The sequence below is a fragment of the Chionomys nivalis genome, chromosome 3 (genome assembly GCF_950005125.1).
Source record: "Chionomys nivalis chromosome 3, mChiNiv1.1, whole genome shotgun sequence".
NCBI lineage: Eukaryota > Metazoa > Chordata > Mammalia > Rodentia > Cricetidae > Chionomys > Chionomys nivalis.
The window spans coordinates 111,523,837-111,663,521 of NC_080088.1; the positions used below are offsets into that span (position 1 = coordinate 111,523,837).

General features: G+C 43.8%; 1 protein-coding gene across 2 annotated transcripts; it reads left to right on the forward strand.

Moving 5' to 3' along the window:
• Positions 1-25,652: 25,652 nt before the first annotated feature.
• Ift81 (intraflagellar transport 81) lies at positions 25,653-108,803 on the forward strand. 2 transcript variants are annotated; one of them, XM_057764561.1, is made up of 19 exons: positions 25,653-25,760; positions 29,339-29,506; positions 30,389-30,492; positions 31,336-31,516; positions 34,660-34,749; positions 38,121-38,186; positions 38,493-38,603; positions 40,540-40,624; positions 46,819-46,982; positions 48,157-48,252; positions 50,660-50,806; positions 74,660-74,809; positions 78,788-78,916; positions 80,296-80,385; positions 97,362-97,448; positions 98,358-98,429; positions 98,854-98,939; positions 103,876-103,921; positions 108,101-108,803. In XM_057764561.1, exons 2-19 carry the CDS (start codon positions 29,363-29,365, stop codon positions 108,281-108,283), a joined length of 2,031 nt encoding a protein of 676 aa, XP_057620544.1. In that variant the 5' UTR covers positions 25,653-25,760; positions 29,339-29,362; the 3' UTR covers positions 108,284-108,803. The 2 variants fall into 2 exon arrangements, with proteins under 2 accessions (XP_057620544.1, XP_057620543.1); XM_057764560.1 differs by having other exon boundaries at positions 25,732-26,028.
• The last annotated feature ends 30,882 nt before the right edge of the window (positions 108,804-139,685 follow it).

Sequence of the window (139,685 nt, forward strand, 5' to 3'; positions counted from 1 at the left end):
TCTTGACCATGCCTGACGGAGACCAGCTGCTGGAGGACGGAGGATGTTGCCAGACAGGAGAAGAGTAGGGTTCCGAGGAAGGTGGAGTTGATTTTTTTGGTTTGGATTTTGTTCGTTTTTGTTTTGTTTTGAAACAGGGTCTCATGTAACTAATTCAGGCTTCTTTTGGACTTCCTAAGCAGTTGAGACTGACCCTGAACTCCTAATCTAAGTTCTGGGGATTACAGTGGTGAGCTACCATGCCCCAGCTGAAACCCCACCAGGCAGGCTGAAGGAAAGCATGGTGGATAAAATGGGCAGCTTCCGACACGGATTGCACAGCAGAGCCAAGACCCCGCGTAACAGACATGGTTGGCATTGAACAATGCACCTGCGGAGCCCTGTTTCTGAGGCTCTGTGGATATGGCAGCTGTTTCTCTGCCTCAAGACTTAGGACCCTCCAGGCACAAGTGGACTGCTTCATTCTGAGAGTCTGACATCAGAGGACAGTGCTCCTCCTGAGAAAGAAGCAAGGGTGGCTGGGGTGTTATTGCTCGCTAGCTAGAAAGAGCAGAAAAGAATCTTCTCTCTGCAGCCAGCTCGACCCAATGCTGTCTTTCCTGTTGTGGTAACTGGCCAGACAGATCTGCATGTTTCCAGTCTAAGCTTGTACTTTCTCTTCCCTAAGATCTCCGTCAAGGCTGCTGCCCTCTCCCCTGCTGGCTTCAGTTCAAGAGACTGGCAGGCAGGGAGGCCGGGCAAGTGTCCCAACCCTCTCCATTCAGAGGCTTACTTGGGAGCTCTGGCTTTATCCTTTAGGTTTGGGAGTGGTAAGGGCTTCCCTCTGTTGCCAGCCACGGGCAGCACACCATCTGCTTTCTCCTAATTCTGTCTCCATCTTTGTTCTGCTATTGGTTTCTTTGTTTGAGGATGTCAATCACATTAGCAAAACTCTAAGGAATATAGCAGTCTTTATCTGTAAATAGAATAGATGGGGCCAGTGAGATGGTAAAGCTGCTTGCCACCAAGCCTGATGACCTGAGTTCAATCCCCAGGACCCAAATAATAGGAGAGAACTAACTCCATTAAATTGTATACACACACAGACACACATATGCAGGAATGGTCAAGCACACACACACACACACACATATTCCAAAGATAAAGTAACAAAAATTTTAAATAGGAGATATACAAGGTTCCCATTAGGGTAGTAAAGTCTGGTGGTTAGAACTAGAGGACTAGCTGCCTGATTTCCATTCCTGGCTATATAATATGAGAATATATATATATAGCCAGGAAGTGAATATATATATTTGAAATCAACTCTGTGGCTTTGGACAGTTCTGTTCATGTCATTTATTTTTATTTATTCATTTATTCATTCTCAGGAGCACAAAGAACTAGGGGATATAACAATGAATATGTGTTAAGTCCAAAACTGTCCATTCACTAAAGAATGGATCAAGAAAACATGGCATGCTGGGTGGTGGTGGCGCACGCCTTCAATCCCAGCACTTGGGAGGCAGAGGCAGACAGATCTCTGTGAGTTTGAGACCACCCTGGTCTACAAGAGCTAGTTCCAGGACAGGCTCCAAAGTGTAACATGAGGGCCTGCTTGTTGGGTTTTCTGTCCTGCCACCAGGTCCCACAGCTGTTTATTCCCAAAGAAAATCACACAGAGGTCTCCAGAAGATTATAAACTGATTGGCCCATTAGCTCAGGCTTCTTATTAGCTCCTGTAGCTTATATTAACCCATTATTCTTATCTATGTTAGCCACAAGGCTCAGTACCTTTTTTAGCAGGGTAGGTCACATCTTGCTTCTCCAGTGGTTGGAAGCCCATTCCTCCCAGTCCTAGAATGCTCCTGTTCTCATCACCCCACCTCTACTTCCTGTCTGGTGGACCTGCCTATGCTTCCTGCCTGGCCAATCAGTGTTTATTTAAAACATTTAATAATACAGAAAATTATCCCGCACCACCAAAGCTACAGAAAAACCCTGTCTCAAAAAACAAAAACAAAACAAAACAAAAAAACATGGCACATCCAGATGATGAAAGAGTATTCAGCCATAAAAAGGGATAAAGACCAGATATGTGCTGTAACGTGGATGAGCCTTTGGAGATGTGAAAGAAAACAGAAAAAAAGCTACATCTCATAATTCAATTTCCAGATATGCCTGGAACAGCAAATCATTCTATATTTTCTTTACACCGCCCACTGAATATCTCCCATGGGTATTCCATGGTCTTTCTTTTCTTTGGTGTTCTATATTTTAGCCACCACACCACCCCAATAATGCTGTTGTCCTAGTTATTGCTGTGAAGAGACACCATGACCACGGCAAATCTTACAAGGGAAAACATTTAACTGGGGCTGGCTTACAGTTCAGAGGTTCAGTCCATTATCACCTTGGCAGGAAGCATGGTGGTGCACAAGCAGACACGGTGCTGGAGAAATACCCGAAAGTTCTGCATCTGGATTGGCAGGCAGCAGGAATAGTGAGAGACACTGGGTCTGTCTTGAGCATTTGAGACCTCAAAGCCCACCCCCAGTGACACACTTCCTCCCAGAAGGTCACACCTCCCATAGTGCTACTTCCTGGTGGCTAAGCTTTCAAATCTGTGAGCCTACAGGGGCCATTGCTATTCATGCCACCACAGCTGCTCTCAATAAGATTACTACCACTTCTCAGTGGCCAGATTTGCTGAACGTATGTGTATTCTTTATTTTGCTTGGCCCCTTGGACTCATTCAGCAGCATGGTTACTTATTTAGTACTTCTGGGAATAATTTCTCCCCTTGATTTCTATGACACCCCTGGTCACATGATATCCCTCTGGGGCTCTTAACATTCCATGACTCTCTTCTCCTCATACACATCAGATCCAGCACTTCTATGTTTCTGTCAGTCAGCACAGGGCAGACTATGCAGTCATTACAAAGCACCCTCTTGGCTTCAAATAATGGTTTCTTTCTCATCTGTGCTACACACCCAACGCTAAGGGAACAGCCTCATCTTGAACTTTTGAGTGTGAACTCTGGAGTTCTTGAAGCAGCAATTAAAGAATGGCCTAGAAACAAAGCACTCACTGCTGCTTGTCAGGCATTGGTCAAAGTAATCACTTGGTCCCACCCATCCGCTAGGAGCCATGGAGCTCAGTGCTGCTCTGCTGCAGAACTATTTGTTGAATAGTTTTGATGACTATGGCACTCCATCCCTCCCTCCATCCATCTGTTTCTCTCTCCCTTTCTTCCTCTCCATATGTTGTTTTAAGAATTACAAAAAACCGTCTGGCAGTGGTGGCGCACACCTTTAATCCCAGCACTTGGGAGGCAGAGGCAGGCGAATCTCTGTGAGTTCGAGGCCAACCTAGTCTATAAAGCTAGTTCCAGGACAGGCTCCAAAGCTACAGAGAAACCCTATCTCGAAAAGCCAAAATAAATAAATAAATTACAAAAAGCCAGGGTCTGGAAAGATGATTCTACAGTTAAGAACACTTGCTGCTTCTCCAGACAACACAATTTCAGTTCCCAAAAACCATGTTGGGTGGATTACCACTGTCTGTAACTTCAGCTGCAAGAGATCTGACCCTCTTCTGACCTCTGTAGGCACTTGCATGCACATTTGTGTACATACAAGCAGACACACGTAAAAATAAACCTTCAATTAAAGAAAACCACCAAAGTTTGTACCTGGGATGTGGCTCGGTGGTAGAGAGCTTAAATAGCTTGTGTGAGCCCTTTGTTCTGTCTCCAACAGGGCTTTCTTATTTCTTTTCTTTCTTTGTAAAAAAATTTATTATTGTTTATTCGTTTGTTTGTCTGTTTGTTTTGATTTTTTGAGACAATTTTCTCTGTGTAGCCCTGGCTGTACTGGAACTCACTCTGTAGACCAGCCTGACCTCGAACTCACAGAGGTCCTCCTGCCTCTGCCTCTGGAGTGCTGGGATTAAAGGTGTGCATCACCAGCCAGTTATAGGAGTTGATCTTAATGGGAGATATGCAGGCACAGGAAAGCTGCAGAAGGGGGAGTTAAGATGTTAGCATTGGAGCCTTTCAGAGAATACGCCGGCTAGAGAGGAACACGGCCATTGGATCTGTTTGTGAACTAAAAAGCCGGGTTGTGATGTAAACAGGGGTTGTAGAAGTTGAAGAAAAGTGTGCGCGCGCGTGTATGTGTGTGTGCGTGTGTGTGTGTGTGGTGTGTGTGTTATGTGCGGTGTATCGGTGTCTGGTTACAAGTTGCTGAAGGCCCAGTTTCTTTAGGGGAAGCTAGAGGTTTTCTCTGAGAAACAGATTGACTGCGACGCTAACAGGAGTCAGCATCTCCTGCAGCTATGAGTGTCGGAAATGCGGCCTGATTTCCTGAGAACTATTAGACCGGAAACTAAAATCTCCCTGTGCTGAGGCTGCTCTTTCAGTTCCATTCCTCTGGGCTGTGTCTTTCTGTCTCTCTGGCACCCACTGGGTGTCTATGACATGTGATTTCTCTGTTTCTCAGAAATCATCACACACACACACACACACACACACACACACACACACACACACACACACATGCTGGGTCCTTATTCAAGTGCAAGTCCAGATCCACTGGATTCCAGGATCCCAGGAGAGTAAATCTGATTGGTTCTGCCACCTCTCCATCAGCTATGCCTGTGGGCGGGGCCACAGGACCTTCCCAAAGAGGGAAATGAAAGACAGTTGTGCTGGGTGGTGGCGCATGCCTTTAATCCCTATGAGCTCGAGACCAGCCTGGTCTGCAAGAGCTAGTGCCAGGACAAGCTCCAAAGCCTCAGAGAAACCCTGTCTCAAAAAACCGAAAGAAAGAAAGAAAGAAAGAAAGAAAGAAAGAAAGAAAGAAAGAAAGAAAGAAAGAAAGAAAGAAAGAAAAGGGTGGGGCAAGGTGGGAGTTGATGTGCTTCCCAGAATAGATCCGAGGCCAGGACACCCCAGGTCCCCTCTTGAGTAGAACAGCTCTGTGGCCTGTCTAAGCCACCTCCCAGGGTGGTAAGGCTGCATGCCCACCAACAGGGACTGGTCCTCGACTGCTTCTGCTTTCCCTCCCCTCAACCTCTGCCCCATTTCTCCATTATCTTTCCTGTTGTCCCTCCCCAAACAAACTACTGACTCTAAACCCCTTGCTGGTGTGTGTGTCTTATGTGACTTAAGAGTCTGGGAACCTCGGTGCAGCAACTAGTAAGGCCAACAGGGGGGGGGCCTGCAGCAGCCCGAGGACACCAGACCATGAGAAGAGGCAAGTGGGAAGGGAGGAGGAGAGGAGGCACTGCGCTCCCAGAAGCCATAGGAAGAACTCGGCTTCCTTGAGCCAGTGGTTATAGACCAAAAGAGCAGGGACAGAGCTTGGTCTTTAAGCAGCACTAGATAAACTGTGGAACAGGACAGGGCCACGGCCTGAGCAGGTGGGAGTGGGAGCTATATGTAGGACCCAAGCACCCAGCATCTGGGGAGAAAGAACTTGCTTCAAGCAGAGTCTGGGGAGGACTGGCCAGCCAAGTGGTGTGGTGGTGGCTGGAGAAAGGGACTGTCGTCCTTGAACTCCTCGGGTTCGAGGTGTTTAGCTGAAGGAAGTGAGGTGGGATCACCAGAAGCGAACTGGGTCAGCTACACAGGACGGGTTTCTTTCTCTTTAGAAGCTTGTGTTTGGCATCGAGGAGAAAACATGCTTTGCCGTAGCTCAGCCAATGACGTCATCACCGATGCCTCCTTCTCCCTGACCAGTGCTGGATTCTCCTCCTTAGTTCAGGTTCTTTGTTCCTGTCAACACTGATGTGGCTTCGCATCGATGACAAGAGTCTCCCCCTGTCCCCCAGCACAGGTCTCTGTAGCTGCTGAAAATGGTGCCAAGTGGTACCTTCCCCTCTCCGTGGCTCCAAGGCACCTGTGATGAATGGGCCCTCTTGGCTTTTGCTCCTTCTCATTCCCAAATTCAGATGAATTAGAGCCTGCTACTCTGATGGCAGAGGCTAGGAGGAAACTCTGGGTTTAAACATGCTTTTCCTTAAATAAATAAATATGCTTTTCACTGAGTTCCAAGCCTCTCCCACATACAGCTGATTTTAAAAATAAAATAAAATAAAAACTTGAAGCATTCAGTTGCACTAGCCACATGGGCCTAGTGGATGCCCTTTTAGAGAGAGAAGAGCTAGAGGGTTCTTAGGGGTCGGTCGGGAGGAAGAGGAGAGTGTCGTGATAGGTCAGTGATGAAGGGGAAGGCGCTCCCAGGTCAGGGAGCCTAGGGGTCAGGGAGGCAGAGTAGCCTAGGGGGTGGGGTGGGGAAGACACAGGACTGGGTGGTGGGATGGGAGAGCAGAAGATTCCCTTGTTGCTATGGTGAACGAGGGGAGAGAGCCAACAAGGAGAACAAGAATTCCAGGGTGGTGTTGGAAACTGGAGCTCATGGATTTGTTTTGCAACAGTCTGGGTGACTGCACAAGTGACAGGGGTTGGGCCTTTCCCCCAGTACCACCCAGCCACCCTCAGTACTTGCCAACGGGTCAAGCAACTCTTAGGACTTGTAGCCGTTGGTACCTCTGGGTGTTATGGGCATCTACGGTGGTTCCTGAAGCTGCAAGCACAGCCCCAGGAGCAGATCTGCTTCTCTTTATACAGCCCTGGCTGCCCTGGAACCCCTGTGTAGACCAGGCTGCTCTTGAACTCACAGAGATCCACCTGCCTCTGCCTCTTGAGTACTGGGGTTAAAGGTATGTGCTACCATGCCTGGTTTTTCACTTTATTTGCGTTTGAGACAGGGTCTAAAGTACCTCAGCCTACCCTCAAACTCCCTATGAAACTGGGGATAACTGCAAATTTTTGACGCTCTGAGGTCCCACCTCCCAAGCACTAGAATTCTAGGCATGTGCTGCCATATTAAGCTTGACTTTATTTTTATTGGCACGTGTCGATGTAGGCCAGTGCAGGTGTGTGGAGACCGTAGGACAGCCTGTGGGAGTTGATTCTTTCCTTCTAGCATGTGGGTCTGGGGAACAAACGCAGGTCGTCAGACTTGGTAGCAAACCTCTTTACCCACTGAGGATCTTGCCCCATCAAGCCATCTTGCCTCGAATTATGTTCAAGTATACAGTTCAGCCACATTAAATAAACACTCTTTGTTATCAACCATCACCAACATCTATTTTAGTCTATTACTGTTGTAATAGCAAAATACCTGGGATTAGCAATTTATAAAGTCCAATGTCATGGCGCTGACATCTGCTTGGCATCTCCGGAGGGCCTTCGGCTGCATCAAATTGTGGTAGAGGGCATCACGTGGTCAAAAAGCAAGTGTACATCTTAGCTCTCTCCCTGATTCTTGCTATCAGCATCTTTCTATGTCGGCAAACTGACCTCGACTCCTGACCCTCCAATCTCAACCTGATAAACACTGAGATTAAAAGTAGGAGCCTCCATACCTAACTGTTTTGTTTTGTGAAGACGAGGTCTCACTCTGCAGTCCTCCTTGGCCTCACTGTGTAGCCCAGGCTGGCTTTGAACTTGGGACAGTCCTGTCTCAGTCTCCTGAGTGTTGAGGTGACAGGTGTGAGCCAACACACCCAGCTCCGACCTTTAATTCCTTGGGGGTATAAATAGCTCCTAGAGGAATTGCTGGACCATATGGTAATTCTATATTTAAGCTTCTGTGGACTGGTGGTGCTGTTTTTTGTTTAATCTACCAGAATATCCACACATGCCTGACAGCACCTCCTTTTTAACCCCAAAGCTGCACTCTCAGGGAAGGAAACGCCCTTGTATTAGTGAGCATCATTAAAACCGAGCTGAAAAGACATTGGTTTGATACCAGTCTGGCATTCTACCTCATAGAACATAGGGGAAGACAGCAAGAAGTCATACTGGATAGACGACAGTTCAAGGTGGGAGGGGAGGGAGAGAATGGCAGAAAGAGGGAAGAAGAGGAAGGAGATGTGATGTAAGGAGCCTCCAGCTTCCTGGAATAACCCCAATAGAGGCTTGTGCCCAAGCAAGCCTGACCTAATTGCGACTTCCCACCAAGTCCTATCCCCCACCATTCTTCCTTAGTATAATAATAAATCCTTATTGTGAGACATAGCCTTACTGTCAATTACTTACAATCAAACCACACCAACTCATTCTGTGTAGACAGAGGGCACCTTTCTACCAGTGGCTTGACTTTCTTGGGCCTGTGCTGTGGACCTTCATCAGGGAAGTCTCAAGACCAAAGGGACTAGGCTGGAGCTAGGAGTGAGTTCCCAGACCGTTGTACTATAGGAAAAGGCAGGGTCAGCAGACAGGAAGCAAGATGAGAGCCAAGGAACAGGTCAGGGAGCTAAGCTCAGGATTTTTTCTGTGGGGGGGGATGGAGTAAGAAGGGGGAGAGAACCCCTTGTTTCTGCCCCATGCTGAAGAGGGGAAGGTGTGGCTGCAGAGCCCAGGATTCAGGCTTTCCTGTCCAACTCACTGTTCTCATTAAAACTTTTCTTCTCACTGCCCATCTTATCAAGTCAAGTCGTTCCCTTGGTGCTTACACCCCACCAACCCCCCGTAACAGTCCCCCACTTAGCATCCACGTGCCCCTGCCCCTTGCCTTCCCTTAAGCTCTACCCGCCATGTCTCTGGTTAAGTGCACACTGAATATTGGTACTTGTTCCCCTGAAATGCACATTTTCCATCTCAAATGTCCCTGGGGCTGCCATTCAGCAAGAAAGAGCTCTGATTGCCTGATTCTCATTAAGGGAATTGTGAGCTTGTTAAGAATAAGCATCATGCTTGAAGTCCAATGAACCACAACTGTTAAAATGATGATGATGGGGATGATGATGGTGGTGGGGATGTTGGGGATGATGATGATGGGGATGATGATGATGGAGGTGATGATGATGATGATGGGGATGATGATGATGGTGGGGATGATGGGGAAGATGAGGATGATGGGGAAGATGATGATGGGGATGATGGCGGGGATGATGGGCATGATGATGATGGGGATGATGGTGGGTGTAGCGCGCCACGGCGCTCTGCTGTCATCTGTCATGTTCTCAGGGTCTGGCACTAAGCCCGTTGCCGCCATTTGCTAGTTGTCCCTAGTGGTAAACAACTTCTGCGCACGCTCACTACAGGCCCAAGAGTGGTTTGAATTCCACCTATCAATTGCTCACACGTCTTGCTCACGCGATCGCATCAGTGTGGGCCAAGCCAATCAAGCAATGACACATCATAGGCGGACCAGGCGCTGTATATATTCCCCGCGTGGTCGGGCTCGGGGGTCTTTTCGCCTCCATCTTATCTTCAGTCTTCTGCGCTCCAATAAAGTACGTTCCAAGAAGAATCCTGTTGTGGTAGTCTTCTCTGCTGGCAGAGTTGCGCGCCGCAGGTGGGGATGAAGGGGATGGGGATGATGATGGGGATGATGATGATGATGGTGATGATGGTGGGGATGATGGGGATGATGGTGATGATGATGATGGTGACAGACTGTAAGTTCTTAGAAGACAAGGATAGTGGCTACTCCATATCCAGGTTCAGAGCCACAATATTTAACTGTTTGACTGTTGCAACGATTATTATTTTTTTCACGATGAATGCCTATGATGGTTTGAATAAGAATGACCCCTTATAGGCTCATATACTTGAATGCTTAGTCACCAAGGAGTAGAACTCTTTGATAGTATTAGAAGGATTAGGTGTAGCCTTGTTGGAGGAAGTGTGCCACTGGAGTGGGTTTTGAGGTTCCAAGAGCCCATGCCAGGTTCAGTCTCGCTCCCCCATCTCTGCTTTGGGATCAGGATGTAGCTCTCAGCTGTTTCTCCAGCACCACACCTGCCTGCCACCATGCTCTCTGTCGTGATGATAAGGATCTAAGCCTCTGAAACTCTAAGTGAGCCTCTAATTAAATGCTTTCTTCTTTCTTTCTTCCTTTCTTTTTTTCTTTTTTTAAAGACAAGGTTTCAATGTAGCTTTAGAGCCTATTCTGGAACTAGCTATCGTAGACCAGGCTAACCTCGAACTCAGAGATCTGCCTAGCCCAAGTCAACTCTTATTGAAAAAAGAAAGCACCAGGCAGTGGTAGTGCATACCTTTAATCCTAGCACTTGGGAGGTAGAAGCAGGCAGATATCTGTGAGTTTGAGTCCAGCCTGGTTTGCAACAGCTAGTTCCAGGACAGGCTCCAAAGCTACAGAGAAACCCTGCCTTTAAAAACCAACCCCCCCCCCCAAAAAAAAAGAGTTGACTTGGAATTCGAGGCCAGCCTGGTCTACACAGCTAGTTCCAGGAAAGCTAGGGTGGGTTACACAGAGAAAACTTGTCTTGAAAAACAAACAAATAAAAAAAGTTGACTTGGTCATGCTGTCTCTTCACCACAAAAGCAGTGACAAAGGCAACGCCCTTCTTCCCTTTCAGCTTTATTCTGAAGTCAACGGCCCTTTGTGCCCTTAGCTGTGGCTCATTGGATCAAGGAAGAGCTCTAGCCAGAAGAGTCAGACTGTTGGCTGGCTAGTGGCTAGTCATGACTTCGTTATCAAGAATATGAATAAGGGCATCAGAAGGATGACTCAGTGTTTAAGACTACTGGCTCCATCTCTGGGTCATCGGGCACTGCGCTGCTCTAGGCAAGTTCCCTTTCGCAAGGACTTGAGTGCCTGTTTTCAATTCTTTTGAGGTAAAAAAAAAAATTCTAAGAGCAGAATTGTTGCACCGTAATGTCACCAGCACACAGTAGGTTTTCTAAAGACCTTCTCTCCGTCAAAGCTTCATCAGAGTTTGCCCAGCAAATACCATTTTGAGTATGCAGGCATTCAAATCATTAGTTTAAATCATATTTTTTCTTTATTTGATTTATTTATATTATTTGATTTTTGGAGACAGGGTTTCTCTGTGTAACAATCCTGGCTGTCTTGGAACTCACTTTGTATACTGGCTTCAAACTCACAGAGGTCCACCTGCCTCTGTCTCCCAAGTGCTAGGATTAAAGGCATGCGCCACCACTGCCTGACTTATTTATTCATTTTTGAGACAGGATCTCCCCGTGTAGCTCTGGCTGTCCTGGAACTTGCTGTATAGACCAGGCTGATTTTTCTTCATCTAAGAAGAATTACCACATTTATTCACATGAGTGCATGTGCACGTGTGCCGTGGTGTGCAAGTGAAGGTCAGAGAATAATGTGTGGGGACCTGGGGATTGAACTCAGGTCTTCCGGCTTGTTAGCATATGCCTTTCGTCACTGAGCTATTTCAACCAGTTCTTGTATAATATTTTCAAGACAAGTCACCGTAACGGCGTGCTTTGGTAGCACAATGTTTACTCTAGGATGGAACCCAAGTCTGGCATCTGCGTTTATTGGCTGTTGGATCCCAGACACGTGTTTTAACCTCTCTGAGCTTTGGTTTCTTAGCCTACCTTACAAAAGATCCCAGATAAATAGGCACCCCAAACTCAACAGACCTTAGGGCCCCCTCCGGTCCACCGGCAGCTACTATATGAGTAGAATGAGAAGAATGTCAGTTGGTCTGGGGGCTTCCCTTTCCCTAAGAAAAGCAGCTCGGGGGAGAAAGGGTTTATTCGGGTTTACAATTCGAAGTCCACCGTGGCAGAGAAAGACAAGACATCGCGCTCAGGAAGCAGAGTGAGAGAATGAATGTGCCCAGCTCCCTTTCTTTTTACATGGACTATGAGCCCAGCCCTGGGAATAGGTGCCACCCACAGCGGGAGAGTGTTCCCACATCAGGGAGCCCAATCGAGAGAATCCCTCCCTCAGCCCCCGGGGCTGTGCGCAAATACATCTCTTCCAGGTGATTCTAGATTCTGTCAAACTGACAGTTAACACATTAACACAGGCGGCAAAGGAGAGACAGAGAGAGGAGAGAGAGAGAGAGAGAGAGAGAGAGAGAGAGAGAGAGAGAGAGAGAGATCCCAGGCTGTTTGGAAAGCCCCAAGAGCCTGAGAGGCGTATAGGTTTCCGGTCCTTTACTCTCTCTTTACTCAGGTCGGAGGAGTCAGTAGTCCCCAAGTCTACCGTCTGTCCAAGGATAGCTCTGTGACCTCAGACAAGTCCCTTCCCCTTTGATGTGCCTGTTGGCCAGCGGCCAGGGACATGACCAGCAGAGGGCAGCAGTGCACCAACATTCACTATGGAGTCTGCGCTGCTTTTGTCTGACCCTGGCCTGGAAAACTGTTGAGATGCAATACATCACTCTTTTCGAAGAAGGTTATTTTGCTCTCATTGCACAGTTAGAACAAGGTCTTCCCACTGTGTACAGATGAAAATGGTGAGTCTCCAACGCGTAAGAAATGTAACAAGGCTACGTATAAACAGTGGACTAACAGTCGGGGTCACAAGTGTCCTACATTTAGACCGTTGGGAGGTGCGACTGCTGGGTCTGGGCCACTGCACACTGATGACCTTTCGCCCGCTTTGTTTCAATGAAGGTCTTTCTGAGCCTCCATATGAGAGAATTTTCATCTTAATTCCCCAGTTTACAGCTGAGCAAACTGAGGCCTCTAAAACTCATTTGGTTTGGCACTTGGCTTCATCTTATAGGTTATTGCAGAATCTCAAGAATAGGAGCCCAGTAATAACGCAGTCTAGGCGTACTGCAGTGTTCCTGTTTTTAAATTTAACTTTGCAAGTGTGTATACCTGTGTAAGTTTGTGTGTACTGTGTGCACAAACTTACCATGTCTGAGCACGTGCCTGGGAATCCAGAGAGCATAAGATCCCCTGGAACTGAAGTTGTAGACAGCTGTGGATTGCCTGATGTGGGTGCTGGATATTGAACTTAGGTTGTCTGCAAGAACAGAGAGCTTTTAACTACTCTCCAGACTGTTTTTAGTCGTGTGTGTGTGTGTGTGTGTGTAAGAGTGAGTGTGTGTGTGTCCATTTATGCATGTGTGAGTACAGGTGTCCTCAGAGGCCAGAAGAAGGCGTGGGATCCCCTAGAGCTGGAGTTACAGGCAGCGGCCACCCAGTGTGGGTACTGGGAACTGCTCTCAGGTTTTTTACCCACTGGGTGGTCTCAGCCCCCTCTGCAGTTTTGATGCGACATGCAGCATGACTTCTAGTCCACATTCTCAGTCCTGACTTCAGACAGTAAGGCGAGCTGCTTCTTTGGCTTAGCACCTGCACCAGGAGTTGGCCCACCTTCCTGAACTGGAATGGCTTTTGATCAAAAACGGTCCTCAAAGGACTATCAGAGGAACCCGGCAGCGGGTGCCGCTACCCACCCTCTGCTGCCCACTCGCTCTTGCTGATGGCTGTTGAGCCAGTTTGCATGTGCAATGTCTTCAACAGACGCTTGGGCTGGACAAGATGATGTAATACGAAAGCACGACTCAAATTAGCTTCGACAGAAGGAACCTGTAACTTGGGTTTAACAAGCAAATTGCAAGATGGTGCGGACAGACATTCAGCAATCTTCAAGGGTCTCTAATTTCTTACTACCGTCCAGTGCCTTCGTCTGAGCGTCCTTCCTTGCCAGGTCCTGGGAACACAGGACTGCAAGAGCCTGAGAACAGTGACACTGAGCCACCATTTGTCTCCTTCTAAAAGAAACCGCCCTCCACCCATTTGCTCCCATTTCATTGGTTAGAAGTGGGTCACATGGCCTCACCTAACCCAATCCCAAAGTGGATCAGTGAGATTGTCATAAAGGCTTAGACCAGGATGGGCGGTGGTGGCGCTCGCCTTTAATCCCAGCACTTGGGAGGCAGAGGCAGGCGGATCTCTGTGAGTTCGAGACCAGCCTGGTCTACAACAGCTAGGTCCAGGACAGGCTCCAAAACCACAGAGAAACCCTGTCTCGAAAAACCAAAAAAAAAAAAAAAAAAAAAGGCTTAGACCAGGTTACCAATTTGAGACTTGGCTTTGTGGGAAGGTAATTAGCAGTGTCTGTGGTAATCCCCGGTGTAGTTACTCTGGCTCACAGGGAACAATATCCACCCTGACACTGTGGTGCCTGCCTTTAGGAGTGAGGAGCTGCGAGGGAACCACGTCTGGGTCCTGGTCTCCCATGGCCCAGCCCGGGGTGTTTATACCACTTCCTTCATGGTGTGGCCACTTCTGTCTCCTACTCATGGTGGAAAATATGACAAGGGATAAAAAAAGCACAATTCCAATTGCCCAGACCCCACCCCTCAGATCACGGCTACCTCCGATTTTCCTCCCAACCCCGGACTAAAGTCCTAAAGACTCAAGTTCAAGGGCAGTGTCTCCCCAGACTTCCTCTCAGCCCCAGTGCTGCGGTGTGCGGCTCGGGTTCTCTATGTCCCGGGAATTCTCAAACAGTTTCGATGAGCCCAGGGAGGTTGAATCCAGGAGGTTCAACTTGGACACCAAAATCTAGTTAAATGGAGGAAGGATAAAGGTTTTAAAAGGGCGGCCTTGCCCAAAAAGACGGCGGGCAAGCTTCAGGAACACTGCAAGTGGGGCAAACATCTTTTTTGCATGGGAGGAGGGATCACCCAGCACTCAGTCCCCTTTTCTGTTAACAGCACCCAACTGTCCTTGAGAGGACTCACTGTTAATCCTACATCCTTTCCTCTGGTTCCACTCTGTTCCCTGAGTCGCAGTGATTGGTTCTCGGAAGGGTGGGCACATGACTAGATCAGGCCAATGAGGCTCAACTCCTGTTGTTAGAACAGCCCCGTTGGATTCCACAGCTGAGTTTACCTTGCCCTTATGAATATAGAGGTGGCTTAAAATAGAGCCAAGGACATGGAGGTGTGACTCAGTAAAGTGCTTGCCTAGCATGCACAAGGCCTGGATTTGTCCCCTCGCATGCAATAAACCCGGTGTGGTGGTACATGCCTGTAATTCAGGTGCTTGGGAAGTACAGAAAGGGGTACCGGAAGTTCAAGGTTGTACTCAGCTACATAGCAAATCCAACACCTGCCCATATGAGGTCCTGCCTTAGAATGAAATAAAGCCAATATGGTAAGGAGTAGACGTAAGAGACAGAGAGGAGACCACAACCAAGGGCAACTTTGCAGCTCCTCCACTTATTATGTTGAAATCCATGGCCTCTTTGGATTTTAAATTACATAAAGTCAATTGCTGTTTATTCTATATATGTGTGGATTTTTTTAAATAGGTGTTTGCTATGTAGCTCATATGTCACTGAACTCATTAGCCTCTTGCCTCAGCCTGCTGAGTGCTGGGATTATATATGTGCCCTGATGACTGGTCAATTACCTATCTTTGTGTAAGCAAGTTTTAGTGAATTTCTGTCATGCGGGTTGCAAGGTGCTCCATCCGTAGATGAAAGAGCTTGCTACACAGTCCCCTTGGCTCCATCCCCCCAAACCCACAGCGGGAAGACAGAGCCGACTCCCAAAAGCTAGGCTCTGGCCCCACGCACGTTGTGGCATGCGTGCTCCTGCACACAAACACCCACACACACGGTAATTCTAAGTGAACTAAACATTTCTGCCTCGCACAACAAAAGCTCGAATCCATTTTGTTGCTAAAAGGAAAGGAGAAAATGTCAGGCCTGAGGGTCGGGGGGCTTCGCTGTGCCACACTGCCATCCAGCTTGGGATGTCGGTTAGTTCAGCTCACCTCTCCCTACGCAAGGCTGAGAAGTAGAGATGATCTGTCCCTTTTGGGGGAGGGGTGGGAGACGTGATTGACTCTGTAGCTGACAGTGCTTCATGGAAGCCATGAGGAGTGAGAATGCAAAGGGCTCTTCTGAAATGTCAGGATAATTTTAGCGATCCCAGAAGGGCTTAGACGGGTGGCGAATTGAGAAGTAAACACATATGCTGCAGGAGCTAAATGGCCTCGGGAAGGGATGAGGTGACGATAGGGATGAGAGCTGGAGCTGGGCACGCTGGTGGCACATGCCTGGCACACGCCTGTAACCCCAGCACAGAGGCAGAGTCAGGTGGATCTCTGAGAGTTCAAGGCCAGCCTGGTCTACATAGGGAGTTCCAGGCTAGCGAGAGAAGCCCTGTCTCAAAAACAAAAACAAAGAGTAAGGAGAGATCCTGGGCTTTCTGGTCTACCCTTTCCTTCCCTTTTTGATAGACAGGAGAGACAAAGGGCTATTACCTTAAGAAAATGCCAGCAAACTGGAGACGTGGCTCGGCTGAAAGAGTGCTTGTATAGCATACAGGAGACCCTGGGTTCAATCCCTAGCGCCATATAAACCAGATGTGTGGTGCATGCCTCTAAGCTCATCGCTTGAGAGGTAGAGGCGGGGAGATTAGAAGTTCAAGGCTATCCTCAGCTGCATATTGAGGTTGGTGGCAAGTGGGATGCATGAAGCCCTGTCTAAAAAGGGGTAGGAGGAAGCTGGGCAGACGGCTCAGTCAGGAAATTGCCCGTGATGCAGGGATGGGGACCTGTATTCTTATCTTCAGGACCCACGTGAGAGCCTCCCCTGTAACCTCAGTGCTGGTGCTGGGGTGAGGCGGGCAGAGACAAGTGATCTCTGGAGCTCACTGGCCGGCATCCTAGACAAATCATTGCTCTCCGGGCTTAGTGTGAGGCACAGCCCAGATGGTAGAGCTTGCCTAGCTTGTGGGATGCCCGAGTTCAAGTCTCAGTACCACAGAAACAAACCTTTGAGAGCCAATTAGAATCTGCCATACCCTTCAGAAAGGACAGAAGTTAGCGTGGGCTTCTCCTGCCCATTTCACCCCCTGCGTTGCTGATACCTTGGTGCTGGGAACCAAACCTAGGGCTGCCTGCACACACTCTGCTTGCATGTGCCCCTACTTCCTTATGGTACCTTTTTTATCTCTTTCCCTTACAGTGACTATAACCACTGGGCAATGCTAAATGACATGTTGGTTGTGTTTCCTCCTGAAATTCTGTTTCTGAGAGTACAGCTGCCTCTAAGTTCATACTAAAGCCAACCTTTGTCCCCCTTGGGGACGAACAATAGTGGCGTCCCTGTGCCAGCTCTTCAGCTGACAGACAGTTGATAACTTTTCCCAGTGCCTTATGCAGGCACCCCTAGCAAGGAGTCCGAATGTCTTTGGCCAGTGTGACTGAGGCCCCACTCACCTTGCCCTTGCCCTGCCCACAGCCCCATCCTTCTTGGTTTCCTGTGTTTGAGCACTTGGTCCTCAAGCTGGAACATCTAGGCGGCGGAGCCTGCCTTGAGGAAGTGTATCAATGGAGGCAGGCTCCCCTCTAGCCTCGCTCTTCCTGATTGCAGGTGCAATGTGACCAGCTGCCTCCCCTAAGTGGCTTCTCGTCAGGTATTTTGGTCACGGTGACAAGAAATAGAAAGAATACAGCATTCATCCCATCACCGCTGACGTTCACGTTTGCTCCTTCCTTGGGGTTTGCTTCTCAGAGGATCGAAACGTCCAAAGCTCTTCGGGAAGTGAACTCATGGGGGTTTCACCCAAACTCATGACCATCTATTGCCAAGGAGACAGGGTTCCACTCCGTAGTGGTTAGGACCACAGGCTTAGGCTCGGGCAAGCCGACTTTTCTCATGACTGTTCAAAAAAAGAGGTAGCTGCTACTGGCATCTAGCAGAGGTCTGAGATACTGCTGAATGTCAGTAAAGACACAGGCCTCTACAACAGACTATCCAGCCCCGATGTCTACCATGGCAAGGTTAAGCAGAGATACTCGTGGAACCACTCAAAGAGCTGTCTTTAGAACCTGGGGGTCAACAGTATGTCATTTCTGCTGGCTTTCAGCCTCCCGAGTCCACAGTGGCAGAGCCCAGATGACTCCCAACCAGTGTTCTGTGTCATCAGGGGTGAAATGAGCACAGTGAAGCAAACAGTTATTAATTGTTGAAACCTTAGTCAAGTCTTTCCAGCCCCTGGTGCAATGGCTGCAGCAGAAATGAATCCCGGTGTTTGCTGAATGGCTGAATGATCAATGCAAGGCTTTTTAAACTCATTACCCACTAATTTATGTGCATTGAGGGAGTCACTGGAGACTCTTCAGAGACAGGCCTGGTCTTCTCCTTGTGCTCTGCGACAGGACTATGGTTCGTCAAAGAAATGACTTCAAAAGATTGGGACCTCTGTCGCCAACCATGGAGCAGGGAGCCAGAAGCAAAGTCATCGGGAGTTTTGGATGAAAGTCGCGCTCCATTTAGGCAAGAAAAAAAAAAAAGAAAGAAAGAAAGAAAGAAAGAAAGAAAGAAAGAAAGAAAGAAAGAAAGAAACCCAGCCAGGCTTTGTGCAGCCTCGCTGTGGAACAAGAGCTGTTTTCTGGGCCCAGAACCTGCTCTGTCCATGTTTAATTTCTTCCATCTGTCTGGTATCTGACCTCTGCTGCCCTCCAAATCATTGCCACATATTGTCTGCCTGTGTTCCCATATAAGGCGATCTCTCTCTCTCCCTCCCCCTAGTCCTCTCCCTCTCTCCCTCTCTTTTTCAGGGTTGGTTAACAACACAGCTCGCTCCTCCGCCCTGCTCCCCCCCTCCTTCCCTGGCATCCTGCGCTGCCAGGATGGAGGACTGAGCGGGAAGGGGCAGGGGGCTGCCAAGGAATGCAGCAGGTTTATTTTTACTCAAGCTGCATTCTTCGCCTGCCCTGCAGGCCTCAGCCACTTGGGGATGTCACATGCCGATAAGCTGTGTGGGGTGTGTGTGTGTGAGTGAGATCTGTGGCTCAAATCTACAACACCCCAGGTGTGAGCCATCGTCATGGAGCTGGGGTGGAGGGGAGGGGGCAGGCAGGGACACCGAGGTCATGGGATTCGCCTGTTTCAATTGCTCTGGCACCAGTTCCCAGAAGTTTGGTCTTTTTGAGAAGCAATGGCAGGGACTGAGATCTGTCACCACCAAGGCCCCCCTCTGGTACAAACTCAACACCTGCTAGGACATGGGGTGGATTTAGGTATCTGAGTGAACTGAATAGCCTTGTGACCCTTTGTGACCTCGCTGTCACTTTCCATCTCTATCAAAATAGTAACATCTGTTGGATACGATTCCCTTGTCCTAGAGAAAACACACTCTGCCGGCAGGGTTTCTAGCCTGTCTCGATCCCGATCGTGGTAGTGGCAGTTGTACTAGTGCCCGGCACACAGGAGGTGACCAAACATGTGTAGAGCAACTCGGTGAAACAATACTTTTCAGTTTGCATCAGCCACAAAATGATAGCAGATTTGCCCGTAGCCTATTGCGTGCCCACAGGCATGTGAGAGACGCTAGTTAAGAGTCAGGTCAAAATATGACAGTGAACAAGGCAGAGAGGACTGGGGGGAGGTTCGCTGTTTAGAATGCTTGTTAGAATGCTTGCCTGTTCGGGATGTGTCCTTTGGGATGGATTCTGCTTTCTGCACCATGTCCTCCAGGCTCATCCACGGTGCAGCATGTATCAGTGCACCACTTACTTTTCTGTGTGTGTGCATGTGCGTGTGTGTGTGTGTGTGTGTGTGTACAGATTGTGCAGGTTCATCCATGGTGCAGCACTATTTTATTTCTCTGTGTGTGTGCGCATGTGTGTGTACACAAATGTGTGCAGGTTCATATGTGTGCCCATGCTAATGGAAGCCAGAGGTCAATGTCCGGTGTCTTTCTCAATGACTTTCCACCTAATTATTATTTTTAATATGGTCTCTCACTGAACCTGGTGCTCACTATTCTGACCTGGACTGACTAACCAATGAGCTCCAAGTGTCCCCCTGACTCTGCCTCCTGATGCTCCCTCGCGTGCCTGGCATTTTCACAAGGATTCTGAGGATCTAAATCGGGTCCTCATGCCTGTACAACCAGCACTTTACTGAGCCATCCCTCCAGTCCCTAAGTGCTTCGTTTCTTTCTAAGGCAGACTCACATTTGACTGCACACAGACACCCTGGCTTCCTTGTCTGTTTGTCAGCCAACCCATCATTTGGTTCCATCATTCCATCTGTGACTCTATCAAAGACCTTGACTTGCCATCATCACTTCATGGGGCTAAGAAGGTCTCAGGCACGTGTGCTCTTGGCCTTCTCTCACCCACTCCCACCCTCCCTCCAACCTCTTCCTGCATGGTTCTGCGCTTTCTGATGGCCCCAAATGCAGCTCTATTGCTGGCTACCCTTAAATACTCCCCCTGAATTCTATAAATACACCAAACATTCAGCTCAGGAAAAGAAGATGAGGAGAAAAAAAATCATCCAAAACAAAAATACACTTTTTCTTTCCCATCAATGGCCAAGGGTTTCTGATTCACATTCTCTGCTTTGACTCTGAGGTATGTGCTTGGATTATTTTTCAACCATTAGGTCCATATGGGTAGGAGACTAGGCCGCTCGGCTGGGCCTAGCACCACACACCTGTACTCAACTACTCGAGGAGATCATGAGCTTAAGGTCTGGATTCTGGGGTTCTATCTCCGAAAAGGAGGGGAAGCTGGGCAGGTAAAAGTGTGTGTCACACAGGCCTGATGACCTGGGTTCAATTCTCAGAACCTACAAAAAGTTGGATGTGGTGACTCCTGCTTTGGGATGGGAGGGGGAGACAAGAGAATTGCCCCAAAGTCCACAGGTCAAATAGCCTAGAGTGTGGAACAATAAGAGACGCTACCTCACAAGTGGAAGGGAGGAACGGACTTCTCAGTGTTGATGCACATATATGTATACACATGAAGTAATATCAATGAAAGTTAGATTATAAGAAAGAGTGAGAGATTGCTGCTTAGAGAGCCGCCAGAGCCAAAGAAAGTCCCGTAATGAGTTCATGTCAACCCTTGTAGAGACCTTTGACTACCTGCCTAAGTAGTCTGACTGTGGCCCTTTCTTCTGTCTATTCTGGGCCAGTGTGAGGCAGTTTAGGGGACCGGTGAAGATGGCTTTGGGATCGGATAGATTGGTGTCTGAATTTTGGCTCTATCAGCCATCAGCCACACGGTTGTGGGCTCTCCGTTAGCTCAGCAGGCCTCAATATCCTTCATCATAGAATGGCAGAGGGTGAACGCCTGGCCTGGAAAAGCCTCTTTGCTCATCGTTTGGTTTCAGAATTCAATCTACAGAGAACCAGTCTGCCTGTCCAGGTCCCCCTCTACAATCCATGGAGGATGAGTTGCATGGATATGAGAACCTTTACCCTTTGGCTACCTGTTGGGGTCAGCCTGCTGGGAGATCAGGCAGGAGATGAGGGGTTAGAAGAAGATGGAGCTGGGACCGTCTGCCTACAGACATTGCTGGGTTAGCAGCTCCCACTAGTCGCCCTCTGATCCTTTCTTGAACTTCCTGCTTTTAACTCAGGGACTCTGCGACACCTTTGTTGCTGGTCCCCTGTAGGGCCACTTAAATCCTGCTCAGACCTTTGTGTACAGTCCTGTGTGGTACTCTAGTTGCGCAGGGTGAGCTGTCTCTATTGATGGGATTGCCAACTGACAGAAGTCCTTAGTCCGTGACTCAGATCTGCCAGAATTACTTTATTTTGTATCCGCTGAAGTCTGACCTTGAGCCCCTCTCTGTTAGGTTGGAAGGCAATGCAATCTCATGGTTGAGTGTCCTCCCCATTGGCACACACGCCGAGGGGTACCAGCTCCCGGGGCTTTTCTGGGGTAATGAGGTTTTGGGGCATCACATGACTGCTCACTCACTCATCACCCCACCCTGCATCTCTGTTCTTATACAATGGCGCTGCTGCCTCTGTGCCACCGACCGACTCCTTGTAAAGCCCAGCACAAGGGAAATGTCATTGACTGTTGGTGTGGCCTCCGTAGAGTATGATCACCTCCTCTTGGGCTCTACGGCTGGCCTGGGTACCTCAGAGCACCTCTTGTGCCTGCTGATCCCCCTGAAGGAGTTGTCATCGTCGTCCGTGTCCTCCCCCCCCAGCCCCCCCCCCGCAAAAACTTCACAGCTTATGTAGCAAATGTAGGTTTGTTTTGGAAGCGCCGCCTGCTAGTGACAATTGGGATTGCTTCTGGAGGAGGGGAAACAGACCACATCACACATGTTAATATCAGGGTCAGTTCTGACCCATTTGTATTTCTCAAGGCTGCTGAGAAACAGTAAACTCTCAGCAAGGGATGACTTGACAGCTTGAGCAGCTGGGAGAATGTCGGGCGAGGACTATATTTCAATCCAAGTGGATTACCAAGGAGTCTATATAAATTGTAATAGAAATTTGGCTACTTTATATAGCCCATTAATCTCATTGGTGATTTTCAGAGTTTGAAAACTGTAGTCCATTTGGAAACAAAATCCATTACCAGGAAAGTCTGAGAAAAATGTAGTACCAGGCATGCATTTAATTAGGCCTCTGGAATCTCATCCATTTAGCTGAATGTTTCACAGGATATTTATCTTTCTGCCTTTTAAGAAAGCACATCCTGCTACCAAATGTGCCCACAAGATCCAACTGCCAGATCAGAGCGAGCTTGGGGTATCTCCAAACCTCAATTCAGGTTTCCATTTAAACCTAATGGCTTTCGTCTCGACATAACCTAAATGGCAAGGGGGTTAAATGACAATTAATGGGTAATGAAATGACCCACTTGTGAGCACATTCCAGTGTCTGGGTCATTTTCCCCCGTTTTCAAAGGCTGAGATAATGTGGGCAGCGTGCAGAGCTACTCCAGATGGGATGGCATCTTGGAAACTGGCGTTCACTGAATGCTCGCTCAGGATCCAGAAATATCTCCTGGTCAGGATGATAGGTCTAAATTTAATACCCCAAACAGAAAATTAGCTTGGATTCCTTGGATTCTGCACAGGAAAGTTTTTGTTTGGAAGTTCTGAACTGAAAGGGGCTGGGGACGTTGTGTTTGTGGCGTCCCTCTGATGGCTGTGAGGATCTCTCCTGGCCCATAGCAGGAGCCTGCACTAGAGACAAATGATTTGTTGGGAGGAAGCAAAGGAGCAAGTTCCCATCGACACAGACACTCCACAAAACAAATACCCATTCGTTTCTTTTTGTTTTTAATTATTTTACATCTATTTGTGGATTTATGTGTGTACGTATGCATGTGCACTCATGTGTCCATGTGTGAAGGTCAGAGGACAAGTTTCACCCCCCTTCTACTCTGAGGATTCTGGGATCCAAGCTCAAGTCATCAGGCGTGGCCGTGCCTTTACTACCAAGTCATCTTGCCCTACCCCCATTTATTTATTTATTTTTTAAGATAATGTTACACCTAGCACAGGCTGACCTCAAACTTACTATGTAGCTAATGATGACCTAGAACCTCTGGTCCTCTTGTGTCTGCCTCCCCGTGCTGAGATAACAGGCATGTACCACCAGGTAAACATGTACCACATGGGTTTTATGCGGTACTGGGGACTAAACCCAGGCCTTTGTGCGTGCTAGGCAAGCCCTCGACTAACGGAACCACATTCACAGCTTTTCAGATGTAGCAGTCTTTCCGGCCACAACTGCCCTGTGTGGCTCCCGTTGGCACAGCATCTCCCCCACTGCCAACAGGCCCAGTCCTTCCTTCCGGAGCCATCCTCGCCCACTATTACTGCTGCTAGAAGAAAAGAACCGGAAGATTCAAGAATGGTTTGAAGTGGGTGTGGTGCACATACGTGATGTGGAGGCAAGGCAGAGTTTGAGGCCAGCCTGGGCCACACAGTGACTTCCAGACCAGATTGGCCTATATACTAAATACCCTGTTTCAAAAAAAAAAAACCAAGCACACAGGATGAAGTGTGGCATGGTGGTACACACCTGTAATCCCAGCTACACAGCAAGCCGAGACAGGAGGACTGAAAATTCAAGGCTAGCACAGGTGATTTAGCAAAATAAAATATGGCCAAAGAATTTTTTGAAAATTTAAAAAGGAAATTGTCTAGGAGCTGGAGAGATGGCTCAGCAGTTACAAACACTTGCTGCTCTCCCAGAGAACCCAAGTTTGATTCCCATCACACAGTGTCTTTCTCTCTCTCTCTCTCTCTCTCTCTCTCTCTCTCTCTCACACACACACACACACACACACACACACATACACACCACATGTTACAACCATCTGTAACTCCATTTCCACAAGTCTGATGCCCCTTATGGCCTCCATGGGCAACTGCATGCACGTGGCATACACATGCAGGCGGAAACACCTGTACACATAAACCGAACATGAAAGTGAGAGTGTGCAGCTCGTCTGATGGACTTTGTGCCGACGAGAGTCTGCTCTGGGACCGTTCTGAAACACGAGTCTGCTCACTGCCAGCAGCCCATTCAGAGCAAAGTGGAGAGGAGCCAGAGAGGTGGAGAGAGGAAGTCAAGCTGACAGTGAGCGCTTACAATAAGTCACACCCAAAGGTAGTGTTATCCTTGAACTTCACAAGTACACAGTATCTAACCACCTGCTCTAATTTGCTTTTCTGTGACTGTGATGAAATACCACAACCAAAAACAAGCTGGAGAGAAAGGGGTTTGCTTGGTTTAGAGATCACAGTCCATTGTGAGGAAGTAAAGGCAGGAGTTTAAGGCCGGAGCTTGAAGCAGGAATCACAAAGGGATACTTCTCACCGGCTTGCTCCAGTGGGCTAGGCCCTCCCACACACAATAAATAAATGATATAATAAAAATAAAAAGAAAGGGTGACAATGTACCCAACGGTAGATTGCTTTCCTAGCAAGTGCGAGGTTAACAGGAAGAGGTAAAGGAAGAAGAGGAGGCGGAGTGGGAGGAGAGGAGGCAGAGGAAGGAGAGGGTGATGTAGAAGTGACAAGCCTTCAGAACTGCTGTCACACAGGGTTAGACTCTATTAAAAATCTCAAATGCAGTTCAGTTAAAAGGTGCCACTGGGAGATTACATGCAAGACTAGACCTGGCATCTGGGGAGTGGGGTGGGAGGGGCTAGCTCGCTTCAGACAGAATCAGCAACGACTGCCTGTTGTGAATCTGTTATCGGGAATGTCTTCCTAGGTGAGTCTCACCAAGGTTTTATCTTACAGCGTCCCAGAGAGGAATCCGTTTTCCCTTCGGTCTGTCGACAGGCAGTCTGTCTCCATTTCTGTGGTTCCCGCCAAGCACTTTTACCAGCTGAGCCATCTCACCAGATTCTTTTACTGGGCCTTAATATGGCTCTTTCGGGTGGAGGTTTGACAGTATGGCTCCTTCAGCTCCCTGTCCCCCAGTAAGCATGGGGTTCATCATCTGGGCTTCATCATCACTGGAACATTCTGCTACATGTCTCTCAGTCCTGGCCTATTTGCTGTCTGTCTTACCCCCTCACTCCTACGGGGACAGAACCCCGCTGGGTCTTGTTCTCTATTGAATTCTCTAATTGCAGCAGTCAGCAGTATGGGGCATATAAGAAAGGTCTAATTTATCATTTGTTAGTTTTAGGTTGTGGTAAGTTTCTCCAAGAATGTCTGTTCAACTAACCCAGTTTTCAGAGTAGGGCTCCATTTGTCTGTCAGTCTGTCTGTCTCTCCTCCCTCCATGCGTCTCTTAATCTATACTCTATAATTGTTCCCATGCACGGTTTAATCTGGAGATACTTACGTCGAAAACCTAAACTTGAAAACCACGCCCAGTGCTTCCTGACCCCAAACCCCATCCAGCCCTGCTTTAAAGAAGTAGTCGCCTCAAGTTTGGTAAGTAAATAAATGTATGAAACAGCACACGCAAATAGCACAAGCTAAGTACTTTGTCAAGTGTGAACTGTAGAGGGTTCGCAACGGCGATTATCGCCTAGAGTGGGACCAGCAGCCCGGGACACCCTAGGCTTTCGGCAGTGATTCAGAACTCCAGGCAACAGGTCCAGCTTCCCAGCCTGAGGCCCCGCCCCCGGTGCGCGCCCTAAACCATGGGAAGTGACGTCACCGCATGGCAACCGTTGCCAAGGAGCGGTCTCTAGGAACCCGCTAGCGCCCGGGTGCCTCCCGAGGGGTGGGGAAGTGGTTTCGTGAGGAGAATTTGAGGTAACCCCGCCAACTCACGGTCGGAAACTCGGAGAACCCCCAGTCCCCTCGAACTGCGCCCGCTCCCAGCCGGTGGCGGCGCCAGGGCCTGGCCGGGGGTCGGCCGCGTGGGGCCTGGCGGGAGCGGGGTCCCTGGCCCCCCTCGGCCCCGGACTCTGTTCCTGGGACTCGCGGGAGCCAGTGGGCCTGCGCACGCCGCCCCGACTTGTGCCAGATAAAACGCGTCCTGGTTTTAATTCTTGCCCCGGCCCCCTGGGTGCTGCTGTGGGTGAGTGCTGGTGAATTAGCGCGGCCAGTTGCGCTGGAAGAGGGATAGTAATTGCTTTTGCTAATTTTAGCGCGCCCGCCGGGCACCGACAGCCTACCTGTTCAAGAACATCTTTGTCCTCTGAAAGCTGGTGGGCGACCTGGGGTGCGGGAACCCCAACTGATTTCTTTCTTTAAAAAAGTTTTTTTGGTTGCCATATATTAGTTACGCATAATGGGTGCCATTATGCTATCTTCATCTTCATACATACAGTGTCTTTTGATCATACTGCTCCGACTTCCCACTGCTCTGATTCCCTTTCCATTTCCCAACTCATCTCCCTTCGACTTTAATGAACCCCCCCTTTCTTTTTTGGTGGTCCTATGAGTTTAATTATGGTTTCTTTCAGGAGCATGGTTACTTACCAGTGGCACACCATTGAAGAAAATATAGATCCCTCCCTTAGCAACCATTACCTGTCTGTAAATACTCATGAGCTCCCAGAACCCCGCTTTTCTTCTCTCTTTTTAGCAACATTTTACTCATTTATTCAGATATTTGGTTTGATTTTGTGTTTCTGAAACAGAAAAAAAAGACCTGATAATTTCAAAATTGTTTTAAATTAAATATATGTGGATATGAAGATGTGTATTAATATATTTTTACAGCTGAAAACTTGAAGCTCCACAGTTTTAAAAAAATAAAGATAATTACTTTTATTTATTTTTGGTTTGTGTTTTGAGACACAGCTTCTCTGTGTGGGTTTCTCTGTGTAGCCCTGGTTGTCCAGGAACTCACTCTGTAGACCAAGCTGGGCTCCAACTCAGAGATCTGCTTGCCTCTGCCTCCTAGCACTGAGATTAAAAGGGCAAACCACACTTCCTGGCTAAGATATTTTTATATAAGCTTAAAAGAAATCTTAAATTTAGAAGCTATGCTGGTTATGCCATCCTTTTCTGACTTTTTACTATTTTAATTTACTCATAATTGAATTATTATGAAATAGTAATATCTTTAGTTTTTTTAAATGTTTTCTAAATGTTAGCTTCACCCACCCAATTAAGGAACCCATTTCACGCCAAGCTTGTGGACCTTAATTTTAATCCCAGCATTTAGGAGGTAGAGTCTTGGTCTACATAGTGGGCCTGTAGCCCAGGCCACCTAGGCCTACACAGTGAGATCTTTCAAAAGGAATTAATTTTTTTTTTTTTTTAGAGCAAGATGCTCATGGCTTCACTTTATATCTTGAGTGAAATAGTATCTATTTCAGAGTTTTAACTAAGAAAACATCAAGATAACCTTTGCTTCCTTTATCTCACTTATCTTTTCTAGTTTAATTGGGTCTTATGTAGCCCAGGCTGGCCTCAAACTCTGGCTCCTTCTCTCTCAGCCTCTGTAGTCCTGGGGTTACAGATGTGCAGCATCATATACAGGAGTAGCAGTTCAGTCTGGGGTGGTTTTGACAAGGTCTCAAGTGGCCTACGCTGCTTTGACCTCACTGAGTAGCCAAGGATCACCTTGTACTTCTTTTTGTTTTATTTTTTGAGACAGGGTTTCCCAGTAGCTATGGAGCCTGTCCTGGAACTCACTCTGTAGACTGGACTGGCATCGAACTCACAGAGATCCGCCTGCCTCTGCCTCCCGAGTGCTGGGATTAAAGGCATGCCCCACCACTGCCCGGCCCACCTTATACTTCTGATTGTCCTGTTTCCATGTGCAGCCACATCCAGTTTATTCAGTGCTAGGAATTGAATTCAGGGTTTCCTACATTTTAGGCAAGCCCTCGACCAACTACGCCACGTCCCCAGCCCAGTTCATTTTAGTAAACAATTTCCCATGGTAAAGCCTTTTTAGCAGTTGAATCAGATACATATTTTTTAGTTTAGAATTAAAAAAATAATTTAAAATATTTATTTTAGGTGTATGTTTGGCCTGCATGTATGTATGTGCACCACATGCCTGCTGATGCCCGTGATGTTTAGAAGAGGATGTTAGATTCCCTGGAAATGAAGTTAGGGAAGGTTGTGAGCCACCACGTGGGTGCTGGGAAACAAACCCCAGGTCCTCTACAAGAGCAACCAGTGCTCTTAACTGCCGAGTGCTCTTTCCAGTCCCAGAAACTCAGTTTTTTGTTTTTTGTTTTTTGTTTTTTTATAAGGTTATGATCTTTCATAACGGCCTTATTTCTTCTTGACTTAGGCTTCTGTTTTATTTACTTATTTTTTATTTGTTTTGGTCTTTGGCTTGAGACCTATGAAGGAGTTCATTCAGTCTGGTGGAAGTCATTGTTTCCAGCTCAATGTGTATTCACAATGGAAATGCGATTCCTCATGGAAAGCACAGTTTTGCAAAGCAAGAAACAATGTACACCTAAGAAAGTAGAACAACATAAAAAAGTAGCCTAAGGAAAACCGAGTAGACCCTATGGTGGGGGTGGAGGGCAGACTCTGTTTCTTTGCTGCAGAACTTGAGGGTCTCCTGAGATAACTTGAACCTGAGCTTGGTGAGAGTCACACCTCCAAACAAGAGAAGCCATCCTGGCAGGCAGAGAAAAGTAGGTGGAAGCAGGGAGCAGTGACTGGGCTGGCTTCAGAGTGAAAGGTCATGAGATCTGAGAGGATCAGCCTTCATTCCATAGGAAAGAGAGCTTACAAGTGATTTGCGATGAGAGGTGGCGGCCAAATGCTGGAGACCGTTTCCTCATTGGACGTAAAAGGAAACCAGGGCCTGGATTACCCAGAGTTGCCGTCTCCCAGGCTAATCCAGTAATAGAAATGGGTGGAGAGCATGTGCTGGAGACCTGCACAGCACTAGAGAACATGCCTGGGCTGTATGTGGTGTGTGGGTCCTGCTTGCACTCTGTGGGTGAGGCTAAGCACAAATACGGGCTCCATCGCCAGATCTGCTTGCCAAAAGGAACAAGATCTAGATTGTTACCATAAAAATCTGATATTTTAATGTGAGTTACCAATTTAAAACAAAAGCTAAAATTTTGCCTGTAATTCTTTCTTTAACCCAGGGTAAAAACTGTGTAGCTGGACTGGAGAGGCGTTAGTGTAAGTGGACTATGTTCAGGTGACTGCTGCCAGAGCTGATGTGTGTACAAAAGCAGTCAATATTAAATGTTAACAGCATATATAGATTCCATAAGAAATTTCATAGTTTGATTTCTTCCAACAAACTGGCCTTTTCCTCACATTTTGTATGCTGTACAGACCTCTTTGTACCCCTCTGCCTACTTCCTATAAACTTAATTCTGATTCTCTCCCAACACTTTCTTTTGCTATCAAGATTAAGGACTCCCCCTCCTCTTTTTTTCCCCACTTTTTAGTTTTAAGCTCTAAGAGACTTAATCATGAGTGACCAAATCAAGTTCATCGTGGATAGCCTCAATAAGGAGCCTTTTAAGAAGAGCTATAATTTAATCACATTTGATTCTCTGGGACCAATGCAACTATTACAAGTTCTCAATGATGTTCTGGCTGAGATCGACCCCAAGGTAAGTTTTCTCTTCAGTTCCATTTTTTATTAGTTTTTTTTTGTTTGTTTGCTTTGTTGTTGTTGTTTTTTAACACAGCCCTGGTTGTCCTGGAACTCACTTTGTAGACCAGGCTGGCCTCACTGAGATCTGCCTGCCTCCGCCTCCTGAGTTCTGGGATTAAAGAAGTGGCTAAATTTTCTCCTTCTTTGTAATGAAAAGTCTGTTAGGACAGCCTGCCTTTGCCTCTAACTATTGTGGGTCTGCAAAGCCCTCCTCAGGCCTTGTTTACCCTGCTTGTAAAGCAGGGGTAAATGATCTGTAGGTCTCCCTACTAACGCACATTTCAGTTGTCTACGGAAAAAAAAGTTTTGTTTTGTTTTTTACATTTTATTTATTTAGTGTGCTTGTGTGGGGGCATGTACATGCTTATCAAACCCAAGAAAAAGGACAACTTTCAGGCATCAGTTATTTCCTTCTACCATGTGAGTCCCTGTGATCAAATTGGGGTTGTCAGGCTTGGTGGCAGACCCCTTTACCCATTAGGCCATTTCGCTGGCCCCTCAATTTTCTATTCAAACCTTATTTAGACATTGTTTCTCTACTTTTAGACACAAATAGCTTTGGTCCTGGAATAAAGATGCATTTTACAAAAGGTTTTATTGTATTGCAGGTTAGTTCATGTCTTTTATCCACTTTCTGTGAAGCTTGACATTCTAAATGTGAGTCCTGATCTGACTCATGTGCACCCTCACTTGGAATCGGAGCCCTGCACTTACTCTGCTTTATGAAGAGACCATTGTGCCTGTTAGCTCTACCAGAACAAGCTTGTCAATGAGTTTAAATATTTTTCTTCGTTAAATATACAACAATGACATATTTTTCAATTTATTTATTTGTTAGCAAGATGTTGATATCAGAGAGGAGATGCCAGAGCAGACAGCCAAGCGAATGTTGAACCTTCTTGGTATCCTCAAGTACAAACCTCCAGGAAATGCTACAGACATGTAAGAATCCGCTCATATATCATGCTTTCCTAAAGCCGTGCTTTAAAGCTCAAACCTCCAGATGCTGTAGTTGGTCTTTTTAGGTAACACCTGGCCCTCCCTCTTCTGATTGCCTTAGGACATTACAGAATTTGAAAACCATTTTAATCCTTCGAATGCTGTGTTGTCACGTAGAAAGTCTTAAGTGGGTCAGTTCTTCCCCTCTGACCAAAAAAGTCAGGCAAATACCATTTTGTGATTTATGCCATTCTAGATAAAATAACTCTGGGGCTGGAAAAATGGTCAGTGGTTAATAATGTTTGCTGCTCCTTCAGAGGACCTGAGTTTAGTGGCTCACAATCATCTACAGCTCCAGGGTATCAAATTCCCTCTTCTGGCCTCTCAGGGCAGATACACACACACACACCTGCACACACCTGCACACACAGCATGTACTTAGACAAATATACACATACATATAAATAAAAATCTTAAGAAACCGAAACAACTTAAATGCTGCCCAGCCAGCATTAAGAATTAAGGTTTACTTTGGAAACTAGCTCTTGTAGACCAGGCTGGCCTCGAACTCACAGAGATCCACCTGCCTCTACCTCCCAAGTGCTGAGGTTAAAGGCACGAGCCACCACTGTCCAGCCAATTAATTTTTTTTCAACACAACTTCTTGGATACTTTAGTAATATATTGAGGATTTAGTTTTCTGACTAATGTAAGACTGACTTTAGCCTTGTATCCATATTTTAAAAGTAGTTCTGTAAAGCAATAAGGACCCTGTCAGTTACGCTGTGAATCAAGGCTGTCTTTTCCAGTTATGCTGACTGCATCTGCGGTGTGTTTTCTTCTTAGGAGTACCTTTCGTCAGGGTCTGGTGATTGGAAGTAAACCTGTAATTTACCCAGTGCTCCACTGGCTTCTTCAGAGGAGTAATGAACTAAAGAAAAGGGCATATTTAGCTCGTTTTTTAATAAAACTGGAGGTGCCAAGTGAATTTCTACAAGATGAAACTGTGGCCGACACCAATAAACAGGTACATATAGTGGACAAAGTTGCTTGGCTTCAGTGAGAATCTCTCTCTAATTGTTACTTTAGGGTTCCAAGTGACACCAAAGAAAATGGTGTCAGCTGATGGTCATATCTTAAACAGTGACTTTCACACACAAATACTATTGGTGATAGGAAATGGATGGTCAAGAGCTTTCTGTACTAGGTAATTCTGGGTAGATGGACTCCTGGGCTGGAGACTGCAGAGCACTGTGCCGATCAGTAAGGTAATTATGCAGTTTGCCATCCAAATGAGAGAGAAGCTGGCTGTCGTGATAGTACAGCAGGACAAATGATAGACTTGTGGGCCCTGCAGCTGATGCAGGCTTGCGGTTCTTTCAGGATAGAGAGAGTGGATGTTTGCAGTGCATTTTTCTCACCATCATTGGCTTCTGGCCTTGGATCTTTCTTTAAGCTCCTGACTACTGAGGTCTGATTCCTGGGTCCTCTTGTCGGTACCTGGCTGACCACAGATGGCAGAAACAGAGAAACCAGGCTGGATTTCAAAGAATTTTAGTTTTTTAGACTTAGATTGATTTTGGGGTCAGTTTGTTATGAAGTTTGTAATTCTATCTTTTCTAGTAGACTGTGAGGTTCATGGAGACAGGTGTGTCTGTCTTTGTTTTCTTCCAGGATTTAGTATAGTGACTTTTGTATATTGGTTGCTTAGTATTTGGGCTGAATCAAAACAATCAAATATTTTTTATTTTTCATCTGTGTATTGTTATAGTTGTCATTAAAAGTAAAGTTAATATTGGTCTCTTAAAGCCACGGCTGTATGTACATAGGTCAAATGATAAAACAGGGATGTGTAAGTGTGCAGTATTTCTGCTCCCTTCTCACCCCTTCATAATGGGTTCATATGTATTGCATAGATCACTAGCAGTGATTTTAAAAGATTACATTTTGGATATCTGTTTGATATGTTTTGGTAATGTCAATAATTCCTTTAGAGGAAGTTTATTAATAGTATCTCTTAATATACTTAGCTAATTAAGGGGATAAAAGGCAATAAAGATGTTCTTGAAGCGTGTCTGAGAGGTATGTGTATTTAAAAAGAGCACATTTAGCAAAGACACTAATAAAAATGATTCCAGGTGGTGGTGGTGCACACCTTTAATCCTAGTACTCAGGAGCAGAGTCAGGAGGATCTCTGTGAGCTGAGGCCAGCCTGGTCTACAGAGTGAGTTCCAGGACATCCAGGGCTGTTAAACAGAGAAACAGTATCTCCAAAAACCAGTAAATGTGTATACACACATACATACATCTATATGTATATATGTGCATGTATACATATAGAGGGAGGGAAAGGAAGAATGTTGTCTTTCTGAATGAAAAGTTTTAGAATGAATGATTTGTAGATTTATAGAATATGATCAGTCAAAAATATTAATTTCTTGATGCTATCATTTAAAAGATACTGTGGTGTGTATGTGTGTGGTGCTAGAGATTGAAACGGTCTTTTTTTAAAAAAGTAATTTTTTATTTTATGTGCATTGGTGTTTTGCTTGCATGTATGTCTGTCTGAGGGTGTCAAATCTTGGAGTTACAGACAGTTGTGAGCTGCCATGTGGGTGCTGAGAATTGAACCCGGGTCTGTTGTGGTTCCTGCCACCCAGCTCCCAGCTGCCTGGCTAGCTTATGCCCCGAAATAACAACACACAAACTGTATTCTTTTAAACACTGCCTGGCCCATTATATCTAGCCTCTTCTAGGCTAATTCTTACGTATTAATTTAGCCCATTTCTAATAATCTGCCTAGCACCACTAGGTGCGCTTACCGGGAAAGATTCAGCATGTCTGACCTGGAGACTGGCTGCATTGCGTCTGGCTCTGAGAGGAGCTGCCCTGCATCTGAGCTCACGTCCTCTTCCTCCCAACATTCTGTTCTGTTTACTCTACCCACCTATGTTCTAACCTATGAGGGCCAAGCAGTTTCTTTATTAATTAACCAATGACCTTCCTCCATCACGGGTCCTCTGAAAGAGTAGTTATTAGTGCTCTTAACCACCCAGCCATCTTTCCAGCACCTGAACCTAGGGTCTTATGCATGTTAGATACATGTTCTACCACAGAGCTATACTTTCAGACCATAGACTACTGCTCATTTAAAAATTAGGGTAACAGCTGTGGTATTTTTTATTAATCTGACTACTGTTTATAACACACCTGTGAGGATTATGTCTATAGTAAGCCCTGGGGTTCTGAAGGTATTCATACCAAATGCATTCTAGCCCTCTTGGCTATTGCTATTTCTGATAGACAAGGGGCCAAAGCAGGCTTCGCTGAGAACAGTGGTAGCTGTGCTTGGACTGTGACTCTGTTACCCAGGTTAGCAGGGCTGGTGTTGCAGGTGTTCTCAGAGGGAATAGGACAGGTAACCTGCAGGTGGGAGCCAGGGCGTTCCAGGGACAACATAGCAAGAGTTGAGATCCTGAGAAAGAAAATAGCCCGAAATTGAGCCAGAGAAGTATTTAGTGAGGAGATCATGCAAATCTTGTTTTTTATGTGCTGTATGGATTGTAAGAATGTGCAGGATTTTGTTTTTGATTTTTGATATGTATCCCATTCTGACCTTACACCCCTGATCCTTCTGCCTCAGTCTTCAAAAGCCTAGAATTACATTATGTAATCGAGACTGCTTTTTGTTTTTTAAGGCAGGGTTTCTCTGTGTAGCTTTGGAGCCTGTCCTAGAATTTGCTTTGTAGACCTGTAGACCAGGCTGGCCTCAGACTTACAGATTCACTACCTCCTGAGTGCTAGGATTAAATGTGTGTGCTACCACCACCTGGCAGTAACTGGTTTTTTGTTTGTTTGTTTGTTTGTTTTTTGTTTTTGTTTTTTTTTTGTTGTTGTTGTTTTTCAAGACAGGATTTCTCTGTAGCTTTGGAACTTGTCCTGGAACTAGCTCTTGTAGACCAGGCTAGCCTCGAACTCACAGAGATCAGCCTGCCTCTGCCTCCTGAGTACTGGGATTAAAGTCCGGCTCCAATAACTGCTTTTAAGAACATGTATTTAATGTTATTTTTCTAAGGATTTAAGTGATTGCAGCAAGTTAGTGGGCAGCTTGATGAAGAGAACACGACTGGATGTAGTCATAGCTGGTAACCTGCTAACTTCCTCTTTCAGTATGAAGAGCTGATGGAAGCTTTTAAAACTCTGCATAAAGAATGTGAACAGCTCAAAACATCTGGATTTTCTACAGCAGAAATAAGAAGGGTAAAGAAATATCCATTTGGACTTGAACGATACCTTATTCAGATTGTTTGACTTTAGTTAACCCAGGCTGAGTTTTAGCTGTATGAAAATTAGTGATGGTAAGTGACTGCTTTGTGGGCTTTAGCATTGGTTTGCGCATCAGTTGGTGGTGCACATGTGTCTGTGTGTGCGCGTAGAGGCCAAGGACATCTGGAATCTTCCTTTGCTTTCTACATTAGTTTTTGCAGCAGAATCTCTCACTGAACCTGAAGCTTAGGTTAGCCTGACTGGCCAGCGATAACTGTCTGTGTCCAACCCCAGCACTGGAATTCCAGGCACACTCAGCCATGCCCAGTTTTTCCTTTGTAGTTCTTTACTGAAAAAATCAGTGAGGGCAGTGAGTTCATGTTTCGTGTTGACAACTAGCCGGGATTTAGAAATACTTCATTTTGACTCTTTATTTGGTATATATTCTATATATGATATAGAAAATGTAGAAAAGAACAAAGAAGAAAAAGTTGTGTTGTATGTATATGAGATCATGCAGTACATTATTACTCGTCTTGCTTTCTTTATGAAGGCTCCAATCAGGATGCCGTTATCCTCCTTAGAGACAGGGTTTCTCATTGGCCTGAAGCTCATCAATTAGGTGAGACTGTCTGGCCAGCCAGGCTCAGAGAACCCCCCCGTTTCCACCTCCCTAGTGCTGGGAATGCAAGTGTGTGTTAGCATGCTCACTTACTGTGTGGGTGCTGGAAAATGGAACAGGACTCGGGTCCTGCCTCTTGTTTGCTAGGCAGGCTTTACCATCTGAGCCACTCCCACGGTCTCACTGCTTTCTTAAGACTTGTTTTTATGATTTTTAAAATGTGTCCATGTGTGTATCTGTGTGGGAGTATGTGCATGTAAGTGCATGTGCCTGCGGAGTCCACAGAAGGATGTTGGATCCCCCAGAGCTGGAGTTACAGGCATTAAAAGCGGCCTAACATGGATGCTGGGAACCAATCTCAGGCATACATGCTCTTAGCCCAATGGACCGTCTCTCCAGCCCCTTGCTGCTTTTTAATTATTACTTTGTGAGTGTATTTTCATTGTTAGCTTTCTATAAAATTATAGCAATGTCCAAATTAGTTTTCTATAGTACATATACATTAATCATATTTAGGTTTTGACTTAATTTTTTTGCTATTATAAATAATGCCATGATTATCAACATAATTTTTGTATGGCTGTGATAGTTTCTTTGCAATATTTTTTAGATATAGAATTGCTTGTTAAAGCACATGAATTATTTTAGGGCTTTTAATACATGTTCTCCAGAAAATATTTTTTACTTTCTGCCCAGGCGTTTAGGTACTTTCCTTAAACACTTGCTATTCTGACTTGCATGAGTCTTGTATTTTTAGAATTCCTGAGTTATGAGTGCTATCTTTATATTCTCATTAAATCAGAGACATAAAAGTTTCTTCCTCAGGGAAGCCGTCCCTGACTCCCTAAATAGATCACTTTCCCTAGTTCTTTTCCTGTTGTGGCATTCATTGCCCTTATAATTGCCTTAATTTCTGTCTTTCTAAATGCACGAAGCCCTAAGAAGGGAGGGATGTGCTGTGCATCTTCATCACTGTCCTCCAGTGCCTGATAAGGGGCCTGGCATTTGGCAGGCCCTCAGTAGGAGTTTGTTGATTAGAAATGGAAGGTGAGCTGAGCTCCGGTCGGTAAGAAGGCCTGGTGAGAGAGCCTTTGCTGTGCTCTGGGAATGATGACTCAGAGAATGCAGAATCTGATTTTAATTTCATTCATTATTACTAAATATTCTTGAACTTCTTCTCTGTAGTAGATTTAGATAATATGATTAAAAAAGAAATAGAAAAGAATTCACTCACAATCATGTGCTCTTGAGGTACCTATTGTTGACAATTTCTCTTGGAATTGTGCTATATATAAGTATTGTAATTTGCTTCTTTCAAGGAATGTCATTTCATACCTTTTCCATGTCATTAAACACTCTTCTACACCACTTTAATGACTTTGATTTTGTTATACTGTAGTTAATCATTGTCAGACATTTAGATTCTTTCAAATTTGAGCTTCACTGGCATCAGTAGAATCCTTATAGAAAAGTCTGGCTTTAAGTGAACATTTTTATCACATTTATTTATTTGTGTGTGCCAGTGTGCATGTGGAGGGAGGTCAGAGGACAGCTTATGGAAGTTCCTCTCTCCTCCTACCATGTAGGTCCTAGAATTGACCTTAGGTTTTCAGGGCCCTTACCCACTGAGTTACCTTGCAGACCTTAGTGAACATTTTATTAGAATCCCGAGTGCAGTGTGCCTGGCCTGAAGGATGCATCTTTATTTTATGACTTCTCACATTATTCTTTAACACAGTACTATCAGTAGTGAGAGTGCCCATGTCCTGAAATCCTACCAGTTCTGGCTCCCATTGTTTATGTCACCTACTATTAGTGAATAGGTTTTTGGTTTTTGTTTGTTTAGGAAGGATGTTAGTTTCTCTGTTTTCATTGCCGACTATTGTAGAGCTGATTTAAGAAAGAAGGCAGTTTGTTTTTAATTTTTTTTTTCAGAGAGAAAATTGGTTGACAAACCCATATACAATTTTACTTTTTTGGTTTTTAGAGACAGGGTTTCTCTGTAGCTTTGGAGCCTGTCCTGGAACTAACTCTTGTGGACCAGGCTGGCCTCGAACTCACAGAGACTCACCTGCTTCTGCCTCCTGAGTGCTGGGATTAAAGGTGTGCCACCACCGCCCGGCTCAATTTTGCATTTTAAGAACACCAAATGGGTCAGACATGGTGGTGCATGCCTTTAATCCTAGCACTTGGGAGGCAGAAGCAGGTAGATATTTTGAGTTTGAAACCAGCCTGGTCTATATAGTGAGTTCCAAGACAGTCAGGGCTATCTGGTAAGACCCTGTCTCAAAAATAAAACGAAACAAAAACAAACAAAAGCCACCATAACCTTAAAAGTAATTTTGATGGGAAACCAGCAAGATATATGGTTTGTTATTTAACAAAGTAAATGGGATGTCAGCAGCTGTTCATGTATTTAGGCCTATATACATTTCATTACGGAAGATTTTTGAAGAATCATGTAGCCGTATTTGGAATCAGAACACAAGTGTGCTGGCTGGCAGCTTTACCTTGCTGTGCTATCACCTGCTTTAGTTGCTTTTCTAGATGAATGCCAAGCTGCCAAGAAAAAATTCTCTTGCATAAAGAAGCCCGGGGGAAAATGGAAATGCCCTTAAATCAAAGAGGATCTTTGCTTCTTGCTGCTCTGGTTGTGATGGGATAGTAGAGCAGGGCTTGTGCAAAACCCACCTCAATCCTGTAGACTGAGAGTGTTTTTAATGGCCTCTTTACAACTGTTTAGGACATCAGCGCAATGGAAGAAGAAAAAGACCAACTCATGAAGAGAGTTGAACGTTTGAAGAAAAGGGTAAGTCAAGAATTAGCCCCATAGACTTCGGTGAGTCCCAAGGACTGGCAGAGATTTAGGAATGCAAATAAAGATTAAGTCAGGCATGGGCATCCAGGGGAGGATGGACTCAAGTAACACTGGGGAAAGGGAATCTCCCAGGCAGTGGCCCAAAACTTTCAAGGACCTGGAGTTGAAAGCTTGGCTGTCATCTCGGGGAGTACTGTTTACCAAAAGGAAATGATGAGTGGACGTGGGAGTCACATGACTTGCTAATGCCTTCCTCAAATGTGACAGTAACGTGTACTACTTATTCCTTTACTGTAGGTGGAGACTGTTCAGAATCATCAGCGGATGCTTAAAATAGCGAGACAGCTTCGGGTTGAGAAAGAGAGAGAAGAATTTCTTGCACAACAGAAACAGGAACAAAAGAATCAGGTATCCACAGAAAGTTTATACGCAGGATCACAGAAGTAGCTCCTCTTAGTAATTAAATATATATATATGAATGAATTTTAGAATTTCATATTTCCTCTTGGCAGCATGATGGACCTACTCTTTTTCTTTAGGACTGTGTGTGTGTGTGTGTGTGTGTTTTGCTGGGAATCAAACCAGGGCCTTGCTCGTGCTGCCCATGTACTATATGACTGAGCTTTATTCCTAGTCAAGACTACTGTTTTTTCTTTCTTTCCCTTTTGCAGTATTTGAGGATTGAACCTAAAGCACATGCTAGACAAGCACTCTACAATTGAGCTATATTCCCAGCTTTCTTTTTACTTTTAATTTTGAGGCATGATTTGCTTATTTGCCACTGGAGTAAAATGCGCAGGGTCCTGTGATCTCTGAAACCAAAAGAGCATTTTTAGTGCCTTAGACGTAGGGCGCTCTGTAAAGATTCTGTTCCACTAGCAGCTATTCTTACTGCTGCACAGTAGAATAATTCTCTGCTGTGTAGGAACAGCATGAGTCAACTACAGTCCATACTTAACCACATAGTATGGAGCCCCAAATAAGGTGTTGCTGCTGTTGACAATGTCACAAAATACTCTTAATTAAAAATACTCTGAGTCCTCAGAATCACCCACACTGTCATGTTTTTTATTTATTTATTTGTTTGTTTGTTTGTTTGTTTTTCGAGACAGGGTTTTTCTGTGGCTTTGGAGCCTGTCCTGGAACTAGCTCTGTAGACCAGGCTGGTCTTGAACTCACAGAGATCCGCCTGCCTCTGCCTCCCGAGTGCTGGGATTAAAGGCGTGCGTCACCATCGCCCGGCTACATACTGTCATGTTTTTAAACTTCACCTTAAAGAAGAAATTATTTGGCCTGAAAATTTTACTTTAATTTATTAAAATCTGCCTTAAACTTTAAAAATATATTTCAAATCAGTGTAATTTCTAAATTGCCAATTTAAACCGGCAACTGAGTGATTTAGTTCCATGGGAGCTTGACTTGGCACCACAGCAGCTGCCCTGCAGCAGTGAGCTCTGTTTCCTGAGCCTCGAGTGGTTATTTAATGTCATTTTCTGATGCTGAAGAGTACTGAGAATGGTAACATCTCCTAAGGCCAAGGAAACCACACTACTCAGGAAAGACTCTGCATGTATCTCTCCAGTGAATAATTAGTTAGGTTAGTTTTGGAAGCAGGGTCTTTTTAAGTACTTCTGGCTGTCCTGGAGTTTGGTATGTAGACTGGCCTTGAACTCAGAGATCTTCCTGCCTCCTGAGTGCTGGGATTAAAGGCAAATGCCACCACACCAGCCACAAAGATTTTTCTTTAATCACTAACTGAAACAGCAACTAAAGAAAAATGTGGAAGCATGTCTTAAATTTTGTATGAGGGACTAGGTAGATGGTTCAGTAGATAAGAGCGCCCGATACTCTTGCAGAAGATCTGTGTTTGGTTCCCACTGCCCACATAGGGTGGCGTACAACTTCTTATAACTAATCCCATGGGCTCTTTAGACCTCTATGGGCACCTGCATGCAGTGGCACACACACACACTCAGGTACACACACATTTGAGAAAACTAGTTTATATATATATATATATATATATATATATATATATATATATATATATATATATATAAAATTTGTTCGTTTTTTGTTTTTCGAGACAGGGTTTCACTGTAGTTTTAGAGCCTGTCCTGGAACTAGCTCTTGTAGACCAGGCTGGCCTCGAACTCAGAGATCCGCCTGCCTCTGCCTCCTGAGTGCTGGGATTAAAGGCGTGCGCCACCACCGCCCGACCAGTTTAATGCACTTATTTTCTTAGTATTTACCTGTTTGTTTCTTCTATAATGTGAGAATCCCATGTATCCCCATTGCTTGCCTATGTGAGCATTGTTTCACTAAATCAAATTGTTATTTAAAGCTGTTTCACGCGGTGCAGAGATTGCAAAGGGTGCAGAACCAGCTGAAAAGTATGCGGCATGCAGCAGCAGATGCAAAGCCTGAAAGTAAGTGAACTTTATTTAGATGTTTTTATGATTCCCTGCGGCTTTTTTTTCAACATTTATTTATTTTTATTTTATGTGCATTGGTGCTTTGCCTGCGTGTATGTCTGTGTGAGGCTGTTGATCTTGGAGTTATAGACAGTTGTTAGCTGCCATGTGGGTGCTGGGAATTGAGCCAGGTCCTCTGGAAGAGCAGTCAGTGCCCTTAACCACTGAGCCATCTCTCCAGCCCATAAGTGAAGTTATTACATGATGTAGAAGGTTAGAAAATAATAATTTACACCAGGATATTCCTTAAAGTGATTAGTGGGAATTAATTATCTCACCATTTTGGAGCATCATTTCCTAGCTGGTCAGTAGGAATCAATAAAAACATCCATGGGTTTTCTGCCTGCATACAGAAGAGGGCACCAGATCTCATTACAGATGGGTGTGAGCCACCCTATGGTTGCTGGGAATTGAACTCAGGACCTTTGGAAGAGCAGCCAGTGCTCTTAACCTCTGAGCCATCTCCACAGCCCCCATCCATGTGTTTTCAAAAACATTTTTTGCCTCCTATTTCAGTCAAAGTGTAAGAGTAACATTAGCTGTGGAAGTAAATCCTCCCCTGTGTGCTTAGGGTGGGTGCTGTGAGAAAGATGCAGGGAAAAGCACAGATTCCTGTCGAGGCTGTAAAGAAAAAAATCAGATACTGGACCTCAGTCTGAATGCTTTCTATGGTCTGGTTTGTAGAATTACAGGTTAGTGATGCGGGTGTCCATGGCTGAGTTCTTTATAGCTTTGCACAGATGAATTGTTCTCATAACCCACTTAAACCCATCCCAGGCATTTTGAAAATGTTCTTGCACATCAGCAAGGAGATTACCCAAGCTAAAAACAATATAAAGCTCTCATTTGTGTTAGAGAAATATTACGATGTGATCATCTAGCTAAAGGAGGGATAGTAATCTATGATAGTACACACACATGGAATGACAGGTGTTGGAGAAATATTACGATGTGATCATCTAGCTAGGGAGGGATAGTAATCTATGATAGTACACACACATAGAATGACAGGTGTTGGCAGAAATGCACAGAAATTGGGACTCTCATATTTGTTTGTGGAAATGTAAAGGATATAACTGCTTTGAAAAACAGTTGAAAACTTATCAAAAATACTAAAATTTGTCACCATGTGAACTTCTGTTTCTGTCTTTCAACATTTATCTGTGAGTGGACACAGGTGTACGGTGTGAGTGTGGAGGTCAGAAGACAACCCGTGGGAGTTGCTTTTCTCCTTCCATCTCGTGGACTCCAGAGGTGAAACTCAGGTCTTCAGACCTGTAGGCAAGCACCTTTGCTAAATGAGTCGGCCCACCAACTCCTGAACTACACCCTCTAATCTTAGGCACATACTAAGAGAGCTGAAGCACCTATTCATACAGAAACTTGAACAGACATGCCCATAGTGGCATTATTTGTGAGAAGCAAAAGAGTTGCAGGAACCACATGTTCCTAAACTGATGTATATGGACTAACAAAATATGGCATATCCATACATTGGAATATTATTCTGCCACCAAAGTGAATGAAGTACTAATACATGCTTATGACATACATGAGCCTCAAAAACATAACTGTAAGCAATCAGCCATAAAAGACCACAATATTGTACAGTACTATTTATAAGAAATATCTAAAATAAGAAAATTCATAGAAATCAACTCAATAGAAGAAACTGTGGTTGGGAAAAGTCCACGTAAGTGCCTGTAAGTGAGTTTAGAGACTTTGGGAGCTGATAATAGTGACCTAACCACTGTTCTGGTGGTGGACACCTGTTTATATACTGAAACCACTGAATTAGACCTACAAATGGTTGAAAATGCTAGCTCAATAAAGGTATTAAAAGAGATAATACAGGGCTGGAGAGATGGCTCAGTGGTTAAGAGCATTGCCTGCTCTTCCAAAGGTCCTGAGTTCAATTCCCAGCAACCACATGGTGGCTCACAACCATCTGTAATGAGGTCTGGTGCCCTCTTCTGGCCTGCAGAGATACACATAGACAGAACATTGTATACATAATAAATAAATAAATAAATATTTAAAAAAAAAAAAAGAGATAATACAGGGGCTGGAGTGATGGCTCATTAGTTAAAATGGCTTAGCTCTTGCAAAGGTCCCAGGCTTGGTTTCCAGCACCCCATGACAGCCTACAACCATCTGTAACTGTAGCTCCAGGGGATCGGATGTCCTTCCCTGATCCATGAGCACTAAACACATGTGGTGCACAGACATAGAATGCAGGTAAAACACCCCAACACATAAAATGAACACTTCAAAAAAAAAAGATAGGAGTACAAAACTCCTATTTACAAGATGAGTAACTCATACGTTTAGTTTCCGGCTTTCCAAATCACCTCTTGCTCATCTCAATCTAAATTCCAGTTTAAGCAGTAAGCACACATTTAGGTACTGGTGACCTTTAGTTCTTTGTTTACTAAATTTTACTTTTTCATATGCTAATTTTCAGCAGGAAGATTTTTGTCTTAATGTGGGACGTGTTTTTTATGTGTTTCTATTATAAAAAGAAGATGAATACTCAAAAGACTCCACTGAATTACAGCTACTAAAGATTAATATCAAAAAGTAATTTGTGTGTACAAAAATTTACTAAATACTCTGCTTTAGTAGTTGGGAGGTGTTGTGACATACAGTTGTCCTAGGGAGATGCAGTACACGTCCAGACAGGGAGCCCACGACGGACTGAAACAAGGACACCAAAGTCCATGAGTTTTATTGAGGTTGCTTAAGAGGAATATGAGTGAGGGGTTCCTTACAGGAGCAGAGATGACTCAGAGACAGCTGTATCAGCACAGCCCACTCCAGCTCACAGAACTGGGAACCTGCAGCACACTCCACAGCATGCAAGCAGTTCAACAGATTGGCGAGTGTCCTTTCCAAGTGACTCTGTTCTAAACTTCCTCCAGGAAGCGAGGAGAGCTTCTCTTTCCAGGCAGCTGATCTGTCTCAGTCTCTGCAATTTGGCCAATGCGTTAGTCAGGGTTTTCTAGAGCAGTCTTCTCAACCTTCCTAGTGCTGCAACCCTTTAATACAGTCCTCATGCTGTGGGGGCCCCAACTATAGCATTATTTTATGGCTCCTTCATAACTGTAATTTTGCTACTGTTATGAATTATAGTGTAAATATCTGAAATGCAGGAGATCTGATGTGTGACCCCCAGAAAGTGTTGCAACCCACAGGTTGAGAACCACCGCTCTAGAATGAGATAACTTATAGAATGAGTACATGAATGTGTATGTATACGTGTGTGTGTGTGTTTGTGTGTTTATGTGTGTGTGTGTAGAAAGGGGATTTAAATTGGGCAGTGGTGGTGCACACCTTTGATCCCAGTAGTTGGGAGGTAGAGACAGGCAGATCTCTGTGAGTTCGAGGCCACCCTGGTCTACAGAGTGAGTTCTAGGACAGGCTCCAAAAGCTATAGAGAAACCCTGTCTTGGAAAAAAAAAAAAATAGGGAATTTATTAGAATGACTTACAGGCTGCGGTCCAGCTGTGAATGGGAAGTCCAAGAATTCAGTAGTTGTTCACAAGGCTGATGTCCCAGCTGGTCATCACTATATGCTGGACTCCCAGAGAAGTAGGTTCTAATGCCAGTGAGAGAATGGGCTTGCTAGTAAGGTGAGAGCAAGCAGGCAAAGAGCAAAAACTTCTTCTTCTGTGTCCTTATTTAGACTTCCAGCAGGATATGTGGCCCAGATCAGAGTGGGTTTCTCCAGCTCAGAAGATCTGGAATAACTCCTGATCTCTCTCTTCCCACCCAGGCTAGCCAGTCTTGGCCTCTCCTCTCCCCTCTCCTCTTCTGTTCCCCTCTGTCTCTTTGTTTTTCTGTCCTCTCTCATTCTCTCTTCTCTCCCTTTTAATAAAACTTAATATTAAAAACAAAACAAAACAAAACAAAGATCTGCAATAAAGGCATGTCTTCCTACCTCAGTGTCCAGATCAGAAGTGGATCTTCCTACTTCAAATTAAGATAAAATTCCTCAGCCGGGCGATGGTGGCGCACGCCTTTAATCCCAGCACTCGGGAGGCAGAGGCAGGCGGATCTCTGTGAGTTCAAGACCAGCCTGGTCTACAGAGCTAGTTCCAGGACAGGCTCCAAAGCCACAGAGAAACCCTGTCTCGAAAAACCAAAAAAAAAAAAAAAAAGATAAAATCCCTCATAGGTGTGGCCTACATTTTGGGTTCTAGTTAATATCAGATGTAGCTAGGTTGACAACCAAGAATAGCCATCACAACTAATCTAAGAGTAACTCTCAGCAGCTTTATTGCTTTCTTTGGGAGGGAGGGGCCTAGTAAATCTGATCAGTTTCAGGAACATCCTGAAGCTATTTTGAGTTGCTTCTCTTCCTGCTTAAGGAGCCTCACTGCAGGGTGTCGGGCTTCAAAGGGACAGTGTCTAGGAAACTGCTAAGCAACAGGAGGTGGGAGTTGAGACTTAAGCTTGAGTAAAAAGAACGCAATCTTTTCCACAGACAGGAAGGAAAAATCAAGTCAGGAAAATGGCTGAAAATCTAGATTAAAATAAAATATATAATGCATACACTTTGTGAGTGGGCGGGAACTGGTGCCTGGGATTCCCTGGGCTTCCCTGGGCTTCCCTGCTCACAGCTCATGCAAATGCTGGTCAGACACTGTCCCTGACTGCCCTCAGCCTTTGATGAAGATAGCAGACATGCCGTTCACTCTGAACTTCCTTTGTAGCCTGTGTGTCAGGACCCTCCCCTTTCTCCAAGCAGTCATCCAGCTGCTTTTTGTCACTGTAGTAGTTGTTTTCAAAACTTTTTAAAATAGAAAAATATTTAAGAATTTTATATTCAAAAATTATTTTAGGCTTTGATTCCATGCACCTGTTATAGGAAGTGTGTAAGTGCCTGGGGATGAAGGTCCTCACATAGCCAAAGAAGAAGGGATGTAGACTTAGTGAGAAAATGCCTGGGAATGAGTGCCTAAGTGGATCGCTCTTCATTAAACCTTCTCCAGTCCTTCAAAGGGGCGGGGCGGGAGCATTAAAGAATGAACGGGAAATTTGTGGATTTGCATTAATAAAATTTTGCATGTTCTATTTGTACAACAGAACTAAAAATACATAATTTTAAAGCTTTGGGCTATATTTATTATGCAATCTTCATCCGTGGTGACTTAAGCTGGAAACTTACCGTTTTTAAAAGTCAAGCCAGAATTTGTAAATGTGTAATGCAAAGATCAGAAATAAACTATATAAATCTCTCCAGGCTGGGGATTTACAATAAAACTATTATTCACTGAAAATCTGTGTATAGTTGTACATTTGCTAAAGTAAAAAACTATTAAATCTTAAAAACATTTACTATAAACTAATACTTGGGAAAAATCAAAAGCAACCAAATGTAAGATATTTATGGAAGTGAGCACTTACTTTCTTTTTTTTGGATCTAAACTTGTTGACCCCTAGCATCTTCTTCACTGGTTTGATACTGACAAATTATTATGTGTTACTGTTTATGAGTTATTAGAAGTAGAGATACCATAAAAGAAAAAGAAGCCAGTCAAACCTTTAATCCCAGCACTCGGGAGGCTGAGGCAGACAGATCTCTGTGAGTTCATGACTTGCCTGGTCTACAGAGTGAGTTCCAGGGCAGCCAGGACTGTATAGAGACACCAACTCAAAAAACAAACAAACAACAGAAGAAAAGAAAGATTAAAATGTCTGTTATATAGGAGAGGACCTGGGATAGATTTCATTTGTGTTTTTATTTGGCTCACTGGCTTCTTAAATACTTAGAAGGCAAAGAAGAACAGTGGTAGGTTTGATTCTGCATCTGTTACTTGTATGTATGTTGTGATTTAAGGAATTAGGTTATGAAGTTAAAACGATCATAATATCACTTTTACTATGATTCTCTAAATATTCCTCTATGTAAATTGTGATCTGTGGTCATACTAATTAACCTGGAAGGACTTCTGTGGACTTTTAATGCACTGTGTAAGTGCTGCACAGAGAGCTTTAACCCCACCCCCGTCTCTGCCTACTCATGAAGCACCACACACACTGTTGGGCTAACCTGTCTTCTTTTTTAGTTTTTCAAGACAGGGATTCTATGTGTACGCCTGGCTGGAGCTTAACTTACATTTCCTTTTTTTTTTTTTTTTTTTTAGGTTTAATGAAGAGGCTAGAGGAGGAGATAAAATTTAATTCATATATGGTCACTGAAAAATTTCCGAAAGAATTAGAAAGCAAGAAAAAGGAATTACATTTTTTGCAAAAAGTGGTTTCTGAGCCAGCTATGGGCCACTCTGACCTTCTAGAACTTGAGTCTAAAGTAAGTAATGATCTTCTAGTTCCCAACTCTGTCTGTTTTGTGAAGAATACCTGCACTGTTCCTACTTGTGGCTCTAGAGCTAGCCTGGGCTAAGAGCTGACGCTCTGCTGATGAGTTGTCTCAATGAAAATTCTAGAATGTTGTGCTCCTACTTCAAAATAATCATAATATCAGATTTTAAGTGTAATAGGACAGCTTCCAATTTAAAGCTTTTCTTGTATGCTTGGGCTAGACTTTATTTCAGTGCTCACTGAACCTGGTAACGTATTAGAACATTTTGTTCCCTATAAATAAAACACTGCTCATTTGTATATTTTTAAAGTTATGAAAATTGATTGAAAGGTTTTATTTGCTGGTTTCTTAATTTATTCAATAGCTTCTATAATTAAATATCTAATTCTAACCATATTGCTTTTAATTCACTTAGACAAGTAGATGTTCAAGTCAGATGTGGCTTAAATTTAAGGACCTCTTTAGAGGTATGGATATACTGGAATGTTTTCTATTTCATTTTGTTTTCCTTTACAAAGGGTTAATGAACAGTTTAAATGATATATATCAAAGGACCACACACATTAGAATAGTAAAGTTTTGGATATTCCACATGAACTTTCTCGACTGGGTTTCTGAATTCCCTTGGGGAATGTCTGTCTGGATTCACACTGTGCCTTAGTGATCTGTAAGTCACAGTCAGGTGTGTGGATAACTTCAGGTGTGTAGAAAGCACATACCACATAATGATGTAAGACTATTTTCTCCTAAATACTTCAGTACTGTGTAGTCCTGTCAGATTCAATCTATAGAAGTAATCAAATTGTACAAATATTATTAAAGTTGTTTCTAAAGCGCTCATAAAAGTCCACTCATACAGTAGTTGGAACTCTGCTCCTTGTGATTTCAGAAATGGTAAAAACTATAAACTCAAACTGATGTGTCCTGGAGTCACTACTGAGGTCACTAGTTTGCGTAATCATGGGGAGAGTTGTATGCTTGTCTGTTTGATTGATCAGTCAGTCAGTTTTTTTTTCAGAGGATTCCACTGTAGAGCAGAAACTGACTTTGAAGTGCCTGTCCTCCTCCTCAGCCTCCCAAGTGCTGGAGCTGCAGTTACACAGCGCCACGCCTGGCTCTCCTAGGGAGAGTTTTAACATGTCTTATGTTTACGGTCTTTTAGGTCAATGAAATAAACACAGAGATCAATCAGTTGATTGAGAAGAAAATGATGAGAAATGAGCCAATTGAAGGCAAGCTCTCACTGTATAGGCAACAGGTAAGGCCTTTCTCTCGCTCCCATACTTAAGTCTGTAGTTCATGGGGAAGGCTGTGTTATCTGAAAGGTGAGGAGGAAGTAAAGAACAAAGGCTTTTCTGTCAGTGCTAATCCCCATGTTATAACAAAGAAGTAGCAGATACTAGGAAGGCCGAGTTTGAAATGCAGTGTGCCAATTTCTGTGAATGTGGAATTCTGTCTTCTAAATGGCAAGTTTATGTTAGGAGGTATAAGTCAAAATACAACCAAAATATGTGTACACTCTCAGATTAAAGCATTGATTTGTTGCCGGGTGGTGGTGCTGCACGCTTGTAATCCAGCAATCTGGGAGACAAAGGCAGGTGAGTCTCTGTGAGCTCAAGGTTAGCCTGGTCTGCAGAGTGAGTTCCAGGGCAGATGCTAAAGCTCCACAGAGAAACCCTGTCTTGAAAAGCCAAAAAACAAGACAAACCAAAAAGAATTGATTTGTTGACTGTAATTTTGCTACCCATTTTCCAAGAGATATAATTATATGATATACAGGTTCCAACTTTCAAATTCTTCTGCTTCTTGTCTGTTGGAATTAATTAATAGAATCAACACAAGGTTGGCTATAGGAGATGCTGGGCACTTTGATCTTGAGGGATACTCGCCTTTCTCCACTATGTGAGCTCTGCCTTGGCTTGGACCAAAGTTTCTATTTCTATTACCTGCCTACACCACAGTTCCACACAGAGTGCTGCTTCACCTCCTTGTCTGCTAACCTGGAGCACTTGCAGATTGGAAAACACTCCTTCATTGCTTACTTATAGGTTATACTAAGAAAATAGACTTTTTAAAGGGTTTGTACTGGAGAGTATTCTTCTGTCACAGTTGTTTCACTCTGTGCTGTTTGTGCTATGCCACGATTTGGCTGATAGCTCTCAAAAACATGAACATTGTGATTCAGCTGAGAAAATTCCCTGAGGCTGGGTATAGTGGTGTTGGTCTACACCTTTAATCCCTGTATCCAGAAGGAAACTGCTGGAGGATCTCTGTGAATTCAAGGCCAGCCATAGTGAGCTTCAGGATGGCCAGGACTACAGACAGAAATTCTATCTCAATCAATGGAAGAAAGGAAGGAAAGAAGAAAGGAAGGCAGGCAATTTTTCAGAGTTGTAGCTCACATAAATGCTCATTCACCTTTAAGAGCAGCTGCTTGGATTATGTAAACTCGTACTATTCTGATGATTCTGATGTTTAACTTTAAAAAATATTATATTTATAGTGTTTTGTCTTCATGCATGCCTGCCCGCCAGAAGACGGCATCAGATCTCATTACAGATGGTTGTGAGCCACCATGTGGTTGCTGGGAATTGAACTCAGGACTTCTGGAAGAACAACCAGTGCTCTTAACCTCTGAGTCATCTCTTGAGCCCCCTGATATTTAACTTTTGACTTACATCTTATTTATTAAAATGCTGAAGAGATGGCTCTGCATTTAAGAGCAATTGCTGTTCTTGCTGAGGACCCCAGCCCTGTTCCCAGAACCCAGGTCAGGCAGCTCACAACTTCCTGTGGCTTCAGCTCCAGAAAATTTAAATTCAACGCCTTCTGGTCTCCAAGGGCATCCACATACACACGGCACTCAAGCACACATGCTCTCTCTCGCTCTCTCTCTCTCTCTCTCTCTCTCTCTCCAAGGGCATCCACATACACATGGCACTCAAGCACACATGCTCTCTCTCGCTCTCTCTCTCTCTCTCTCTCTCTCTCTCTCTCTCTCTCACACACACACACACACACACACACATACACACACACACACAAATAAAAATAAATCGTGGGCTGGAGAGGTGGCTCAGTGGTTAAGAGCTCTTGCTGCTCTCATGGAGGACGCCAATTCAGTTCCTAAGCACCCACATGGCAAATGACAACTTCCTGTCACTCCCATTTCGATGCCCTCTTCTGATCGCCATGAGTTCATGAACACACATGGTGCCATGCCAACACTGAGGCAGACACACATATGCATAACAAATACTTTTAAAAAAATTTTTTTAATGTACCAAATGTGTTTGATATCTTGGCCTTTCATTTTTAAAATATTGGTATTGACTTAAGTGAGCTAAACTGCCTTGTAGTTCTGAAAATAGTGTTTTTGGTTTTTTTGGTTTGTTTTGGTTTTGGTTTTTCTAGACAGGGTTTCTCTGTAGCTTGGGATCCTGTCCTGGAACTCACTCTGTAGACCAGGCTGAGATCCGCCTGTCTCTGCCTTCTGAATGTTGGGATTAAAGGCAGAAAAACCCTCCCCCCCCAAAAAAAAAAAAGAACAGCAAAGTTGATACTGAAATTTTATATTGCTAAAAATTCCAAAAAGTAGATAATTTCACAAGATAACAGAAAACTGAATGTATTTCTTATTTTATTCTCATTAAATATTCAATTAGGCATCCATCATTTCTCGTAAAAAAGAGGCCAAGGCTGAGGAACTTCAGGAGACCAAGGAGAAGTTAGCCAACCTAGAGAGAGAAGTGTCAGTAAAAACAAACCAGACCCGGGAATTCGATGGCACTGAGGTTTTGAAGGGAGACGAGGTAAGCTGAGACATCTCATGGATCGATGTTATGACACTGGGGTTTTGTGTGAAGTCACTGACATGTTCAGTTTTCTAAAGTTTATGTTGATGAGAAGTTAATCTCATTTTGTAAGACTTACTGAAAGCTAAAATATTAAATATTAATTCTTTTTGAGGTAAAGTTGAAACATTCTGGATGTAAGATACGAAAGACTGGTGTTCTGTGAGATAGTATTCTAGAATTTTACTTGTGTGTGTGGTGTGTGCATGTGATTGCAGGTACCTGCAGAGGCCAGAGGTGTTGGAGTCCTTGGATTGAAATTACTGGTGGTTCTGAACCACCTGATGTAGATGCTGGGACTTGAACTCAGGTCCTCTGCAAGAGTAATACATGCTCTGAGTCATCTCCCCAGTACCTTCACATTTTAGTTAAATGAATTTATATTGGATTTACTTAAGTATTAAGTTATAAAAACAAAATGAAACTAGTAGAATCAAATAGATAATAAAATTTTATCTTTGTTGATAAATGTATTTCTATAAAGAACTAAGAAAACATCACTGAACTACTCTGTCAATGGTATATATTTGAGCAGCACTCATCAAAATGACCTCATCTTACATGCTCACAAGTTTTAAATATTGCGTTTCTTTTTTCTTTAAGTTTATTTTATTTTATTGATGTTTTTGAGCTCTACATTTTTCCATTTTTCTCTGCTCCCCTCCCTCCCTCTACCCTTCCCCCTTCAACCCTTCCTCAAGGTCCCCATTCTGTAGGCAAGTTCTAGTCCTTAAAAGTTATTATCACAAACTAATTAGGATAATAAAGAAATGCAAGTTAGTAGTTATCTATAACAATCAAATTTGTAGCCATGTTAGGGATGTTTTCAAGGTCAAATATATATTTTAGGTAGATAGTCTTCAAATTACCTCAGAGATATACAGAATATGACATTTAAGATGTAACATATGGCCTTGCCTCGACTGCTGACAGTATGCTGTCCAAATTGGATAAGCATGAGACAAAAGAAGGTGACTGCTGAACTTTTCCAAGACAAGGTAGGATAGTCTTTCAAAATTTCTGCTTCAAATGAAAGTCTGTCTGGTATTCTAGGCATGTAAGCTGAAGATGGATGCCCCAATGTTGCGGAGGAAACTTGGGTAATTGTCCAGGCAGCTAGATGCTTCTCATTTCTATAGTTTGGGAAGTTGTTTGCTCTGCTCTTCTTGTTTACTCAGGTAATATTATATCCTCCTCTGATCCTTGATGAGGTTGGAGACTAGATAGTTATACAGTTTTCCGTGTTACCAAACTCAGAAAAGAAACTCACAAAAGAGATGCAAAAGGTATAAGGTTGATAGATGTAAAAGCTTAAGTCATTTACCTAAGAAAATGCTTTAAGGTCTTCTAGAAAGATATTTCTAGTTTGGTAATAGAAGTCATGATAGAAAGTGAATGGCGGTGGGGCTGGAGAGATGGCTCAGAGGTTAAAAGCATTGCCTGCTCTTCCAAAGGTCCTGAGTTCAATTCCCAGCAACCACATGGTGGCTCACATCTGTAATGGGGTCTGGTGCCCTCTTCTGGCCTGTAGGCATACACACAGACAGAATGTTGTGTACATAATAAATAAATAAATGTTTTTTAAAAAAAGAAAGTGAATTAGAGAGAAAACTTTGAACTCACCAAGACAGGATAGATAATGGAGTATTTTCTCCAAATTTGCCAAATACAATTGGACTGAACATTGTGAATGTAATTCATACTTGATAATTGTTATTATATATAATTTTACTCTGTTAAGTTAAAACCTTTCCTTTTTATTTAGACAAAAAGGGAGAAATGTTGTGGGGTATTTGTTCACATTGAAAGACTGACAATAAAGTTTACTTTGAATTAGAGGGCAGAATTAGTGACTAGCTGACAATAATTAACCATAGAGGTTTTGGAGGACCCAGGATACATATAGAGAAACACAGGAAGTAGTAGGGAGTTGCTTAGAAAAATTCGTGGGCCCTTTTGGATTAGTGGAGAGAAAGAGAGGGATGGAAGAGAGAGGGAGGGAGGGAGGGAGGGAGGGAGGGAGGGAGGGAGGGAGGAAGGAGGTCATTTGGTTGCTTCTCTACTGCTTCGCTGATCAATCAGGTTTTTATCCCATATCTGACTCCCCAAGTTTTATTTAATAATAGAACAATGTAAGTAATACTTCAGCACCCATAGAATGACTATTCTACATGCTATGTAGTGACTGTGCCTATGAGAGTCAGAAGCTTTGATATCAATTATTTAATATGAGAAAAAGCTAGAGATAATAATCTTCATTTTACAGATGGAAACTCCTCAGACAAGTCAATGCATCCATTTAAGATTAATAGAAATATAGATTCTACTCTGTACAAGTCTTAGCTATGCAATGCTAACATTAAACTAAAGTAAAAATGATAATCTTGTTCTTATAATGAGAACACATGTTGTGTGCAAACATCTAGCACATAGCTCTCAAAAAGGTCAGCCTTGCTTGTGGTTCAGTCGTGGCACTTTTCACAAAACTATACCCCCCCTCTTCCCCTCCCTCCGTCCCTCCCTCCCTCCCTCTTCCCTCCCTCCCTCCCTCCCTCCCTCCCTCTTCCCTCCCTCCCTCCCTCTTCCCTCCCTTCCTTTCTCTAAGATAGAGACTATGTAGTCCTAGTTGGCTTGGAACTATGTAGCCCAGGCTGATCTCAAACTTTTGGCTAATTCCCTACCTCAAACTCTGAGCTGTATTTAGACTTCCCAGATTTGTGCCACTATTTCTTTTTCCTTCTTCTTCTTTTTTTTTTTTTCTTTTGGTTTTTTGAGACAGGATTTCTCTGTGTGGCCCTGACTGTCCTGGAACTCAATCTGTAAACCAGGCTGGCCTCAAACTCAGAGATCTTCCTGCCTCTGCCTCCTGAGTGCTGGAATTAAAGACATGTGCCACCATGTCCAACATACCATTATTTCTTTTTTTTTTTTTTTTTTTTTTTTTTTTTTTGGTTTTTCAAGACAGGGTTTCTCTGTGGTTTTGGAGCCTGTCCTGGAACTAGCTCTTGTAGACCAGGCTGGTCTCGAACTCACAGAGATCCGCCTGCCTCTGCCTCCCGAGTGCTGGGATTAAAGGCATGCGCCACCACCGCCCGGCATACCATTATTTCTTAACACCTTCTCACTATGTGCTTTGACAATTAATTTTTAAAATATGAGTTGCTTTTTCTTTTTGGTGACTACCATGTGACACCAGATAAGAAACTTCAGTGAAGGCCAGATATCTTACATAATTTTAAGGAGAACAAACTTCTTCCTTTTGCCCATATGGCCTATCACTCTATCAAAGTTGAAAATAAAATTGGTCTACCAAGATTTGTTCTTTATAAAATTATGCATAATGTTCCCCAATACCTTCTGTTCTTTTAGGTAATTGCCAAATAATTTACTTGATTTGTTCTAGTTTTGATCAAACATTATGCAAAAATTAAGTTGACCATAGCATTTCCAAAGCTATCTTTTCCACTTAAAAAATATTCTTAGTCCTTTAATTCCAGCACTTGGGAGGCAGAGGCAGGCAGATCTCTGTGAGTTCGAGACCAGCCTGGTCTACAAGAGCTAGTTCCAGGACAGGCTCCAAAACCACAGAGAAACCCTGTCTCGAAAAACCAAAAAAAAAAAAAAAAAAAATTCTTAGTCTGCCATAAGATACCCCTGCCCAACATGATACCTCAAAAATAAAGGCTTACAGTTTGCCACTGGGTTCTTAAACCTCACGCTTGCATAGAGAATTCAAAGCATGACCCATGGCCCCGTGGTCACAGCAGTTAGATTCTCCTTCACTTAGAAAAAAACAAAACAAAAAACAAAAAACGCTAGCAAGCAGCACAGGCAAAACTGATGTGTAATTAACCTTTTTGTTTCATGCACATCAAAGATGCCATGAAACACATGTTCTGCTTCCAAGAATCATTTAAAATATACAGTGTCTGACAGCCATCTGGAAGAAAATTGGGTTTTGAGGGTTTTTTTTTTTTTTTTGGTTGTTGTTTTGAGATACTGTAGCCTAGGCTAGCCTAAGAGTCCCATCATTCCTGTTGCCCGGGGCCCCCCAACACTGTGATAATAGGCATGAGCCCTAATGTTGCCTTCCCAAAGTCACTACTTCCCCTTGAGACTAAAAGCCACACTGGCAGGTCACACGCAGACGCACTGGAGAAAATCATCTGCAGCAGGGGAACAAGTCACTTGTTTGGCACAGTGAAGGAACACTGTCAGTTTTTCACAGTGTGAACTCAAGAACTTTTCAAAGTCCAAAATGAGATATGGACATGAGCAGCCTTTGTTGAGGTACAGGAGATGGGACAAAATGCAATTGCTTGTAAGAGTAAGAAGAGCACAGGCAAGGTGTCAGGACCCAGGTATGGCCATCACTTGAACTGCCAAGTAAGAAAGCAGTGGGCTGAGACAAGACGCTCCGGGCTTTATTCATTCCTTTATCCAAGATGTCTGACTTTACCCTTCAGTGACTCTTGAGCTAACTTTATAAAAGAGGATCAAGGGCTGGAGAGATGGCTCAGTGGTTAAGAGCATTGCCTGCTCTTCCAAAGGTCCCGAGTTCAATTCCCAGAAACCACATGGTGGATCAAGGGCTGGAGAGATGGCTCAGTGGTTAAGAGCATTGCCTGCTCTTCCAAAGGTCCTGAGTTCAATTCCCAGAAACCACATGGTGGCTCACAACCATCTGTAATGAGGTCTGGCCTGCAGACATACACACAGACAGAATATTGTATACATAATAGATAAATAAATATTTTTAAAAAATAAAAAATAAAAGAGGATCAAGAACGAACTTTTGTTGCTTGAGGTTAACCATCAGTAATCAGTATTATTTGTCCCATTCTAACTGTGAGTCTGATGCAATAAATGCAACTATTAAAGCATTGCTCAAAACTTAAAGAACAACCAAAAGCAATCTATAGATTCAATACAATACCCATCAAAATCCCAGCAAAATTCTTCAAAGACCTCAAAAGAACGGTACTCAACTTCATTTGGAAAAGCAAAAAACCCAGGATAGCCTAAACAATCCCGGGCAATAAAAGAACTTCTGGATGCATCACAATCCCTGACTTCAAACTCTACTACAGAGCTACGGTACTGAAAACAGCCTGGTATTGGCATAAGAACAGACAGGAGGACCAAGGAATCGAATAGAAGACCCAGATATCAATCCACACATCTTTGAACACCTGATCTTTGATAAAGAAGCAAAAAATATCCAATGGAAAAAAGAAAGCATATTTAACAAGTGGTGCTGGCATAACTGGATATCAACATGTAGAAGAATGGAAATAGAACCATATCTATTACCATATCTATTACAAAACTCAAGTCCAAATGGATCAGAGACCTCAACATAAAGCCAGCCACGCTGAACCTCATAGAAGAGAAAGTGGGAAGTACACTTGAACGCATTGGCACAGGGAACCACTTCCTAAATATAACCCCAGCAGCACAGATACTGAGAGAAACAATTAATAAATGGGACCTCCTGAAACTGAAAAGCTTCTGTAAAGCAAAGGACACGGTCAACAAGACAAAACGACAGCCTACAGAATGGGAAAAGATCTTTGCTAACCCCACATCAGACAGAGGTCTGATCTCCAAAATATACAAAGAACTCACGAAAGTGGACACCAAAAGATCACAAAATCCAATTTTAAAAAATGGAGTACAGACCTAAACAGAGAACTCTCAACAGAAGAATCTAAAATGGCTAAAAGACACTTAAGGAAATGTTCAACATCCTTGGTCATCAGAGAAATGCAAATCAAAACAACTCTGAGATTCCATCTTACACTTGTAAGAATGGCCAAGATCAAAAACACTGATGACAACTTATGCTGGAAAGGTTGTGGGGAAAAGGGAACACTTTTGCATTACTGGTGGGAATGCAAGCTGGTACAACCCCTTTGGGTGTCAGTGTGGCAATTTCTCAGAAAATTGAGAAACAACCTTCCTCAAGACCCAGTAATACCACTTTTGGGTATATATCCAAAGGATGCTCAATCGTGCCACAAGGACATGTGCTCAACTATGTTCATAGCAGCTTTGTTTGTCATAGCCAGAACCTGGAAACAACCTTAATGCCCCTTGATCGAAGAATGGATAAGAAAAATGTGGTACATTTACACAATGGAGTACTACACAGCAGGAAAAAAATAATGACAGCTTGAATTTTGCAGGAAAATGGATGGAGCTAGAAAACATTATTTTGAGTGAGGTAACCCAGACACAGAAAGACAATTTTCACATGTACTCACTCATAAGTGGTTTTTAAACATAAAGCAAAGAAAGCCAGCCTACAAACCACAATTCCAGAGAACTTAGACAACAATGAGGACACTAAGAGAGACTTACATAGATCTAATCTACATGAGAAGTAGAAAGTAGAAAAAGACAAGATCTCCTGAGTAAATTGGGAGCATGGGGACCTTGGGGGAGGATTGAAGGGGGAGGGTAGAGGCAGGGAGGGGAGCAGAGAAAAATGTAGAGCTCAAAAAAATCAATGAAAAAAGGACTAGAACTTTACATTCCTTTGTTAAATGAGTTGCATAGGTACAATATCTTAAATAAGAGTAGAAATATATACAGTATAACAAAGATTACCTTAAATTTTATCAATATACAAAAATCCATACAAGTGTAAAATATTTGAGACTAGTAGTTGCCTTTTTTTTTAGTTTAAAAGTAGATTCAATAATATACCCTTTTATTCTATTATTTCTGTATCTGTCCTTTTTCTTTTAAGATTGAGATTCCTGAATCTAATCTTCTCTTTTGCTTAGTTTCCTTCTTGACCATGACCAATAACAACTTGAGATCAGCCTGGGCTACATAGTTCCAGGCCAACTGGGACTTCATAGTCTCTATCTTAGAGAAAGGAAGAAAGGGAGGGAGGAGGGAGGAGGGAGGAGGGAGGAGAGAGGAGAGAGAGAGAGAGAGAGAGAGAGAACACTTCACCATGCCTCTTGGGAATGTGGATGTCATGTTCTTAAATTTACTTTCTGTTGTCTGAAATAGACAATAGCATCTTTAGGGAACCCCGAGAAAACTGAGATAAGGGTCAATTCCCGGGAGAGCTAACTGTTGTCCAGTATCAGTGTGATGGAAAGTGCAGGGCTTAGCTGAAGTCCTGACTGGAGTACCCTATGAGTCTGGACCATCTTAACTAACCATTTTAAAGTTGTCCAAAGCAGTTTATAGTCCAAAGCTGATTTTGGGTGATGTTTGTCAGATTAGTGGCATTACCACAATTCAGGTGAATTTATTGTTACAGGGTCCCATCATCATCTTAGAGACCTCAAAGGTTTACCTGGAATGGTTATGGTTCACTGTAGAAATGTAAATATTTAAAATTCATATGCAGCTGATATTCAAGCGGTTAAAGACCGCAGTTTGTTAAGTGTATACTAGGTGCAGAAACTTAGTTACTAGTTACCTGCTTCAGATTCAAGCCCAAAATCACATACAAGATGTTAAATGAAGCCTATTCTTAGATTAGTTAGTGCTCTATATGAACATTAATATCACAAGAGAATGTTTATAAATTTTTAGATATTATTATGCCTTAAGAAAAGGGTTTTTTTGGTTTGCTTGTTTTTTTTTTTTTTTCTTTTTCTTTTTGGTTTTTCGAGGTAGGGTTTCTCTGTAGCTTTGGTGCCTGTCCTGGAACCAGCTTTCGAACTCATAGAGATCCGCTTAAGAAAAGTTTTAAAGTGCCGAAATAAAAACAGAGTTATGAGATTAGTGGCAATAGAATGGTCCTTTAATTTTGGCTTTTCTATTTCATATCAAGTAGCTTTTCTGACATGAAACAGATTTTGCGATATTCTTTAGCAAGCATGCTTGGGTTTAGAGAAGGAGAGAGCCACACTCCAGCTCCAAAGCCAGCTTTAATTTTTCATTGAATTGGGACTGCAAAAAGACCATTTGCCTTATATGTCTGTAGAGAACAGCAGAAACAAACAACTGGGAAGATTTATGAAATTTTATCCTTTTGGAAGTGTGCTATACCATTATTTTAATTTATCCCTTTTCTCGGGACATTTTCTCTTGATATTTCATCCTTCTTCCTCCGATTTCTCATTTGCCCAGTTGTCTTCAGATTCCTTGGTTGAATGCTTTTCATCTCCTAGAAAGATAAAAACAAAATCCAGCCTCAACCCTAACTCTGAGGAGTTTCCTTTTTTGGCGGGTTATATCTGATCACATGAAAGACCTTTGTTAGTCTTGTAAGTTAGTTTAGATGGAATGGTCATGCTTTTGATGAACTATTGCCTCACCTAACCAAGAGGTCTTCTTGTTCAAATCTAATCTTTATTAATCTTGGTAATATCCATAGATTTTCTTCTCCCATGAATACAAAAGCAAAACCTCTTCCCCAGTGTAACACATATCCTGGTTTCCATTCTGAGATCAATGCATCTTTAAAGTATACAGGGTGTTTTCTACTATCTAGTGTTTTTCCACAGCTGTCATTCCTTTCTCATTAGAATTTTAAAATTTAAAGTTAATAAAGCATTGTGTAATCTATCTCTGGGGGTCTTTATAATCCTTTTCTGTTTATTAATCATATCTTTTAAAATGCAATTGGATCTTTCTATAACTGCTTGTCCTTGATTGTGTGGTACACCTGTAATATGCTTTATGTTATAATATGCAAAACTGTTTCACTTTACTAGAAACATCGGCTGGAGCAATGTCAGTCTTTACTTAAATGGGTATTCCCATAATGGCCATAACTTCTAATAAATGTGTAATTGCAGAATCAGTCTTTTCAGAGAACTCAAAACAGTTGCCCACTGAAATCCTGAAGATCTATGGTATGGTACACACTGAATTGAATTGAATTTTCCAAACTCCACAAAATGAAACATATCCATTGCCAAATTTTATTTTATTGATTACCCTTTGGATTACTTTCCACAGGTAGTGGAGTTTGGTTATACAAAGAACAAGTAGGACATTTTTTTATAATTTCCTTGACTTGTTACCAAATGATAGAAAAATCTTTCTTCAAGCCTTTGCTATTGACATGGTGTTTCTTATGAAATTCTGAAGCTTCTAGCATATTTACTACCAATAGCTGATCAATTTCATTATTGCCTTGTGCTAGAGGGCCTGGTAGACCCATATGAGATCTGATATGGATTATATACAAGGGATGATTTCTATTTCTGATTATTTCTTGTAATTTAAAAATAACAAAGTTAATTCTGAATCATCCGGAATAAGTTCAGCAGTTTCAATATATAAAATAACTCTTTCTGCATATTGAGAGAGAGAAACTATATTAATAGGTTCTGAAAAAATCTAATAATACCATGAGAATAGTATATAATTCTGACTTTTGAATGAAATCATGAGCCACTTATTTTTCCTGACTTATAACATGCCTTTACTGATTTATTTGCATCCGTATAGAATGTAGGGGCTCCAGAAATTAGTTCTCCTCATACAATGTGAGGAAGGGTCCAATTAATTCTTTTTATAAACTGAAGTCTCTTGCTTTTGGACTATTTGATGCTAATCTCTGCCAAATTGCTGCAAGCTCTTTGCCAATGTTCATTTTCTGGCCATAATGAGGCCATTTCAACATTAGTAAAAGGAACCATAGGTTTTGTTGGGTCTATTCCTGTTACTTAGCAAAGTCCATTTTCCTTTCAGAATCAATTCAGAAACTGTTTTTTATATAGGTCTTTAATATTTACTCTTCGTGTTAAAAAAAATTTCCATTCTAAGATACTATCTTCTCTCTGCATAAGAATTCCTGTAGGAGATGTGTAGAAGGTAGTATGATGCAAAGTAAAAAAAAAAAAAAAATCAGTAAAAGCTTCTTTTGGGGCTTGTATAATTTTAGTAAATGGGCCGGGCTGTGGTGGTGCACGCCTTTAATCCCAGCACTCGGGAGGCAGAGGCAGGCGGATCTCTGTGAGTTCGAGACCAGGTCTACAAGAGCTAGTTCCAGGACAGGCTCCAAAACCACAGAGAAACCCTGTCTCGAAAAACCAAAAAAAAAAAAAAAAAAAAAAAAAAAATTTAGTAAATGACTCAGTCCTCTTTCCTGATTCTTCAACCCTATCCCAAGCAGTCAAGGCTGTTGTATGACATAGGATCAATCAAATACAAACTGTCTTTGCAAATCAGCAGACTGACCTTCACTGATAAGCTTTCCACCATGTTTACCATTGTAACTGCGGGTCAGCTTCCAGTATTGCTGTAGCTAAATGTTTTCTATCTTGGGGGATAATTCTGTCCCCATGTTGCCCATGAACAAAGTGAATGCATATGAAATGACTACTTCCTTAAATCCCCTCAAAACTAATCCCAGCACTTGGGAGGCAGAGGCAGGCGGATCTCTGTGAGTTCGAGACCAGCCTGGTCTACAAGAGCTAGTTCCAGGACAGGCTCCAAAACCACAGAGAAACCCTGTCTCGAAAAACCAAAAAAAAAAAAAAAAAAAAAATCCCCTCAAAACTAACACTTCTACAGGATTCCAGTTAACTTCTGCATAGCTTTGGGATTACCTATGATCTGGTGGTCATTTTTGTATGGTAACCAGATAAATTAAGGTTGGTTTTCTGATAACCTTTGGCCTCTCCTCTTCAGTTTCAACATGGCATGGTGTGGTAGGTTCTGCTCTAAATTCCTCTATCTGTGTGTGAATACTTTTCTTAGTTTCATTGGCCAGTCTTTCTAAGACTTGTATCTTATCAATCAATATTTTTATTTAGCATAGATATCAAACCACTATTTTAAGGATAAAATATGATTATCAAACTGATTATAATTATAATTCACATTATGTCTATCCTAGCTATGTTGGTTCTTCTTTCATTTATTTTTTAAAATTTTAAACCATCTGTTGTGGAATCATACAGAATCCTAACTCCCCGCATTGTAACATTTCACATTCTTAATGTGGGAAAGATTTTTCTTTTAAATAAAACCTTTGGGGCTGGAGAGATGGCTCAGAGGTTAAGAGCACTGGCTGCTCTTCCAGAGGTCCTGAGTTCAGTTCCCAGTACCCATATGGTGGCTCACAACCGTTTGTAATGAGATCTGGTGCCCTCTTCTGGCATGGAGGTGTACAGGCAGGAGGAACAGTGTGTATATAATGAATAAATCTTTAAAAATAAATAAATAAATAAATAAATAAATCCTAATTCCCTTCGTAAGAATTCCCGGGTGTCTCACCAGATCTGATGACTTTTCAGTTTGTCCACAGGGGCAACTGTGGTGATGGCAGAGCTCTGTGTGGTGTGTGTGGGCAGCTGTAGTGGGGGTCCTGTGTGCAGGAATGGTGACTAGGCAGCCAAACTAGCTGCTGGGACTGCAGCGGGCTGCCACTGTGCTTCATGGGCCGGCCGCGCTAAGGGCACCTGCAGTTGCTTGCATGGGGGTCGGGGCTGAAGGTGTGTAGAGGTGACAGCAGGTAGCTGTTGTAGCAGCCGACCTGTTGCAGCAGCAGCAGCAGCCCAGGGAGTGGGTCCAGGGAAAGCCTGCTACCCGTAGGGAGAGGGAGTGAACCACTTGAAGAGCCAACACAGGGACCTGCAGGAGAAACTGTGTAGCAGAAAGTGAGAGCATGGGCTGCCTAATGATAGAGCTGGCTGCGACTACAAAGCTGGTGGCGTGTGGCTACCGCATGATCTCGTCCCCCAAGTTGGATGCCAGATGAAGTATGTACTTATTTACTCTATATAAATAAAACTCGGGAGTCAGATATTGGGGTAAAAACCTGATTGATCAGAGAAGCAGCACAGAAGAAAACAGTGTTCTCTCTGTCTCATTCTATGACCCAAAAGGGCCTACAAATCTTTCTAAGCCTCTCCCTACTATTTCCTGTGTCTCTATATGTATCCTGGGTCCTCCAAAACTTCTATGGCTAATCCTGGTCCACTAGTTGCTAATCACCCTCTGATTCAAAATAAACTTTATTGGCAGTCTCGGAATATCAATGCAAACAAATATCCAGCAACAGGGTGCCAGTACATATAGCGTGTGGAGTAATCATTGTGTATAGGAGCTTCTACATGTGGGAGGAACATACAGTGTGCAGGAGAGGTTAAGAACACGGGCTCTGGGATTCGGTCCTTTGAGCGTCCCTTGTCAACTGAATGGCCTTGGGCAAATGTCTGCTTCTTTTCCCACTCAGCTATAGACTGAGGCTGTGCAGAGTGTGTGGAATGAGAGCAGTAGCCAGCAGTACTTGATATCCAAGGACGAGATGTGTCTCCACAGTGACTCTTAGGACTGTTTGCATTAGTCCCTGCGGCTTTCTCAGAACACCAGTGACTAGGAGAAGCTCCAGGGTGTTGGTTCCTGATACTTTTATGTTTTTGTTATCACTTAAGTGGAGAATTGGAAAGCTAGAACTATATTTACAGCTTAAATGTGAAACCAGTGTTTCTCAGACTGGAACTATTAGAAATCAATAGGAAATATTTTCTACTTCTAAATAACCTAGATTCAGGATTGAGTAAGGTAGTGCAGGTAAGAATTATCTTAGTAACTGTTCCCTGAGCAGTTACCATGGGCTCAGTCTTCAAAAACATAGTTTTGGCATGGTTGTCCAGTGGTAGGAATATACTTTGTGATGGTAATCTTGTTAGTGTAATTAGAGTATGAGACATGTATATCAGGGAAGCACCTATGAGCATGTCTGTGATGGTACCGTGCCCATTTAAAACTTTTTTCTGTGTATGAGTGTTTGTCTACATGTATGTCATGCATCATGTGTACACCTGTGTCTGTGGATTCCAGAGGAAGGAGTTGGAGCCCCTGGAGTTACAAAGGCGTGTTAGCCTCCATGTGGGTGCTGGAAATAGAATCCAGGTCCTCTGGAAGAATGGCCAGTGCTCTTAACTCCAGAGCTGAGACATCTCTCCAGCCCCTGATTAGATTCTTGTGGTATGAAAATTGGAGTATTTACTATTGGACTGTTTCCCACCCCCAGCCCAAGAGAAACAACTGACAATATAGGATTAAGCCATTTTAGGTCTGTCTCTAGAGACAGAAATAATGTTGCTCTGTGAGTCTGAGAAATTTGAGTGGCATTGTACCTTGATGATTGTGCATTTTGCTTCTGAAAACAAGTCTTAGATCTTTCCATGTTAGTACAGAAGAGAAGCCAAAGAATATCCCAGATCACCTATGTATAGATTCTAAAAATAATAATTCCATGTGTTTTTGACACATTCTAATGTAGTTTGCTTGTTTTAACAATGGAAATAGCTTTATCTATTTAGTTCTTTGAATTTAAAAGTTCTTTATGGTGTTAGCTTTTTGGTATTTTTCAAATGTTTATAATTTAGGCTATATTCACAGTTTTTGCTGTTACTTTTAAGGGTTTGGGAGATTCAGGGTTCTTGTGTGTACAGCCTCTCATCAAGCTCAGACTTCTCGGCAGTGTTTTCACACACCAGAGTCTGAAGAAGTGTCTCAGCAGACAGCTGGGGTATATCCCCGTCCCTCTTCTGCCTTCAACTACCCTAGTTCTGGTTTTATCTGAATGATATATTGGGACTTCAAGTAATAGTTTGTTTGAGAATAAAATTTCACTGTTAAAAAAAGGTTTGAAAATCATTAAATAAATGGGACTTTGACCCTCCCTCCCTTCTTCCCTTTACTATCTAATGGTCTCACTATGCAGCCTGAACCTCAATATGTAGACCAGAGTGGTCTCAAACTCAGAGATCTGCCAGGTCAAAGTTGGTTGTTTTATTGTTTTGTTTTTTTTTGTCATCAGGATATTAATATTTTAGAAATGTCTTGGCACTATTTTGCAAGCTTTAGTTGAGAAAATTAGTCATATGTAACTCTTCACCCTAAACCTTGACTGTTTATTTTCTCACAGTTTTATGTACCTGATCAAAAACTGAAATTTGCTATTTAATCTAGTAACCTGTAGTCAGTTCTTTTGTATGATTTTTGCCATTTCTTAGTCAACAACCTAAGCTTGTACACTGTGTTCCCAGGGCTCATTCAAATTGATGTGTGTCTTCTGGGTCTGAATTTTTTCATAGCAACAAATGAACCTCTGGTTACAGTTCCCTTGGTCCGTGGGTTAAGAGGTCACCCTGGTTTGCAGCCCATTGCACTTTTTCCCCTCACCATCACAGGAAGCTTAGCAACTTGGAAAATGTGCTTAGTCAAATACTATTATAAGTGGCTTTAAACACAGCCAAGCATTTCATTCTGCAGCTACCACCAGAAATCCTAGCGCTAAATAGGGAAGATTATGAAATCTTCTTTAACGACTTCAAAGAGAAGCAGCGTGGAGATAAGGGAATCCTGGCAAGATTTGCTGCAGCTGTCAGTTCCCGGGGAATCAGGAACCAAAATTTGACACTTGGAGTTGACTCATCCACCATTCCAAGTGAGCCTAGGCAAACCTGCGGTATTTTTAGAACCTTTCAAATCACATTGTGCTCTTTATCATAGCAGGGCTGCGGGGCCTCAAATTTCCCAAGAGATAGAACAAAGCAGGACCAAATAAATTTGGCTCAGCTTACTGTGTGCATGCAATTGTAGATGTAAAACTTTCCATCTTTTTTCCGGGGCATTAAGACCACTGGGGCAGCAGCTGGAACATTCATGGAACAGTGACAGCTGTGAGGTGGTCTGATTCTAAGACTCACAGGGACTTGGGAGGGTGTTGTCAGCTCTCTTTCAAATAGATGCTGGGCAGCATTTCCCTTAAGGCTGATTGCTACCAGCGCATATCACACTGTTGATTATAGTCTGTGAAGCCGGCACAGTTAACTAGCCACTACCATATGCACAGAATTGTGTTGTTCATGCTCAGCTGCCAAAACTTCCTAATTTAAAGTTAAAAATGTAATACGAACAGGTTGGGAAAGGTTGGGATAGAATTTGTGTATGTGTTTATGTCACACTAGTTATGCTGGGTATTGTGAACAGACGGCCATTTTAGCAGAAAACAAAGGTTGCTTTGAAACATTTTCTTTTTGCTTAGACCAGGTAGCAGTTCTGAGAGCAAACTTCAGAGCCTGTGAGTCATCTGCAGAAGAAGATAGCTTGATTTCAGACAAAATGGCAGATACTGACCAGTGAGTGAGGGATGCCTCTGGACGCAGCCATGCTGCTTGTAGATGGTGGCATCTTATCTCTTAACTCCTTAGCTCCCTCAAGTCCATGTCTATAGAGTTTTTAATTTAAGTATCAATTGATGAGGAAATTGACAAAGATATGATTTAATTGAGACATGGAAAATAGCGTTGATGTTGGACTAATAGGATTTGAGAACAAAAAGTACTTATTCTGGTCCAGTTATTCTAAGAAGAAACTTGAGAGTTTGGTGAAATTATTAATTTCTCTTTTAAAATATGCATTGCTCTCCATAGTCTTGAACAGCAGAAATTACTTACTGTGCAGTTGTCTTGTAAAGCCCTTCCAGCTAATTACTTGGAAAATAACTTTCATGCTAGATCTTGAAGCAGGAAGTTTGCAGCAGAGACAGAGTCTGTTTTTCCTGTGAGTGTGCACCGTAAGCTTGAGAGTCCAGTAACAGCCCTGTCATTGCCAATAAGCTTGAAAGGTGTCAGGGAAATAGGCTAGCACAGACTCTGATCATTGCTGTAAAAGGCTAGAAACACAATGAGTAGAAAAAGGAGAAAGAACATTTGTCAAGTTCCATTTTAATCAGAAAGGAGCTAAGTCTGTAATAGTGCTCCTAAAGACATTAATCCATTACCCACACTCATTGCATGCAGAGAGATTAGAGCTCCAAATAATAAATAGAGTGTTTACTGAGCACCTATGGCCCAAACCATACAGCATTATTTCTACCGACCTAAGCTTGGAGAATGAGGGCTGACCTTTCAGAAATGACAGTGTTGGATTCCATATGTATATTGGTACACAGGAAGACTGCTGGCTGCTCTAATGCACTTTTCATCCCGGTGGCAAGCTTTGTATTTTACTTTAATGGTGGCACATTTGTTTGAATGACCTATTATAATGCATAAAAGGAAGCTTTTATCTTAACTTGCAAAGATTTATTGATTATATCCTATGATCTTTTTTCTCCCTTTAAAATGCTTGTTTTTTCAAACTCCTGTTGATTGGTGAAATGGCTTATCAGTTAAGAGTATTTCCTACTCTTTCAGAGGACCAGAGTTCAGTTCCCAGAATCCAAATCAGGTAACCCACAACCACCCACAACTGCAGCTTCAGGGAATCAGATGTTCTCTTCTGGCCTCTAGGTACCAACTTATAACACCAGCTGCAGCAGCAGCAGTAATAATAAAATGTTTTTTAAAGAGCCTGGAGCTGTAGAGCTGGCTCTAAGTTTATGCACACTGCTGCTCCTGCAGAAGACCCAGCTTCAGTTCCCAGCACCCACACAGTGGTTCACAACCATCCATAACCCAGCTCCTGGGGATCTGCTGCCTTCTTCTGACCTCCTCAGACACCAGGAACACCTTTAAGATTATTTGGGGGGCTGGGAGGGTGGCTGGATCAGTAGTGCTTGCTGTGCAAAATAAGTGTCTGAGTCAGTGTGATATAATCACACACATGAACACACACAACAAAACACTTTATCTTTTAAAATTGTTTCTTTTAAAGTCATTCTTTCAAATTTAAATTTACATCTTTATGTATCTATATGTATGTATATTTGTGTCCCACATGTTTGAATGTAAGAATGCACATGCCCAGCAAACATACGGAAGTCAGAGAATAACTTTTAGGACTTGGTTCTCTCCTCCTGCCTCATTCTTGCATAAGGGTCTCTTGTCTCTGTGCTCCGTACACTGGTGTAGCTTAGGGTCTTTCCTCTGATTCTTCTGTCTCTGCCTCCTGTCGCTTTACGAGAACGCTAGGATTACAGATGTGCATGGATATATCTGGCTTTCTACATGGGTTCTAGGGACTGAACTCAGATCCTCAGGCTTGCATAGCAAGGACTTTCACCTGCTAAGCTGTATTCCCACCCGCTTAAAATTATTCTTGTAAATATCTAGTTCGAAATGATTTTCTAAAATTATTTTAAATATCCTCTTAAATTTTTTTAATTTTTAAAGATTTATTTATTTTATTTAATTGTATAAGTGTCTTGCCCACATATATGTGTGTGTAACACATATATATGCCTTGTGCCTTCAGAAGTCAGAAGAGAGCCACAGATCCCCTAGAACCTGACTGTAGATGGTTGTGAGCACCATGTGACCGCTGGGAACCATGTCTCTGCAAGACCAGCCAGTGCTCTTCCCTCTGAGCCAGCTCTCCAGTCCTCCATGAAATGTTTTTTAAAAAAACTTTTACAAGAAAAGAATGTTTAGGGGCTTTTTTTGGAGGGTTTTTTGTTCTTGTTGTTTTTGTTTTTGAGACAGGGTCTCTATGTAGTCCTAGTTGTCCTAGAAATCACTATGTAGACCAGACTCGCTTCGGATTCAGAGATTCGCCTGCCTCTGCCTCACTAGTGCTGGGGTTAAAGGCATAGGCTACTTCACCTGGCCAAGGTTATATCTTTCAAACATAATCTAAGAATAAAATTTTCAACTAAATTTTTAAATTAAGATGCTTTATTTCCTGAGTGTAGTGGCACACACCTTTGATCCCAGCACTTGGAAGATCTGTAAGTTTAAAGTCAGCCTGGTCCTACATAGTGAGTTTTAGGACCACTAGAGCTACATAGTGAGACCCTGCCTTAAAACCTAACAAAACAATATCAACAAAAAGATCCATTTATTTACAATAATCAACATAAAAACATCAGTCCTTTCATTTAGGACCAAGGTGTTCGTGTTTAAACGATAGAATTGCACTATTGATATTTTAACCTATGTTTGATGATAGAGAAATAAATGAGTCATATAACTTTCATTACCACCTCCCTTTCCTCTAAAGTTCATATACTTACTTACCTCTTTGGTTAGTCTGAGACTTGTAGAATTCAGTTACATTTTGAAATGTGTCTACCATTACTTTAATGAGAACACCTTTGAAGCCATTTTTTTTCTAAGTGTTCACAGACACAGAAGGTGGTGATAGCAACAACCTCAGCCCATCCTCCCCTACTTTCCAGCCCAGAAGTGAGAGGATCATCACCCAGCAAAGAGAGGGCTGAGTAGCTCAGAATAATCCAAAGACCTGAGGGAGGAAGGCAGACCCAGGTACACTGTATGCAGGGACTGGAGCTTGGGCCACGGTGCCAGGCAAGAACAGGGTATAGGATTTCAGTTTCCTAGCCAGCCATTTTCATAGAAGAATGCATTAATGATTTCCTTCATGGCCAAGTTGGAGATGAGGTATTCCTGGGTCAGAGTGTCCCAGGACACAAATTCAAAGTGGTCCACACCATCAGTTTCTCCTCAGTGTCCTTTGCCATCATAGATGATGCCATGGGGCGTGCGACAGGCTTCCCGCATCCGTTCAGAGCTAGTCTTGCCACACCACCATTCAGACATACTTCCTTGTTTCCTTCTTGTCCACCCGAGAGAAGACCCATCTGTGTGCCATTTATCTCCTGTATTTGACCTCAGTGTAGGTCTGCTAGGCCTGAATGTGGCTGTCGTTCTTACCTCCCTCATGGTTCCCAGGATACATCAGTTACCTGTCTGGCTCAGCAGCAGTGAGTCTGGTGAGATGGGAGTGCAGCTCACTCTCTTGGGAGTTGTGCTGTTCCTTAGGACTGTTCCGGTGCTGCTGTTGATGCAAAGGGGTTGGGGATGTCATCTGCATGAGCCACTGCTCCTTTTCTGCTTATGGTGGCTACTGAATCTTCAGGTAATACAGGACCCAGTTAGCATAGTACATCATCACTGGTGTGTTGCTGGTAATGCTCCAGCCAAAGCAGGCCATTGCCTCCAGCACCTCCATCCTTTTCCTCCTGGCCCAGTTCCCATAGCCTATAGAAACAATTCATACAGTGAGCAAACACATTAAGGTAATGTTGATGTATGTTCAATGGTTAAAGTTCTAAGAAAGATGGAGTACAGGAGATCATATAGTTCCTAGTTTAAAGAAACTATCCAAATGAAGCATTCTTGCTCTCCCTGTCTGTCCTAGTTCCTCTTCAGTTACTTACACAGATGGATTATGGGAAGCAGAGTGCACCAGGCTTGGGTTCTCACTTGCAGCTGCCAGTTTAAAAGTTTCTGACTATAAATATAAAACAAGATATGTTGGAGCTGGAGAATTGACTGGTTAAGGCCTCTGTTCTTCTAGAGGATGTGGGTTTGATTCCCGGTACCCACTTAGCATCCATAATTCCAGTTCCAGGGGATCAGGTCCCTCTTCTGGCCCACAGGCAGTACACATACATATGTGCAAACAAACTACTCATGCAAATAAAATTTAAAATTTTCTTTTTGTTTGTTAGAGGCAGGGTTTCTCTGTGTAGCATTGGCTGTCCTGGAACTCACTCTGTAGACCAGGCTGGCCTCAAACTCACAGACATCCTCCTGCCTCTGTCTCCCATGTACTGGGATTAAAGGTGTGTGCTACAACCACCTGGTACAAATAAAATTTTAAAAGAATTTTTAGCTCCTCCATTCTATCCATAATATGAAAGTGGTCTCGCTCCCATAAATACTCCCAGCCCCTCAGTTATGACCCGCTGGTCCAAGTCTGTGTATTTTCCCCTGTCCACTCGCCTCCCTTTGGTCTCTGGATCCTCCTGCCATGCCACTTTGCCGCTGAGTCATCCTCCTTGGCCGCGCAGGTGCGGCTGCTGCCCCTCTGCAGCAGGAGGGGGCTAGTTCTGACTGACCCAGCAGAGCCGACAGAGAATGTGCTGGCTTTTCTTGAGTTTTAGAATTTGTGCTGTATCACACTGTTGATTTTCATTTCTAGTATGACAAGTATCGATAGATAACATCTACATAAAATCTTCAGATCTTTAATAATCTTAAAAGGTTTGCTGGGCATGGTGTGCACTTCTGTAATCTCAGCTCTTAGGAGAGCAAAACAAGAGGATGATAAATTCAAGACCAAGCTGGGCCAAATAAAAAAGACTACATAAAGGGTATTTGAGAGTAGATAGTTTGGGAATCTCTGCTACAGATGCACAGTAACACAACAAGCAATGACAAAGGGAAGCAAGGGCAAGCCAAGTTCCGTAAGATCCCTGCAGGAGCTCAAGAAAGGATGAAAGGCCAGGCTTCCTAATAAAGAAGTACAGGGTTAAAAGGATGTTTGCATCACTTTTTAGATCAACTGTGAAAGCATTTAAGAGCAGTTTGGCAGAATATCAGAAACACGTGTTCCTTTTGATAATTTCTGGAAAAATATCCTACAGAAATTATGAAGTGTATATTTAAGGCTAACATGTGATGCAAAGTTGTAATCCTAGCACTGAGAAGACAGGAAGATCTGGGATTGGAGGCCAGCCTATGTCACTTAGCAAGATCTTTGTTTCCAAAGAAATGGTGTTTGAAAAATCAATATATTTGTATTGTTTTATATGATACTTAAAAGCCCAGAAATAACCTAAAGTCCAAGTGGTGATTTCAGTGTACTGAAAACATGAGTGATGTGTTTCTTTCGCCTTGATGAGTCAGAACCAACAGAGTTGTTAGAGGCCTCGATGACCACCTATTGCATCTTTGTGTGGAACTGTGGCTCATGTGACCCTGACTGTATACTTTCCTCTAGGTAGAATGTGTAGTGAATCCCAAATAATAAGCAGTTCTCGTAGAGTATGGTGAGCAATATGTGGGGCTGTTCTCCCAGCAAAGCATTTCTAGCTTTAGCTTTTAAAAATAGTCGTGGAGCACAGCAAGACAGAGGAGGGAAGTTGGCCTAGATGTTACACAGGAGAGCAGATGAGCAGGGCTGATTTCATTTTGGGCGCTTTGCCCAGGACACTTTTAATAGACTGTATAGTTAGTTACTCTAGGGATTCTGAGTCGGTGGTTATATCAGGCTTACACATTTATGCTTTAAAAGGAAAATTAGCAAGTTATTAGACTCTAGGTACTTTGCTATGGCTCATATTTTTTGAGCAGCTTTTGTAACCCAGCCATTGAAAATTTGCAGTGTGGGGGCTAGATTTCTGAGTAGCAAGACTAACTTAATTATAGAGAAATATTTGGAGAGCCAGCCATGGTGGTGCGTGCTTGTAATCCTAGCCAGGGAAGGATCGGTTCAAGGCCAGCCTGGCTATAAGAGACACTGAGACTGTCATCTCCCCGCTTCCCAATATAAAATTAAACCCACTGTGGTGTCACGTGTTTTTGATACAAGAACTCTGGATGCCAAGGCCACGTGTCATGTTCAGGTTCAGGCTAGCCTGGACTACCTAGGGAGACCCTATCTCAAAAACCCTCGACGAAGAGAAGGAAAGGTGTTCTGAACTTCCTTCATCCGCAGCTCATTTTCTGAAACTGTGGGGGGCAAGTTCATGGGGCAATGTAACAGAGTGGGGAGTCACAAAAAAAATTGACAGCAACAAAATGTTTTTGAACATGCAATAGCCCAAATTAATTCAAAATCAAATATGTACATACGAAATGAATTTGCAGTATTCTGGCAGTGCTAACCCATGTTGTGTGCAGGACCTCGCTGCAGCCTTGTTTGGAACACAAACATACACACCGCACTGCACACACCGGCACACCATGACTCACCTTCGACACCATTGGTCTGTTAGAAATTGTAATGGTTTTACTGTCCACACAAAACTTTCTGCTGTTACAGAAACATAGTGGTCTGATTATAGAAAACAAGACTTCATATTTTCCCACCATCATTTCTCAGTGTGTAAGTATCAAATTAGTTTATCTTTGGACTGGATTGTGTTACAGTGTTTGATCTTAAAAATGGCTGTGTGACTTACAGTCTTGAATTTCATTGAAAAATATGGTTAAATTAACTTTAGCCTAGGATTAAGAGAAAATTTTCAACCATTCTGTGATGGCCATAAACATACTGCTGATATTTTGTCCTGTGTGTTTATGTGAAGCAGCATTTTTAACATTAATGAGTATAACATCAAAATGTTGTAGAGAGTGGATCAATGGGTAAGAGCACTCTGTTCTTACAGAGGACATGAGTTTAACTCCCATGGTGGTCACAGCCATCTATAACTCTAGTTCCAGGTGTTCCAATGCCATCTTCTGGCCTTCACCAGCAGCAAGCACACACAGTACACAGACATACATGCAGGCAACACATCCATACACATAAAAATTTTTAAAAATCAAATATTTAAGCGGTGCATGGTGTTATACCACACATCTTTAATTGCAGCACCAAGGAGGCAGCCTAGTCTACAAGGCAAGTTCGATTCCCAGTACCCACTTAGCAGCCATAATTCCAGTTCCAGGGGATCAGGTCCCTCTTCTGGCACACAGGCAGTACACATACATATGTGCAAACAAACTACTCATGCAAACAAAACAAAACAAAAAGAAACACTCTGCTTTTTCTACAGTTGCTAATGAACTGTCTCCTATTAGGTAATACGGGAGCTTGTGTTATATGGAAGCGGTTTACGGCAGACGGAGTCCTTAAGATAAAATATTTCATTATTGTATATTTAATAAAATGCTACTTAGGGGCTGGAGAGATGGCTCAGTGGTTAAGAGCATTGACTATTCTTCTAGAGGACCTGAGTTCAATTCCCAGCAACCACATGGTGGCTCACAACCATCTGTAATGAGATCTGGTGTCCTCTTCTGGCCTGCAGGTGTACATGGAGGCAGAATGTTGTATACATAATAAATAAATAAAATCTTTAAAAAAAAATAAAATAAAATAAAATGCTACTTAGAGCAGAAAATATAGTTAGAAAATAAGAAATGAACTGAGCAGTTGTGGTGCACATCTCTAATCCCAGTAGTCTGGAGGCAGGGGGATCTCTGTGAGTCTGAGACCAGCCTGGTCTCCAGAGAAAGTTCCAGGACAGGCTCCAAAGCCACAGAGAAACCCTGTCTCGAAAAACAAAAACAAACAAAGCAAAAATTAAACAAAAAAAGTTACTTGAAAAGAAAAGTAGAAATGGTATGTCATAGGAGTGTTATAAGTGTTCCTTTTCAGTAGTTTCTCAACTTCTTGAATTTTAGGATGAGTCCCTATCCCATGTCTGAGGTGTTTCCTAAGGAAATAGCCACTGTTCACTCCTCAGGAGACAGTAGTCACTGTTGCCGACCCTGGTTTTCTTTCTTTTTTGTTTTGTTTTTTGTTGTTATTTTGTTTTTGTTTTTTCGAGACAGGGTTTCTCCGTAGCTTTTGGTTCCTGTCCTGGAACTAGCTCTTGTAGACCAGGCTGGTCTCGAACTCACAGAGATCCGCCTGCCTCTGCCTCCCAAGTGCTGGGATTAAAGGATTCAGAATATTTGAGTTAAAAAATGAATATGTTTATATATGCATATAGTTTAATTAAACAGCTTGATGCTGGAGAGATGGCTCACGATTAAGACACTTGTTGCTCTTACAGAGGAACCAGGTTCAGAGCTGGGCATGGTGGCACATGACTGGCTAGCCTGGTCTATATAACAAGTTCTAGGACTGCCAGGGCTACATAGAGAGACCTTGTCTGCATAAACAAAGAAGAGCCAGGTTCAATTCAGAGCACCAGGTGGTGGCTCACAACAACCATCAGTAACTCCAGTTCAGAGGAGTCTGTCACACTCTCCTGACTTCTCTGTCTCCTGCATGCACGGACTACATACACAAGCACATTAAATGCATAAATATTAAGCAATTAGTCTTTACTGGTTTTCTAATAAAACTAGGATACTGTGTATTTGTGATGCATAGACTGTCAAGCAGAGAAGAAAAGCTTTTTAATAAAATGAGTTCATTTATAATACTTGGGTTCTTTTTTTGCAGTTCAAGAGATATGTCAGTAAACTTCGAAGCAAGAGTACAGTTTTCAAAAAGAAGCATCAGATAATAGCTGAATTTAAGGCTGAGTTCGGTCTCTTGCAGAGGACAGAAGAACTTCTTAAGCAACGTCAGGAAACCATTCAACATCAACTGGTAATACAGCTTTATCTTGGCTGCTAAAATATAAATGTCAGGAGGTTTATATCTTGTAACTTTATGCTGAGGTCATTGTTTTTACTGGAAAAATCATACAATTATTAATTTTCTTTGGCTAATTACAGAGATGTCATGTAAGCTGATTCATTTAGTTTTTAATGCAGCAGAAAGCACTGCCTTTTAAAAATATATGTGCTCACTTGGGGGTTATTAATAGAAGTTGGAAGTCCAAGTTGGTTTTTCTTTTGGTTAGCTAGTTAATATGAGTAAAATTATCATTCCAAGTGAGTGACTGTAAAACATTATTTACCATGGCCTACACATGCATTTCCAAGGAGCTTTGGAAAGAAATACCCAGGGAAGGCAGTGTGGAGTTTGCCTGCAGCCTTGTTCCGTATGCTTGTGCTGTAGGTAGGAGTTGAAGCTTTGCTGTGGAGCTTCTCTGAATGCCAGGTCCCTGCAGTTTTGGTGTGACATTTCCCCTCCTTTTCTTCATGGGGAAGCTATTTCATCAGGACACTGCTCTGAACTAGCCGGGCTGGTAGAGGTCAAGGGCATTTGCCACTGACAATATAAACTTTTCAGTTCCGTGATGAAGAACCTAGAACTGAAGATTTACCATGACCCAAACATGGGTCCTAACAACACCAGTTTCAAAATTGGCAGTGATAATTGCATTATTGTTCTGATTATTTCCTAATTTCCACTTGATTCCCTTGGCCTTGACTTAAAATCAAACTTCTGGGGATTTTTCAGGTTCTTCTTCGGCTGTGGACTTCTAATTCTACTGTGGCTATACCAGTTATCAGTGCCTCTCTTCCCTTTTACCTGGACTCCCCTTGCAGCTATGTTAAACTTAGTCACTGTAGCACAAATTCTAATTGGTCTTACTAATAAAAACTTAGAGTCAGATTGTAATGCCCAAATGAGCATGGCATAGCCGCCATTGGCCAGAGCTGCCAGAGACTCAAGTGGCCCATGAACTGGGCACCAACTGTAATTGCTTGCTCGATTTGGGAAATAACCAGGCCAGCTTAAAGATAAACAATTATATTTTTAATTGTTATAAGGGGAAACTCACGCCACAAGAATGGGAAGTCCGAGTTCCGCTGTGTCCCACAGGAATCACCCAGAGAAAGGAAGCACCTGGTCCAGTTTTTCTTCCTGGGTTCCAGGTAGCCACACCTTAACTAGGTTCCACGTCTTAAAGGTGATTGGTTAACAGAACTTCCCCCATCATCAGATATCAGAATAAATGCTAAAACGATCAGAGAGGTAAAGGAGCCAACCACTAGAGAGACCTTTTACTTCTTCTGAATCCTCAGACCAAAGTGGGTGAGATCCTGTCTCCATGAATCCTCAGCCTGAAGCACTGAGCTCCTGCCTGCTCCTGTCTTGTATTCCTCCCTCTGCCCAGCCATATCCCTTCCCTTCCTGTCTCTACTTCCCTAGCTGGGATTAAAGGTGCGTGACTCCCCAATACTGGGATTAAAGGTGTGAGCCACCACTGCCTAGCTCTATTTCTCTTTTAGAATGGATCAATTTCACATATCCCAGGGTGGCCTTGAACTCACAAAGATCCACCTGCCTCTGACTCCTGAGTGCTAGGATTAAAGGTGTGTACCACTACTGTCTGACCTCTATGGCTAACTAGTGGCTATCTCCACATTCTGATCTCCAGGCAAGCTTTATTTGTTATAGCACAAACAAAATATCACCAGTCACCATTCCCCGTGGTCCTTTTTTATTGATATTACATTTGTTTGTTTGTTGTGTGTGTTCGTATGTGTTTTCATTTATCACTGCGCATGTGTAGGTCAGAGGACAACTTCTAGGAGTCTGTTCTCTCCTTCCACCACGTGGGTCTCAGGGATCAAACTTGTCGGGCTTTGCAGCAAGTGTCCTTACCCCTGAGCCATCTCATTGGTCCCATTTTTTTTTTTATTGATTGTGTTTTACTTTTTCTTTTTTGTTTTCATTCCATATTACTGTTTCTCATAGTGATTCACTTTGGATTGTTTTATTGTTTTATGTTTTGCTACCTTTTATTCTTTTAGATTGTTTATTTGTTTTGTTTTGTGGGGTTTTTTTGTTTGTTTGTTTGAGACAAGGTTTCTCTGTAGCCTTGGTGCCTGTCCCGGAACTAGCTCTTGTAGACCAGGCTGGCCTCGAACTTCCAAAGATCCACCTGCTTCTGCCTCCCAAGTGCTGGGATTAAAGGCGTGCGTCTCCACTGCCCAGCCTTTATTTGTATTTTTATATGTATAAATCTTTAGCCTGCATATATGTATGTGTACGGCATGTCCACAGAGGTCAGAAGAGGGCATCAGATCCCCTGGAACTAGAGTTAGAAATGGTTGTGAGCGGCCATGTGGTTGCTGGCAACCAAACCTGGATCCTCTATCAAAGAGCAGCAAGTGCTTTCGACTGCTGAGTCATTTTTCCAGGCCTGTTTTGCTACCTTTCTTTATTTATCTGTAATTTTTATTGGATGTCAGGCTTCACATGTGATATTTTCATACCCCTGACTATATTTTTATTTTTCTTTGAAGTGGGGTCTTCTGTGTAGGCTAGGCTGTCCTAAAACTCACCATGTAGTCCGAGCTGGCCTTGAACTCCTGATCTTCCTGCGTCGGTCTTCTGAGTGTTGAAATTACAGTCTTGTGCCACCATCCCTGGCTTCCAATAGGTTTTAAAACTCTCCATGCCACAGAACACTGTCACTAGATCACAATTACCTTTGATTTTGAATCCTTTTCTTACTCAACCTTTTAGCAGCATTTAGCATAGCTGGTCATTTCTTCTTCCCTGTAATGTTTTTCTACAGGAACTAGGGAGATGGCTCAGCCAGTAAAGCGCTTGCCATGTAAGCATGAGGACCTGAGTTAGCACCCATGTAAAAGTCAAGTGCACCACTGCAAGCCTGTTACCCTGGCTCCAGGGAGACAGAGATAAGACCATTGCTGTGGCTTACTGGCAAGTCAGTCTAGCCAGATCACTGAGCTCCAGGGTCAGTGAAGAACACTGTCTCAAAAAATGAGGTGGAGAACAATTGAGAAAGACACATGGGGTCAACCTCTGGCCTCCACACAAATGCAACCTCACACACATGCGTGCACAACACATTTTTCCACTTGTCTTCCAGGATGTTACACTCTGATGTTTTCTTCCAAACTAACGCTGCTACTCAATTGTTGGGGTCCCACTTTCATACCTCCTCATAGCTTTGCACGGATGTCATACATTTTCTTGAACAACTTTATGGTTTAAGTTTCCAGATCTAGGGGCTGGAGAGATGGCTCAGAGGTTAAGAGCACTGGCTGCTCTTCCTAGAGGACCTGAGTTCAATTCTCAGCAACCACATGGTGGCTCACAACCATCTGTAATGAGATCTGGTGCCCTCTTCTGGCATGGAGGCAGAACAGTGTGTACATAATAAATAATAAATAAATAAATAAATAAATCTTTAAAAAAAGTTTCCAGACCTATTCTCACCTTGAATATATTCTACTTACTTGTCGTTGTATTGCGTATTTATTTCCACTATTGCTTTTTGAGGGAAGAGTCCCTGTCCTTTTCTGTTCACTATTCTATACTGGTGCCCAGAACTGTGCTCAGAAAAACTAGTATATAAGAAATATCAGAGGAGTGAATGAATACAACTTGTCACTTATGAGTGCATGTACTCACCAAATATTTACTGAGTATATCATACGCTTTAGGTTTTATGCTAAGAATTATTTGAGAGTCTGAAATTAAATATACTTCCTATGCTTCTGAAGTATGTATGGCAACTTTGAACATAGGTTTATAGTGTATAAAGACGTGTTCCTAGATGAAGTAATAATTGAAGTGAGTGCAGATTGTCTGTTGGGAGTTTAAACAAATTTATTAATTACAACTTTTCAACAGAAATAGAAAGTATTTCTTATGGGAAAAATATGTCAGCACTCATGGTCTTTTTGTTTCTTACAGCATACTATTGAAGAGAAGAAGGGTGTGTCTGGGTACAGTTACACCCAGGAAGAGCTAGAAAGGGTGTCGGCCCTCAAGAGTGAGGTTGATGAGATGAAAGGCCGAACCCTGGATGACATGTCTGAAATGGTAATGATACCTTCTGTCTTGTTTATTTTGTTAACTTACATGGTTAGAAGGCAGGTTTTTATGTTTAATTTTCAATTAAACATTTAAATATTAATCTCTATTCATTGTTTACTTTATATTCTTTTGCCATATGTTTGCATGACTCTAGGGGTTGACCTAACTGGGGCAGCAAGGGAATGAAGAAATGACAGACACACAGGCACATGTACGGAAAAGCTGGGGTCAGGTGGTCTGAGCGCATGGACAGGGCAGCTGCAGCCCCACACCAAGCGTAGTGTTTATTACATACCACTGCACAAGCAGGCAGGTTGAGTCGGTCTGCATAGGAGCAGTCTCTGTAGGGCTTCAGGCTGTACACAGCTGTGGGGAGAAAGCTGTGGTGGGCGTGGTCTGCCCTCACTGTCAGCTTTCGCACTCAGACCAGAGGAAGGCTGTGCCGCTCCCTTGGGACTCAGGCGCTGGTCCTCAGCTCGTGTCAACAACACACATTCACTCAAACCTCGCTTTCTTCCTGCATTCTTTCATCTGTTTTTTTTTAATCTATTTCTTGAATTGAATTTTAATATGACACTAAAGAAGTGTTTATGGTAAAAGTAAGTACTAGAATTATTTCATCTTTGTGTGTGTCCTGATGTTCCTCCAAGCGCACTGGGACACTCTCAGAAGGCATCGTTCATAACTCTGAAATCTTTCCTTATTTGTTGGTAAATAGTTGCTGCCACAAACCCAAAGACTACCCTGACTGTTAGCCTAGAACTTTCTGGATTTTGCCCAAATCTAGTTCCTAAAAAGGGTTAGTATTTAGTATAGAGGAGGCCTTCAGGACCCCTGTTCTGTCAGGCCATTCAGGTTAAGTATATTGAAAATCCCCATGCATTGTGTGTATTTCCTGTGGCTGAATTGCACGTGTTTTAACAGACTATATCTTACAGTAACTGTATTGTCGCGTCATGCATTCAGTGTTAACAAACATTTCCTTGTCATGGTTTGCAATCATGATAATTGACATTTGAACCAATAAATGGCATTTCACCTTGCTAAGAAGTTGACATCTACTGGCTAAGTGTAGTGATGCATAGCTTTAGTCCCAGCACTTGGGAGGTAGAAGCAAATGGATCTCTGTGGGTTTGAGCCCAGCCTGGTCTACATAGTGAGTTTTAGGACAGCCAGAGCTACATCAACCCCTGAAAAACAAAAACAAACAAAAAAGTCAAGAAAGTATAAATTAGCATTTGATAAATCCCCTTTCTATTGTTTGGCACTGAAGTAATTTACAGGTTTTTTTTTTTTTAATCTTTTTCTAACTGCAATAGTATTTTTATGTATGTAGCATTTTTTTTTTATTTTTGTAGATGTCATTTTTTTTTCTTAAATGACAGGTGAAAAAACTGAATTCCTTGGTATCAGAAAAAAAGTCAGCTCTGGCCCCAGTCATAAAAGAACTCCGACAGTTGCGTCAGAAATGTCAGGTAAGTTTGACTTTGAGATAGTTTTAGCTCTGTCTTGCCCAGATGAACTAGGTGGGCTCTAAGTGTTCCACTTGGGAGAAAATGGAAAGAAAATGATTGTGACTGTGTTGCTATGACATAAGCCAGTGGTTATGTGGCCCACAAAAGCTTTGCTGAGTTTATGCTACCTACTGTGTTACAATTTAATGAGGGTTGGGTGGAGGAGAAGGAATTTAAATGGGAATACAAAAATGCAGCCAGATGAAAATTTTCTTTTAAATCATCTGCATTTATTAGACCCTGTTCTCTGTGCCTGGGCACCACTGAAGCCAGCTGTAGAGGGTAAGCTGACTGTTCTGCAGGCATGCGGGGCAGAGTACAGTAGGAGAAGTACAAGTGCGTTACTTGGAAGCTAACTCTGAGCCCTGACTTAAAGATGAACTGTCAGAAGTAGTGCCCTCCACAGCGGGATCCAGTGGCCTCTACCATTAGCATTAGCAGCTGCTACTTCCTCATTCTCTGTAGTAATTGGAAGTTTGAGTGCGAGCCATCTTGCCTGTGCTTGGGGATGGAACTAGAAAACCAGTTCCACGTGAACACCATCTGTCAGAATCAGCCCCAGAGAAGAAAATCACATAGACTTTGGAATCAGTTAGACATAATTTCCTTTTTATAGAAAATGCCATGCAGTCTGAGACAGGTTTAGTAACGTAATGGCTCCAGATAGACAAATGACAAATGGGATACAAAAGTAGGGGTCTGACTCTAACCTGGAAATTTTCTCTCTCTCTCTCTCTCTCTCTCTCTCTCTCTCTCTCTCTCTCTCTCTCTCTCTCTCTCTCTCTCTCTCTATCTCTCTCTCTCTCTCTCAGACATGGTCTTTCTCTTCTATTATGTGCTATTATGTATCCCTGTATTACGTATCCCTGGTTATTCTGGAACTCTCTATGTAAACCAGGCTGGCCTCAAATTCACAAAGGTCCTCAAGCCTTTGCCTCCCCAGTGCTGGGCTTAAAGGCGTGCGCCATCATGTCTGGGCTAAGTTGTCTTTATTTTAATGTCTTAACACATACTGCTACCATCACAGAGGAGATGAAGTGATATAGTACCAGTCTGTAAAGATATTGAAGCAAGATAAAAGAAAACACATGGTATCATGGAACCGGTCGAGGGACTCTAGGAAAGTTTGAACCAGAGAAGGAAGTTATAGGAGCATTGGGGACTTATGGGTAATGATGATATTTGATATTAATATTTATTAAGTACTAACTATGTACTCACATTTTTCATTTGGGCCTTACAACTACCCAAAGAGACTTCCTTTATGGGAGGGGAGGGAAGGAAGGAGGAAAGGAGAGAGGGAGGGAGTGGGGGAGGGAAGAGAGGGAGGCAGGCACAGAAACTAGGGACTCGTCTAAATCGTGTAGTGGAAACAGAGAGCAAGAGTCTGTATTACAGTATACTAATAATGTAATGTGACCCTCCCCACCAATATTTTTTAGATCTTTCTATATTTCTGCCACCTGTGAACCTTTCTGCCACCATTTCTTTTTCCCACCTCGGCCTCCCTCCTTCTGTGGGAGGCTAGTCATGCCTTGTAGCCTCGGCTTCTACTGCTTTATGGTCCGTATCTCACAGCATGGCCTTTCTACTCCTGTATGCGAAAATGTTCACTATTAACTTCCCCGTTTTCCTTAATTTTATTTGCATGTTTAACATTGCTAGAGGTGGAATCCAGGGCCTTCCACATGCTAGACAGGCATTCTTTGATCTCCTGTTGAGATGCCCTAGCCTTCCAAAAGTTGTTTTGTTTTTTTAAAACTTTTATGATGTTGCCAATGGAATCCAGCATTACATATGTGCTAGGCAAAGCATTGTATCTGTGAGCCACGCCCCCTCTCCTATAAACCATTGTTTAAATTCAAATTTTTGATGTTTGGGAAAGGGTCTGACTATTGCCCATAACTCTTAAGCTAAGAGAATCCCTCAGCTTTTTAAGCCATACCTTTTTATTTTATTTGTTTTAATTTGTTTTAAATCAAGAGCTTACTATGTAATCCTGGCTGGCCTGGAACTCACTCTGTAGAGCAGGCTGACCTTGAACTCAGAGAGATCTGCCTGCCTCAGTCCCCACGTGCTAGAATTAGAAGTGTGTGTCGTCATGCCTGGTGACACTACCTTGTGTTTAAAGATCAAGAGTAATTTAAAATATTGTATCTTTTTTCAGCTGAGGAGTTAGTAAGGTTAAACTTGGCTTTTGTTATGTCAGATCTGGACCACAAATACCGAAGTTACGGCTGCTTGACCCCATCTACTGTGAGAGGTTTTAAAGGATCAGATGATCAGGGTGTTCACTGCAGAGTCACTGGTCTGGCTCGAGGCCTCTGGTTTTTACTACCATATTGATGCTGAACCCTCGCTAGGCTCCCCTGGATATCCTGTTGCTGCCCTGTGTTGAGGAGATCCTGCTGCTTTGGGTCTGCAGGGCCATCTCTGCTGTTGCTGCTGGTCAGAGTTCAGCTCCCTCACCATCTCAGCCCACTCCCTTCCTCTCTTCTGATTTACCTCTGTCCATAGGACCTGAATCTCTCTCTCTCTCTCTCTCTCTCTCTCTCTCTCTCTCTCTCTCTCTCTCTCTCTCTCTCTCTCTCTCTCTCTCTCTCTCTCCCATGAACCACTGTACCATACCTCGGCTCACACCAATGGGGTTCATTTGGCTGGTACTGCAAGGTACCAGGTGGGCCCATTCTGTCCCCCTGGAGCACAGAGTGGACAGTCCCAGGCCTGTGCAAAGTTCTCCTTGTTAAACTCAGGTTGCCCCGGTGGTGTACTGGGCCATGCTTCTTCATCACAAAGAGATCACCATAGTGTCCAACCGCCCAGTGCCTATGGCTCCTGGTTGATGTGTTTGGTTATACCCCATTTTAAAAATGACTTATTTGTTTTCTTGATGCTCAGGTTTTTTTTGGGGGGGGGGCGTTCTTTGTATAGTCTAGATACAAAGCCTCTGTCAGATGTAGAATTGGTAAAAAAAAAAAAACAAACAAACAACAAAAAAAAACTCTTCCCATTCTGGAGGTTGCCTCATTCCTCGAATGATGGTGTGCTTTGCTGTACAGAAGCTTTCAACTTCACGAGGTCCCATTTATTAATCATTGCTCTTAAATGTCTACACTGCAGGGATCCTGCGCAGGAACTCCTCTCCTGTGTCAGTGAATTCAGTGTATTCCCCACTTCCTCTTCTGTCAGATTCAGGATATCAGGTCTTATGATGAGGTCCTTGATCTATCTGGAATTTCATGCAGGGTAGTAAATATGGGTCTATTTTTATTCTTCTATATGTAATTATCATTTTGTGAAGATGCTGTTTTTTCTCCAGTATGTATTTCCTTTTTAATAAAAAAAAATCAGGTTTCTGTAAAATAAAAATATTTTTTAATTAATTTATTTATTTATTAAAGGTTTCTGCCTCCTCCCCACCACCGCCTCCCATTTCCCTCCCCCTCCCCCAGTTAAGTCCCCCTCCATCGTCAGCCCAAAGATCAATCAGGGTCCCTGCCCTATGGGAAGTCCAAGGACCACCCACCTCCATCCAGGTCTAGTAAGGTGAGCATCCAAACAGCCTAGGCTCTCACAAAGCCAGTACGTGCAATAGGATCAAAAACCCATTGCCATTGTTCTTGAGTTCTCAGTAGTCCTCATTGTCCGCTATGTTCAGTGAGTCCGGTTTTATCCCATGCTTTTTCAGACCCAGGCCAGCTGGCCTTGGTGAGTTCCCGATAGAACATCCCCATTGTCTCAGTGTGTGGGTGCACCCCTCGCGGTCCTGAGTTTTTTGCTCGTGCGCTCTCTCCTGCTCCTGATTTGGACCTTTAGATTTCAGTCCGGTGCTCCAATGTGGGTCTCTGTCTCTGTCTCCTTTCATCGCCTGATGAAGGTTAATATTCAGGAGGATGCCTATATGTTTTTCTTTGGGTTCACCTTCTTATTTAGCTTCTCTAGGATCACGAATTCTAGGCTCAATGTCCTTTATTTATGGCTAGAAACCAAATATGAGTGAGTACATCCCCTGTTCCTCTTTTTGGGTCTGGCTTACCTCACTCAGGATAGTGTTTTCTATTTCCGTCCATTTGCATGCAAAATTCAAGAAGTCATTGTTTTTTACTGCTGAGTAGTACTCTAATATATGTATATATTCCATACTTTCTTCATCCATTCCTCCATTGAAGGGCATCTAGGTTGTTTCCAGGTTCTGGCTATTACAAACAATGCTGCTATGAACATAGTTGAGCATATACTTTTGTTGCATGATAGGGCATCTCTTGGGTATATTCCCAAGAGTGGTATTGCTGGGTCCAGGGGTAGGTTGATCCCGAATTTCCTGAGAAACCACCACACTGCTTTCCAAAGTGTTTGCACAAGTTTGCATTCCCACCAGCAATGGATGAGTGTACCCCTTTCTCCACATCCTCTCCAGCAAAGGCTATCATTGGTGTTTTTTATTTTAGCCATTCTGACAGGTGTAAGATGGTATCTTAAAGTTGTCTTGATTTGCATTTCCCTGATCGCTAAGGAAGTTGAGCATGACCTTAAGTGTCTTTTGGCCATTTGAACTTCTTCTGTTGAGAATTCTCTGTTCAGCTCAGTGCCCCATTTTATAACTGGATTGATTAGCCTTTTACGGTCTAGTTTCTTGAGTTCTTTATATATTTTGGAGATCAGACCTTTGTCTGTTGCGGGGTTGGTGAAGATCTTTTCCCAGTCAGTGGGTTGCCTTTTTGTCTTAGTGACAGTGTCCTTTGCTTTACAGAAGCTTCTCAGTTTCAGGAGGTCCCATTTATTCAATGATGCCCTTAATGTCTGTGCTGCTGAGGTTATACGTAGGAAGTGGTCTCCTGTGCCCATGTGTTGTAGAGTACTTCCCACTTTCTCTTCTATCAGGTTCAGTGTGTTCAGACTGATATTGAGGTCTTTAATCCATTTGGACTTGATTTTTGTGCATGGTGATAGATATGGATCTATTTTCATTCTTCTACAGATTGACATCCAGTTTTGCCAGCACAATTTGTTGAAGATGCTCTTTTTTCCATTGTATACTTTTAGCTCCTTTATCGAAAATCAGGTGTTCATAGGTTTGTGGGTTAAAGTCTGGGTCTTCTATTCAATTCCATTGGTTGACTTCTCTGTTTTTATGCCAATACCAAGCTGTTTTCAATACTGTAGCTCTGTAATAGAGTTTGAAGTCAGGGATGGTAATGCCTCCAGACGATCCTTTATTGTATAGATTGTTTTGGCTATCCTGGGTTTTTTGTTTTTCCATATAAAGTTGATCATTGTCTTCTCCAGATCTGTGAAGAATTTTGATGGGATTTTGATGGGGATTGCGTTGAATCTATAGATTGCTTTTGGTAGAATTGCCATTTTTACTATGTTGATCCTCCCAATCCAAGAGCAAGGGAGGTCCTTCCATTTTCTGGTGTCCTCTTCAATTTCTTTCTTCAAAGACTTAAAGTTCTTGCCAAATAGATCTTTCACTTCCTTGGTCAGAGACACCCCAAGATATTTTATGCTATTTGTGGCTATCGTGAAAGGTGATGCTTCTCTGATTTCCCTCTCTGCTTCCTTATCCTTAGTGTATAGGAAGGCAACTGATTTTTTGGAGTTGGTCTTGTATCCTGCCACATTACTAAAGGTGTTTATCAGCTGTAGGAGTTCTTTGGTAGAGTTTTTGGGGTCGCTTATGTATACTATCATATCATCTGCAAATAACGAAAGTTTAACTTCTTCCTTTCCAATACGAATCCCCTTGATCCCTTTATGTTATCTTATTGCAATTGCTAGAACTTCAAGCACTATATTGAAGAGATATGGAGAGAGTGGACATCCTTGTTGTGTTCCTGATTTTAGTGGGATGGCTTTGAGTTTTTCTCCGTTTAATTTAATGTTAGCTGTCGGCTTGCTGTAAATAGCTTTTATTATATTTAGGTATGACCCTTGTATCCCTAATCTCTCCAAGACCTTTATCATAAAGGGGTGTTGAATTTTGTTGAATGCTTTTTCAGCATCTAATGAAATGATCATATGGTTTTTTTCTTTCAGTTTATCTATATGGTGGATTACATTGATAGATTTGCATATGTTGAACCAGTCCTGCATCTCTGGAATGAAGCCTACTTGATCATAATGGATAATTTTTCTAATGTGTTCTTGGATTCGGTTTGCCAGTATTTTATTGAGAATTTTTGCTTTGATGTTCTTGAGTGAGATAGGCCTGTAATTTTCTTTCTTGGTTGGGTCTTTGTGTGGTTTTGGTATCAGGGTAACTGTAGCTTCATAAAAGGAATTTGGCAATGACTCTTCTGTTTCTATATTGTGAAATACATTAAGGAGTAGAGGTATTAGCTCTTCTTGGAAGTTCTGGTAGAATTCTGCATTGAAACCATTTGGTCCTGGGCTTTTTTTGGAAGGGAGATTTTTGATAACAGTTTCTAATTGTTCGCGACTAACAGGTCTATTTAGATCGTTCACGTGGTCTTGGTTTAGCTTTGGTATATGATACTTATCTAAAAAAATGTCCATTTCTTTTGCATTTTCCAGTTTTTGTAGTAAGATCTAATGATTCTCTGAATTTCCTCTGTGTCTGTGGTTATGTCCCCCTTTTCATTTCTGATCTTATTTATTTGCGTGTTCTCTCTCTGTCGTTTAACTAGTTTGGATAGGGGTTTGTCGATCTTGTTGATTTTCTCCAAGAACCAACTTTTTGTTTCATTGATTCTTTGGACTGTTTTCTGTTTTTCTATTTTGTTGATTTTCGCCCTCAGTTTGATTATTTCCAGTCTTCTACTCCTCCTGGGCGCGTCTGCTTCTTTTTTCCTAGAGCTTTCAGGTGTGCTGTTAAGTCCCCAATGTATGCTTTCTCCGTTTTCTTTTTCTTTTTTAAATATTTATTTATTTATTTACTTATTATGTATACAATATTCTGTCTTGTGTGTCTGCCTACAGGTAGAAGAGGGCATCAGATCTCATTTCAGATGGTTGTGAGCTACCATGTGGTTGCTGGGAATTGAACTCAGGACCTTTGGAAGAGCAGGCAATGCTCTTAACCCCTGAGCCATCTCTCCAGCCCCTCTCCGTTTTCTTTAAGTGGGCACTTAGTGCTATGAACTTTCCTCTTAGCACTGCTTTCATCGTGTCCCATAGGTTTGAGTATGTTGTCTCTTTATTTTCATTAAATTCAAGCAAGACTTTAATTTCTTTCTTAATTTCTTCCTTGACCCAGGTGTGGTTCAGTAGTTGACTGTTCAGTTTCCATGAGTTTGTCGGCTTTCTGGGGGTAGCATTGTTGTTGCCTTCTAACTTTAATCCGTGGTGATCTGATAAGACACAGGTGGACACTGATATTTTTTTGTATCTGTGGAGGTTTCCTTTGTTTCCAAGTATGTGGTCAATTTTCGAGAAGGTTCCATGAGCTGCAGAGAAGAAGGCATATTCTTTCCTATTGGGTAGAGTGTTCTATAGATGTCTGTTAAGTCCATTTGCTTCATTACCTCCAACAATTCTCTTAATTCTCTATTAGGTTTCTGTCTGATTGACCTGTCCATTGGTGAGAGAGGTGTGTTGAAGTCTCCTACTACGAGTGTGTGTGGCTTGATGTCTGCCTTGAGTTCTAGTAATATTTCTTTTACATAAGTGGGTGCTTTTATATTAGGGGCATAGATATTCAGGATTGAGACTTTATCCTGATGAATTGTTCCTGTTATGAGTGTCCATCTCGATCTCTTCTGATTGATTTTAGTTTGAAGTCAGTTTTGTTAGAAATTAGTATGGCCACACCTGCTTTTTTCTTAGGACCATTTGCTTGAAAAACCTTTTCCCAACCCTTTACTCTGAGTAGATGCCTGTCTTTGTGGTTGAGATGTGTTTCTTGCAAACAGCAGAATGTTGGATCCTGTTTTCGTATCCAATCTCTTAGCCTGTGCCTTTTTATATGTGAATTGAGACCATTAATATTAAGTGATATTAATGACCAGTGGTTGTTTACTCCGGTTATTCTTATTGTTTTTGGTAGTAGAGTTTGTGTGTCTCCCTTCTTTGAGTTGTGCTGTTGAAGGGTCGCTAGATGCCTGAGTTATTGTGGGCAGTGTTGGCAATGTTGGATTCCTTGGGTTGTGATTTTCCTTCTATTACTTTCTGTAGGGCTGGATTTGTGGCTACGTATTGTTTAAATTTGTTCTTATCCTGGAATGTCTTGTTTTCTCCATTGATAGTGAACGATAGCTTGGCTGGGTATAGTAGTTTGGGTTTGCATCCATGGTCTCTTAGTTTCTGCAGTACCTCTATCCAGGACCTTCTGGCTTTCATGGTTTCCATAGAGAAGTCAGCTGTAAGTCTGATCGGTTTACCTTTATAAGTTACTTGCCCTTTTTCTTTTGCAGCTCTTAATATTCTTTCTTTAATCTGTATATTTTGTGTCTTGATTATTATATGGCGAGGGGATTTTTTTTTGATCCAGTCTGTTTGGTGTTCTGTATGCTTCTTGAATATTGAAAGGAATATCTTTCTTTATGTTGGGAAAGTTTTCTTCCATAATTTTGTTGAAAATATTTTCTGGGCCTTTGAGCTGTGACTCTTCTCCTTCTATTCCTATTATTCTTAGGTTTGGTCTTTTTATTGTGTCCCATATTTCCTGAATGTTTTGTGATGAGAATTTGTTGGCTTTGCTGTTTTCTTTGATCTGTGCATTTATTTTCTCTACGGTGTCCTCAGAATCTGAGATTCTTTCTTCTATCTCTTGTATTCTATTGATTATGCTTGTTTCTGTAGTCTCTGTTCGTTGACCTAGATTTTCCATATCCAGCTGGTGGTCCTCAGTTTGTGTTTTCTTCTTTGCTTCCATTTCAGTTTTCAATTCTTGAACTGTGTTCCATTACCTGTTTGATCGTTTTTTTCTTGGTTTCCCAGGGTATCATTTACGTATTTACTCATTTCTTCAAACTTTTTGTTATACTTCTCATCCATTTCTATAAGGGTGTTTTTTACATGTTGTTTAAGGGACTCTATTGCTTTCATTAAGTCAATTTTTTTCCACTTCTTCTGTGTTAGGGTGTTCAAGTCCTTCTGTTGTAAGATCATTGGGTTCTGGTGTTTTCATGTTGTTTTTCAGATTGTTGGGTGAATTCTTGCCTTGTCGCCTGCCTATCTCCTCCTATCGATGCTATATAATGGGTCTTCTAAAACAGGATCAGGTTTTCCTGCTGGCCAGGGGCCCCACTTACAAAATGCCCTCGCTCCGTTTCCTGGCTCCCACCGTGGGCCAAGATCCCTCTCACCACTCAGAAGGGTCTTCAGGAACAGGAACAGGTTCCCCGTTCGCCAGGGACCTCGTCAACAAAAGGCCTACCACTCTGCAGGCCAGCCACCCAAACAGAGAAACTCCCACTGCCCTCTGCCCCGATCTCCCCCGACCCAGAGCCCAAACAGGCTATACTGGGTAATCCCGCGGCCTCGTGGAAGGGAGGGAGAGTGAAGGAGGCCCCTGGGATGGGCCAGGGAGAGAGAGGTCACAGCAGAGGAGAAGCAGCCCCAGCAGAGGGGACCAGCCCTCGCAGACTAACCGAGGGGTCAGGGGGGTCGGGCAATGCCCCCGCTCCGTTTCCTGTGTCCCGCCGTGGGCCAAGAACACTCTCCCCACCCAGGAGGGTCTTCAGGGACAGGACCAGGCTCCCCGTTCACCAGTGGACCTCGCCAATAAAAGGCCTACCACTCTGCAGGCCAGGCCCCAAAAAAACCTACTTGATTTAATTGTAGTAGGGCGATCTGTTGTCAGTGTGGGATTCAATGTTTCATGCTTGGACTATCCCACATCCGGCCGCATCTGCGCGTCTGCGCGCCGGTCTCCGCCCACCGCGTGCTAAAATAAAAATATTGTATACTTTTTAACTTTAATGGACTACCCTCAAGTATTTAGGGAATTTTGCAATTAACTATTGCACTTTGAATACTACAACTATTTAAAATCAAGAGTATCATCAATTCAAGATTTGCAACCTACAATTTATCTAAATTTTTTATAATCATTTGTAGCTAGAACAGCATCTTGAGGTAATTCCATAGCTGTGTAATTAAATGGAATAATTACATGTAATTACTAACATATCAGTTTAAAGTATACAGTCTGATAGTTTAGTCTTCTTGAAGTACTCTTTACTGATTGATTGCTTTTTTTCTTATAAAAGTTAACACTAAGCTGAATGTGGTAGAGCTGGAAGGTTCAGAGGTTCAAGGTCACCCTTGGTTACAGCTGCATATTGAGCTTGAAGCCATCATGGGCTCCATGAGATCCTATCTCAGAAAACCCCAAGACCCCAAAACTGTACATAATTCAAGCTGTACAGATTGTCTGAGGAAAAGAATATAGGGACTAGGGAGGAAGCTCAGCTGGCAGAGTGCTTGCCTAGTGTGCCCAGACCCTAGGTTTAGTCCCCAGCACCACATAAAACTGGGCCTGAGGCCAACACTTGTAACCCAGCACTTGGAGTAGGATGGGGTAGAAGGGAATTGAGGTCATCCTAGGCGGCAGATGCTGCTGCTATAGAGGGGTAGCTACACCTCTCTGCAGCTCTCTCTATCCCAGGCCTAAGGCTTGGCCTTGTGGCCCATCTAGTTCCTTCACTAAGGCGCTAAATCCCTTGTTTGCAGAAGCCTTGCCACCTTAGTACTAAGGCCTCATCTCGTGGCACAGACTTCTCCCCATTAAAATCTAAAAAGTGGGCTGGAGACGGAGGTTCCGAGCACTTGCTGCTTTTCCAGAAATCAGTTTGGCCCACAGTTTCCCACACAGGGCGGCAGACGACCTCCTGTAACCCCAGCTCCAAAGGATCTGATGCCTTCTGGTCTCCATGGGCACCTGCACGTATGTGACAGGTGCTCACAGAGACATGCGTGTACATTTAAATATAAATAAATCTTTTTAAGTCTATAAAGATAAGACTTTGTTCTGTGGGTTGCTGTTGGGTCTCTTGCCCCAGCTGTGAGTGAGCTGAGTTCCTGAAGCAGGATTTCTCTTTCCTGAACCCAGAGGAATCTTTGTTATAGAAAAAAAGTTCAAGGCCAGCTAAGCTATAGGAGACCTTGTCACAAAAATAATATTTTTCCTATCTGCTCTTCTCTCTCTCTCTCTCTCTCTCTCTCTCTCTCTCTCTCTCACACACACACACACACACAATAAGGACAACACACACAAATAATAATAACAATTAATAGTGTTTTAAATATTTTCCAGGAATTTTGTGATAATGAATAGATTCTATCTATCTATCTATCTATCATCTATCTATCTATCTATCTATCTATCTATCTATCTATCTATTGACAGAGTCTGATTATGTAACTCTGGCTTTCCTGGAAAGTCTGTAGACCAGGCTGGCCTCAAACTCACAGAGATTCACCTGCCTCTGCCTCCCAAGTGTTAGTATTAAAGACATGTGGCAAAGATTTCTTTATTGTTATTTTTGTATTCAGTGTGCGTGTGTGATAGCATATAGCAAAAGTGGGAAGACTATGAGGACTAGAACTCCTTGGATCCTTTGGATCTGGGGTTACAGATGGTTGTGAGCTGCCCTGTGTATGTGCTGAGATACGAACTCAGGTCCTCTGGGAGAGTTGTGAGCAGTCTTAACTCTGAGCCATCTTTCCATGCCCTAACTAATTAGTTAATGGCTACCTTAAGTTTGTTTAACATGTATTTACTTTCTAAAAATATAATTATTTCTAGGGGCTATGGGCATAGCTCGGCAGTAGAGCTTGTATGTAGCATGTGAAATACTTTGGGTAAAGTTCCCTAACATAAACTTGCTATCAAACACACACAGAGAGTCACACAAGCAAACACACGCACACACACACACACATTATCACAAATACAAATTTGTATTAAAGGCAGACTAAAATCAAGCCTGTCTGTCACAGTCAGATATTTTTACACTTGGCTGCTATACATTTCTCCCTTCTTATACTTTATATTTTTGTTTTTGTTTTGGGGGGACAGGTTTTATCTGTGTAACTTTGGAACCTGTCCTGGAACTCATTCTGTAGACCAGGCTGGCACTGGACTCACAGAGATCTGCCTGCCTCTGCCTTCCGAGTGCTGGGATTAAAGGTGTGCACCACCATTGCCTGACACTTTACATATTTTTAAAAAATATTTATTTATTAATTATGTATACAATGTTCTGTCTGTGTGTATGCCTGCAGGCCAGAAGAGGGCACCAGACCTCATTACAGATGGTTGTGAGCCACCATATGGTTGCTGGGAATTGAACTCAGGACCTTTGGAAGAGCAGGCAGTGCTCTTAACCTCTGAGCCATTTCTCCAGCCCCCACTTTACATATTTTTGACAAATCTTAAATTAGATTTTGCTGTGTGTTATAATCTGAAAGGTTTATTTTAATAAGTTACATTGTTTCTGTTTATTGACATAAAGACATAGTTAGTCTTAGTGGTATCACTTTGTTTGACTTTTAGTGTTAAAGCCTGTGCAGAATCTCTCTGTGTTTGAGTAGCTGTGTTCCAGCTTGTGGTTTTGCTTTAGCCATTGTATGTCACCCATTTGATTAGATAGTATCTACTAATTCCCGCCTTGAGGAGGGAGGAAGCTGGTTTGGCTTGGTCTTTTTAACTTCTTCCCTCCTTTCTCAACTTCTTTGCCTTCTCTGGCAGCAGAGTTTTGTTTACTGTTATCTTTCTTAGTGTTTGCCTGTGTGCTTTGATTCTGTTATACTGTGATGCATGCTATACTGTGATGCATGCTATACGGTGATGCATGCTATACGGTGATGCATGCTATACGGTGATGCATGCTATACGGTGATGCATGGTATACGGTGATGCATGCTATACTGTGATGCATGTTATACTGTGATGCGCTATTGTATCTGGTAAAGACATCCTTTGACATTATTCCACACACTCTTAACAATTAAAAAAACAAAAAACAAGAAAATTGCCGAGTGATGGTGGCGCACACCTTTAATCCCAGCAGAGGAGGTAGATCTCTGTGAGTTTAAGGCCAACCAGATATACAGAGTGAGTTCCAGGATAGCCAGGGCTACACAGAGAAACACTGTCTGGAAAAACAAACAAAAACAAAAGATGATAAACTCCATGTGAGGTGTGTTTTACTTCACCTAAAAACTTTGCTTGCAAAGTCAAGCAAACAAAAAGCCTTTCCTGGTAAGTTATGTCGTCCTACCTTTATGTTTTCCGACTTCACTCTTGGTGATGCTTTTGCCTGGGATTGTTTGGGAAGCAGGTGAGCCAGATTTCTTGTTGCTTGGTGCAGCCTCTTATTTCTTCTGACTCCGTTTCCTGTGCCATTGTTTTTGTCCTGTGTGTCCCAGCATAGAAGGTAGCTGGGGTTTGTGTGGCTGTGCTTCCATGCGTTTAGTCAGGTTGTAGATCTGTCGGGATTTTTCTTTTGTGTGTCCTGTGTACTGTGCTGTTTCTTTGCTTAATTTCTTACTGTCCACCTTCCATTCCGGAAGCCAGTTTTTCTTCCTTTACTTCCTTCCTTTATGTCCTCTTCTGTCTTCTACTTCAATCATAATTTCCTCTTTTTCATATATATCCTTGACTTAATAAAGACTAAGATTAATTAACATCATTTGCTAATACATAGATTTTAGAATAATTTAACCCCCCCACACACACACAGGTGGTACTGTCCTTGAGAGGCATCCACAGGTTCAGTGAGTTCATAGTCCTAACACAACCGCCCCCAGCAGTCTGATTCTGGGTTCAGAGCCAGGAAAAGAAAGAAAGACACTTTGTCCCCAAACCTAGAGCCTGAGAAATGTCCCCAGACCCTGAAACCAGTTCCAAAAGAACACACTAAGCCCCTAGATTCAGAGCATACCAAAGAAATTCTCCTGGTCCCAAAGTTAGAGTCAAGAAAGGTAAAAAGAACCAAAGAAAGAAACACAGTTTAGCCCTAGAATTAGAGCCATCTCTGCTCCTGACACAAAACCAGCCAATCCCTGAGCAGGGAAAACAGACCAATCACTGAGCCCCTTTAGGCTTGAAATTCCCTTCAAGTAGTTACTAGCAGTTGGGAATTCCCTCAGGCCTGGATATCCCTTTACATCATAGGGGTTAGCCAATCCCAAGCCTGGAAGTCTGCCTCACCCAACTCGGGCAGCCAATCACAAACCCAGAGGCTTGGAATGCCCCAAACCTCTTCCCCTATATAAACCTCCTATGTTTGCTGCTGGGGTCTCTCCTGAGCTAGTCCTATTGCTGCCCTGCTTCAAACAAATGGAGACTGAGTTAACTCACAATAAAAACTCTTTGCTTTTGCATCAGATACAGCTTCGTGGTAATGTTTTGGGAATCTGGGCTTTGGCATAATAGTCCTCTGACATTTTATTTTCTTATTTCTTCATCTCTGAGAGTAGCTGTCATGGTGTTTTTACTATCATAATTCCTACTTTATACAGCCATGTCTGGTTTAGATTCACCTCATAGCTACCAGTGCTCACCATTGCTGCCTGAATTTCACACGTTCCTTCCAAGCAGCCACCCTCCCTGAAATTCATTCATTCATTCATTCCTTTGTTTGTTTGTATGGGGCAACAGAGAAGCCAGAAGAGAGCAATAGATGCACTGGAACTGGAGATAAAAGAGGTTGTGCGTCTCATAACATGAGTGCTGGCAACTAAACTCAAGTCCTCTGCTTGTGAACCTAGCTTTCAACTGCTGACCCATTTCTCCAGACCTCAAATTCCCTTTTTTTTTTGGGGGGGGGGTGGTGGTTCACTTTATTTTCTTATGTGTATGTATGTGCACACCAATGTCTGTCTCTGTTGTTCTGTGAAACAGAGGATGGCTGTGTGACTCACTCTCCTCCTCTTCTGTCAGCCTCCCAAAAGCTGGACCACAGTCATGTGCTCTGTGGATTGTTTGTCTCTTGAATTCTGGCAGCAGGAGTGGTTATTTGGTTTTCTGGCCTAAAGTTTTAGAACTTTCATAAGCTAGAAGCTAGTTTTGAGCTACTGTCTCAGCTTGCAAGTTCTTAAACCGTGTAGGTGGAGAAATTTAAACCTATTGTCAGCCTGAGTTTAAGCTGTATCTTGATTGGTTTAGATTTCAGATTCACAGGTCAACAACAAAAAAGAGAAGAAAAGCTGTCACTAGCCGTCATTGTGACTCAGGCCTTTAATCCCAGCACTCAAAAGGCAGAGGCGGGCAGATCTCTATGAGTTTGAGACCAGACTAGTCTACATAGTAAGTTTTAAGTTCCAGACCAGCCATGTTTGTGTGTTTCATTTCTTTTTGTTTTTGAAGAAGGCTCTGTCATCAACTGTAGCAAGTTCATCTTAGTGAGAAGCTGTCTAAGTGCACACAGATGCTGACCTTTCCTACTTACGGGACATACGATTGTTATAGTCATTTATTTTGGTGTGTGTGGGGTATGTATGTGTGTACATATACGTGCATCTATATCAGAGGTCAACTTGTGGGAGTCAGTTTTTTGCCCACTACATGAGTCCCAGGGATTGTCAACAAGCGCTGTTACTCACTAAGCCATCTCGCTGGCCTCCCGTTAGCTCTTTTTTTTTTTTTTTTTTCGAGACAGGGTTTCTCTGTGGCTTTGGAGCCTGTCCTGGAAGTAGCTCTGTAGACCAGGGTGGTCTCGAACTCACAGAGATCCGCCTGCCTCTGCCTCCCGAGTGCTGGGATTAAAGGCGTGCGCCACCACCGCCCGGCCCGTTAGCTCATTTTTAATACATAAAGCCATAATACTCTCTCAGTCTTTATGCCATTCTAGTTACCCCAAGCCATATAGGGTCTGCACAACAGAGACAGCCCATACAACACTCCTCTTCCATGGTAATGCTTGATTCCAAGAGTGCTACTATGTAGAACCAAGATCATTTCCAGGCTGATTTTACCCTTACTCTTTAACCACAGTCTACTATGGGGTCCTCAGTTCCAACTCCTCACCCTCATTTCCCCAGAAGAGCCACTGTCCGTCTCTTGTTTCTGGTCCTGATGATTCTGATTCCTTGGCGATTCAGTTCAGCTCTGGATTTTAGGAGACATTTGTTCTTCCTTAACAAGCATTTGCAAATACTTAGCATCCTTGTATATTTGCAGCAGGTTTTTAGATTATCTCCTTCAAAATATGTGACTAAACTTTGAAGCTCTTAGAGGAGCCTGAATTCACTCTGACTCTGCCCTTTATAGATGCATAGTCTTGGCCAGGACCTGACCTTTCTGTGTGTTCTCTAAGCATCTTGTGGAGGTAGCAGTCAGTACCTCCTTCAGGATATTGTTGTAAGATTTAATTGTTCATGTGCCCTGGTAGGATTCACAAAGTTCTTATCAGACACCCACATTCATCATCATCCTTCTCTCTGGATATTCTCAGATACACTGATAATGGACTACTCTTATATTCCTGAATCTTTCATCTCCTGTACTTCCCAATCCTTTACACATGACATTCCATTTTTGTTATTGTTGTTGTTGTTTAAGGAAAAAAAAAATCTTCTTTCCCTTGCTTCCCTTTCCCTAACCACTCTTACTAATCCCCCATTCTCAGTTTAGATATCAGTTTCTCCAGGAAGTCGGCCCTACTGGTCCCCAAGCCTGGATTAGGTCTGAGAGTCCTGCGTGCTGCTGTGCAGGTTGCGTCCGTCCACTGGAGCTCTTACAGCCTGTGCACTCTGAGCGTTACTTAGGGGATGCTGTTTTGTTCGCTGTTGTAGCCCCAGCTCCTAAGCAAGAGCCTGGCACACAGATGAGTACATGGTAGCTATTATTCTTATCAGCACCCCCATCTGTCATAATTCTCAAATGTCCAATTGTTGTATAAATAACTCATAAGTATGCCAAGAAGCTTAGACTCAAGTTACAAGACTGACAAGGCCATGCATTGTTTCAGAGCTACATTTTATGTGTTTGTTTTTCACTTAATCATTTGCCCTTTTCAAACTAGGAACTAACCCAGGAGTGTGACGAAAAGAAAGCCCAGTATGATAGCTGTGCAGCCGGCCTTGAAAGCAATCGGTCCAAATTAGAACAGGTAAGAATGGAGTTTTTATTTCAACAGTTTAGCGAAAGCTACCTGTGTGTGCACATTCTCACTCAGTGTTGCGAGTTCTTACATCTTTATCATCGTCTCCTAGACTGCCTCCAAGGCTCAAAGACCTTTATTCCTTTGAACTTTATATTTATCCACTGAATTTTTCCATCTGTACCACTACCACCGAAGCTTAAAGTCCATACTCTCCTGCCCAGACTCCGTAGTAGCCATCTATCCATCTCTTGTCTTCTGACATTTAATCTCCTATAACAGACCAAGAAGCTAGTTTTTGATATAGGCCACCCTCATTGACTTCCCACTACACTTGAGTGAAACCTAACCTCCAAATTCTGTTGTGTGGGGCTCCTCCTGCCTTGTCAAGGTCATACCGTGTCCTGCAGTCCTCCTTGTCCAGCACTCCAGACTGGCCAAGCTCAGTTCCACCTCCAGGCTTTTGTATGTACTCTTCTCTCTGCCCAGGACACTCAGTGTCTTCTCTCCTTTTATTTTTATCACAAAGATCTCCACCTGAAGGTCACTGCCTCCTCACAGGCTTTCCAGATTGCTCTCCCTAGTATTTCTCATTCTCCTCATCAGCCTGGCCTGCTGACTGAGCCATCTACCCACATAACACCTGTACCCATCACAAATAGTCTTCATTCCTGTTTTCTTCAGTGCTGTGTCCCTAGCTCCTACCAGAGTCTAGTCACGTAGAACTTGGTGAGTGAGTAGCTGCACCAGCAGGTTAGAAAGTGCCAGGAGTCACCTGGCGGCCAGCGGTACTACATTGTTACTGTAGACAAGCTTGTGCTGGGGTGATTCTGATGACCACTCTTCTGTTGTGCATTTAAAGCCAACTTCTCTTTTATTCTTTCAATAATTTGTTACCCACTTAACATTATATTGTAGGAAGTACGAGGCCTGCGTGAAGAATGTCTTCAGGAGGAGAGTAAATACCATTATACAAACTGTGCGATTAAGGTGAGACAAAGAGTATGCAGCAGAAGCGCTCCTGAAAATGTTCAAAACGGTTATTTTTTTGTTCATTTGGTTTTGGTTTTTGATTTTCAAAACAGGGGTCTCTTAATGTAGCCTTGGCTGTCCTAAAACTCACTATGTAGACCAGGCTGGCCTTGAACTCAAAGAGATCTGCCTGACTCTGCTTCCTGAGACCTGACTAAAAATTATTTCATTGATTGATGGGTTGATTGATTGTGTGTATGTGTGTGCCCTGGTGTGTCTGTGGAGGTCAGAGAGCAGCTTGTAGGATTCAGTTCTCTCCTTCCACTGTGTCAGTCCTGGGGATGGAACTCGGGTTGTTAGACTTTACCTGCTGAGTCGTTTTGTAGGCCCCTTCTGAGGCCCCCAACAGTAAAGACTTCCTGAAGCCTGTCTTTGCATTTAGAACCTGGAAGTTCAGCTTCGCCGAGCAACTGATGAGATGAAGGCTTACGTCTCTTCTGATCAACAAGAAAAAAGGAAAGCAATCAGGCAAGTTATTTTATTTTTGAATTGACTTACTCAGTGTTTTCAGCTGTAGGTTTATAAATAAGATAGAAGCTTACAGAGCATTTGAGCTATTACTGAACCTTAGCGATTCTAGCCCTCCTAATGGGGTACAGTTGTACACCTTGCTTTCTTTTCGTCATGTAATAAATATATATATTTATATAAAATATAAGTTACACTTTTGCCACCTCTAAGCATGCAGTTAGTGGCACTGATTACATTTACAGTGCTGACTCATCACCATTATCTGGTTCCAAACCCTTGCACCTTCCTTTAACCATTAACCCCACTCCCACCTCCAAGAATATGTGACTTGTGTATTAGCTCTGTGTAAGCGTGAATGCTTTAATGTTGTCTCCGTAAGCACACATGGCTGGGACTCTGGTCATCTGCCTGCTGATTGTACAGTGTGACTTCTGCCTTAGCTAGATACCATGTGACTGCAGCATTGCCAGCCTTCGAAAAGGGAAGGGTGTGCAAATACTGCTTAGTCTTAAATGGCGACTTTCTGTAGTCTCAACTTGTGGCATACTGTACTGAATCAACTCTTGCCTTAAAATGCATTTATAGCTAAATTGCAAGTTGTAATAAAATGCAGTAATGGAGATGTTTTCTTTTTTCTTTCTTTTTTTCTTTGTTTTTTTTTTTTTTGTTGTTGTTGTTGTTTTTTAAGACAGGGTTTCTCTGTAGAGTTTGAGCCTCTCCTGGAACTAGCTTTTGTAAACCATGCTGGCCTCGAACTCACAGAGATCTGCCTGCCTCTGCCTCTGAGTGCTGGGATTAAAGGGGTGTACTACCATAACCCAGCTCAGAAGTTTTCTTTTCACTGTCAAGTAAGAACACAAAAGGGTAGGGGTCCCATTTGCGGCTGCAGTTGAGATTTTGAGTGTCTGTGCATTGGTGTTCCCAGGGGGAGCTAGGAAGTAGCCTGAGGCACTGTCCATGTGGTACACCAGAAGGCATGGCCGGCGGAGCTCCTCTAGGAATAGAGCAGCTTTAATGCCTGCTCGCCATACTAAACTATAAACGTTCTTATCAGATTCTTTCAAAGAATGTAAACTCTGCTCTCATAGTCTGTATTGTCAGTGGTAAGAAATGAGAATAGTTGATTTGTTCTTGAAAAATAGACATTTTAGAAATTTTATTCACTTCTTCAACGCTATCAGTCTAAAAAAGGAAGAAGGAAGTAATTGCTTCTAAACTGTTAAATGTCCAGTCATTTTCTGACAGGATGTACTTCATCACTAAAACATCCAATATGGGGCTAGTGGGGTATTTAGTGGGTAAGGGTGCTTACTGCCAGCCCTGACAACTGCGGTTCAGTTCCCAGGACCCACACAGCAGGAGGAGAGAACTGAGTTCCACAAGTTGTTCTCTGACCTCCATGCATGTGCTGTGGCACAGGCGTTTGAATGTGCATTCACATACAAAATAAGTAAATGTAAGCTAGTTTTTATTTAGAACAAAGTCCGTATGGCTGAGGAGTAAAGCACTCACTGTACGAGCATGAGGAGCTGAATGTGAATCCCCAGCACCCACACAGAGCAGATGTGATGCAGGTACCTAGAACCCCAGCACTGGGGCTCAGACAGGCACTTCCCATGGAGCTCACGGGCCAGCCAGTATATCCAAAACATAAGCTCTAGGCTCAATGAGAGAGACTGCTTTAAACATGAGGAACAGAGGCAAGGGAGGAAGCTAGCTGAAATCAACCTCTGGCTTCTGTACGCCCCACATGGGTGAGTGCACCTGCATGCATACATTAACACTATCATAATACACTTGCATATTCCTCGAGTTATTTTGTGGAAAAGAATTGTGCCATGACTATAGCATTACATTTGAATATTGTAAAAAGGGGTCAGCAAAATGACTCAGAGGGTACAGGTGCTTGCCACCAAGCCTAATAACCTGAATAAGACCCCTGGGATCTACACTGTGGAAGATGAGGACATACTCGTGCAAGGTGTTCTCTGATGCAAGTGTGCATATGCAAGTGCACACACATACATAATTGTAATTAAAATAATTCTGAAGATTATATGAAAAATAGTGTTGGTTACATTCTAAACTCACGGATACGTTCTTATAAATATTATTACAGAAACAAAACTTATTGTCATTCCATTTTCAATATTGGTTTCTTTTTAATTAGCCCAAAGATTTGGAAGTAGCCTGCATTTGTTGTTGTTGTTGTTGTTGTTGTTTTAACCTCACCCCCAACCACCATCTCAGCAAAGTACCAGGTGCAAACCTAGAGCCTTGTGCATGTCAGGTTGGGCTAGCATACTACTATAATAAGCCTGTTGGTTTCCTGAGAAATTGTTATGTAAATGAGAATGCTAAAACATGTGGACAAGTCTCAGACCTACGATACTAGCGCATTCCTTAAAGCCATCTGAGCTATGACCATACTCTCCCCTACCCCTGCTGTCCCCACAGACAGGGTTTTTCTGTATAGTCCTCGCTGTCCTGGAACTCACTCTGCAAACCAGGCTGGCCTCAAACTCAGAGATCCGCTTGCCTCTGCCTCCCAAGTGCTGGGATAAAGATGTGCGCCACACCTGACTCCTTACATTCCTCTTGGGTTACGATGTCATTTAGCTCATCCTAGCGTCATTTGGAGATCGTGGACAGCAAGCAATTGGGCCTTGTGTTTCATGAATAAGGACAAAATGAAGGCTCATGGGACTGTTGGCCATTTTCACCCTTCTTCCTGTGTACAAATACCTCCTGTGCTTCTCTACAGGGACCATGGGTGTTTTCTCTGCCACTTCCCTGTCCTAACCACTCGTTTCCTTGCACTACTGAGGTGTGATCTTTCTCTGCCGATGCGGTGGTTTATGATATCCTCGATTCTTCATCTTTTCTTGCTGTATTCTTATAATAGTATAATCTAAGTTGGCACAGAGAAACAAAGACAATGTTTGCATTTAAATATATGATCTAGCCAGGTATGGTGGCGCATGCCTTTAATTCCTGCGCTTGGGAGACAGAGGCAGGTGGATCTCTGTAAGTTCAAGACCAGGGCTGTTATACAGAAAATCCCTGTCTTGAAACACCCCTCCCCTCAAGTAAGCAAACAAACAATTTTAAGATCTAAGGTCTCCTCCCATTCCTTATTTAATTAGGGTTTCTATTGCTGTGATAAAAATCCATTGACCAAAATCAGTTTGGGGAGGAAAAGGTTTATATCAGCTTTTAAGTATTTGGAACAGGACAGGAACTCAAGTAAGACAGGAACTAGGAGACAGGAGCTGAAGCAGAAAGCATGGAGGATGCTGCTCACTGACTTGCTCTTCATGGTTGGCGCAGACTGCTTTCTTTAGAACCCAAGATCACTGCCCTGGAGTAGCATGACCCACAGTGATCAGGGCTCTTTAAATTTATTACTGATTAAGAAAATGCATTACAGGCTTACCTCCAGCCTCATCTTATGGAGCATTTTCTCGATTGGGAATCCCTTTTCCTACGTGACTCTAGTTTATGCAAAGTTGGCATAAATTAGTCTGGACACTTGCCATCTGTTCCTTAATCTTTACCTTCAGTCTTTTGACCTTAACACGTCACCTACTTTAAATCTTGCTTTTAAAAAAAGCAAGCAGCATTAAATATATTTTACATAGCATTAAAATATACTTGTACTTTGATTTTTAAGTACTTTTTTTTTTACTTTAAAATGAGTTTTTTAGCTTATAAAATATTTGTAAAACCAAAAAGTAATCATTTGGAGTAGCACACACAGATACTGAGTGCTTTCGAGATGAACTTGATGATATACACCTGTAACTTAGGCACTTGGAAGACTGAGATTAGAGGATTATGGGTTTAGGACTGGACTGAGATACCTGAGTTTAAGGCCAGCCTGAGAAAAATGGTGGAACCTCATTAAAGGTGTACGTATGTGAGTCACTCCTTTAATCCCAGCACTCGGGAGGCAGAGGCAGGCAGATCTCTGTGAGCTTAAGGCCAACCTGGTCAATCCTAGGTGAATTCAAGACCAGCCAGATATTTTGTCAGACTCTGGTGGGGGGGGAGGGGGATAAAGAGGGGAGGGAGGGAGGGAGGGAGGGAGGGAGGGAGGGAGAGAGGGAGGGAGAGTGGTGGCACCTCTGTAATCACCAGCACTTGAGAGGTAAAGGCCAGGCAGTCAGGAATTCAAGACTGGCTTTAGTTATACACTTAAGTTTGAGGCCATACTGAGCTACATGAGATCGTTAAAAAAAAAAAAAAAAAAAAAAAAAAAAAAAAACCACACAAATATGTCTGCATGTGTATATGTTAGCAAATGCATGAGAAATGTGTGTATACATAAATGTATATATAAATTATCTTCATTTATTTAGAATTTCCCCTCTTCATTATGTGTGGACTTGTCGCATTCTTTGTCACAGCTCTGCATCATTCCTGAATAAACAGACTGTAATCTCCCTCAGCATCTCCCTATCTACATGCCTTCAGCCTGTCAGTCTTCAGGGTTCCGTGCACTGGTGAACCAATAGTATTTGCTTGGTTTCCTAAGTGGTGGGAGTTCCTCTGAAGGGTGACTTCCTGGAAGCATCGTAGAATCACACACTGTTAGCGTGTGTCTAAAGTGTGCCCTTCTCCCTGCAGACTCTAAAAGGCAATGTGTAATTTAAGCACATGGGTTGCCATTGTTTTAAGGGTAGATTAACCAAAAATAGTACTTAATATCTTAATTTTCTTAACTTAATTTCCCATGTAATGCTCTGCCCTCCCCCTTTTAAATTACTGTTCACTGGAAGAGATGACTGAACATGAGGAAGAACAAAGTATCCAATGAGTTTCATTCTGATTCTGCTGAAACTGTAAATGTATATAGCTTTGCTAATATATAGTTTAATGGTGTGTTTAAATCAATTCAAGTTGAAGTTAAATCATTGTGTTGACTCCCTAGGGAACAGTATACCAAAAATATTACTGAACAAGAAAACCTTGGTAAGGTAAGAATTATTTTTCAATGTTTCTAATTCAGACTATTGCACAGTTCTGACATTGTCATTCTTTTGGAAGGCTACAGTTTTGGGGTGCTAATTTCTTCTTAAGAATTTAAAGGGGTAGGCCAGGCATGGTAGCTCACACCTGTAATCCCAGCACTAAGGAGGCAGAGGCAGGCGAATCTCTGTGAGTTCAAGGCCAGCCTGGTCTACAAAGTGAGGCTCCAAGTTACACAGAGAAACCCTGTCTTGGAAAAAAAAAAAAAAAGAAAGAAAGAAAAGAAAAGAAAAAAGACAGAAAAAAATAGCGCTGAGTGTGGTTAGCCTGGTGACCTGAGTAAATTCTCTAGAACTCACACTAGAAGGAGGTTCTCTGACGTCCAAATCCATCTCAAGTGTACAAGCACTTGAGTATGCACGTGCACAGGGGTGTATGTGTGTGTGTGTTCACTAGCCAGGTGGTGGTGGTGTGCACCTTTAATCCCAGTACTTGGAGGTAGAGGCAGGTGGATCCCTGAGTTCAAGGTCAGCCTGGTCTACAGAGCAAGTTCCAGGACAGCCAGGGCTACACAGAGAAAGCCTGTCTTGCAAAGCCATTAAAAAAGAAAAAGGAAGGAAAGAAGGAAGGAAGGAAGGAAGGAAGGAAGGAAGGAAGGAAGGAAGGAAGGAAGGAAGGAAAGAAAGAGGAAAATAAATTAATATATTTGAATTAGTTTATATAAACATTCATTTGTAAAATACATTAACAATAGATTGTTTAGATTTTTAGAAATTAGTATGATTGTCAATAGACTTTAAAGATTCCATGTTATATTAATATGAAACTATTCCCCCGTTTCTCTTGTTTAGGAAAGTCCTAGGGGGCTGGAGAGATGGCTCAGTGGTTAAGAGCACTGGCTGCTCTTCCAGAGGACCTGGGTCCAATTCCCAGTACCCACATGGTGGCTTACAACTGTCTATAACTCCAGTTCCAGGGATTTCAAAGTCCCCTTCTGGACTTTGTGGGCAGCAGGCATGCATGTGGTGCAGACATACATGCAGAGAAAAGTGTCTGGATGGATGTTGATGTGTACAGAAATGTTTATGAAACCTTACGTTCCTTTACAAGTGTAGTTTCTAAATCGTTTACAGATTATACTTCGGCTGAGGGAAGCTCAGTGGTAATACATATGCTGATCATGTACAAAAGCCTGGTTTCAATCTACAACATCAAGAAGAAATTCTTGCTCCTTCCAGTGTAATTTTTTACTTAAGCAAGATCTCAGGGAAAGCTGTGGGAGCGATGGGATATAAAGTATTTTTAAGCAGTGAGCCAGACTAACCCATAACACAGTTATCCTCAGTCCTCATTTCCAGAGAGGATCTAAACAGCCAAGCCAGCCCCGAGTAAGCTAGTGTTTCCAAGTGTGTGTTGTGCGCACGCGCAGAGGCCGGAGACCCATAAGTGCCCTCTTCTAGTCCCTTGAGGGGGCTACACTGAACTGTGAGATCTGAAGTTCTCCCTCACCAAGGCCCTGGGATCCTCTAGTTCGGTCCCCTTCCCAGTGGTGAGGTTACAGGTGATGGGATCCCAACCCAGATCCTCAGGGTTGAGCAGCAAGCACCTTACCCATGGAGCCATCTCCTCTACCCATAGTCGCTCCTTTAAATAATTTTATAGATTGTTAGCATTTCTGGTAAGAAAATTGTTTTAGTAATATAAGAAAAAATATAATTTAAGTTTACTATATCTGAAAAAGTCGTGCTCAGAACTCTTAAAATTCCTAACATACTTTAATGGTTTTTCCAGATACTTTTAATTTGTGAACATAAACATGTTTGTGGTGAGATACATCACTCACAACATAAAATTTTCTCATACTAATCCTGTGCTTTCTGTATTGTATAAAAATGTTACATTACAGTTGTGTCTGAAAATTCTCCTGTGTGTTCTCTCACTGTTTTCTATTATATTTACTTTTAGTATCCATAACTGGGGTGGGCAGTATTTAATCAGTGGTTTAAATCTCGCCTTCATCCTGGTTCATCCTCTTATTTGGGCAAGCATTGGCCACCGGCATTCTCATTTGTCCTGACGGTGAATGAGCTGTGTCCTAAAAGAGAAAAGATGAGTGTGTTCCTGTGCGGTGGCTGCTGTGTCTCGCTTGCCTCTCCCTCCTGGTGTTCTCCATCGTCATACTCTTCCGTATATGTACACTGCCAGCCCCACCTTGTTTCTCCTCCTCTCTTCACTCTGGCTGCTCTTTTTAATCAGCCTTCCTTGGTTTACAGAACCCGTGTTTATTTTTGCAATTAGTTGAAAACAGTTTTTACTTCTCTATAATTATAGTCAGTAAAACAGCGTTAGCAGGTGAAACTTTGTAGACTGTTAGTAACAAAGTAATTGTGGGGGCTGCAGAGATGGCTCAGTGGGGAAGAGTGCTGTCTGCCCTCCCACAGACCCTGACTCAGTCCCCAGCACCCGCATGGCAGCTCACATGTCTCTGTAACTCCAGTTCCAGGGGTCTGGTGCCCTCTTCTGGCCTCCATGGGGACCAGACAAGCACCTGGTGCACAGACACAGTCAAAACACCCATACACAGAAGTAAAAATAAAATAAATGGATTTTTGTTTTTTTGTTTGTTTTTCAAGACAGGGTTTCTCTTTGTAGCCCTGGATGTCCTCACTTTGTAGACCAGTCTGGTGTTGAACTCACAGAGATCCACCTGCTTCTGGTCTTATTTATTAAAGATATTTCTCATAAAAAATTTTGGCTTATTAAATAGTAAACACCTTTTTTTTAAAAAATCACTGATTGCCTGGCGGTGGTGGTGCATGCCTTTCATCCCAGCACTTGGGAGGCAGAGACAGGCGGATCTCTGTGAGTTTGAGACCAGCCTGGTCTATAGAGCAAGTTCCAGGACAGGTTTGATAGCTACAGAAAAACCCTGTCTTGGAAAAAGAAAAAATCACTGATGTCTCTGAAGAAGATATGCAAAAGTGGTTTGATAATTTGAATTTACATAGAATATACGTTATTTCAGGGTAGAATATAGCATCTACTGATAATAACATGCACAACACAGCCTAGTTCATCCGGTGTTCCGGTCTGTTATCAATGAAGGAAGAAAGGTAGGAGGCACATATTTGCATTGCTCCCTGTTATTCCCTGCAGCTGAGAATTGAGAAGGCTAAGGTCCGGGACCTAAGTGCCTTGCTAATAATGGGACAAAGCCACAGCTGAACCTCCGGTCCCTTGATTTCAAGTCCTCCGCATTCTGTGTTCAGACCAGACTGCTCCCTGATTCCTTTGTTTTTCTTCCTCCCTTCTCTTCCCCTCCATTTCCCTCTGTTCTCCTCCCCCTTTCCTTCCCCTCTATTCCTTTTGTTTTTCTCATAATTTTTTTTTGTTTTGTTTTGTTTTTCGAGACAGGGTTTCTCTGTGGTTTTGGTGCCTGTCCCGGAACTAGCTCTTGTAGACCAGGCTGGTCTCGAACTCCCAGAGATCCACCTGCCTCTGCCTCCCGAGTGCTGGGATTAAAGCCGTGCGCCACCACCGCCCGGCTCATAATTTTTTTTGTTTCTTACACTTGATCTTGCCAAAAGGCTGAGAAGCAATATGTTTGTTTGTAAATGTGTGTGTCTGTTGCCTGCATGTATATAAGTGTTCCACATGTATGCATCAGAGCCCCTGGACTGGCCTTCAGCATTGTGTAGGTCTGAGAATCAAACCTGAGCCTTCTGCAAGAGTAGCAAGTGTTCTTAACCCCTGAGACTTCTCTACAGCTCCTTTTCTGAATTTTTTTAACATCAAGTTATTTTACAAATATGTTAATTTTAATTAACTTTTAAAATATTCTTAGTGTAAATGTTTTAGAGAACATAGTTGCCTCTTAATCACTCATAAAATATACAAAACATATCATACTTTTCTGCCTTGTGATGACAAGTAAATCTCTTTCTTTTGGGTTTTTTTCTTTCTTTCTTTCTTGTTTTGGTTTTTTCAGGACAGGGTTTCTCGGTAGCTGTGAAGCCTGCCCAGGAACTAGCTCTGTAGACCAGGCTGACCTTGAATTCACAGAGATCCACCTGCCTCTGCCTCCCAAGTGCTAGGATTAAAGGCATGCGCTGCCACCACCATCAGGCGACAGAGGTAAATCTCTTTAACTAATACTTTATTGTTACTTTTTCTGTTTTTAATGATAGAAACTCCGGGAAAAACAAAAAGCTGTACGAGAAAGTCATGGTCCAAACATGAAGCAAGCAAAGATGTGGCGTGATCTCGAACAACTAATGGAATGTAAAAAGCAGTGCTTCCTAAAGCAACAAAACCAAGCTTCCATCGGTCAGGTAATTCAGGAGGGCGGAGAGGACCGGCTAGTGCTCTGAGCCTGGCAGGCTGTGCGTAGCCGTGCCGCTGGCTGCGAGTGCATCGCCAGCAGTGCGTGCTTCCTCCCTGGAAGGGATTCGTTCATCCTTTTGCTTTCAGACTCCTTTCTCCTAGTCTTGGAAAATGAAGAGAAGGCGGATCAGGTTAGAAGTCTTTTTAACATGAAGAAGAGGCTTGCGTTGTTTGTTTAGTTTAAACGTCAAGTGGTGTCCTGAGTTTTATGAGAAAGGGACTCCGCTTGCTATCTGTAATGTAAACATATGTCCATTAAGACCCATGCCGTTTTAAAAGCTGTAATAACTGGGGGATTAATGTTTTTCTCGATCTTTTTTCTGACGTTAGAGGACTCTTTGAGGAACTAGTATCTCTTGTTTTGAAGAAATATTTGTCTGAAGTCAGCAATCCCTGTGGTTTCACTTCAGTTTCTTTCTCCTCTGTTAATGCAAACCAGTTTAATATTTTGAAAAGCGTTTGTTCTCTTCATGTGATTTAAAAGCAAATAAAGCTTGGTACATATCATGGCTGTTGATCTTAAATAATAGAGCTGTGTTGATCTTTTCTTTTCAATATGTTTTCTAATATTCACTTCTCGTCTCACAGACATTGAATGGAGAGCTAATAATACAATCATATGCTTGCCCTGAGGACTGTTATTATAAATATTAAAACTGTCCTAAAACGTAGATGCTACATGGGCTAAAAAAGTTAATACAGGATTTCTAGTGAAATTCAGGAATCCAGAGAGCATCCAACCTCTGCTTTATTTGAGCTAGGTACATAAGGATTTCTTTGGTTTTCCTTAAAGAAAGATATTAAGCCGAGCGGTGGTGGCGCACGCCTTTAATCCCAGCACTCGGGAGGCAGAGGCAGGCGGATCTCTGTGAGTTCGAGACCAGCCTGGTCTACAAGAGCTAGTTCCAGGACAGGCTCCAAAACCACAGAGAAACCCTGTCTCGAAAAAAAAAAAAAAAAAGAAAGAAAGAAAGATATTAAATTTGTATTCTCTTTCACTTCATTTTAGTTTCAATCTGTTTTCAAAATTTTTGCCTTTAGATTTGAAAACTAGGATTTTAAATTGCTAGTCTGGCCTTTGTAGGCTAGTGCTTTTTTATTTTTTTTTTTAATTTTTTTCGAGACAAGGTTTCTCTGTAGCTTTGGACCCTGTCCTGGAACTAGCTCTTGTAAACCAGGCTGGCCTCGAACTCACAGAAATCCACCTGCCTCTGCCTCCCGAGTGCAGGAATTAAAGGCGTGCACCACCACCACTGCCTGGTCAGGCTAGTTCTTTTTAACTGCCCTTAAAAAAAAAGGAATGACCGTCTGTGCTGTGTAAACTATGCAGATATGCATCTCTTTGTCACAAGTCTCACCTGCTCTTAATATTGGAAGCCTATTAGTGATCGGAATCGCAGAGTCAGCCTCTGTTCCACACAGAGACACTTGAATGCATTCACACACAGGTGTGCACATGGGCACACTCATACACACTCACACTCACAAAGAAGAGAAAGGGAGAAAGGAGAAGATGAGTATTCCAGTTCATGGTTGAGTCTGGTCCTCTGTTTAGTCACCATCTTGGCTGGGCAGCCTTCCTCTGACAGATGGGAAGCCAAAAGAGGCAAGACTATGCATTGGTGTGTGGAAAGAAACCCTTCTTAATTCAGTAATAATTTTTGGACACTGAAGTATATTATGTTCATGCCAGATTAGCTCTAAGTTTGGTGTGTTTTCAGTAGTATATAATGCTTCATTAGTCAGAATATTAATTCTGCAACAAATATTTGAAAGACTAGGTGACTTTTACAGATACCACATTTATTCCCCCAGAGATAATCTCACAAGATTATAAACCTAGAGGCAACTGTGTTCTGGCCCTACACTCCCTCTGGGTCTCTTTCTAAATTCTGGGGTTGTGAATGGCAGCCCGCAGGCCTGCTCCTCTGGCTTCTGATTGGTTATCACCCGCCATCTTTGCTCTGCACAGAACAAGTGTGCAGACTACACACAAAGGCAGCTCCGAGATGGTTTTATTCATTGAGGGAGAGCATCGCTATTACTTCAAGAAAAGCAAATTGAAAAAAAAAAACTCTAAAAGAACAAGTTATTTATAGCTTTTATGTAACATTGGACACTTAGTAATGCGACTTAATGGGTTTCATGCAGACTTCCTTCCATTCGTCCGTGATTTGATTGGAACATTAACAAGCCTTAACTAACCCTGACAGGTTTTGACAGCTGGCACTTAGTAAAGAAGAGGTTGCTCCATTTTTTCCTCCAAGGTTAATATTCTAACTGCCTAATTGATGAGCGTACTTAATCATTTTAGAAAATAGTGTGTCTTTCACGTGATGGCCCAAATAAAGGAGAAAAATGTAGCCTGTGAGTCTGCCCCTGCAGTCAGATTTCCTTCTCTGGGGCTGCTGTTGCCAGCTGTTGTGAGGACTGTCAACCGCAGCTCCCTCTCGCTCACTCTTGGTTAAGGAAATAATCCTGGAAAGGTTACCCTTTACAAGAATCTAGAAATAAGACGTACTTCCTGTTAGAATCGGCTGGATTCGAGGTCACACTTTCCAAAACTGGGGAGCAGCTGGAGGGGAACCAGACCGGAACCTGCTACCCCTCTAGCTTTCTCTAGGCTGATGCTTCCTGCCATGCTGCTCTAACTCAGCAGGCAGCAGTTCTGAAGATGTCACTGAATCACATCTGCCTTTATTTGATGCTTGTTGTTCTGCCGGATTCTTAGCGTGCATGACATTTATACATCTTTGAGAAAATTTTAAGCTCTAGTGCACTCTCCAAATGTATTTCTCAAGTTTTTAATGCTAAAATGATACCAAGCATTTTTTAAAATAATTTGAGTAAAATAAGAGGCTCTATATGCACTCCAACTAAAAATGTGTAAATTGGCAGAATTCTTTGGATTTGAATTTGGAAAAAAATGCATCATGAGTAATGCAGGCAAAGCTGTCTTTACAGAGGCAAAGTTTGCACTGGAAAATAACTGCGGAGGTGCGTGTCTCAGACAGCCCTCACCTTACACCTGGTGTAAGGCCTGGGAGTGTGAACAAGAGGCTGGTTTCTGCAAAGAGTTCTAGGCGCTTACATCATGCCTCCTGCTTGCCAGGAAGGAGTTTGCCTCCGGGAGCAGGTAATGGGCCCTGCGGATTAGCCTGCCCTGAGCTTGCTTGCCCACAGCTTGGCCGTGCTGTGGTGAGGTGGGTCTGGAGTATATGTACTGCACCGTCTTCCAGACAGCCTGCAGCAGCCAGAAAAGGGAAAAATCAGCACCTTTGTCACAGGTGGAATTACCTCCCTCCCTTGCCCTAAATGAGGGCGGTCTAATTAGAGCTGTTCGCTGTGGTGGCCAGGCATGAGGTGAGTGTCTTGTCTGGGGAGGGCAGAGAAGGATCATTAGAGGTGATCTGTGTGTTTTGATGTCTGACTTTGTAGTCTTTAAAAAAAAAAAAAAAAAGCAGGTTTGTTGTGTAAGAATATGGTTTATTCTTACCCAGGCCTTGCAAAAGAAATAAAAAAATAAAACTAAGAGTCCAAATAAGTAGTTTTTGAGAGGCCTGAACAAACACGTGCTTTCTGCTCCCATGCTCCCTCTTTTGGCAAACTGGAAGTACTTTCTTGGTCACTGATGATTTCACAATTTCCGTCACTGAGCTGGTTACTGTTACCGAAGTTCACTGTTCAGAACCTAGGGAGAAATGGCAGGGTTCTGTTTCCCACTCCAGCTGAGGATGGAATGGCCGGTCTCTGTGAGGAGCTACTTAGGTTGCACTTGGTAGCTAGCATAGACATCAGCAGAGTCGAGGCTCTGGTACCTGAGAGGAGCCCGGTAATGGCTGACATCGTCCTCTGCTAGGCCCTCTGAGGGAGCCCTGCCAGCCGGTGCCCAGTCGGTTTTCTCTGCTCCTGCAGCCACAGTGCCACTCACTCCTCACAAGGGAACCTGCTCCCTCCTTAAAGAACTCAGGCACGTGGACTTTTTTAAAATGCGAATTAAACAAATGAGCAGATTTTATCTCCCAGAGCCTGCAGACATGATGATAAAGAAGAAAGTACTTGAACCAATACTTAGTGATAGGGATATGCCCTGCAGAGTCTAGAAGCTTCTGTGCGGGGAACCAAGGTGATTCTCAGTGAGGTAGGACAGTCTTCCATGTTTATAGATGGGGAAGCCGGTCCCCAGGGACTTCCCCAGTATGACTGACCAGGTAATAAGTGGCAAAGTGTCCAAAACCTGCGCTCCAAACTGCTGCCTCAACGTGTAACCCATTCTACACACGGTATTTATTTGTAAAGAAGCTGGTGTCTGTTTCTGAACTATCATGTGTGTTAAATTCTGCTTAGTGCTGCTTATAAAGTTAGAGAACCTTTTTAAAGAATGGATTTGGGGACTGGAGAGATGGCTCAGTGGTTAGCAGCATCGGCTGCTCTTGCAGAGGACCTGGGTTCAGTTCCCAGCACCCATGTGATGACTCACAATTGTCTGTAACTGCAGTTCCAGGACATCTGATATCTCTCTGGCCTCCTCAGACATCACACACATGGGGCACAGACATACATGCAGGCAAAACACCCGTATGTATAAAATAATTTAAAACAGAAACTGGGTTCGCTCACTTATTTGAAGAACAGATTTTATTTACCTAATGCTTGAATTGAGCTATGTCAGTTAGACAAGGACTTATACTAAAAGCTGATGTCAGTGAACTCACGAAGGCAGTGGCTGATGACTCAGACAGAATGAAGCTCGGCAGGGCACTGTTTAAGTCTGTCTCTACTGGAGTGGTGAGGTTGTCATAGTTGGGCAAGGCCAGTTTTTTATTTATGAAAATACTTAAGTGAAACAAAAACTTAAATACAAAAAACATAGCAAGACTATAAAATATGCTTTAATTTATTAAATCCAAAACTATTTCGGCTGTTTTAAAAACATCTCTTGTTTTTTTTCTATAATTTTGCTAAGAAATAGCTTCTTTCCAAACTAGAGGAATTTTTAAGATGCTATACTAACTGGAGAATGAAATTTTATTCTTTGGTTTATATGCAAGTATTATCTTCTGTGTATGACTGTGAACTAAGTTATGAAATGTAAGATCTACAATGAGTTGAATTTTGTTCTAAAACCCTCATAGCCAGACAGGCAAGGTGGCTTAGCAGGCAAAGGTGCTTGCCACCAAGCCTGGCAATGTGAGTTGACCCTTGAAACCCATATGGAAATGAAAATTGTCCTCCGACCACACATATACACAATAAACAGAATTTCCAAAAGTCACAGACTCAAATATTACATAGGAAAGTAATGTTATATGTGCAGCTCCTTTGAAATGGGTTGAGAAATGATTTAGAGAGAGGTGAGGCCTGTCCAGATTTGCCAAGATGAGTTAAGATTTTATAGACATGAGAAAAAATGGAAGATATAAAAATATATAAGGGGCTGGAGAGATGTTCAACAGTTAAGAGCATTGGCTGCTCTTGCAGAGGACCTGGGCTGGTTTCCCAGCACCCACATGGTGGCTCACAACTGCCTGGGATCCCAACTCTATGGGAACTGGTTTCTTCTTTCTCATCTGCTGGAATACTGCATGTACACAGCCCACATATCAACAGTCAGGAACACGCGCGCGCGCACACACACACACAATTAAGTATAAAAGTCACTTAAGGATATGGCGTGTTCAGAAAGTGAGAGGAGGGCTCCATGAGTGACCTGGCTGCCACTCCCATGATAGGGAGAGGAGGGGGCACCGGTCTGTGCCCAGCTCCTCTGCTCTGAGCACCGGCCCCTGCTGACCCACAGGTCTGCTGTCTGGTGCTTCACTTACCTTTGGTCAACTCTACTCCAAAATTATAAATGAAAAATGTCATCTAATAATTCATAAGCTTTAAATAACTTTTATCACAGCATATGACTTTAATCATGTTTTGTTACGGTATTAAGTTAAAATTTACCATATGTATGATATATAGAAAGAACACAGTATACAGTATAAAGGATTATTTGGCACTCCTTGGCTTCACGTATCTGCTGGAGACCCTCAGCCTGACTATGAAAAGGTGCGTGAAAAGAAAGGTGTGGCTGCTGGCTGAAAATACGTTAAGCAACAGTAAACAGCCAGACCTAATTACCAGGTGTTCAGTATGCTGGTGCTGTGGAAGGCCAGCCAAAGCAGTGATCTGGAGTTCTCTCTCGCTTTTCCTAAACCTATGCTCATTCTGAAAAAAAACAAACAACAAAAAAAAAAAAACAAACAAAAATCTGGGATCTGGATCTGGCGCAGAGGCTCATGCCTGCTGTCCTGGGTCTTGAGAGCTGGAACAAGTGAGACAAGAGCGTCCACAGCTCAAGTTCAATACCACCCTGGGAGCGAGGAGGAGGCTAGTGAAGAGAAGAGAAAAGAAGAAACAAAACCAGGGACGTAGGAGAGACCAGAAGATGAAAGAAAAATGGAGGAGGCTTCAGCCAAGAGGCGGGCATTGACTCGGGCCTGGAGGATGAGAGAGACAGTGAGGACAGCTGGAGCCAGTGTACTGCGGTGCCCACTGCCCCGTGAGCGACGGAGCCAACGATAGAAGCGCTTGTAGTGCTGGCCTCGCCTATAAGCAGAAGTACCCCCAGATTTTCTCAAAGTTTATTACGGAGAGCAGAACTCTATTGGACTTCCAGACGCTTGTTTTATGATTTAGTTTATTTCCTTTATGTCGTGTGGAGGGCGCTTTGGGGGTTAAAGATCAATTTAGAATTCAAAGGGAAGAAAGCCCTTTTGGGGGAGTGACCTAGGCCAACCCAATGAAGAACAACGCTTGTGTTTCGGCCTCTCCTGGAAGCACACGTAGAATCTGGCTTGGAAAGGAGCAGGGACTCTATGGGGAACATGAAGCCTCCAGAAGAGAATGACCTGGGGTACAAGCCAGCACCACTGGGCATGAGGGAGGGGCTACTGGGGTAAGCAGCAGCTGTCGGCATCCTGGTACTCAGTGTCCAGCTTCCTTGTGACTGCTGACGGAACGAGAGGGTCACTGTGTAGAGAAGAGCACATGATCATCTCTGGGTTTAACTGGGGGTGGGGAGGAGCAACAGACAGTGGGCCAATTAATTTGTTTTTTTGTTTGTTTGCTTGCTTTTTGGTTTTTTTGAGACAAGGTTTCTCTGTAGCTTTGGATCCTGTCCTGGAACTAGCTCTTGTAGACCAGACTGGCCTCGAACCCATGGAGATCCACCTGCCTCTGGCTCCTGAGTGCTGGGATTAAAGGTGTGCGCCACCACCGCCTGGCTAATTTGTTTATTATATTGGGAGATAGTTTTACACCCAGACAAGATCCAGCCTTCAAGGAGGTATCATCTACACTTTTTTAAAAAATCGTATGTAACAGTTTTGGGTTTGTGAAAAAAGATTTGATAATGCTAAAGAATTTAGCTGAGGAACACTATCTTAAAGGGATATTTTTGTTGGGAGAGATTTTTATAAGTTTATATGATTTCCTGTGTTTAAAAAAAATCGAAGCTGGTGTTTCACAGTGCTTGGTCTCTTTCCCTTGAGAGGCAGGAGAGTTTTCATTGGGACAATTGCCAGGGAGAGCCTCAGCCATCAAGAAGACCACTTGCCAGGGACGTGGCCATGTCAAACAAATGTCCAGCTTTATCCTGACACTTCTCGCAGAGTTTGATCGAAACTGTATATGTCCAGATGACACTCAGCAAAGTGCCCTTCTAACATTTGTTTCAAGATATATTTGGAAACACGAGAGATGACCTTGGGCCCAGCTGCTTTTCCAATTTAGGACTTCTCCCTGGGTCTACCGAATGATACTCCCCAACACTGCAAAGTCACCGAATGGAAAAACATTTTAGTTACTCTGTGCCGTAAGTCCCGGGATGGAGGACATTTTCCCCCCAGCAATATGTTCTGCCTTTAAAGGAGGGTTATATTTAGCCATAAACTCTATATTAGCTTCCTAACCGTCTACTTCAAAATACAGTTGGGAGCACATTTGCTTTTCATCAGAGCACCTTTTGTGATCTAAATTGAGCTGTCCTTGCTTTTTAAAATATTTTAGCTTCTAAGAAATAAAAAACAGCCAACCTTAACCCTTTGTCTTTGCTTTTTGGCATTCAAATTTTGGTTTGAAGCCAGAGTTCACTGCAGCTTGATGTAAGGTCTGAAAGAAGACTTGGGAGGCACCAATGTCCCCTTCTAAGGTTACTGCCGCCTGTCCCAGATGACAGTAGAAGCCCTGCTGGTCCAGCCTCCAGCCTCCAGCCTGAATGCCAGTTGGCATCCAGCTGTACCTGCAGTCCGCCCATGGAGGGGGATGGTTTATACTGTTGCTATGGTGACATCCTTTCAAAGGCTATTTTGTGTATTTTGAAGGCATTTTTAGTTTGTTATCATGGCCTTTACATTCTTTTCAGATTTATTTATTTTTTATTTTATGTGCTTTAGTGTTTATCTACATGTATGTCTGTGTACCACATTTATGTCTGGTGCCTACAGTGGTCAGATGAGATTGCTGGGTCCCCTGATACTGGGAACTGCAAACCTACATGTGGGTGCTGGAACTGCGCCCATGTTCTCTCCAAGAGCAGTAAGTGCTCTTAGCCACGGAGCCATCTCTCCAGCCCCCATCATATTAGTGCATGATGTAGACCGCCTTCTTGATAAGGTGTATTTACTTTTAAGCAAATAAGAATCACAGTTTGATTATTGTTTTATCCTACTTAGCATATCACCAGGGATAGTATTATCTTCTATTTCATACAGTTTTCTAATGTGTTACAGGCAACCAGAGCATTTACTGAGATGGCTATGTTGTGAGCAACAGTCTCCAGCACACACAGTACATTAACTTCCACTCAGATGCTGTGCACACCCATACCACACGTGGAAATAAAGACGCCATATTGCAATACTTTAAGGATAGCTTGTGCTCAAGAATTCCTTGCTGTTTGCTTTGGAATCGAGCTTTACGTCAGTTGTTACCCACAAGGTAAATGATCTCGAGCGGATATAAAGTCAACACAGAACGCATACCTACAATACTGTTACAGATGAGGCTTCCCGTCTGATGATGGACTCATCCCAGGAGTTTAATTATTACAGATGGTTACACCAGCGTTACTTTGTAATTTCCTGACTCAAAAGCTGAAAACATTTCTTTAATCCTTTACTTCTTTATAAAAACAGGCTGTGCATGGTGACTGCTCTGTGTACATTTCCATGATTACATTGATGTTGAACCAGGGCCGTTGCTAAAGTCACGACGCTGACCTGATTAAGCAAATAAGAGCTCATGGTGCCCGAGCTGATTGATTTATATGGGGGGGGGGGCAGTAAAGTTTGCTTTTCCTGGTTCGAGAGACTCCTCTGGTTGCATAACTTTGGAACTGTGATTTTAGTGATATGGAAAAGAAAATAAAGAGATAATCTGCAAAATGTCCCAGGACCTGGAATGCTTAAAGGAAATTTTTCATAAAGAAAATGCCCCAGAGGAAGAGTAGATTTTATTCGAAGTGAGAAAAATGTGAATTTGCCAAATGTTTTCAGAAAACAGTGTTTTCAGAAATATCTATTTTCTCACTGAACCCAAGGCCTCACAGCTGCTAGGCAAGTGCTCTACAGTTTGAACCACGTCCTCAGTCCTTATCCTTTCTCTGGGAACATGCACAGGGCTGAGAACGTGGCTCATGCGTGGGGGCTTGTTCTGCACGCGCGAGGTCCTGGGTTCCATCCCCAGCACTGGAATAAACAACAGAACTTTAGGCTTGAGACTTGGGACACCCTGGGTGGTTTGTGCTTATGAAGCGGTTTCAGAGCCCTTTTCTCTAGCTCTCCTTCTGTTTTCAGATTCTCATGTCCAACAAGTGCTTGTTGCTTGAGACCGAGCACCTCTCTGTCAGCCTTCTGACAATGGGAGAGTTCCAGAAACCAGGGATGGTACCCACCCAATTGCCTGCAGATTGATGGAGAATCTGGTTTACCTAAACATCCAAAGCCCTGCCCAACAATGATTTCTAAAACTTTCCTTTAGATTTCTTTGTTTTGTTTTATGTGTATGAGTGTTTTGCTTGCATGTTTGTGCATTGTGTGTGTGTGGTGCCTTCAGAGGTCAGAAGAAGGTGCTGAATGGTTGTGAGCCATGACTGGGCGCTGGGAACAAGAACCAGGTCCTCTGGAAGGGCAACATGTGCTTTTAACCACTGAGCTATTTCTACAGTGCAAAGGTTTTGTTTATCTCATTGTGCCTGTATATCTTACCTCAGCCTTTTGATGCGAAGTCCCTATTTATTTATTTAAGGAGGCAGACATTGCTTGCTCATTTAGAAATTAAATTTTCAGCACCTTTCTATCTTTTTTCCTTAATTGTGTGGGTGGATATAGGTTTGGTCATGTTGGGGGGTGCACATGAGTGTTGAGTGCACCTGCTCTTGTGTGCATCTAAATCGAGGCCAGAGGTCAACCTCTGTCTCCTCATGTCTCCTCAGGTACCATCTACCTTATTTTTTGAGATGGGGTTTCTTGATGGGACCTTCAACTCCCCATTTTCAGGCTCGCCTGGCTCTGCGTCGCGCTCACTGCCCAGGTGCCGACATTACAAGTGTGCACCACCGCACCCTACTATTTACTTTACTATTTATTTGTGTGCTGCAGGCCACACTCCGGTCCCCGGGCTTGCGGGGCGATCTCCCAGCCAGGGCATCTTTTGTTGGTAGTGGTGGTTTGTTGTTGCTGTTGTTTTGCTTGTATTTTTCCTCCCTGTTCGTGTGTCTTGGCTGGTTCTTACTCAGACTTTCCAGAGCTTCTCCCGTGTGCACTGCTCCCTACAGTTCCTCTGTGACTTTGGACCTCCTCTCAAAAGTGTTTTCTAATTTTATAAACAACGAAGCCATATGTGGTGGTGTCTACCTGTAAGCCGGCGCTGGGGACACTGAGACAGAAGGATTAGCAGTTTGAAGCCAACATGGGCTACATGGCAAGACCATGTCTCAAAAACAATAAACCAACCCCCAAAAGGAGCAAAATCCCCAAGGATGCCTGTACAGCTCTGAGTGTGTGCAAGACCACAACACACGTGCACATTAACAACCAATTTCAAGGGTGAGTCCTGTGAGGTGAATGAAACTTTAAAATGCATGTTCTGGGCTGGAGAGATGGCTCAGTGGTTAAGAGCATTGCCTGCTCTTCCAAAAGTCCTGAGTTCAATTCCCAGCAACCACATGGTGGCTCACAACCATCTGTAATGAGGTCTGGTGCCCTCTTCTGGCCTGCAGGCATACATGCAGACAGAATATTGTATACATAATAAATAAATAAATATTTAAAAATAAATAAATAAATAAATAAAATGCATGTTCTGTGTAACCAAGTCCACATAGCAAAGAATATTTTATTTAAAAAAAAAAAAGTTGGGCCATAGGCCAGATATGGTGGTGTTGGTGGTGCACGTCTTTTATCCTAGTACTCCGGAGGCAGGAGCAGAATCTCTGTGAGTGCAAAGTTAACCTGGTCTACAGAGCAGTTCTAGGACAGCCAGAGCTACATACCGTGCCTCAAAAAGCAAACAAACAAAAAACCAGGGCCAGCAACATGGTGGAGTGTATATAAAGTGTTTGCCATGCCAGCCTGGTAGCCTGAGTTGGATCACCAGCACCAGTGACGAGGTAGGAGAGAATGACTCTTCAGGGCTGTCTTCTGACTGCCATACTTGTGTCACAGCACCTATTCTGCACACACACACACACACACACACACAAATAAAGTCCAAAATTAGTGCAGTTCTAACAGAAATTGAGCATTGCGATACATGCCTGTAATCGAGAGGTGCGGCCGATGGACTGATCATAGGTTCGAGAACATCCTGTTTGGATGGGTAAGGAAGGGAGCTGGAGCTGGATAGAGCTGGGGGAGGAGTAATATGATCAAAACAGGTATGTAATTCCTAGAGAACTAAAAAAATATTTTAGAGCTGGGCGGCGGTGGCACACGCCTTTAATCCCAGCACCCGGGAACCAGAGGCAGGTTGATCTCTGTGAGTTCGAGGTCAACCTGGTCTATAAGAGCTAGTTCTAGGACAGGCTCCAAAGCTACAGAGAAACCCTGTCTTGAAAAACCAGTAAAAAAAAAAAAAAAAAGGAAAATTTAAAAGGAGCATCTTGTCTCAAAATAATAAATAAATAGATAAATATGGCCAAATTGCCGCTCAGAAACTGATACTAATTTGTATTTCCATCAGCTGAGTTCAACAGTGCCCCGTTTGTTGTCAGCTTGCCCCGGCAGGTGTGTGAACGATACAGTATCTTTGTAGATATCATAGGTTTAAAGAATTTGTAATTAGCCAGGTATGAGACTGTATGCCTTTAAGCCCAGCTCTCAAGAGCTAGTGCCAGCCTGGTCTGCATAGCAAGTTCCAGACCAGCCAGGGCTAAACAGTGAGACCCTGTCTCAAAAAAACAAATCTCACTGAGAGATTGTCATTATCTGCAGCTTTGCTCCCAGTATCCTTTCTAGAAAACTTATATATAATAAACAATGAAAGGTAGAGGTATTGTTTTTCTAAGTAATGTATTCTTCATAACAAAGCTAAGAGGCTGAGTGTGTAGCAGCCAGTGGTAGCGTGTGCTTAGCATGTGTGAGCGTGTAGCAGCCAGTGGTAGCATGTGCTTAGCATGTGTGAAGCCCTAAACTTGATCCCGAGCACCAAAGGGAGAAAAAGGATTACAACGGTGCTACTTGGTGAGCTCTTTTAATCAGGGTGATTATAAATATTCAGTGGCCTCTGCTCCCTCTGCCAAGCTTTTGAGATCAGCTACTGGAAAAAGCATTAACATTCTTTCCTGACACCTTCCTTCACTCCCAGGTCTCCAGCTGGAGATTTCCTAGGAGCCAGTCGGACCCTCGAGGGGGTGGAGCTGGGTGGGGCCTGTAGGTCTGGGGACGACAGAGGACTCTGTACCTCATCACGTTAGCACGGTCATTACTGTCGTATGCACACACAGATGCTCAGAGCAGTGGATGAGTGAGCTAGGACTGAGTCGTACAGTTTGGGTGTCACCTAGGAACAATCAACAAGTGAAAACGAGGTCAGCCATCCCAAGTCCTGTTCCGTGTGCTGACTGCATGGTCGTCTGACCTCTTGGATTACAAGCACAGGAAAGGCGGAACTGAGTCCCTGGGCCTACTCGGCAGATGAGCCACTTTGGTCAATAAATATTGGTAAAAAGAAAAGGAACAGCTTTCTTGAGCAAATCTTTCTATGACCAAGGAGTCACTGACAGAATTAAATCAGGGAACATGATCCTTACTGGTGGGTGAGGCCGAGAGCCCTGTCCAAGCAAACTGTATCCTGGCACAGCTGCGTGCGGCCCCAGTCCGGTGAGAACTCACTGCGGATTCCCTAACAAGCCTAACAAGCAGTTTCTTGGCTAGCCTGATGGAAAGTAAATGTAAGGTAGCTTTATAATTAAAATGTTATTATCTTAGGACCGGGCGTTGGTGGCGCACACCTTTAATCCCAGCACTTGGGAGCCAGAGGCAAGCAGATCTCTGTGAGCTTGAGGCCAGCCTGGTCTACAGAGCGAGTTCCAGGACAGCCAGGACTACACAGAAGAAACCCTGTCTCAAAACAAACAAACAAACAAAAACAACAACAAAATAATCTCTAGGGTTTTTTGTTTGTTTGTTTGTTTGTTAGGTAGGTGGGGTACGGTCATGCAGACTTGAACCCACTATGACTTTGAGCCGTTCCTCTTGCCTCTACTTCCCAAGTGCTTAGGTTTCAGACATGCTTCACCATGCCTGGTTTATGTGGTGTTGGGGATGTATCCCCGGGGCTTCATGCATGCTAGGTAAGCAGTCTGTCAGCTGAGCTACATCCCCAGCCCAGACAACCCCTGGTATTTATAGGGAGTTTGCATCCTACGTGGAAACATAGTATCTACCCGCTGCCACAGAGAGAGGCAGCCAGTGATCTTACCACAAAATTTACCAAAAAAAAAAAAAAAAAAAATTGAAGAGACTGTGACTGTCGTGGTAAAAGTTGATAGAGCAGTGGTACCCAGCCTTCCTAACGCTGCGACCCTTCAATACAGAACATCTTGTGGTGACCCCGACCATAAAATTATCTCATTGCTACTTGATAACTATAACTTTGCTACTGTTATGAATTATAATGTAAATACCTGTGTTTTCTGATGATCTTAAGTGACCCCTGTGAAAGAGTCGTTTGACCCCCTCTCCCCCAAAGGGGTCTCGAATCACAGGATGAAAAGCATTGCAACAATGTGGCCTGTGAACTTTGAACTCTCAGTCACTGATTCTTAGCATCCAAGAATATGTAAATCTGGGGCTGGAGAGACGGCTCGGTGGTTAAGAGCCCATATTTCTCTGCAGAGGAACCAAGTTTGGCTCCCAGTACCTACATCAGGTAGTTCACAGCTTCCTGGAACTCCAGCACTCTTCTGGCCTCTGGCAGGCACCTGCACACACGTGCACATGCTGATTTAAGAACGTACACATAGCTAAAAATAAAATATCTTAAAAATATGTGTAAATCTAACACTAGAACACCCATGAGGCTTAGGAGGAAGTTTACAGACTGTGAATGTGACTGTGTCTTTAAGACACTCGGCAGTGCTCGGATGGTGTGTTATGTGACAGTAAGTGGCTGTTCCCAGAGTTCGCCTTCTGCCCGAGTCTCATGAATACCTGTCCTCTCATGTTTCTCGTGAATCAAATCCTTTGGGAAAATGGTTACATTTTGGAGTCAATGTGACAAAAAAAAATTTTAATCTCAGCAAGATGTTGTGTGCTACTCAAGATGGATTCTGTGACCTCTTAGGTTTATTGAAAGAGGAAATAGTTCAAGAGGCAGGATAGGTGGTTCACCAATTAAGACTACTGACTGTTCTTCCAGAGGACCTGGGTTCAGTTCCCAGCACCCACACGGCAGCTCACAACTGTCTGTAACTCCAGATCTCCTTCATCAGGGGATCTGATGTCCTCACACAGACATACAGGCAGGCAAACACCAATGTACATAAAATAAAAAGCAATAAATTGTAAAAAAATAAAAATAACTGTTCAGTTAATATGTCTGAAGTATAGTAAGAAAGAAGATATCTAACCTAGTTGTGACTCCCCCCAGATTCAAATTTACTTAAAGAGAATTTTTTTATGGGAACATTATGTAGACCTGAGTATAGGTGGTACTCCTGTAATCCCAGAACCTGGGAGGCTGGGACAAGAGGATCACATCAGCTTCTAGTCCTGCCTGGGCTATGGAAGGCCAGCCAGATTACATAGGGAGACCTTGTCAAAAGTTATCTTGATGTGGGAGCTGGAGTCATGGCTCTTGAAGAGGATCTGAGTTGGGTTCCCAGTACCCACATTGGGTGGCTCACTGCTGCTCCAGTCCCAGGGCATCCTCTGAACTTTGACCTCCAGGGGCACCTGCACACACATGGTACACATAACCTTATGCAAGTACAGGCACACATAAATATTCTGCTTTAAATCTTCATGTAAATGAAAACATTTCTCATTCCTCTTTAGTGCAATACCATGAAAAATATCAGGCTGGCACACGAACTTTTCCTTTTTACCCATTTGTAACCCCAGAATTGCATAATCAGGAGGAACCAGGAAGTAAAATATAATCACAAAATTAAACCAAGTGGCCTATTTCCATAACTCCATCACGAGTAAAAAAAAAAAATATTTAAAAAGATAAACACATCAGCAGGGTCATCACACTTAAGAATTCTTTCCATAGCAGTCATAATGACAATAAAGTGAACTCAGGCTTTTAGCTCGGCGCTGTATTTTAAATCTTGTTAAAATGTGGCAGAAACGAAATATCCCAGGCTGGCCTCAAACTCTGTTCCCCAAGTGCTGAGCTAATGAGCCTGAGCTCCGGGCGGCATCTCCCCTGTCTCTCGGTGTCCCTGTCAGCAGTGTCTCCTGTGAGCCTGTTGCAGCACATGAACCCTGCAGACTCCATCCTGCAGGAGCTAAAGCGCTGAGATCTGTCCCGCAGCCCCTGCCTGCTCTCCTTCCCTGCTGGCACCTACCCTGTCGGTTTCTGTCTTCCTGATGTTGACCGCAGGCATCTTGCAACCGGCATCCTCTGTCTTTCCTGGCTGGTTTCCTTCTCTCCATATACTCCATTTCATCCGCGTTCCTGAGGCCCGACGCTGCCCGTTTTATGTCTGTTCTATCTGTAAACTCCAACCGTCAGGCCTAGTGCTCCGAAAGTAAACGCTCTAAAGAGCGAGCGTATCTATCGTACTGCCCCAGCGTGTAATTAAGTTATGGAAAAACAAATCAAAAGGCACATGTGGGTCTCTAAAATGCCCCGAAATCAAGAGAGATTTATAAAGTGATTAAGCATCGTAGAACGTCCTGAAAGCCCTTTGGAAGGCCCCTGCAGTAAAGGTTTTTAGCTGCATTCTGCCCAGGGCTTGGCCTACCCAACTATTCTGGAAGCTCCTCGCGCCACAGCTCTGGCACTGGTGTCATCCCTTCTGCAGTCACTCTCCTGAGTGCTTCAGTTGAGGTAGCTTTATTCCTGTTTGTGGAGAGCACGCCTCCCCTTTCTGTCACGGCAACAGCCTCATGACCCCTTCACCAAGAGGGAAAAGAACCAGCCTAATAGTAACTGGGGTTTAAAAGAAACAGACTCCCTTCTGTTCTGGGCCCCTAAGCGAGTGATCCGACAGTGCTCCTTCCCCCATCCCCCACTTATTTATTTACTGTGAGGGATGGGCCTGTGTATTATGGCACTCCTGTGGGGGCCAGAGGACAATTTCAGTTCTAGCGGGTGGTCTCCGGGGTCATGCACAAGTTCAGCCGCAAGCACCCACACCTGCTGAGCCATCTAGCCAGCCCCCAATCTGTTGAGTGTTGTGCAACCATCACTACATTTCTAGAATATTCCACCACCCCCAAGAGAAACCCCGTGGCGGCAGCTATCACTCCTGCTTCTCCCAGTTCCCCCCGTGTTGAACAACCGCTGACTTACTTTCTGTCTGCACATTTAAATGATAGGACTGTGTGATGTGCATGTTATTGCGGGTGTGCACATGCCGCAGTGTGTGCTCAGAGGTCGGGGGGTAGCTCTGTAGAGTCTCTTCTCTCCTTCCACCTGTGTGGTCGGGCATTCAAACTCAGGTCTTCAAGCCTCTTAACCACTTTTTATTTTATTTTATTCTTTATTAACTTAATTTATTTATGTAATAATATATAATATGTGATATTATGTATAATATGTAATACATGATATCGTATATATTACATTATATATTATTTATTTTTATTTTATTCTTTAAGACTGGCCTTCAACTCATCAAGAACCTCCTGCCAGTGCCTCCTGAGTGTTGGGATTAAAGGCCTGCACCACCATGCCTGGCCCCTTAGCTACTTTGAAGTTAGGGTTCAGGGAAGTACATTGGCTTTGTTTTGCAGACCAGACCTCGTTTCCTCTTGTATAAACTGTGTATCCATTTAAATAACCAATCCCTGCCTTCCCCTCACACCACCCCGCTGTGTTCTCTCTCTCTCTCTCTCTCTCTCTCTGTGTGTGTGTGTGTGTGTGTGTGTGTGTGTGGTTGTTTTAGGTACTCTCTGTAAGTGGGATCTCACAGCCTTTGCCCTTTTCTGAATGGCTTGTTTCACTTAGCAGGTTGCCTTCCGGGCGTGGCATTTGATCCTGTGTTAACTCTGTGTTCAGTTTCTCAAAGCCACCCTCTCACCCAGTGAAGCCCTCTATAAAGGTTGCGATTTCTCCCACCTCTGCCAGCAGGCCTTGTGTTGTTTGTGTTTGTTTGTGGGGGGTTGAAGTTTTGATTTGGGTGTCGGGTTTGGTTTTGTTTTTTCAAACGAAGTCTCATTTCATGCAGGTTAGCTTTGAACTGACCTTGGGTGTTGGATTTTCCTGCCTCTTCCTTCGGATCCCAGACTTGGGACACCAACCTAGGCTGCCAACACTTGCTGGTTTATTTTTCTTGCCCCGGCTAGAACCTACAAAACAATGTCAAACAGATGTTTTGAACTTGGATGTCTTTGTTCATCTTTCACTGTTAGCTAAGTTGTGTGTTTGGAGTGTCTGGCATCCTTGAGTGTCTCTCTCCTAAAAGGGTGTGCTGTGTTTTTTTCTGCATCTTTTTTTTTTTTTTTTTTTTTTTTTTTGGTTTTTCGAGACAGGGTTTCTCTGTAGCTTTGGAGCCTGTCCTGAAACTAGCTCTTGTAGACCAGGCTGGTCTCGAACTCACAGAGATCCACCTGCTTCTGCCTCCCGAGTGCTGGGATTAAAGGCGTGCGCCACCACCGCCCGGCTTTTCTGCATTGTTGTAATAAGAGCGGCGGGGCTGTGTCCCTGGCACCCAGCCGCCCGCATGGCTACCTTATGTCCCAAAATAATTACACGGAAACTGTATTCTTTTAAACACTGTCTGGCCCATTAGTTTTAACCTCTTATTGGCTAGCTCTTACATATTGATCTAACCCATTTTTAATATTTTGTGTAGCACCATGAGCTGGCTTACCAGGAAAGATATTAACCTGTGTCTGTTTGGAGAGGGAGAATCATGGTGACTCCTGACTCGGCTTTTTTTCCCCAGCATTCTGTCTGTTTACTCCACCCACCTAAGGGCTGGCCTATAAATGGACCTAGGCAGTTTTTTTATTAATTAACCAATGAAAGCAACAGATTAATACAAGACCCATCTCCATCACTGCATCTTTTGAGATTGAGTCTTGGTATCATTTATTCTGTTATTGGGTGTGTGCATATATGGAATATGTGTGTGTGGACATATATATATTTATGCATATATTACATACATCAGCTACTGATTCCACCTCTGCCCAGTCCAGCTCTACCCACTCTGAGCCCCCTGGGGTGACTGGCACACGTGTAGATACTTATGACTCACAGTGTCTTTTGAAATCAAGTTCATTCCATTCTCTTGCTTTTACAGGAAACAAAGGGGCATCCTTTCGTGAGAGTCAGAAATGAGTGTCCCTGAAGCCTGTCTCTGAGAAAGGTCAGCAGACTGGTGGCCTTGAGTTGAGCTGTTCCGCCTGTGTGCCCGGCTGTGGGTGCTGGTTGCTCCGGTAGCAGAGGCTCAGCAGCTATTCAGTCTTAGGCAGTGCAGCCCTTGACGATGACTCTGGGGAGTCTATTAGCATTGCTCCTGAAGTTAGATTCCACGATCTCTCAGAAGAATGGCAGAGGAGGAAAAGCCAGGAGAGCCGAGAGAGAAGCTAGGGAGGGAGGTACATTGACACTGGTGGGAGCTCTTTGTGGGTTTGTGTCTGTGTGTAGAGCACACATACCCTGACCCTATGACAGTGGTTTAGTGTCATCACTTCTCCCCTGACTACCTTCCAAACACATGCACACACACACACACACACACACACACACACACGCACGCACACCTAGACACAAAGCAATGTAGAGCCCTCCCGAGACTGGAAAATCTTTCTGCTGGGACATCAGTTGCTTGCCTTGTAATGACAGGTTTAATGATTTTATATCTCTGCATTCCCCTGGGACCACTTACCCAGAGGCCACACCCCACTGACCTGTACAACCAAAGCCCAGGGCCCTGTGGGGCTGCTTCGGTTCAGTCTGACTTGCTGCGTGCCTTTGGCTATCTACTCACCCTTTCCACTGCTGGGACTCCAGATTATAAAAAGGACTGAGGCTCCCGTCTCCTAGCAATGATCCAAGAGACAGGGGGCTCCAGACAGCCAGTGTTTTCCGCTTGATTTGGTTGAGATGGTGAGGATTTTATGGGCTCTCTTATGCAAGTCCTTAGGAGGCATTTTGTCAACGAGCAGAGGAGGAAAGGTGAGCCTGCTTCCGGGGAAGGCCTGCAGGTCTCCCTCCCATGGCTCCTTCCAGAGAGGCCCGGGAATCCGCAGTGACTGCTGGCTGGCAGCCTGCAGTGGAGGTGGAGCTGATGAGGTGACTTGTTTTGCTAACTTCTGGTTTCCCTTTCCAGTCTGATCTGTTTCTGGGTCACTAGTTGGATGGGTCACAAGTTATGGGAGAAAATACAGCATCCCAGCTGCTGAAGACAATCTATTGACCAGCCTGACCTGGCAGCCGGTGAGAGGACAGCTGGGAGGTGGGGGCAGGAAGAGAGAGCATAGCCTTTTTATTACTGTGACTATTAAAGCATGGTTTCCTGGGACCAGTCCCTGGGGGTCCACCCGCTGTAAGGTGCTGGAGGTGGAGGGCAAGTTTTGCCTTCCCCGTCTGGTGCTGAAGAACGAACTGTGGGTTTCTTGACTTCATCAGAGTGCCACGGGTTCTACTTTTTGTTTGTTTGTTATTAAATTTTATTTTTATTTTATTTTTTAAAAACTATCGGTTCTCATTTTACATGCCAAATCCACTTCCCACTCCCTCCCCTCCTCCTGCTCCCTCCACCTTTCCCCTCCCGCCCCCCATCTGGTTCTACTTTTAACATTGTATTGTCTCCTGACATTGCATTGTCTCCTGACATTGTATTTGTCTCCTGATGTTACCACACAAATTATACCAAACTTGATTGTTTAAGACATTTGGGGGGGGGGCACACACCTTTAATCCCAGCACTCGGGAGGCAGATGCAGGTGGATCTCTGTGAGTTCGAAGCCAGTCAGAGCTAGTTCCAGGACAGGCTCCAAAGACACTGTCTTAAATTTCTTAGGCCAGAAATCCAAAGTGGTCTTACCAACCAAAAGCCAGGGTGTCTGCTTGGCTGTGTTCCTTCTCTGGGCTCTGAAGGGCATCCATCTTGCTTTTCCAGCTTCTAGAAGCTACCAACCACATTCTTGACTTGAGGCCCCTTCCTCCATCCTCAAAATACAGAGATCCCTCTCTGACTGGAGCCTCCTGCTCTGGTCATGTGACCAGTAACAATGAAGCTTGGCCTCAGCCTGTCCCATCTTTCCTTCTCTATCCAGCTTGTATTTCTTCCCTGTACTTCTTCTTTTTTTTTTTGTTTTTTTTTTTGTTTTTGTTTTTCGAGACAGGGTTTCTCTGTGGCTTTGGAGCCTGTCCTGGAACTAGCTCTGTAGACCAGGCTGGTCTCGAACTCACAGAGATCCGCCTGCCTCTGCCTCCCGAGTGCTGGGATTAAAGGCGTGCGCCACCATCGCCCGGCTATGTACTTCTTCTTTTTGAGCTTTCTCTTTTGCTTTGCTTTTGTCTGTATGGGTCTCAGTGTAAGTCCAGGCCGGCCTAGAAGTAGTGTCCCTCCTTTCCCAGACCCTCTTCCTTCTTAGGGCCCTCCAAGGGACTTCTTGGGGATGGGAGATCACTTCAAGATGAGAACCTCAGGACATGTCCATAGATTATTAATCTTAGGAACTTTCCCTAGAACAGAGAAGCATCTGAGGATGGGGACTATGGTCACTGAAAAGACAGTAAGTTCAGGAATAGGAAGAAGAGGAGCCCAGTGTGCCTGGGGTATCAGAGACACAACAGTGAGGGCATAAATGGCTCACACGGTGATGTGACCTAGGCATCCACCTGACGGCCTTCCCCTTCGCCTTGACTGCAGGGTGATTTCACCAAAGCACCACCACCCTTCCCATGCCTTCATGGTCTTATTTTTAGTTTGGGGTATTTTCTATTGTTTGAAGGTTGCCTTGCAACCCGTTCGCCTGGAGGCTTTAAACAATATAGAGTTTCTTTGCTGAGCAGCAACAGTAGCCAAGAGAGACCGAATATAAACTTTTAAGTCTATTTTCTCAGCGTTTGTCCTCAGCGATGGCTTTAAACAGAGGAGTGCACGCCCCCAGCTTGCCTCGCGGGGGGGGGGGGGGGGGGGGGGAGGGTGCAGAAGGGTGGCTGATGGAGAACACTGTGCGCTCTTATCGTCCTGCGAGCGCAGGGACAAGCACCAGGGTAGGAAAACAAAACATGTGCTATTAATACACCCAAGTCCTCAAGCATGGGGGCTGGATTTGGTTATTTGTGAAAGGGAAAGGTGCCCCCCTCTGACCTTCCAGAGCTCTCCTGGCAGCCGAGCCAGAGCTGCCAGAGGCAATGCCCCCCACGATACGAAGGGGATGGGAACCAGGTCTAGCTTTGAACAGGAAAGAGTAGCTCAAGAAAGGCTTCTCCCAAGAGAAATGGTTTGCCCAGCTCAATATGTCTGACGCCCTGGTAGCTTCATTCAGGATTCAGAGAGAAGAGAAGAAAAAAAGCAAAAAAAAAAAAAAAAAAAAAAAAAAAGACTCAAGCAAAAAGCTAGGCAGGGAAGAGCAGAGCACCCCACTTTCCCATCAGACAGGCACCACCGTCTCCATGTTTGTGTCCAGCTCTGGGAACCAGAGGCCCAGGCAGCCTCGCCGGGATCCTCAACACAACCGCTTACTTGGCAGCGAGCAAGGCTAAAGAGAGGACAGAGCTGGGGAGGGTCAAGAAGGCTGTGTAGTACATTCGCGAGGCCCCTCGGCCCTTGCTCCTCCCAGGGACAGTGTCCAGGTTGGCACAGGTTGCCTAAGTGACTAGTTAATGATAAGCCTTCAGCTGGCAAAGAGCCAGGGGGAAGGGAGTCGGTGTGGAGCAGGAGCACACACCGCGTCCAGTCCCTACAGTGTCACCACCGAGGAGCCACAGTGCCCTAACTGCCTAAAGAGGTCTCTGTCACCCACCAAAGTCACGCTGCTGCCTCAGGCGCAGAGAACATTTGACCAGCCCAGAGCCCCAGGCAGACACCGGGAGAACAGGGCAGCCCTGGCACAGCCAGCCCTCTCCAAGAGCAAACAGGACAAAGGTCGCTGTGCTCATAGCCGCCTCTCCCATCCTGCCTGGCTCCTGTGCTACATGCCTCAGGTTGTCCTGGCATGGCTACACCAGGCAGAAACCTGCTGGTTCACCCCAGATCTCCTTCCCCAGTGGGACGCAGTGCCGTCCAAGTGGAAGCGATGGTGTCCGATCATCTTAAAACAGGAAAGCCATCGTGCCCGGACACGTTTAGTTGGGGAGCTGCACTTGTTTGTGGGAGTTTTATGAGAGGGAAAAGTTTTTAACAAAAGTCGGCTCCCTGGCCTGCCAGAAAAAGTAGCTTTCTGTGGGAACAGGGCTCGCTGGGCGCTCTTGAGCTGATTGACAGTCTTCCACGGCCATTTGGGCTTGGATTTGTCTCTCCTCCAGCAGGTCCAATTCTCCACTGGGCTTCTCTTCGAGAATTCAGATAAGTTGGAGGCCACAGAGTTTGCCAGGAGTAGGCAGGCCTGGCACTGGCTAGCCGGAGACAGAGCAAGAGAAAGCAGGCTGGGGCATTAGGAATCGCTGAGGTCCTGGCCCACAGCCTTCTGGCTGGGATGGGTATCTGAGAGCTGTTGCTTTTCCTTATTTGTCTGAGGATGGCTCAGCCCTGAAATGATAAGTGTCTAACCACTGGCAGTCAGCAAACACTACGCAGAGCACACTACCTGAACTCTGTCTGTTTTATTCTTGTGATAGTTGGGGTTTTTTGTTTGTTTTTGTGGTTTTGGGAGCCCAGGCTGGCCTCAAACTCCTGGTCTTCCTATCTCCATCTCCTAAGTACTGGAATTACAGACGTGTCCCATCATGCCGAGGGTGTCACCTTGTTTAACTCCCCCTGATGATACCTATGAACTAGGCACAGCACTAATCCACTCACAAGTGAGGATGGAGGTTCAGAGAAGTTGTATGTGTGGTCGCGCACACTGCGACTGTGACTTAGCCCCCTTCTCTGCGACGTCAGGAGGGAAGAACCAGAAGACAAGTCTCACTGTGGGCTGTGGCTGTACACAGGCTTCTTAGACGCTGTGGCTCCTGATTTACACTCCTCGACGCTGTCTGAGGAAGTTGTTTAGCTTCTGAAGTGATAGATGAAGGCTGGGTATCCTGTTTGCAGAGCATAGAATGGAGGGTAAGTCAGGACAGCTTCTCTCCTCTGGTCCCCATGGGCTCCAAAGGCCGACTGCTGGGGCCATGTTTACATCGTCATTTTTAAGATACTGGTAGCAGCACAGCCAGTCGGAGCTCTCCCTTCCTCCAGCCACCCTCGCTGTGGAGAAAAGCCAACCGGGAGCAGTTCCCACCCGGCCCCCTCCACACAACTGATACAAGCTAGAAACCCAAGACCTCGCTGGAGCCTGGCTAACGTGTGTGTCGGTACACATACCACACCACCTCAGGCACGGGGTGCTCTGCATCTCTGATGTGACGACATACACCACCCCACACCCCTAATCCCCCACCGCCCTGCCCCGGCCACCCCAGGAGCCAGCTGGCTGAACCGCTTACTCTATAGGTTGGGATGGGCACAGCAGCTTGCTGGGAGAGTAGGGAGAGGATGCCTGGGGTTGGGGCATTTGTGTTCAGGGTTTTTCTTTAAAAGTCTCTTAGAGAAGCTGAGGGCAGGCAGGGAGGTGTTTATACAGACGGGAGGAGCCTCCCTCAAGTGTAGCTCTGAAAGGGAAGTCCAGCACCTCATCCCAGTCAGGGAGTGTGCCACCAGCTGCCCCAGAGCCACTCAGGGTACTCTCCTCCCTTCTATGGGCATGCACTGCTGATGGAGGACCCTGGTTCCCCTGGCTGTCCCCAGGAGCCGCAAGACCACAGTCCAGTGCCCCAGCTGGCTTCTCAGCCTTGCTCACACTGCTCCTGGATTATACTGGCTGGCCCTGGGCCCCAGCTCTCCCGTTCCTGTGCCCCGATGTCCTCTGGTTAATAAGCAGCTCAAATAAAGACACCGAGGACTGTTTGGAGATGCGGAGAAAGTCTGTGGTTCCCTGAGTGCAGGCCAGGAAGCCCTGGATTCAGCCCTGGATCTCGGCGGCCCTTTTGTGTTCTCTGCCCTTTCTTGCCTTCCTTGTGGGCTACAGAGGATCCCCACCCCAAAGCCGCGGGAGACAGCGAGGTGAGGCAGTGAGGTAGTTATTAATCACAGGAGGCATGCTGAAGCCTGAGGTCCCTTCCTGGAAGAGACTTAGTTCTCCTTTCCGAGAGACCAGATCCGTGAGGTCCCTGCACTTCAAGCCCTAATCTCACTCCTTCCTTCTCTCCAGGCCCTGGAAACTGTCCTGGTGGCTGTCTTCCCATTCCTACCATCTTCTTCTTCTTCTTCTTCTTCTTCTTCTTCTTCTTCTTCTTCTTCTTCTTCTTCTTCTTCTTCTTCTTCTTCCTCCTCCTCCTCCTCTTCCTCCTCCTCCTCCTCCTCCTTCTTCTTCTTCTTCTTCTGTTTTTTTTTTTTTTTTTTTTCAAGACAGGGTTTCTCTGTAGCTTTGGAGCCTGTCCTGGAACTAGCTCTTATAGACCAGGCTGGCCTCGAACTCACAGAGATCTGCCTGCCCCTGTCTCCCGAGTGCTGGGATTAAAGGCGTGCACCCCCACCGCCTGGCTCCTACCATCTTCTGCACTGGGTAACCCCAGGACTTTTAGATATGACCTTGAGATGTCCCTATAGAAGGAAACCCTGGGAAATGTATGTCAGACAGCCTCCTCATGGCCACTTGGTCCAAAGCCAACCCACGAGGGGAGCTGGAGCCCCTCCTAGGACTTGCCCCAAGGTCTTGTTTACCTTTGACACCTCGTGCCAGCAGAACTGTTTTCTGTGGGGGTTTTTGTTTTTTTTTTTTTTTGAAGCCCAGCAACATGACAGGTTGAACTTGAGATCACTGGACAAATGTTTCTCACTTAATCCTCCCTGAGTTGGCCTCAGGTTGCTTAGCCAAATTTATCAGACACCACTAGTGCCTGCAGGAAACATCGCCTTTGTTCCAGGCTTTGTGTTTGGAGGGGACGTCCAGGGTAAACAAGGTGAAGTCCCTGTCCTTGAGGACAGACTGATGGAGAAGTAGTGGGAAAGCTCTCCTCTCCTCTGCCCTCCGCCCTGCTGCCCACCCCTCCTCTCACTCCACGGCCAGTCAGTGGTGGTAACTTAGGCCTGGAAATCCAGCACTGTGTGGGCCAAGGAAGGAAGGCCATGAGTTCAAGCCCAGCCTGGGAAGCATAGACTTCCTGTAAAACGGAATAGAAGGAGGCTGGCGAGACGCTCCACAGGCAGACACTTGCTGCCAAGCCTGATGACCCGAGTTTGACTACCCCAGCCCATTCTGGAAGGAGAGAACTGACTGCCGGAAGCTGTCTTCTCATCTCCATCCACGCACTGTGGTGATGCAGAGCCAAACACATCCACAAGAAAAAGCGGGCTGGGGAGATGGCTCGGTGGTTAAGAGCACTGGCTGTTCTTCCAGAGGATCTAGGTTGGATTCCCAGCACCCACATGGTAGCTCACAACCATCTGTAACTTCAGTAACTAAGGGATCCAATGCCCTCTTCTGGCCTCTCCCAGCAGTGTGCACGCATTTAGGCAGGCAGAGCATTCATATACATAACATAAAAATAAGCAGAAAAAAAAAGGAAGGAAGGAAGGAAGGAAGGAAGAAAGGAAGAAAGAAAGAAAGAAAGAAAGAAAGAAAGAAAGAGAAAAGAAATGGGGCTGGAGAAATGGCTCTGTGGTTAAGACCACCGTCTGCTCTTCCAGAGGACCTTTGCTTCAATTCCCAGCACCCACATGGCTGCTCACACCTGCCTGTGACTCCAGTTCCAGGGCTTCTGACACCCTCACACAGACATACATGTAGGCAAAACACCAGTGCACATAAAATAAAAATAAATTATGAAAGAAATAGGAAAGCAAAACAAGAGGAAATGAAGGGAGGACAGGGAACAAAGAAACAGAAATGAGGCTGTTAGTAGAGCCTGATTTATAGGGGCAGCAAGTCAAGGTCTCACTGTGTACCCCTGGCTGTCTTGGAACTCACTGTCTAGACCAGGCTGGCTCTGAACTTACAGAGACCCGCCTCCGGAGTTCTGGGGTCAAAGACGTGTGCCACCATTCCTGGCTGAGATGACAAACAGAGCCTGGCACATAGGGCTGGGCCAGTGCCTTTTGTTCTCTCAGGAGGACAGCATTTGCCAGGGAGCACAGCGGACAGATGAGCTAACATGGGTCCCTGGTCCTCATACACACTGACGACTCTTTACCTCCTAAGGTCAATTTAAAGAGTAAATTTACGCAAGGCTCGAGAGAAGCTCAGCTGGTAGAGCGCTCTCCTAGCATGTGTATAGAGCCTCAGTTCAGGGCCAGTGAGATGGCTCAGAGTGGCACCTGCCACTAAGCGTGATGGTCTGAGTTCAATAGCAGGACCTGTGTGGTGGGAAGAGAGAACCAACACCTGACATAAAGTTGTCTTCCAACCTCCACACGTGCACCGCGGCACATGCATGGACACAAACACGTGCCCAAGGGGAAGCAATAAGAAAAAACTTAAAGGCCTGGGTTTGAAACCCACACTGCATAAACTGGATGTGGTAGCCCATACCTATAATCCCAGCACTCAGAAGATAAAGGCAGGGAAATTGGGAGTTCAAGGTCATTCTCAGCTTCATATCAAGGTGGAGGCAAACTTGGGATATGTAGGACACTGTCTATAAATGAATAAATAAGTAAATAAATAAAATATTATGAGAATAAAGTAGTAGATCACTGACCTATACTACATAAGGCTGGGAATCCCATTCCAGCACCAGAAATAGACAGATAGACAGACAGACAGAGAGATAGTCATTAAAGCTCCCAGACTCTAAACAAGAGGTCAGAATGCGCAGCCTTTAGGAAGCCTTGAAGCCTGAAGACTCTGAAGCTCCGAGCTGGGAAAGAAGCAGGCGGGCCCTTTATTACTAAGGCCCCCCCCCCCCGCTCTCTCAGTTAATCCTTGAAGCTTGACCTCCCTGGTTTGGTCCACATTCTCCTGGAGAAGAGCATACCCTGATAAAATGTTCCGTCCCTTGGTCCTCTGTGCCTCTTTATGGAGTGCCAGGAGGCACTGGGGCTGTCCACACTTAAGCCTCACCTGCCTGAGATGGGCATTCCGCTCCCTAATCACTGCGCAGCTCAGCCACCCCGTCCCGACTCCCTCCCACCTCCCCCATCTCGGGTTCTGTTCCCTCAGCTCCTTAATCAAATTAAGGATAGGAGAGGGTTTAGATAGGGTTGCTAAATATATTTCTGTTTAGGGGATAGAAAAAAAAGAAGAGCTGGGAGGAAGGAGAGTGTGAAATTCTTTAATGGAATGTGTCCCGAACCTCCTTTCCCTGGAGTGAGCCTGCCCGGAGCACCTCTCTGTGGTAAAGTGCTTGGACATCTGTTATCTCCTGGAGATAGGCCGGTGGCATCACGCCCACCCAGGGAAAGGTCTGCTGAGGCCGTCAGCCCCTGTGAGCTGGGCTGACCTGTCTATATAGTTCACAGGACACTCTGGCCCCACAGGGTGAGTGGGCTTTCTGTAGAGTGTGACACAGCAGAGAGACTCTTCACAGTTGGAGGGCACAGGTCACTGGGAGCCCTCTCCCCACATCACATCTTCTGTAACCTTTTCAAGGCTGGACCTTTACCTCTCTGTGAAATGCCTGTACATGCTTATGGACTATATATTTCTTTTATATTTACCTATGGCTTTAGTGTTTCAGTTCATCAACATTTCCTCAGAAATATCTCTTTCTGACTCTAATTTCTATTTGCATTGATTTGGGAGCGGGTGGGTACAAGAGTCTCAGTGAATGTGTAGAGGTCAGAGGACAATCTGAGGGGTTCTCTCCTTCCACTATGAGGGTCCAGGGTATCAGACTCAAGCTCGGTAGCAAGTGTCTTCACCTGCTGATCCGCTTTGCCAAGCCCCCCAAATCACTCTTTGTTTGTTTGTTTTAAAACATGGTGTTTTGCCATGGCTGTCAGGTCCCCTGGAACTGGAGTTACAGACAGTTGTGAGCTGCCATGTGGGTGCTGGGAATTGAAACTAAGTCCTTTGGAAGAGCAGTCAGTGCCCTCAACCATCTCTCAAGCCCCTGGAAATCATTTCTAAAATAACACATAACTTGGATTTGTTGCTTATTTTAAAAGGTTTATCAGTACTGAGATAACTATTGCTTACACAATCTACTCTCAGAACCAGGGACTCTAAGAATGTTAGGTGTCATGTAACATTGATTCTTTTTTGTTGTTGTTGTTGGTTGGTTGGTTTTTTTGTTTTTTTTTTTTTTTTGGTTTTTCGAGACAGGGTTTCTCTGTGGTTTTGGAGCCTGTCCTGGAACTAGCTCTTGTAGACCAGGCTGGTCTCGAACTCACAGAGATCCGCCTGCCTCTGCCTCCCGAGTGCTGGGATTAAAGGCGTGCGCCACCACCGCCCGGCTGGTTGGTTGGTTTTGAGACAGGGTTTCTCTGTAGCTTGGAGCCTGTCCTGGAACTCACTCTGTACACCAGGCTGGCCTCGAACTCACAGAGATCCGCCAGCCTCTGCCTCCCAAGTGCTGGGATTAAAGGCGTGCGCCACCACTGCTCGGCCTGTGACATTAATTCTTTTTTTTTTTTTTTTTTTTTTTTGGTTTTTCGAGACAGGGTTTCTTTGTGGTTTTGGAGCCTGTCCTGGAACTAGCTCTTGTAGACCAGGTTGGTCTCGAACTCACAGAGATCCGCCTGCCTCTGCCTCCCAAGTGCTGGGATTAAAGGCGTGCGCCACCACCGCCCGGCCCGTGACATTAATTCTTATAGTGACTCATGTTAAAGGTAAGGATGGTGAATCCCAGTGAGGTGAAGGAACTTGTCCTCCTCCTTCCCTAAGATCCTGCAACAGGGACACAAACATTTGTTTTGTTTTGCTTCCCCCATCCCCAACCCTGTGCTAGGAATGAAACTCATGCATGTCAGATAAGAGCTGTACCATGGCTTTTGGTGGCCTTTTTTAACATCTAAGTAAAATTCTCCATGAATTTAATCACGATGAGTAACTCTTTGTTGGCCATCCTAGGCCCACCTTCACATGCCCCTCCCACTGTTACGGTTATCTTCGCTCTGAGCCACCTCAGTTCACAGCTCTCGCTGTTACTTCAGAATCATTTCCTAGAAGTGAAAAGACTGAATCATCCCTTCAACAGCCTTGTTCCATACGACCAAGTGACTTTCCAGAATGCCAGCCTGCACTCCCACACCCGCGTGCGGAGGAGGAGAGGAGAGGGCCCTCTTTCAAAGCAATCCCATTTGGTAGGCGACAGTTCTCTCTCCTGATGTGATTTGCATTTCTTTGATCCCTGGTGAAGCTGAGCTTAGTCAGCCTCTCATCCACTAGTCTGTGCCATAGGGCAGCTTTGCCACTCCTGGACTGCCTCTCCCTCCTCTCAGCTGGCACCCAGTGGCTCCAGGGAGGCCTCTGGGAGGAGAGTCTGTTTTCAGGTGGGATACACCCTGCAGAACTTTGGTGGTAATGTGTCACTCTTTAGACTCCCGTTTCCTCTCCCCCTCCCCGCAGCCACACCTACCTCACTTGGGGCTCCTGCACACTGCCACACCTCAGAGACCGAAAGGTCAGAGTGCAGCTTTTCCCTTCAACTTAATCTACCATCTCAGGCCATTCTAGAGGGAGGATCTCTCTACAGGAAGTAACCAGGCTAGAGCCAACAGGCCCATGCCCTTGGCTTTCTCTTCCCAGGAAACTTAAATTCCTCTTGCTCTCTGGGGAGGTGAGAGAGCAACGGGGCCAAGGAAAGGACCTCAGTTTCTCATGAGCCTGTGGCCTCAGCTGCCCGGCGTCCCTGCTGAGATTCTGATGGGCTCTCCTGATCTTTGAAGAAGCCTATCACCGTTGGCACGAGAGGGGTATGGGCCCTCATCTCCCGTGGGTGTGCGAGCCCCTTCCTCTGGCTGGAGCACAGCGGGTACAGAAGATACCATCCCGAGCTGGGTGAGGCAGGCGCTGGCATTCTCGGGGTCCAGAAGAACATATGCAGGAATCCCCCTGCAGGCTCCAGCTGCATGTCCCTTTGGGTATCTCAGTCACCAATTCCGCCTGCTGCACCTGGGATCGCTAGCCTCCATGTTGGACAACATGGCCTCCTCAGCCTCTGTGGCTACCTGACGTATCATCTCCTCAGTTCCTCCTGAAGTGCCCGAGCTCAGCAGCAATAGCCTCAAACATCTGAGTCTGTTCTCTAGCAAAGCAGCAGTTGCACATTAAGGACACAAAGGCTTAGAAGCCACATTCTGACCTCAGAGAGCCACACAGGGCAAAGTCGGGATGAGGGCAAAAGAGAGGTCCCAGAGCATCATGGGATACAGACCACGGACTCTGCCTGACCCAAGGTGGCCGAGAGGCTTCACAGAGGTGGCTACTGCCGCAGGAGTCTGCAGGCAGGGATGTAAGATGTGAAGGGAACGTGTGGGATCAGCTGTCCTCACAAGGCCAAGAACAGAGTCCCGAAGTTGGAAATGTGGAAGCCACGGTCAGGGATTGCTGGACTATTTGAGCTACTAAAGGTGGTTACGTGTACAAGCGGGCAAAGATGGGCAGAAACTGACAAGAC

Excerpts from the sequence above, each read along its gene's own strand:
- Ift81 (XM_057764561.1), top strand. The coding sequence starts at position 29,363 with ATGAGTGACCAAATCAAGTTCATCGTGGATAGCCTCAATAAGGAGCCT. Across the intron at positions 38,187-38,492 it reads TTGAACGTTTGAAGAAAAGG|GTGGAGACTGTTCAGAATCA; the intron begins GTAAGTCAAGAA and ends CCTTTACTGTAG. Across the intron at positions 50,807-74,659 it reads AGGTTTTGAAGGGAGACGAG|TTCAAGAGATATGTCAGTAA; the intron begins GTAAGCTGAGAC and ends CTTTTTTTGCAG.